Source organism: Aethalodelphis obliquidens, unplaced genomic scaffold, assembly GCF_003676395.1.
Source record: "Aethalodelphis obliquidens isolate GAN/ISIS:26980383/991018 unplaced genomic scaffold, ASM367639v1 scaffold14, whole genome shotgun sequence".
In the NCBI taxonomy this organism is placed as follows: Eukaryota; Metazoa; Chordata; class Mammalia; order Artiodactyla; family Delphinidae; genus Aethalodelphis; species Aethalodelphis obliquidens.
In genome coordinates this window covers 13,422,705-13,566,883 of record NW_020837958.1, presented here as the reverse complement: position 1 = coordinate 13,566,883, position 144,179 = coordinate 13,422,705, and the positions used below count along the sequence as shown (strand labels likewise).

The following is a 144,179-nucleotide window of genomic DNA, read 5'->3' as shown; positions in this document are numbered from 1 at the left end:
CAACACAGAGACTGGATGGAAAACAACAGAACTGTATGCAGATGCCTATGGAACATCCCCTGGGGGCTCCCAGAAAAACTTGGAAGGTGGGCAGCATTTGCTAGGGTCTGAGGTTCCATGTTTAAGTAAGTGTGGGCAAGTGCTAGCTACCTACGATTGAATTATTATTGTTACAGTGATTCCATCAGTACCTACAAATACTATTTTTCCTCTTCTAAGGTCCCTGTTCTCCTTTGTCTGGCTGGACCTTGGGGGTTCTACTCCCTCAGGTCATGCTGGCCTATTGGGTTTTCACCCTGATGTGAACCAGAGGGCACGACAAAAGTTCATCATTGATCTCGTCCTCTCTGGAACTATCTGTAATGCGTAATGCTCTGGTGCTTTTAAACAGGAAAAAAAGAGGTGTGGGGAATAGAAATGACATGGGAGGATTCAGAATCAGCTCTGGAGCGCACCTCCTGGCGTCCCATAGCTATGGACATGAGTGAGCTCCAGAGAGAGAAACGAGCCCTTTGTCCTCCACTTGGTCTGGGCCCAGTGACCTTGCTGAGCCTGAATTCCACAGTGTCACAGGATTTGAGTGAAGCTGCCCTTGGTTTCTAGTAGCTGAGCTTTCTTGAGAGGTCCCTCCAGTATTGAGCTGTTAACTCACCACTCCTTTATTTACATATTAGTTAGATGAAGTACACCCACTCAGATTGTGAAACACCATTCATTGTTTTTGGCGAGCTGCTCTTGTCAAGAAGTCTTATTCTGAGAGATTCAAAAGTGTTTCACAGCAATGTCAACTCTGTAGTTATGACCCTAAGTAAAAACCTTGACCCGAGAAATGAGAAAAACTCCCAACAGGTGAGGTAAGTAATTAAGCAAGGGACTGCATTTTATTGTGTAAATTATAGTACATTTACTGTAAAGCTAAACTTCCAATAACCCTTATAAAGTCCTCACAGGTAATGACTTAACCATGAATAGTGAGTTCCAGGGCTGCAGAACAGAACACGTTTGTCCTTTAAATGCTATTGGGAAAGAGAAACTAGATTAAAATTGAAAAGTGCAGTTTTCCCAGGTTCCAGTCGTTGAAGGTTTGGCTTGGGTTCAGGGGTGGAATCATGGTTTTCCCCCCAAACCTCCCTAGTACTGTATGCAAATCTTAGGTGTAGCAAGAGTTGGGCATGAAATCAATTGCAGTGTTGGAATGTTCGTAACATACACGCAACTTGGTAGAATAGTCTCTCTTCTCCTGGACCATTTTGTTCCTCATTTCCCTGGAAATGAAAGGCCTGTGACCCTTTGCTTTCAGACCCACAAGGTTGCCCAACTCCAGGGGGCACTGTGACCTTATGTGAATGTTGCCCCCTAGAGTTGTGCAAAACGCCAACCCCAATTCCTTTGTAATGGAGCCATTCATACTACCACCTGCAAACATGGTGTTCATTCCTGCTGGATATTCCATTCCACTCTTCTTTTCTCATGGCCTGGTTCAGGTTAAATGATGTCTTTAGGGCTTCCCTGGAGGCGCAGTGGTTGGGAGTCCGCCTGACGATGCAGGGGACGCGGGTTCGAGCCCTGGTCCGGGAAGATCCCACATGCCGCGGAGCGGCTGGGCCAGTGAGCCATGGCCGCTGAGCCTGCGTGTCCGGAGCCTGTGCTCCGCAACGGGAGAGGCCACAGCACTGAGAGGCCCGCGTACAGCAAAAAAAAAAAAAAAAAAAAAAAAAATGGTGTCTTTAGCCTCAGTCTGTTTTTTTTTTCCTGTGCGTCATTCAGAGATGGGACCTTTCCTCCATACCAAGAGATGCGATACACAACACCTAGCACAAGGGAGGTTGAGGGGTGAAAAGGAGAAAAGGTTCTGAGTTGCTCCAAAGAACCTGGAAAAGTTAGGAGAATTTGCTCTCGAAAAGGTGTAAGAATTGGCTCTGTGATAGAAACTAATATCTTAGATGCTGCATCTGTTACCGAGTGTTCACAGACTTTGACATGAAATGCGGGCATGGTGTTCCTGGCAGGTGACGAGAAAAGCACTGTGTCCTCCTCACCCACACCTCCCAACGGAAATAGGTTTTTTGTTATTTTTGCAACAGGACTTTACTTACAAAGGCAGTTGGTTCCCTTAGGAAGTATGCATCCAACTAATCCTCCACATAAATACTTGGCTTCAACAGAGAAAATAAGTTTGTCATATTCAGCATAAAGCTTGACTGCACTTGCCTCCAGGCCTTTGAACAAGCCAGGCTGTTTCCCCCTAGGCACCAGAGGCATAGTGCCTAGGCTGGGGCCCAAGAACATTTCAAGAGCTGATTAAAATACCTGAGACCGGGGGGAAAAAACAGAAAAGAAAGAAAGAAATGTTTTGCTTCCAAAATATGGCAACTGTGAAATCAGAATTTTAAAATGTTTAGTGACATTACTGCAAATTACAGCATATGTCAACTTTGGTAATTAAATTCAGTATTCATAAGCATCTCATTACAATTAAAACTTACTTGTGGATTAGATTTTATTACTTAAAATTTCTCATAGGTACCCAATGATGGCTGAGAATTCATAATCAAGTGTGAATCAAAGGAGTTACTCATAGAAAAGAATTTCAAAAGCCAAAGTAGAAATTATCTTTCAAATTTATTTTGCCCCCAAATTAGGGTAGACGTGAGTCTCTTTGAAGGTTTGATAAGATGTATGTGGAGCTGCCTAGGACTTAAGAGGATCCTCAAGCGGCCCCGTACGTGGGTCATTTCCCCTGCCTGGGATACTCTTCCACCGTCTCTACAATCCTTGTTCTTTCTCTGATTTAAATCTTTAAAGGAAATTCCCTCAAGAACTTTTCTTTGTTCGGCTCCACTGGTCTCCTTGACTATTTTTTCAACAATCACAGATAGAAGGACTTTGTACTTGCTTGTGTTACAGACAACTTATATTTCTTTATTTTTATTTTGAGGGCTTTCTTAAATTTATTTTATGTATTGATACTGTATTTCAACTAAAATGAGAGCCTTGGAACGGAAAGCATTTATTCATTCATTTACTCATTCAAAGAAGCCATGAGGGCTTCCCTGGTGGCGCAGTGGTTGAGAGTCCGCCTGCCGATGCAGGGGACATGGGTTTGTGCCCCGGTCCGGGAAGATCCCACATGTCACGGAGCGGCTGGGCTCGTGAGCCATGGCCGCTGAGCCTGCGCGTCCGGAGCCTGTGCTCCGCGACGGGAGAGGCCACAACAGTGAGAGGTCCACGTACCGCAAAAAAAAAAAAAAAAAAAAGAAGCCACCATGTGTTGGGTGCTTGGGAGACAAAATTGATGAAGCGCAGTATCTGGCCCCTTCCTTCTCCACGCTCACAGTCTAGGAAAGAAGATAGGAAAGGAGATAAATGATAGCACGGCTCCCTCCTGGTGTTTTTCTCTCTGTTGCTGAGCCTGGAACTGGGTTCAATATGTTTTTATTTATATAATAAACATTTTCTGTGTGTCAGGTACTGTTCTCAACACAGGTACTGTTAACCGTTTTTCAACTATTAACCTATTTAATTCTTAAAGCAATCCTATGAGGCATTATTATTATCCCCACTTTACAGATGAGGACATTAAAGCACAGAGAAGTGAAGTAATTTGCTCAAGGTGAGTTGCACAGCAAATAAGCAGCCGAGCCAGGATGTGAACCCAGACAGCCTGGCTCCAGAGCCCACACTACTGTCTAGGGTATGAACTGAACCACATGAGATCAGTACCAGAGGGGTTCGTAGAAAATGCTACATAACTAATCATGCACAGGAAGGATGAAACAGGCAGGGAATTCTTCACAAAGGAGATGATATTTGGATCGCTTTGTATGAAACAGGAATTTGCCCATCAGATAAATTTGGAGTACGGGATTGAGAAATGTTTTCCAAGTAGAAAGAAGAGCCTATTCATCATCTATATGTATAAAAAAAAAAAACCCAGACAGATCTGAAGACTTGTTTTGGGAAATGCAAATAGCTTATTTGGCTGGAACTTTATGTGCTTGGAGAGGGTTTACAGAGATGGAGTTTTAAAAAGAAGCAAGGGAAACACAGACGTGGTTATTCTGAGGAGCTTGGCTTTTGTTCAGTTCTGCCTTTGGTCAGTTAAATGTTGATGGCCTCTCCCCGCTTCCACCCATTCAAAACCATGAAAGAAAAGCTTGGTAAATTCGATATGCAGAAGAAATGTTTTTAATATGCTTGGAAAAAAATGACACAAAGTCAAAAGTCAAACAACAAACTAGGATAAAATATTTGCACTGCACAGAACGATTTTTCTAACATACTAAGTGTGTTTACAAATCAGCAAGAGAACTACGTGTGGTGATTGGATGTTAACTAGATTTATTGTGGTGATTATTCCACAATATATACAAATATCGAGTCATTATCTTGTACACCTGAAACTGATATAATGTTATGTGTCAGTTATACCCCGATGGAAAAAAAAATAAGGAAAAAAAAAAAAAAAACGACCAACACATCGAGACAAAGACCCGAACAGACGGTTTAAAGAAAAGGTATCTAAACATTTGTAAAGGTGCTCTGCCTACTTACAATAAGAAAAAATCAAATGAAATCAAGAGTAAGATATAATTGTCATTGTTGGTTTGGCAAAAATCAAAAAGTTTGGCAAACACTGGCCCTGCCAGGGTTTGGGGAAGCAGCCCTTCTCATACGCTGCTGGTAGGAGGGTAAACTGGCACAGCTTCCATGAGGATAATTAGGCAATATGTATCCAAATTACACAAGTGCGTTGTTTTTTTTTTAAGTGCGTTTTTTTTTTGTTTGTTTTTGTTTTTGCGGTAGGCGGGCCTCTCACTGTCGTGGCCTCTCCGGTTGCGGAGCACAGGCTCCGGACGCGCAGGCTCAGCGGCCATGGCTCACGGGCCCAGCCGCTCCGCGGCATGTGGGATCTTCTTGGACCGGGGCACGAACCTGCGTCCCCCACATCGGCAGGCGGACTTTCAACCACTGCGCCACCAGGGAAGCCCCTAAGTGCGTATTTTTTAACCTAACAAGTCCACTCTGAGAAATTTATTCTGCAGGTATATTCACACATGGATATGATGTTGTACATACAAGGACACATATATTACAACATTTTTTGTAATGGCAAAAGGTTGGGAGAAAAAACCTAAGTGTCCTTCACTAAGGAACTGGTTAAGTCCATTATGACGCATCCATACCATAGAATTCTTTGATGTCTTTAAAAAGAGCAAGTCTGTCCTGTATGTATTGATGTGGCAGAATCTTTAACATATAGTGAAAAAAGCGAGGTACAGAGCAGTGGGTTAGATTTATTACCATTTGTATGTACATGTGTGTTGAAGGAAATATATGTGCACGTAGGCTTGAATGTGCATTAAACACTTCTAGAGGAATCAAAAGAAATTTATAACACCAGTTGCCTCTAGGGAAGGAAAATAGGTAGCTGGGGAGAGAGGAATTATGAAGATCTACTTTTTTTTGTACAATTGTGGTGTCTTTGGCATTTTTTTGCAGTGTGTTTCTTTTTTTTTTTTAATTTTTACTGGAGTATAGTTGCTTTACAATGTTGGGTTAGTTTCTACTGTACAGCAAAGTGAATCAGCTGTACGTATACATATATCATCTCTTTTTTGGATTTCCTTCTCATTTAGGTCACCACAGAGCAATGAGTAGAGTTGCCTGTGCTATACAGTAGATTCTCATTAGTTATCTATTTTATACATAGTATCAATAGTGTATATATGTCCGTCCCAATCTCCCAATTCCTCCCACCCCCCTTCCCCCTCGATATCCATATGTTTGTTCTCTATATCTGTGTTTCTTATTTTTAGGGGTTTTTTTTTTGCATATCTTATCTGATTTTTAATAGTGAAGTTTTAAAATTTTGGTTGACCGACTCCCACCCTTCACCATTACATTGTTTTGCATTTGGTAGGACGATCAATTGAGATATATGTTTCATAGTTTAATTTTCCATAAAACTCCAAGCTAAGTTATCTCCCTGCAGGAGGGAGGAGAGGGAAGAGCTTGGCCTCAGTGAGCTGGAGCTGCAGGCTGAAGACGGCTCGGGGAGTTGGCTGCTTCTGTCCACTTGGTGTGAGGCCAGATCCTCGGCCTCCCTTGCAGGTGGGGCAAGTGAGAAAGATCGTGTGTGGGGCGTTGGGGGGAGGGGAAGGTGTGCACCAGAGTTCGCTGGGAGTCTTTGGTTTAAACACTTTTCCAAACCCTGGCTTTCTGGTTACTTAAACCCAGAGACAAAGACTGTGAATCTCCTGTCTGGCTTCGGTTTTGGTTACAACCCTGGGTATGTGTTCACTGACACATTCCGGCATGGACATACTCTTCACTAACCTTAATTGGAGCAAAGCTCAATTTTGCTGAAAGGAATTAATTTATATATCTATTTTTTAGTGAAGTATCTGGTATCAGTCTGAGTGAAGTATCTGGTATCAATCTGCTTTGCTTTCATATGCTTACGTCACCTCACCAAAGGACTGATTTCCTCAGCAAATAAGAACGAGTGCAGAAGACCCAAGTGCCCAGAGACTGTGTTTAGACCTCTCAAGGTATAATTAATAAAGAGAATAAAGGATCAAAGGTGATTTTCAACTGACAAGGCCAGGCCCTTCTAATTGGTGAAAACTGCCCAACTGCTTTGCAATATTTTCTTTGCCAGGAGACAACTCCTCTCCTAAATGTTTAAGCGACTTCTTGTTGACCTGGTTTCGGAGGATTAAGTTCAGTGTAATTTCATCTTTCCCAGGTGTGAGACACTTGTGTGTGCAGTAATATGATTCTGTACTGTCAGGGAAAACAGTGTGTCTTTGTCAGCACTGTTTGACAGAGTCAAACCCCTGAATCACAACCTCACTCTCGACAGGCCTGAATTCTGTGTGGTTACCACTTGCCCCTCTGCTGAACGCTGCGAGGCTTCGGCGGATTGGCTTGCGGTCACACAGGTCAACGGGGCAGAGGTGGTGTGTGCCGGCAGCCGGGCTGGACTTCAGAAAGCATTTCCTGTCTGATGCCTTTGGATTCAGCGTCTAAGGGCTGAGCGATACTACCTCTATTTTCATCAAGGGTTAAAAAAAATGCTCAGTAATTAATTTGTGCTTGTGCTAGCTAGTAGTGAAGTCAAGTATTTTTCTGATTCTTTGGGTAATGCTCTCAATGATGATTTCCTGATGAATGTTTGCATTTTTGATATGTAATATGCACCCTGATATAAAAAGTATTAGCTACCGTTTATTAATAATAATAGCTAAATTTTATTGAGTTCTAAGAGTCACGTACTGTTCTATGTGCGTACATGGATTATTGCTTTGATGCCCACCGCTGTAATTATCATGTCTACTTTACAGATTGGAAAGTGAAATACAGGGAAAGTTAAGTAACCTGACCAAGAGCTCAGGGCTGGTAAGTGCTGGATGTGGAATTCGAACCCAAGAGTCTGCGCTTAGCATTTTAGCACATCACCGCAAAGCTATCTACCATCATTTATTATATGCCAGGCACATGACAACCCTGAGAGGTGTTGATTGTCATCCCCATTTTACAAGTGGGCAAATAGAGTCTCAGAAAGCTTAAATAAGTTACCCAGGTCACACAGGTAGTAAATGGTTAATGCTACCTAGCTGAGATCCAGATCTGAGCTCTTAACACACAAATCATGTGACCAAGAAAGGCAAATCTCTTCTTGTCTTGGTCCACGTGGAACCTAGCACTTGCTATGGACAGACAGAAATGGGCCGTATGGCTATTTGTCTGTACCTGTCCACACAGAGGGGGAATTGGAAATGGGAGACAATTGTATTCTGAGCTGGGGATTACAGAAATTTATTTTAGGTCTTGCTGTCTTACAGGAGCAAGGAGAATCTTAAGGGATGGAACCTTAAATATCATAAGTCAAACCCCACAGTTTCACAGATGAGGAACTAATGCTTCAGAGACAGAAAGCAACTTATACAAAGTCACAGAGGAAATGTTAGTGGCCTTGCTGGGCTTAAAGCCAAAGTCTCCTGACACCCAGCATAGGGGGTCTTTCTTTTACACTTCCACAGAGTTTTCCTGACTCTTGTCCTACAAAAATACTGTGTGGGCCTGGTTCCTCACTGTATGGTTTAAGGTCAGTGTGTTCCTCAACATTGCACATTACAGTTCCTTACCTGAAGTCTCTATATAGGCAGCCCAGTCCACATGAATTTGCTGCTTTTATGATTCAAAAAGGTTGAATTTAGTCAGCTTCTTAAGATTCTATTTGATGGGTTTTCATTGAGAAAATAGCAACTAGCCTCGTCTGCCTTGAACTTAGCACATCAAGAAATCATATTCTCTTATTGAATTACTTCTTTGTCCAAAGGTTGGTTTTGTTCATTCTGTACCTCTAGCACTTAGCACAGTGTGCAGCACATAGTAGTTGCTCAACAAATACATGTTGAACGAATGAATAAACAAAAATAAAACCATAATACTTTGTTTTATTCCTGTCCTCATCATCCAGCAACCTAATGTTAGAATGTTTTATTTAAATTTAAATCCAACAGTGGAAATCTATAGGAAGATCCCATCTTAATACTTTGAGAGGCTCACCTGTCCCATGCCAGCCAATGACCTATACCAGATATCAATGTATGCAGAAGGCAGCCCTGGAAAAGACACCCCTTGAAATTTCTTTGTATGGCCATGAAGCCTGTATGTAGATTTAACTTAAAATTTGGATCTCAAGCTTCAGAGGGCTTTAAAACCCATCAGCTAGACATCACCACAAACATTTGGTCATGATGCTTTCTCACCATTGGGGCGAATATTCCGGCAACTTCCCTCACCACCCTGACTGGCACATATGCACACACAGCAGGGAAAAGGCAGACCCTGTGGTAAATCCAGCTATGTAGACACGGGCTGGTAGAGCCACTCCAGCAAACAAGGGCAGGAGTTGGAAGTGAGAGGAGGAGAAATGGAAGGTCCAGTCTCCCCCAGTGGAGTTAGACCAACTGGGGCACAGTGGAAGATGCTCTGGAATAGATTTGGGACGGGAGCCCAGTACTGTCTAGACTTTCTTTGAGAAAATGATCTTACCCTAGAGTTAATCCAAAGCATGTCAGTGATTTAGAAGGCCAGATCCGCACAAATAACCTAGATGTTGCCATACCTGCATTCCAGAGTAGGACCTGACGTGAAACCTGGTGTCACTGCAGAGACTTTTAGTGATTGTTGATTTGCCTAAGCTAAGGCATAGAAAGAATGATCTTTCCCCAGCTGGAACGAGGACAGTGTGACCTTGCACCATAACTACTCTTAACCACCTTGTAATCTTCTACTTATGATCAGTATCTGCGGGCTGGGCGTACTAGATGTCTTTCCGCTGACATCTCATCAGGGCTTATGACCCGCTCTGCTTCTGGAACATGAGAAAGCCAGGCTCTGAGAAACAGAGACAGATTGCTTGCTTGGGAAGCCAACTCATCAAACAGGACTTGGTTTAAGTAATTGGTCTAAGTTTAGGTTGAATTTGACAACAGCACAGCCAGAATTCTCTGTCTCTGTCTTTTTACTACTGAACTTCTCCAATTAGTGGTCTATGCCTGCTTCTCAAGGCCTTCTCCTTGACCCTCTGACGTTAGCCTTCTAGTTTTCAGTCTTCCCCAGGTTTGGCCATCTCCTCATTTGGATCCAGGCTTGTTGGTTCTTTCTACACTTGCCCCTGCTGTTTCTCTTAATGGTTCCCTGCTACTATCCCTGCCTCCAAAGTCTAAGTAAGGGCAAGAGAAAAATATTTTGTAAGCTTCTAAATTGAGGTGAGTCTGATGCTCGTTTTATTCATATGCTGCCCTGGTTATGAGAGACAGAGTCCCATTCAGCTCCAAGTTCTGAGTTGTGAGGGCTACTTTGCTTAAATTCCCCAGCGCTGCAACTGAGCACATCCCCAAAGTTAAAAGGTTGAGGTATTTGGGCACTGAATGGGGGACCTAAATTATTATTACAAATGTCCCTTTTATTGCCCTTCTTCCTACATCTTACCAGACGGGTGCATCGTGGGAGATTCTCACTCTGAAGTACATAGACACTGGAAGGGAAGAACATATTGAATTTTGAAGCTTAAGGACTTTAGTCAAATTTCCTAGAATGCGCCAATTCTCCTTTTTGCCAAATTCAAAAGTGCCCCCAAAAAGCAAAATAAAAAATGAAACTACTATTTATTAAGCAGTATACTTGACACTTTGCATACGTGATCTCATTTATGCAGTCCTTAAAGGAGGCATTTCCATCCCCACCAAAGGCACATCACCAATATGGTGGAGGTAAGACTCAGAGTTATGTATCTCTGAGACTAGAGTTCATGTTTTTAATAATATTACCTACACTTTTTTTAGCAGCAGATATTTTATCTTTTCTCTCCCTTTGAAACTCTCACATCTTAAACTAAATGTTATGCTCTTCTGGTTTTCTACTTACTTCCTCTTTTTCTATTTCCTTTGCTGGTTTCTCTTCTCTCTTTTACACTCTAGAATGTGCCCAAAGTTTAGTGTTTCTCCACACCCTTGGAAAGATCATCTATACTCATGTCTTCAATGAACACTTCCATGATACCATCAGAGTCTAAATACCAGGATATCAAAGACAAGATCTGTCTTATTCACCGGAAAATCTCGAGGATCCTGCAGAGTGCTTGACACACGGTAGATGTTCAATAAATATTGTTGAATAAATGAATGGATGAATGGATGGAAGAATCACTGATCTGCTGAAAATTCTCCCATATTCTTTTTCCCAATGTCTAGACCCATATCTCTGGCTACCTACTGGATATTTTCACCATAGTTTCCTGCCATTGCTATGAAATGGCAGTAAGAGTTTGGTGGAGCCGTTGAGGGTTTAAACAATTTTCTGGGGCAGCCACAGCAATTGGACTCTCTCACCGTTTACTATTGGAGGCAGCCGTATTACTGTAGTGGGTTATACACTTTCTACAGGGGAGAATAGAAGCTTGGTTCCTGCCAATGGTGTGGGTTTGGGCTCCTTTGGGAAGGCCCCAGTGCAGCTGCTGGGTGGAGTCCTTGCTAAGTAGACGTGGATGGAGAAAGACTGCTGTATCTGAAGCCACTTGTAGCTCATTTAAGGGTGACAGTATCACCACACTCATTGGGTAAATGCACCTTTGTGTTCAGCGCCCAGGGAGACTTAATGCCAGGTCAAGTCTAGGCATGGAAGAACAATGAGCTTATGGCCACGAAGAGTCATGATCCTATCAGGGCCTTCAGATCTGACTCTTGTTCCTCTTCCTGCTACAAGTCCTCAAATGTTCCTGTAAACCTTGGCCAAGAGTGCCAAAGTTGGTGGCTGTCCTTAGTTATTACGGGTGCAATCAACTGAAGATTTGTTTAGTGTGAAATAATTAATCAAATGACTTGTGGGAGGTGCTATCAGAGAAGCACATAGAAGCTGGATGACATCTACTGCCTGAGTTGTCCTGTCCACTTAATTGTCTCATACCTGTCCTACAGTACGTGCCCTGTGGTTGGCATTACCATGTGATTCAAAAATCTTTACACTTCATGCTGCTGTCATAGGTCTCTCCTTATGCTTCTACCTCAGATCAATTTGATCCCAGTTTTTCAGTCTTTCTGCTTCAGGCACCTGAGCAGCCAGCCAGGCCATTTGCCACTGCCAGTGAGTCTGTATATATTTTAACCTTGAGCCACTTCTTTTGTCCAAGCAAAGTGGGTGACCACATTCATCACCTGACACTCTCCCCAGGGGAAGAATCTTTGCCTCACCACTATTTTTCTAGGTTACCCCTGGGTGAGGATACAGTGCAGTCTATGGGTAATTTTGACTTGTACGCACATGCTAACTTAACCATACATAAGTCAAGCCCAGGCTTTTTCCTCCTCTGTCAGCTGGTTATGTAACTCACCACGTGACCATAGGTATGAGATAAGGGAGAAGTGCTTGTGCAACAACAAATGTATAAAAGCCTGAGCTCTCTGCTATTGCAACTGCCTCGTGACCTCTAGCCCAGCTCATGCTTGACTCCAGGGGTACCACTGCCACCTTATGAACTGTGGATGTGCCTAAGCGACGACTCGGTGGGTCTGACGAAACCCAGCTCATGATGATGATGGGTGTTCTGGATTCATGGTCACCTGATGTATCAGTCAGGGTTCTCTAGAGAAAGAGAACCAATAGAATGTGTGTGTGTGTGTGTGTGTGTGTGTGTGTGTGTATATATATATATATATATATATATATATACACACACACCCACACATACATAAACACACATATATGTATATACACATTATACATATACACACACACATATGGACATGGAGAGAGAGATTCATTTTAAGGAACTGGCTCACACAATTGTGGGGCTGTCATGTCCAAAATCTGCAATGCAGGCCAGCCAGCTGGAGACACCTGCTAAAGCCAATGTTGCAATCTTGAGGCCAAAGGTCTCTGGAGGCAGAATTTCTCTTTAAAGCACTTCAGTCTTTTCCCTTAAAGCCTTCAACTGATTGGATGAGGCCCACCCTTATGTGGAGGGTCATCTGCTTTACTCAAAGTCTACTGATTTAAATGTTCATCACATCTAAAAATTACCTTCAGAGCAACATTTAGACTGGTGTTTTCCCAGCCCTCTGAGCACCATACCCTAACCAAGTTGACACATAAAATTAACCATCATCCTTGGTGTCTCTATGAGACACACCCAGGAGCACACTGTGGTTTTTCAAAAGGCAAATAATCCTCCATTGCAGAAGCCCAGGACCCGCATAGTGATTCTCCCACTGGGACTTGCCATAAACTACACATGATATCTTTTTCCACCATGAATTCTCAAATATCATAGGGTCCTGTGGGTCCTATGGCCCAAGTAGCAGGGCTGCTTCCACCACAAGCTGGAGTTGCTGCAGAATTCTTTCCTACTCTGGGTGTCACTCAAAGCCTTCTAAGACAACCAGTGTATGTGCTGGAGTAGTATTCCCAAGTGTGGAATATGTTGCCTCCAGAACCCAAAGAGATCTATGAGGTATTGTGCTTCCTTCTTCCTAGTGGGAGGTATAAGATGCAAAAAATTGTCTTTCACTTTGGATGGAATATGCTAGCATGCCTCTGACCATTGGACCTTTAGCATTTTTCCTCACGTGGTAAGCTCCTGAATCTTCATAAGATTTATCTTGCACTGGAGCAGATGCTAGTTAGCTAGTTCTTGCTCACCTGGCTCATTTAGCATAATGTCATCAATGTAGTGGGTCAACACGATGTTCTGTGAGATATACAGAAAGTCCAGGGCTTCCCTGGTGGCGCAGTGGTTGAGAGTCTGCCTGCCGATGCAGGGGACGCGGGTTGGTGCCCCGGTCCGGGAAGATCCCACATGCCATGGAGCGGCTGGGCCCGTGAGCCATGGCCGCTGAGCCTGCGCGTCCGGAGCCTGTGCTCCGCAACAGGAGAGGCCACAACAGCGAGAGGCCCACACACCTCAAAAAAAAAAAAAAAGAAAGCAAGTCCAACCCTCTTTGGACTATATATTGAGTGAGCGCTAACACAGCCCTGGGTTTGTGATCCTCTTTTCTGATATGGAAATTGATGGCTCCATAACGTGTATCTGAGGCCACGTTCATCTTCTTTAGCAAAGATGCCATATCTGTCATGGCAGCTGCAGTTGGGTTTGTGATAGTCTATTGTCATCCTCCAGGACATATGACTGATTTCTGTAGGGGTCCCAATGGATGAATTAGGTGGAGTTGAAATGGGGATCTCTACCATATCCTTTAGATCCTTAAGGGTGGCATTAATTTCTGTCATCCCTCTGAGGATATGAATTTGTTTTTATTTAATACCTTGGCCGGGAGCAGGATGGGAGTACGTAGCAGTTTCAAAGGCTTCTACTTGGTCTCCTCTACACTGATAGATGGTTTTTACCCCACAGGCCAAGGATCCAGTGTGAGGGTTGTATCATCCCCCAACTATGTCTGTTCCAACTATGCATCTGGAATATACAATGGGCCCACAGTCAGCCAGAGCCTGTCAACAGTCTGTTTGTAGCCGGCTCTTCTGAACCCACTGTAATAGAGGCCATGATACTGTGGGTCTCTAGCTACCAATGTTACCTCAGACCCTGTGTCCAACAGTGGTTAAGTGCTTGAGTATTCCCCCTTCTCCTGCAAAATAAACCAACTCTCCCATAACCAGTCTCACATCCCAGCTTTCTTTGTCAAGCACCCTTGGAATTCATTCCCACAAAACTCCGCTGGCTCCTGCTAGTCTCTGTAGCTCTGTGTTGCAACTCCTTGGGCATCCATTTCCTGTCTAACCTGACCCAGCAAAAACCCTGGCTGGGTTATTCTGTGACTTAACCCTACTTATGCACCTCGCGGCCAGGAGGCGAGGTAGGGACAAATCCTGGGGGATACTGTCTTGAGGGGGGAGAGGCAAGGGAGGAGTGCCAGCTCCTAAAAGGGAGGAGAGTTCACTTCTTCAGGATCAGAACGTTCCGGGTATCTGGGAATTAAAGATTTTCAGGGACATCACTACTGATTTCTCCACTGGATGTGTCGAGGTCCCATTCTTCCCTAACAAGAGCCTTGACCTTGTTATGGCAGACTGGCCTTAACTGCGAGTTGAATATTCTTTGAATCTGAGATACTCTGATAATTAAAACCTGGACCTGTTCTTCAGCTTGCTTTGTTTTGCTACTGCAGGAGATGAGAGTCTCCTGGCTACCAAAGAAACCCTCTGGCTTTCACCGTTGGCTTTCAGTTGCCTATTAATCACTGTCAGCATTTTGTTATCTTTCACTGAAGCAATTATCACAGTAGCCACCCAGTCTCATTGTTATGGTGACTATTTCCTCCATAATTTTCAAATGTCTGATATACCGTGTGTGCTAGTATTTTCTCTTCCTTGGTACGCAATCCTCCTTTACCATTGGTGAAAGTTCACAATTGGACTGTCCCCTTGTGTCGGGGGCTATTTGCTCCAACTATCACTCGATGGGGTCAGCAATGCCAACGTGGTGGTAAGAGATTCAGCTCTAAAACTCTATCTTATACCTACTTTCTCAGATCACCCTTGCTACTAACTGTCACAGGCTGAGTACCACGGGAAGCAGACTCTGAGACTGAGTTTGATGTACAGGATATTTATTAGGTGGTGTCCTCAGGATCAACACATGTGGTTAGGGTGACAAATACATCCTGGTTTTCCTGGGACATTTTTTATTTTAACACTGAAAATCCAGCATCCTGAGAACTCCCTCAGTCCTTGGAAAACCGGGACTGTTGGTAACCCTACCTGTGGTAGAGAGGGGGCAGAAGCAGGGTTGAATGAAGGGACAAGCCAAGCTGTAATCCAGGCCTGATGGCCTCAGCTAACCCCATAGACAAAGAATTCTGGAATTAAATTTTCGCTTCAGACATGTCCAGCATCAGGCTAAAATGGCCAGGCATTTATACTCCTGTTGCCTCAGACATTGAATGTGGGCTGCCCTGGGAAGGGCATGGCCGTGGGTGGGCAGTCTCTGAATGGGGCTGACAGCTAAAGCTATCTGCTGACAGCACTTCTAGGAGTCCGGGCCACAAACCCTTCCATGAAAAGGGATCTGTGTGTTGCATCCCTGTGTCTAATACAGATGTATGTAGATATATTCTTATATTTGCATAGAATATCTGTGGAGGAATGCACAGGAAATTGGTATCAGTTGTTACCTCCAAAGAGAGGATATAGGTGACCAGGAGAGCAGAGTGGAAAGAGGAAATGCTCTAAGGAGACAGTCCTTTGTACAGTTTGAATTTTTCCATCATGTTAAATGAATACGTACATTGCAAACATGAACTTGAGTTGAAATATCAGTAAATAAATAAAAATTGAAATAAATTAAGAAATAATTCAGAACCTAAGGAAATAAAATGTTTTGTTTCTAAAACACTTTCATTTGGCAGGTATTGATGGAATACCTATCACATGCCAGGATCCTGGAGACCCAAAAGTGAAATATAGACAAAACCCCTGTTCTTATGGATCTAAAAATATACCACATCCCTAGTTAACCAAATGGGTATAAATATTTAATTCTACCAAGTTTATATTCTTATTTTTCAATCCAAACCAACATATCCATTTGGGTTGTATGAATAGTAATATTAATAAACTGGTTTGTTATGGAATTGCCACCTGATTTTACACAAAATCCAAAGAGTATATCCACAACACAGTGTTTTACAACATTCGTTTTGTTTTAGCTTTAACATTAACCTTTGATGTTAATGCCTGTGTTTCTATTTCTTCCTTTCCCTCCCTGTTCCCCCACATCATCTTATTATGTAAATTTTATATGGTCCTGAATCTTTTTCAGAATGAGTGTGGGTATATATAAATGAAATATAAATGCTCTAACACCGTATTTATGGTCCATGCTGTGCTGAATATAATAAGGCATGTGGGATCAACAAGGTTGAAGCAGAACACTAAAAATTTATGGTACCCTGTAACCAGAACACCAGTAAAAGCAATACTACTACTAATAAAAATGCTAGCAGTTAGCTTTCTTCCAGTATTTGCACCAAGCCTCACTGTTAATCATTTACTTCCTTACAATTCCATGGGGTTTAAGACGTAGGCCTTAGAGAGCATTTGCTTCTGAAAGACCCTGTTTTCAACAAATTTAGAAATCTGATCCAGTCTGAAGCCTTCACACTTATTTGTAAGTTTGGTGAGTCAGAATCACTGTAATTGCTAAATGGTAATTCTTATGAAGCTACCTGGGGGAAAAGTATTATCCCTCACATAACACAGCAAGGTTTTAATAGGAATTCTTGGCTGGGAAGGGACACCACTGGAAGTAAGAATTCAATTTTGCTTTCTGGATAAAAAGAAGTAAAGGAGAAAATTACGATAGGTTCTGAAATTTAGGAAAATGGAGGAAAGAAGTTGTTTCCAGAGACTTTCTATAAAAAGCACATGTGATTGCTGATGTGACATTGATGAATATAGATTGAAATGAGTTTATTCACTCCATTTTGTGATGAGATCACTCACTAGTTAGAGATGCCATGCAATTAAATTAAATACAAACTTGCTAAAAACAAGGGAATTGAAAGGGCAGAATTCTACCTGACATCCCGTAACATGAATGGCTTTGAAAGTGTCATTGGAAAGCGTCACTTAGGTGCAAATCCTTAGAGGTTGGAATTTAAAAGAGAATGAACACATTTCTAGGTTACATGAGACAGAGGTTATCAGGATCCTCATACCCATGAAGAACTATTAGAAGAAAATAGAAAGGGAAGAAATATACAGGTTCATCAACTTGTATAAGTTCATTCTTAAATAACAATAGTAAATAACTATTCAATTAAAAAAAGGTTAAAAAAAAGAAAACAGGTAAGTCAATCTGAAAATGTCCCTATGTACATTATCTTGAACAATTAAAAAATTTAGGAATCAAATGCATATATCTACATTTGCTGAGAGATATTTGTTCATCCAGTTTGGGCAAATGTCACAGAATTTAGAGTCAAAGGCCTAGGACAAATTCCCACCTCTACCACTCACAGGGCTTGGACAAGTTAACTGTTTGGAACTTATGTTTTCATTTGTAACAGGGTTCCCCTGTAACAGGGTTCCCCTGTTCTTGAAGAACAGGGTTCTTCAAGAAACAAACATTTTTGATCGCCTTACTATGTGTGGGCTCAAGGATATGGAAATCCACAAGACATGACGTTGGTTTGCCAGAAGCTTGTATTCTTTGGCAGATGGTGATACTGAAATCACAGGATTGTTGAGATGACTAGAAGAGTGAAAGTGTTTGCTAAACTATAAGATTTTATGCAATTTTTATTAATGAATAAAGTGATTCATAGTTTGCTAATGGGAAGACATAAAAATTAGGCATTTAATAAAGAAATGTTAGATAAACTTTATTGCCTCACAAGATTTTATAATCCTGTTCTTCCCAACCCCTTCCTTTGCAATGTAATATAATACTGATTTGTTTATTTATAACTCTCCCTTTCAATTCTGTTCCAAACAGGGATAAGACTTTCCCAGTCCTACTCCATTAACCACCATGACCAACTATGTCCATAATATAAAAGCTAACATGACATTCATTCTTACCAGGCTCAATTCTTTCTCTGTGGAATTGGGAGGATGAGGTGAGGCAGACATTTCATCTTACTCCTAATTCCCATCTGCTTTAATATTGCTGGGATGCGCAGAGTCATTCATTCAATATCTCTTCAAATCTGCTTACTATCCTAGGTTTGCAGCAATATCATTTGAGGGGTAAAGATTTCCCATTTGGGCAGGAACATTCAGTGCCCTGGGGATGTGTATTCCATTCTCTTGTCCATGGTATATTCTTGTGGCATCTTTTAGATCATTTATATCAAACTTATAAGCTCACTGATGGTCATCAGTGCTTCGACTGGGAACCTTACATTTGACACCAAAACAACTGCCTGCTTCAGGAGAGTATTTGCTACCCTAATATGTTGTTACTTCCTTGGGATATGGTATTTTGGTTTTCACCCAGTTTTTTATAAAATAATATAAGCCTAAATGAGCATAAGATTTTTGTATTTAGAGCATGGGAAAGAAAAGCTTATTAATTGGAAAGCATGCATAAGGGAAGAGGACGGATCTTAGCTAGCCAGTGAGTTCCAATTACAGTGGTATTGAATCATGTTAAAGTTGACTTAAAGGGGTCATACACCAGGGCAATCCCCCCTTTTCCTTACTTATAATAAAAATGATGGATGCAGTGAAATCAAGAATGAACATTTGTGAAACCAGTGGAAACATTTGTGGGTAGTTTTAAGACACAGTGTTCAAGTAGTAGATAAATGTTTGGTGATGGTGTGATCAATATCCTTAAGAAAGGAAACAAGTAGGATTGAGGGCCATCGATAAACAAGTACTATTGAAAGAATGAAAGAAACTAGGTTAAATTCACAAATTACACGTATAAGACTATATGGGTGATTTAAAGGATTTTTAAAGGTAATTTTGACTATTGGAGATTTTCACTTTACTCATTAACCTTCAAACCTAAGATAAAGCTCCGCTGTATACCAATACAAACAAAAAACAAACCAATTTCTTGGTTTCGTTTTCAAAGATGTGGCTCTAATTGCAATAAAAAACAATATCAAGCATGAAAATAAAAGGTACTTAGTAAAATTATAAGTAAAATAATAGAAGGAAGAGAATATTTTATATTTTAAAGGGTAAAAGTTAATCATACAGTTGAATAATAAATGGAAACCCAATGCATGATTAATAAATGGTCCCTGGGCTTCCCTGGTGGCGCAGTGGTTGAGAGTCCGCCTGCCGATGCAGGGGACACGGGTTCGTGCCCCGGTCCGGGAAGATCCCACATGCCGCGGAGCGGCTGGGCCCGTGAGCCATGGCCGCTGAGCCTGCGCGTCTGGAGCCTGTGCTCCGCAATGGGAGAGGCCACAACAGTGAGAGGCCCGCGTACCGAAAAAAAAATAAAATTAAATTAAAAAAAAAATGGTCCCCAAAGAAATTTTGGGAACTATTAGGTCAGTAAAGCCAGAGAAGCTTCTTTTCCTAAGTCCCTAATGCCTATCTCAGAAGCTACATATGCTTAAGGAGGAAAACTCTCTTTACACCCATAAGAGCAATTAGTATCGTATTGAGTTGACGTGGGAAAGTGCAGAGGGCTTGCTGGGTGGTCTTGGTAAATTTTTTACTTGGGTAGATTAACCTCTGAATTTAATTTACCTCATCTATTAAATGGGGGTAATAATACCTTGAAGGGCTATTATGAGAATTGGGTGTAATGTATTTAAAGGTCCTTACCATAGTGCTTGGGCTCCTAAAAAGTAGAGACTGCTATGATTATTACATTAACACCTGGCCTGGGCTTCCCTGGTGGCGCAGTGGTTGGGAGTCCGCCTGCCGATGCAGGGTACATGGGTTCGTGCCCCGGTCCGGGAAGATCCCACATGCCGCGGAGTGGCTGGGCCCGTGAGCCATGGCCGCTGAGCCTGCGCGTCCGGAGCTTGTGCTCCGCAACGGGAGAGGCCACAACAGTGAGAGGCCCGCGTACCGCAAAAAAACAAAAAAACAAAAAACACCTGGCCTGGGCTGGGCACCATTATGATGACTTGAAGAAATTCATTCACAACCTTTACTTCTAAATCAGAAAGTTTCAAGAACAATCATAGAGGAGATTGATACAATATTCATTAATGCAATATTTAATCGTCTTGCTTATTCTCTGGTTTCTAAAATTCCAATAATAAAAAATTATAGAATTTTAAACAAGAAGAAAATAAATGGAGGAAAACTATATTTTTTTCTTTAGTCAGGTTTATTTAATTTTCAGAAAATATACTTTCAAACAATAAAATTACACGATTAGTGACAACTATGACAAAGAGATGAGCACAGCTTATAACTTATAACCACAAAAGAAGAATACTTAGTTCAGTGATTATCATCCGAAACGTGATGACTCAGTGATGATAGATTATAGGGCAATGAAACAAAAGCCAAATTCTGTTTGTCTTGTAGTCCTGTTTTAAAGAACTTTGGTGGGAGAATTCTTATTGCTTCTTGGAAAGTGATATCGATGTTATAAGTCCCATATCTGACTACCTTGACTGGAATTGCTGATGAGATATGGCAGTTTTCTTCATCAAAAGGGAAGTATTTGAGCCAGCTGAAATATAAGATGAAACTCTCCTTAAGGTTATGACTTTACCGTTCTGATTGTTTGGGACATCCTTTGGGGAACTATAGTATTTTGAGTTGCTTCTCACAAAAGAGAGCTGGGTTGGACCAGAAGGCTCTAAAATCATTTGAGAAACGAATAATATACTCTTGACTGAAATGTTAATTCCTTATTCAATCTGGGAGTGAATGGAATGTCCTGCACTTAATGAAATAAAAGTGTTTGATTTAGATCTCTTACCAGTTTAATCTTTCATTCATAACCCACCTTTCCCCTCCTTATTTAAAGAAGTGGGGATAATTGAGAGAAAAACAGTCATAAGGGCATGCAAAGAATGTCTATTGCTCCCTTCCACAAATATTCACTGAACACGCATGTGCCAGACGCTGAGAATAAGCCCTCCCTGAGCGGTACGTGTATCACCTTTGGACCTCAGCTTCTAACAATCACATTATAGGGATCATATTCTTCTTTAACAACAACAACTAACTAGGAGATACAGACTTCCACCAGCTACCTGTCCCCCCCACCTCTAAATCAGGTTTTGCTCATCTTTTCGGTGTGTATAGTAGTAAAAAAAAAAAAAAAAATACAGTCAGAGACAGGCTGTACTACAGCACAGCTTAAATGACTTACCTGCATTACAATTACCGCGAGGGTAGCTAAGTGAGGGGTGTTTAGGAAAGGAACTTTATAGCTTGAATGCACTTCTAGTATATGATAGGCACTGCGGTAAGCAGTTTACATCCTTTCTCTTAAATTCTACATATTATTCCTATCTGAGCTTAATTTCCTCATCTAAAAAAATGGGATAATACTTCGAAACCCTCTCAGGAGGATTAAATGGGACTTATAGAAAGGAAGGTAATTAATATTTATTGAATAACTACTATGGGTCAAGCCCTGCGGTTTGTTCCTTCACATACTTTATCTCTTTCATTAGCTCCATCTTAAGAAAATGAGGTTAAGCAGAAGTGACCAAAGCTATTTTTCCCCAGTAGAGGAACCTTGACCAAGAACCCAGAAAACACATATTTACGAAGTGCTTACAATGTGTCAGGCATTTTTCTTGGTTGTAGTGAACAAGACAGAGGTCTGTCTCAAAGAGGTTTGGCATACTCATTCAGAAAATGTTTGGGGCTGAGAGGGGGCAGATAATGGCTCATATAGAAGAAAAATCAGTGGCACTGTTTTGGGCCAAGGTACGTTTCAGATGCCTATTAGACATCCAACGGGTGAGGCTAGGAGGTGGAGAGATACGTCTGGAATGTAAGGGAGACATCTGGGCTAGAGATAAAACACTGTGAGTCATTAGCACATAGATAATGTTTAAAGCTATGGTGCTGAATGAGATTTCCTGGGAAAAATGTGTAGGTGGAGAATACCGTTAAGGGCAGAGAGTCCCGAGGCCCTCCAACAATTAGTCATCTGAGAGACGAAAAGTATTCAAGAACCACAGAAGTGACCAATGAGGTAAGTAGAAAATCGCATGAGTTCAGGGTCATGGAAGCCTAGAGAAAAGTTTCAAGGAGGGAGTCATCACCAGTGAAGCTACCTAAAGGTGCATAAAATACAGAGAACTGGCCACTCATTTTGGCAAAAAGCTACCGTAAAGGCGCATAAAATACAGAGAACTTGCCATTCATTTCGCCTTTCACTGAACAGGTATTTATTGAGTACCAACTCCGTACTAGATACTGCTCAAGGGACTAGATAACTGCTCAAGGGACTAGAGTAGAGATACACCTGTGAACAAAACAGAGGAAAATCCCTGTCCTCATGGGTTTCACATTCTAGTGAGGGGGGAAAAAGATAAACAATTAAATTATAGTATGCTAGTTCATTCTGAGCCCTTTACAGGAAGCGCAAGCAGAGGCGAGCGCTCTGGGTACGGAGAGTGGGGCTGCAATGTCAAATAAGCACAGTCAGGCTCTGGACTGGGAGCTGGCACCTGTCTGTCGTTACATCAAGGAAGGAAGCTTCCCTTTGCTTCTGAACGGCACTCGGTCTCCTTCAATTGACTTGAAGGACACCGGGGTTGGGGGGAGCGGGCGGCGTGTGTGGAGTGGGGAAGGACCCTTACTGGGGCCCTACTTGAAAGATTCAAACTTAGCAAATGGAATCTTGCCTAGAGTGCTGGGAGGGCAAGCCCTCCTCATTGTGTCGCTGGCAGTCAGAGGAGGATCTAATTCACACGAGGAAGACCTTTAGAAGATAACCGTGGAGCCACACATGGGAAGAGCATCCCAGGGAGAGGGCCCAGCAAGGGCAAAGACTCCGAAGTTACGGAGCATTTAAAAAAATAAAAAATAAAAAAATAAAATAAAATAATCAGGGAAGACAGCACAGAAGTGATCTGTGAAGTCCTGAACGAGCAGAGGGAATGAGCGAGGCAGGTGTCTGGAGGAAGAGGTTTAAAGAGGGAAGAACACGTGTGAAAGTGCCTGGGAAGCTGTAAAGACTCAGGAGGATGCCAGAGTGGCTGCGGCAGAGTAGGTGAGGAGGAGGGTGACTGAATGAGGCTAGAGGGGATCGGAGCCTTCATTTTGAGACAGGAAGCCCGGGTTTTGAGCAGAGGAGTGCCATGCAGGCTACGGTGTTGAGCAGACACTGTTGGGACCAGGGATGAGAGTGGGGAGCAAAGGCTGAAGCAGGGAAATTAGTTTAGAGGCAATTGCTATAATTTAGGTGAGAAATGGTGGGCCTTGGGCCAGGTGGTAAGTGAATGCAATGAGAAGTTTAGAGCAGGGGTCCCCAACCCAGGTTCCAGTCCGCAGCCTGTTAGCAACTGGGCCACGCAGCAGGCGGTAAGCGGTGGACAAGCGATGGAAGCGTCATCTGCCGCGCCCCATCGCTCACATTACAGCGGCCTGAACCATCTCCCACACCCCGACCTCCTGCCGCCCCCGTCCGTGGAAAAATTGTCTTCCACAAAACCGGTCCTGGTGCCAAAACTGTTGGGGACCACTGGCTTAGAGACTAGTCTCAATGTTAAAGCTGATGGGATTTGCTGATTAGCTGGATGTAGCCTGTGAAAGAAACCGCCAAGCAGGATGCTAAGATTATCTGCCTGGGCGGCTGGAAGGATGGAGTTAAGGTGGGGAAGACGCCAGGAAACTGGGAATTGTTTTTGGACTTGGGAGATCTACTGCTTAAGGGGAGAGGCTGGCCTCAGTGGGAGTCATGGCCAGTTCTTCACGAGAGTATCTGCGGGCAGAAGAGGAAGCAAGTTCTTTCTTGGTGGTTTCTATTTTTTTCAGTGACATAGCAGTCAAGGTCATCAGCCAAGAGGGAGTATGCAGGGAGGTGTCTGAAGTTTGAAGAGAGACACAGTTGTCGAGGGGAGGAGGGGAATGAAGAAACCGGGGTAACAAAGTAAAATTCACCAGCAGCATTAAAGGCCCACTTGACCTTGACGTGGTTGCGTTTCCCTTCATCCATATTAAGGTGCACAGGTATGGGTTTGGAGTCGCAAGAGAGCTGGAATCATCTGTGACTGGCGGTTTGCTGAGTACAATGGAACAAGGAGGAGGGGAAAGACATTTAGAGTCCAAGGAATTCACTCACCTGACTGCCAGGGGTAAGAGAGGAAGTGAAAACAACCACCACTGACAGCTTCAGGGGAAACTGTATCCCCAGGGGAGAGACAGGATTCACTCAGAGCAAAGAAAGCAAAGGAAGCATTCAAAAGGATAAGGATACAGGGGATTTCTTATTCTTGGTAAAGCAGTTTCAGTGGCTGTGATGCCTCTGGATCGGAGTGGGTCAAGGAGCAAGGGAGAAGTTGACAGAAAAGCAGATCACTATTTCAAAAAGCGTTGCTCTAAAGGCGCTGGAGTTAGCTGAAGGGTGGTTGAAGGCAAGGTTTCTGTGTGTATTTTAACGTGAAAAGTATTACAGCATGTTTTTATACCAGTGGAAGAGGGTAAAAAATTAACAATGCAAGAAAGAAATGGGATAAATGTGGGGATCTTTGCAGAAAGCAAAGCCCTTGAGAAGGTCAGCAGACATTGGATCCAAGGCATAAGTGGAAGAACGAACTTAGAATTCGGCAGAAGGAAAGAGGCAAAGAAAGCTGAAGGCAGGAAGGTTGATGGAAACGTGAAATGGGAAGATTTGTTAGTTCTTGGGAATGAATCTACTTATCTCTGAAAGTATGAGGAGGTTACCATCTGAGAAGCGATGGGGGGGAGGAAGATTGGGTATTTGATGTCAGATAAATAGCTGTGAGGAGAAATGGTCACCAGGTAGGGAAAACGAACTAACTAGGGAAGTGTAGTAGGTTTGTTTGACAGCATGGAGTGCCCACCTGAGAGGTGTGGTCATAAATCTGAAGTGAGATCAGTCAACATAGTTGTGTACTTTTTCCCATCAGGCCTGGCTGCTTTGGTACAGGTGCCAAGTAACTGGCTCACAAGGACTGTGGGTTTTGTCAGGTGAGTATGATGCGGGGGGGTAAGATACAAGGGGGTTAGGATGTTTCCAATAAAGTGGTGAAAATGCTGGGCCATCATCTATGCTTCATAAGGAAGGAAGCAAGGATATGAAAGGAGTCATGGACAATGACAAATGGTAAGATCAAGGGACTGGAAGTCTGGATGAGGTTAAAGACTTGCTGGAGTGAAAGAACTGGGGTAAATGAACTCAAATGGTTCAAGACGATAAACCGAGAGGGGGGTGTATGAGGTTATAATTTAGAAGATGGTGTATTAGTTTCTCTCCCAATTAAATAAAAGCATTAACCAAATAAAACCTTAAGATCAAGATGGTGTTGCTTTTGGCTACATTAAAAAAAAACACTTTCTGATTACATCTCTGGGTTGGTCACAGTTTATTTGGCTAGGAGAGTTTGAGTTAATATCACTTGATTTGAATTTTACAACAGATCCCAATATAAGATGAGTGCCCTGGGTTACAATATAGGCAAGCACTACAGCATATAGGGGAAATCTATAAAATTGTTTTGACATCAACATTGAGGCATATATATGTCCTTGACTTTTCATATAAATTTATGATATCAATATTAAAATAAGAAAATGCTCATTCTGTAATTAAGTAGACATTTTCCAATGAATTCTATTATCCTAACAACTTTAAAGAGTAATAGGAATTCTCTGGGAGTATATATAAAAAAAATTAAAGGAAAATATTTTGCTGTTAAAGGGTTTAGAAATAAACACAAAAAACATTCACTATAAAATTTTTATTCCATTGTATTGCCATTTAAAATACAAGAATAGGGCTTCCCTGGTGGCGCAGTGGTTGGGAGTCCGCCTGCCGATGCAGGGGACACGGGTTCATGCCCCGGTCCGGGAAGATCCCACATGCCGCAGAGCGGCTGGGCCTGTGAGCCATGGCCGCTGAGCCTGCGCGTCCGGAGCCTGTGCTCCACAACGGGAGAGGCCACAACAGTAAGAGGCCCATGTACCGCAAAAAAAAAAAAAAGAAACAAAAAAAAAAAACAAGAATATAAGCAAATATCATCCAGTTGTCAGAAGATCTGCAGCATTTAGTGACAAATCAATAGCTTCATGGAAATTTTCAATTCATTAAAAAAAATACCTGAGTCATTTAAGTAATAATTAAGATGAGCTTTGTCTCTACGTATAATAAACTTCCACTTGGCTTATACAATTCCATTTTCTCCAACGGGAAGCTGTGTAGGATCCAGTCCTACCTTCTTCATTGATACGGCAACATCAAATAAATAGTCATAACACTCACACCTGTTAAAAAATAAAAGCAAAAAGAACTAAAAGTGTTCAGTGAAAAGAGAGTTCTCCAATCCTAACAATCACATTTTTCCTCTGCATCAAGTTAACCCTGTTCCTAGCAGATTTTTTTTTCTTTCCTCAATTCTAGGCAAGTTTCTCTTAGTCTGTCTCCAACATTATTAAAACACGGAATCATACTGAATCATGCCACCATACTATACACTTCTCAGGAAATAAAAGGGAGTTTAAAATATACTACTTATGTGAATTTAAATTTTTTATTATGTGCCATTTTTTGAAATAAATACAGCAGATCTTAATGCAACTTGGGTTAGCTTTATTCTAGCCCTCAACTCAGAGAACAAGATCTGTATCTCCTTCTTTGTATCAAAGAGCATAGTGCCTTGCCAAATAACAGCTCATCTGAAAAATATTTCTTAACAAAAGAATATATAATACAAATAAAATATCTAGAAATAATTAATGATAAACTATTTAAATTTAAACCAATTTGACCAGTAACACACAAAAAAATCATACTCCGTTTTCAATCATAAAACACATTTCATTCTCTTTTAGAGTGTGGTGACTTGCCCCGGACGTTCTTTGGTTTCGGTTTACACTTACATGCTTTTAGCCTTCTCCCACGTCTCTCCCCAGACATAGACTCCATGCCGTCTGACTAGTACTGCACAGGAGTCTGGGTAATCATTCATTGCTCGGGCCATTCGCTCTTCGAGGTCTTTCTCCTCAGGTGTATTCTCAATAATGGGTACTACTAACATATCATCATATCTATTAAGACAAAACAAGCCATTTGCTTTCCTTTTTAAAACAAATAAAGGCATTCATATATAAAATTTATATTTCTCTCAAATAACAAGTTAGACGTTCTCTTTATATCTGAAAAGCCACTCCAAATTAGGAACAAGATGTTGCATGTTATTCTGTGTATCTTGTATAAACAACTGTATCAAGAGACACCTTGGGAATTTGGCAGGCATTGTTCCAATCCTAAGTATAAGTGGCAGAAATTTGTACAGGATACCAAAACCTAACAAAGAAATTATCAAGATCATACAAGTATTTCCCTGAAGGATAGAGAATCACAGTAGTTTTAACAGGAGATGAGAAATGATAAATTTCAGAATTAGAAGCATAGGAAGGATTAACAATTGAACTACTTATTAAGGCAGGAATTTCCCAACGATACAAAATCATTCTGTTCTATCTCTGCAGGACCCAAAAGTGTCTTGGATAGACAAATAAATAAATGCAGGTGTGGTTTATGGCCCTGGGATAGCAAAAACCTTTTGGAGCTAACTATTAAAGGTATGACAATATTTTCAGAACGTTCTCAAATCTGTGACATTAGAACTTCTTTACCTTATTTTTAGTAAGTACATGTGATGAAATCAGAATATGCATTTTTCATTTTTGTTTCTGCAGTAATATTTAAGCAAATAGCTTGTTACTGGTAAAACTATGTCTATTTGTGAGGTCATTTACAACCAATCAAAACTCAGACATGTTTTCCTTTTAACATGAATTTCTCTTGCCTTGTTAATGTTACATCTGCTTTTCAACTACCTCTGTGATGGCTAAACTTAACCAAAATAAGTTCTATCCATATATTATCAGAAGTTACTACTTTAGGGAAGGTACAGACTGAGTAGCTGTCATGTGATAAAGAACCTGGCCAACCATTATCAGGAACAGTACGAGGTTGCCCATTACTTCACTTAAGTAAAATACAGGTAATTATAAAATATCCTTAAATGTGTAAGGAATAAATTGCTAGTCCCAAATCTTTCCTAGTATTGGCCAGGAGAACCACAAACTTATATTTTCCTCTACCATATACCGAACAGTCAGAAATATCTCCAGGTGCAAAATAATTCACAGCAAAATAAGACCTGAGGAACAGAGCCAGGGTAGTCCTTTGACCATCAAACAGTATTCTTTTCATTCTACCATAGGCATGTTGCATCCAAAAGGTACAACAGTTATAGTTAACATGGTAACCTCCCCCGATAAGAATTAGGCATTTGAAAGTTATTATAAGTTTTTTTAAGATGGACTTAAAAATTTAAAAAGTAGAATAGAAAATGTAAAAACTCCATTCTTTCTTACTCATCCACCTTTTATTGCCCCTTCTTTTGACTGGACACTTAGGATTCTCCCCAAATACTGATGAAGTATCACTGCCCCTGAGCTGTGATAATGACCCTGTTACTGATTTCCCAGCCAGGTTCAAACAGAATTGCAAAAGCATGTCAAAAAACTTTGTACTCTTTAAATTCTGAGACATTCAAAATAATATATAAAGTGTATACATTGTGATGCATAACAAATGACATCTTTTCATTCATGGCATTTGTTTTTCCACAAAATTCCAAAGGCTCTCTATTGTGCTCCACTCCTCTCCACCGTCTCACACGTTCTTCTGACTTTTTTTTTTTTTTTTTTTGCGGTACTTAGGCCTCTCACTGTTGTGGCCTCTCCTGTTGCGGAGCACAGGCTCCGGACGCGCAGGCTCAGCAGCCATGGCTCAGGGGCCCAGCCGCTCCGCGGCATGCGGGATCTTCCCGAACCGGGACACAAACCTGTGTCCCCTGCATCGGCAGGCGGACTCTCAACCACTGCGCCACCAGGGAAGCCCCTTCTGACCTATTTTTATTTCTTCACCAAAGCAATCAAATGCCGATGAAACTGATAGCACACATAATGCCTCTCCTTCAAGACCCAGATATGGAAAAGGCAATATGCGGCTATGCTTTTTTTAGTATGTACACTTTCATAATTTAAATATTTAACTTTTGTAAATAGGTGTTTCCCAGTGCTGAGGAATGCTTTAGGCACACAATAAATATTAACTAAAATCAAGTCCAATTAACTTCTCAGCACACTAGTTTAAACACATACAGTCTATTATGTGCAGTAACAGTAAGATATTGCTGTAAGAACACTTCAGAAAAACTGGCACCCTTTTCCTCTAAACAAGGCAAAGTGGATTCAGCCCCTTTAGGAATTTGGGAAGGGTGAAGGCTCAGGAACAAGAATGCCTGTACATTCAAACAAAATGCCGAGCCTGTCCCTGAGCCCTGGGAACGTGTTTCTTCATGTCACTACTCTAGATTGACGAATAATTGCTACATTTCTGTGGGCTGGTGGGTTTAGCTGATTTTATCCAGAAGGCCTCTATTCTATACTATCTATGCCAGTTTCCACACTGAAAAATTATAAATGTATAGAGATCTACTTAATTAAAATAATTATAAAACTTTTTTAAAAATGAAAATATTCCAGAAATACTACATGAGATCAAAATGAAGCATAAGATTTAGTCAGAGCTGAAACTTCCTGAAGACAAAGTGAAGGTGAGGAGAGCTTGCTCTTGGGGTTCTTCAATAAAGGAACACACTCTTTCCAGCTCTGTAGATATCTCAGCCAGGATTTTTGCATTTTACTCTGACAAACATTTAATTATTCATGTTGGCAATAATTTACCAAGGCTGGGTTGGGGATGGGGAAAAGGAGGGGAGGCATCTGATTTGTGTCACTGAGAATAGATCTGGAAGTATAATATTAAGGGGGGTACTATCTAACACAGATCTACAACATCTCATTAAATACATAAAAAGATCAGTATCCTGTTTATTACAAGAAGGAGAAATACTGTTCAAATTTTTTTTTTTTTTTTTTTTTTTTTTTTTGCGGTACACGGGCCTCTCACTGTTGTGGCCTCTCCCGTTGTGCAGCACAGGCTCCGGACGTGCAGGCTCAGCAGCCATGGCTCACGGGCCCAGCCGCTCTGCGGCATGTGGGATCTTTCCGGACTGGGGCACGAACCCGTGTCCCCTGCATCAGCAGGTGGACTCTCAACCACTGTGCCACCAGGGAAGCCCTGTTCAAATAATTTAAGCAAAAAATAGGGGAAAATACCTGTAATACCCTCCGGAGATACATTTCTTTATTCCTTTGATCATCTCTTGATGTGTAATTTTAAACTCCCTTCCTGGGAAAAGAAGGGTGGCCATGACAGCAGCTTTAGAGTGGGTATGAATCACAGCACCTGCTCCTGGAGGGGGAAGAATACAGTTATATGCTCAGTGAAAACTAAATTGCACCTTTTAAAGAAAAAAATATATACACATAAACACACACACTTATTTGTATATGGCTCTGGACTCGTTTTTCTTGGCATGGAATAATAAGTTGGCAGCGGGTAGGAGGGGAGAAAGGAAGAGAGGAAAGAGAACTACTGATAGAGAAGTCAGAAAGCACAAGGAAAAAAAATTAAGCTTTATCCAGCATCAGGACAACGCACGATACTTTACACATGCTCAAGAAATATCCTTTACATGGTCTGAAATACAACTATAATGACTGTGGAGATCATAATCATAATACTACCACCACTCAATTAGGGATTCCTATGTGCCAGGCACTGGGCAAATCCCCTTTACAGATGTTATCTCTTCGTATCATCACAACAACCATCTCCCCCATTTAATGGTCAAGGACATGAGGCTCAGAGATGTTAAATAATTTGTCCATGGTTATTTAACTACGTTGTCCAACTAGACAGTAGTTGAAGAACTTGGATTTGAACCCAGTTTAGTCTGTCCCTTAATCATCAAGATATGCTTCATAGTGTAGGCCATATCTTAGTAACATAAGGGGATGGTAGGAATTTTAAGATATAGATGCAAGGGATTTACCTAAAAAAGAATTTGTATGCTATAAAACTCAGTAATGGCTACTTTTGCAATGGGAAGTTTATTTAGCTTTTTGCTAGGAAAGATTCTTCATGCTGTTAGAATCTGTTGCTGAAGTTTCATCCTTTCAGTAGTAGCTGATAATGTCTGGGAACAGCACATGGCATGATTACTAACTCTATATTGATTTTATTCAGGGGCTATACTAAAGCATGGTCCTAATGACTTCATTGCTAAGGCTGAGCCAGTACTTCAGTTATACTTTCCTATTTTTACATTGTCCTCTAGGTTCAACCTTTCCAGGTTGGTTTTCTACCACAATTTCTGGGAATTAAAGTAAGAGTCCTATTTTTATCATAAAGTAAATTTTTCAATCACTCCTACTGAAGTGAAGAAAAGGTCATGATTTTCCCTCATTTGTATTTTGATTAACTTCTACTACAAGTTCCCAGAGATATAACTCTGAACTAAGAGTAGGAATTGGATTGTAAATATAATATTTAGTTGGCTAACTTGACAATCTAGTGGAATCATATTGATCTAGGTTGGAATTCTGGCCCCAATACTCACTGGCTGTTTATTTTGGGAAAATCTTCCTAGAGCCTCTGTCCTCTCATATATAAAATGAGGTAATAATGGACCTCCCACAGAGGCTGATGTGAGGACTGAATGAGTTAACATATTTAAAGTCCTTGCACATAGCAGGTATTCAAGAACTGTGAACTACAACAACAATTGCCATTATTTACAGGAGCCTACTCTGCAAATATTCTTTACGTTGAATACATTTTCTGCCTACCTCTCATTGTGTAAGCATTCATGAAAAGAGGAGTACACTGGCTTTTTTTAAGATTCTTATATGGTGGAGGTCCACTTATGTCCTTTTCATTGATGTCACAAACAAACATGTCTTCAGGCTATTTAGAGGGGGAAAAAGAAAAAAAGAAGGCTTATACAATATCAATTAGAAATGTCCCCTTTCTTGTGTGTGTGTGTGTGTGTGTATATATATATATATACATACACACATATACACAATTCCATTTATATATAGTATATATAAACAGTGCTAATATATATACATATTTAACTCATATTTTAAATATTTATATAATTATAGTTTCTCTCTCAAAATTTTTTAGCCATTTTGAAAAATAAAAAAATGTTTTCTACTAATAAAAATCATCTCAAGAAAGTTAAAAAAATCGACCTTTAGAATTTGAAGAAAAAAGTGATATGGAAAATTTAATATGCATGTAATGATGTTGATGTCATTTCATCAACTTAGTTTCTCAGCTTTGCCATGTAATTTCACAACTATATTTCAGAGATACTATATATAATCATTTTAGAATGGGTGTTATAATTTTTTTCACATTTCATAATATAAGAGGAAAAATACAGAGTAAAATTTTCTTATCCCTTGAGAAACTTAACTGCTACTGAGAAATGTTAATCTCGATGACGTACTTTATTTTTAAAGTTCTAAGGAATTATGTAGATCCACAGGTTTTTCCTAGTAATACATGCGTATCTCTGACTTGTAACTTTCGTTTACCAGGGTTTATTACAAACTACAATATAAATGTTTTATTAATGAAGCACTATGCCTTAGACAGAATTAAGTATTATGTGCTTGTTTTAACTCTATTCTGGGTTTATTCTAGCATTAATACAGAATGGGTCTTCTCAAAATGTTGATACAAAGTTTTATAACTTTAAATTGAAAGAGCTTTGCCATTATTAAATATGAATCAGTTTGGTCCATTTGAGACCACCAATCTGATTACCCTATTAGCCTGATAAAGATGGTGTTATAATGCTGCAAAGTTAGAATCATTTTTTATTATGACTTAAGATTGCACTATTCGCTTTTGCCCTCTAGAGGCTGAATGAGAATTCAAAACACCTGATTGCAAGCAGGATACTTAACACCTTAAAAAATTTTAATAGTTACTTAACAAATGTTTGTTGATTAGTATTTAAATCATCACAATATAACCTCCCTTCAAAACTAAGATTTCTTTTAATATTAATTCCATTTCACAAAACAATAATCAAGTAGAGAAGAACAGACATTTGGGTTTAAGAAGTATCCCTTTACCATACCTGAATGCGTTCCTTTTGCACTCCTGAAGGAGCAATGTAGATTTCATTGCTGGTAACACAAAATACAGAAATTGGTATTTATTTAACTCTAACGTTCTGCTTTTGCAAAAAGAAAAGTATACCCTTGCAGTCCAATCATTAATGATCTTTATAAATCAAGTCATACAAATAGCTGCTTTATTTAATTAATGGTGTAGGCTGTATAGAAAGAATACCAAATTAATTTTATAATGCTGGTGACACAGTAAAATGTTGATAGTTGCTTTTGTTACATTTTCATATATATTTCTTTATTTCCTTTTATGGTGCAAAATCAATGGTAACCAGGCTTTTATCTGGTTAGGGGAAATACAAATCTGAAAACATAAGTCTTTAGCATCTTTAAGCATGAATAAGCAGAGTTTATCTTACTATACATGGAACACAGTTATTCTAAAGTCCAATCAGGGGAAATATGCTCACTTGGAGTAGATCTCTGCTTGCAAGAAATCAGGGTTAATTTTATTGTTTGAAATGCTCTTATTATAAAACATGACGCTCAGAGACCTCTGCTGGATGGTTTGTTAAATTACAGCATTAACACTGGGCTACTTTTTGGGTGGAACAGTATATGCTTCCTAATTGAAAAACACTTCTATCTTGTGAAAATATTTGGTAACAAAGCCAGAACAATTGCAGAAAGTTAGAAATATAAAAGGCATGGCTACATCTGGAGATCTCTGTGTTACACAGCACATTGTGCTAAGGGAGATGCTATAACAATACCACTTACCACAAAGTGCTTTCAAACTTGCTCTGGAAATTAATCTAAAATCTTCTCTAAATTCTCTCCACCCTCAACAAAGGTCCTTTGGCTCATGTATCAGTTTCAGTTGCTGCCAGAGGGCGTTAAAAAACTGCCACATAATGCAAATGAAGGAAATACCAGCACCTGCGCGCTCCAGCGTCTGCCACTGAGGCATGGACATAGGGACACTGTATAAATATTAACTGTTTCCCAGTGAAAATGAGGATGACTGCCTATATTGAATTGAGCTATCGAAGTTGGGGTTACTAATAAACCTATAGACTAGGAACTTAAAAAAATTTAAGAAAGCACCTTTAAGGATCTACTGGTAAATTAAGGTCTAGAAAATAAATGCCTGATAATGGGAGTGAAATCCAAAGCAGAGTAAGCTTTGTTCAAGCATTCATTTTCACAAAGTACCTATTGCTTTAGAACTTTGTTGCATAAGAAAACCATAAAGTGGCACTCCTCTGGAACCAGTGGGAATGCATAGGGATCATTACTGTTAAAACGGCCCCTTATAAATACCAGGGATCCAAATCTTTTGTCCTCATGTAACATGAAAGAGACTCTAGAATCATGTGTGGTACCTAGTCCAGTCACCTCCGCTGGTAAGTGGACTTGTAGGTCTTCTTGTGTGCGGAGATATTTATGCAGTCCTGGGAACAGACTCAAATAAAGTTCGAAACAGTCTGCTGGTAAATAAACTCCACCTACGAAGTGGGAAAATCCAGGGTTTTTATTCAGTTTGTTCAAATAATTTGGGATGCTAAATGTCTTTTCTTTTTTTTTTTGGCCATGCCACATGGCTTGTGGGATCTTAGCTCCCCGACCAGGGATTGAACCTGTGCCCTCAGCAGTGAAATCGTGGAGTCCTAACCATTGGACCGCTAGGAAATTCCCTGGTATGCTAAACCTATTTTTATTACTGCCTTTATAAAATGGAAATCAGTTTAGACTTTGATCAACTTTGAGTAATTGAAAGATTAGCTAAATAGGTTTTAGAAAAAAGTATACCTACAAAGAAGGAGATACATGGATAAAAATATTAATACAAAGATGACAGAGCCTTTATTTTAGGAGGGAAACATGCCAAAGACTAAAAGTGAAGTATTTACTTGGTACTGTAAGCCACAAACAAAAGCATTTTGAGTTTCAAGGTATTAAGCTTTAGAATTTATTTTCTCCATACTCCCTGCTCTTTCACAATGTGGTAAGCAGGTGAACAAAACACAAGAGTTTATAATACATGTTCAATTTTTATTTACTTAAAAAAAATCCTTTAAACCTTCCTATGATTCAATTATCTTGTCTACAATATAGGTTTATTAATTTTAATTCTAATAGCATACAACAGGATTAGTGTCTCTGACACATAAAAAAATAATGCTGTGAAAGACAGGAAACCAGCCTAAGTACAATGGCTGCTTAGTATCCTGGAATTGCCTTGATTACTGTTATTTTCTTGGTCCTCCATTTCTTCCTTCTGATTTAACTGTTATATGTGTCTTAAGCTATCTTTTTTTTTTTTTTTTTTTTTGCGGTACGTGGGCCTCTCACTGCTGTGGCCCCTCCCGCTCCGGAGCACAGGCCCCGGACGCGCAGGTTCAGCGGCCATGGCGCACGGGCCCAGCCACTCCGCGGCACGGACCCGTGTCCCCCGCATCGGCAGGCGGACTCCCAACCACTGCACCACCAGGGAAGCCCAAGCTATCTTTTATTATATACATTTTTGGCACCATACACCAATAGCACAAGCTGAACTGATAGTAGCCAAACCTTGGAATCAGTAAATAATTTCATATTCCCCAAAGGGCTTATTGCTAGAATTATTCTGGAAACACAATCTATTGGGTTTGTGCTTCATTCCAAATTTATTCGCTCTAAGCATCAGATAAAGAAAACCAAACTTTCACTAACATGAGAATAATACTGCTGATAAAATTATTGATATGGGTCTATGAAGTCATTTAAATATTAGGGAGAAAATTCAACATGTTACTACAAATTACCCATTCTACTCTGTAAAGCAAAAATTTAGTAAGATTCCAAATACAGTGCCATAAAACCGTGGCTGTTTTCACCTGTGACCTCCAGGAGGCTCCTCACCAATTAAGAAGCTGAGGAAAAAGCATTTTACAAACACAATGCAACTTCCCTATAAATTGACTGTAGTGCCATAAAGCCAATTAATTTTAAGAGCTGCCAGTGAGTGTTTTAGGGTGACCACACATAATTTTAGTGCATGGTTCTACAAAGAATTTTAGTTTTACAAAGAACATAGGCTTTATTTCTTTATGATCAAAAATATTCCCTCTTGAGATCTGCAATGGTCCCTTACCTGCATTCTATTTTTAACTTAGCTGTTTTTTTTGAGCCAGTTGGAAAAGTTATTTTAACTCAGTTTGGTAGAAAGCTCTCTTTTGTACATATACAAACTATTTCTGCAAATGCAAAAAAAAAAGCAGTTAACTAAAGGCAATGTTTAGAATATAATTTATTATAAGTAATACAGGTGAGAAACCAAATTACTAGGACTCAACTCCTAAATGAATAAATGAAACAACAAGTGTTGTTATTATAGGACTTTGCTGTGAACAGATCAACTTGAAAGTTTTGGCAAAATAACTTGAAAACCTGCAAAATGCTGATTGACACATTAGCACTGGGTTGATGGTAAGAGAGGACGCACATGACGGATGTCCCATGTATTGATACCATGTGGAACAGAACGTTTCCAGACTGAGAGCCTCCCTACACATGAACTGTGACATTTGTTGACTAAGGGCTCTCCTGTCATTTCCCACAGTTTAATTAATATTTCATGAATTCCTTGGTAATTTGAAGCAGATGAAATTTCAATGGCATCATCTTGTGGTATGCCATAAAATCCCCTTTGTTCAAAATGTTCTGATTACATTTTACATTCCGTTCTTTTCTGAACAATTCAACATTACATAAATATTGTAGTAATCCAATTTTGTTAAAGAAAGTGAATTAGGATAAAGAAATAAATCAAGTTACTCAGTTTTAACATTCAGCCTCCATACAATATTATTCCTAAAATATTTCAGGAGCAAATACATTAATCCTGTTCCAGAGACACTTAAGAGAGTGAGATTCCACAACCTCTATTTTCATTGTTAGTAGGTTACTTATTTCTTCATCCTCTTAAAGGAAAGACAGTGAGTAAGTCTAAAGAACAATTAACTACTATTCATTCCTTCTGTTTCAAGGCCAGTACCTCTTCTTTTGTCCTGTGAACAACATGGACCTGCAGGTGCTATGTCCATTAATAATGATACATGCATTTAGAAAGGCATATTGCCTTTTTTTGGACTCAAAAAAATGTAATTTTTAGAATTTTAGGTGGTTAGTAATCTATATTTAAGTGACTTTAAAATATGTATCTGAACCTTTGAAACAAATCCTGTCTATCCCGAGGGGACCCTTGGTAGTTCCAGACATATGAACATACCCAGCAACATGTTATTTAACTTTGGTACTCCATGGACTGGGGACCAAATTATTCTGATTAGAAATTATGATTCTTAAATCCTTAGATATTTATTATATCTGCAACATCTGCACACTTATTCCATTCAGTTATGCAAATACCTATTTCTCTATTTAGAAACTAAATACCTTCAGTATTATAAAACTGATCATTGGTTGTTCTTTGTACCTAATACATGTTAGGCTCTCTGTGGTCTACTTATATGGAGAATTCTCAGAAATGAAATCAGCCAGAAACTTACCCGTGCTTCAAGCTGATTCCTCCTCCAGTCCCAGTGACCCAGCCCAAATGGTAAAACTGTTTGCAGAGCTCTGGGATCAGGTATTTTGGATGTTCCTTGTCCTTAAAAAGAAGATAATGATTTCTAAAATAGACACTATTTTATCAAATGACTATTCTAGATGATATCTCTATTAAGAAACCAATTTAAGGAAGTTTAAGAAAATCTACCATAGAGAGGTATGGGGAGGGAGAAAATTATTACAAAATATATTTTGTTTTTAATGTTTGGAATGTGGATCTACTATATTATTTTGCAACCAGGAATTATTCAGGGCCATACAGTCTAATATTATGGAACAGGTTGCAAGAACAAGGTGGAGAAATGCCCAGATGATATTACAAAGTATCTACTGAAATGGCTGAAATAAAATAGGATCTAGTGCTGAAAGGGACATGCTTCAGTCTGTCCAGAAAATTTCTTTACACATAACATCTTATTCAATTAAGGCATGATATACATGATATACTATGATAGTTATTTGTTTATTATCTGTGTTGGTTCAATTTTATTTTTATTCTAAAAATGTCCTTTGTTTCATAGCAATTGTATTGTTTTCTCTTATTACAAAAGCAATATATACGTATTATGGAATTATAAAGTCAAGAAAATAATATAAAAAGCACCCAGAAACAATCATAATTAATACTTTCTAGGCCCAATCCTATGAAGATATATGTTGGGATAAACACTGAGCCTTATTTATTTATTTATACTGAGGTATAATTGACATAGAACTTTATATTAGTTTCAGGTGTACGATATAATGATTCCATATTTGTATAAATGGTGAAATGATCAGTACGATAAATCTAGTTGAAATAAGAGCCTTACTTTTAAATGTCTAATGATTACTTCTTTAGAAAACAAAACAAGGCGTTTCCCCCTCTGTTTTAAAGCTAAAATTAATGAAAACAAAAACTATAATAAAGAAATACAATGAATTCCATTTTGGCAGTATAATATACAACCTTACCTTGAAAACAAGTAAAACTGCTGAATAAGTCATTCAAAAAATATTTCAAAATATACTGCTGAGCTGGCAAGAAAATAAGGTTTCACAGCCATAAAAGAAACAAGAGTGAGTCTACCTGGGAGGGAAGTGAGATCCAAAGCCCTAATTTCCCTGAAGGTATTTGCAAATCTCTGGTGACCTCTTCAATTTTGATAGCTATTCATGTCACTAGAAACACAAGATAAAGCCTTGGGTATGCTCAGAATAGGGCATCTAATAGAAAATCCCTACATACACATGGGACCCCAAGGGGCTATACCCTCCAGGTGAAAGTGAACAAGAAGTAGTCACACTGTGCACAGAAGCACAGCTAGCAAACCTGCATATATAAATCTTGGCACTGGGTAAAGGGGAAAAAAACATCTTTGAGTCCAAAGAGGGATTATTATTGAACAGACTAAATTTTCAGCTATTTAATTGGATTTCTGAAATTATGATATTTTCCCAAATTCACTGTTAATATTTTACATACACATTTTATTTTAGATAAATACTACGAATGACCATTTGATGGAGTAGACTTAAATATATAAAATTAAAAACATGGGAATGTTGACATTTTTTAAAAGTTCTGATTGAACACAGGCTTAGGAGTTAATGGACACAAAGGCAAATCTATATTACACCATTTATTGCTTACATGACCTTGGGCCTCAGTTTACTCATCCATTAAATAAGAACATTATGAGGATTAAAATGAGATATAATGGATACAAAGCATGAAGCACAATGTGTGACACGGTCAACATTCGTTTCATTCCCATTTTAACGAGTTAAAAATTCCTGAATTAAAATTAAAAATAGAGTTATATTGGTCTTTCTTACATCTTTCCTTATGAAATCTAGCCAAAATTACCCATGCCCTGTATAATTTGCTATGTCCTTTTTTAGGGATATAAGTGATATTTTAATTACATATTAAATTACAGCTAATGAGAAGACTCCTGCAGTTTTCCAATCCTTAACCATCAACTTGCAGGGCACGTTGCAAACATTATAGAAAACAGTCTGTTATTAAGGGCCTCCCCTTTCCCTTTTGTCTTTCCAGTACTGAGGTATTAGAACAATTAGCCTGCTTCATGCTACAGGAATAACAATGGTAAGGCAGCTGTTGTTAATAAAGTTTCATTCAATCGCTCAAACCCCCAAAATTACAATTTCAAGAAAAATAATCACTTAGCAGCAGGAACCAACAGAGATATTTAGTAAAAATGCAGTCATTTAAGTTATCCAGAATAATAAGAAAAGTAAAAATTAAAATATGTATCTTAATAAGAATTCACAAGAAAGAAAAGGTTTAGTTAGTATTTAGCTCTTCCCTGAATGTCAATATTACTTGCCTGTTATTGTTAGGTCTGTTAGAATAAGAATTTTGAAAGACATATCTAAAGATGGATTACAATCAACTTCTTACAGTAGAGGTTCCATACAGTGAGGAAGAAACATTTAACAGTATTTTGTATATACTTTCAAAACACTAAAGCCTAAACAGTTTTTGAATCAATACTTCATTTCGCCAATTTTTCAATCTAGTTATTTTAAGGAAATCAGCCTCGAATGTCACTGAGATACCTACTCACAGCCAACAATGGCTCTAATCCCTTCCCCCACCTTTTCTTTCAATTTAAGCATAATAGAGGCATTATTCCTCAGGTAGAGGTTTTCCCAAGGGACTCTTACAAACATAAAATGAACACGTGTCAAATGTATTTAGCCCATCAATTAAATGAGGGAACCAAAAAGATGATACAATGGTGTCCAAAGAGAATTCAAAACACACACACATAAAAATAATCAGGAATCCTGGATTTACAAATAAATGATACAGAAAAACTGGACAATATCCGCTGAAGCAATAAGTTGAATCTCTATAAGACAACTTGTCTTTCTATGAAAAATAATCATCTGCATTACTGTCAGCATTCTACAATTCATAGACCTGTAAAATAGCGTAAAGATAGCCCCAAGACACCTAGTAGTCTTTTTTGATCATTTCAGTCTTGCAGAATTTTTCTTCGCACTGGCCTAAGAATGGACTGTATACAGGCACAGTCAAAGTGTCAGCATTTTCTCTGTCTCTGGTCTTTGTTTCCTTCTGCACTTCTGATTCATTCTCGTTGCATACTGGTTTTCTCTGCAACTTCACCTCCACTCAAAGCCCTATTTCTCCCTCCTACCTTCACTACACTTAAAAACTCTTCTTACGGGGCCTTCCTGGTGGCGCAGTGGTTGAGAGTAGGCCTGCCGATACAGGGGACACGGGTTCGTGTCCCGGTCCGGGAAGTTCCCACATGCCTTGGAATGGCTAGGCCTGTGAGCCATGGCCGCTGAGCCTGCGCGTCCGGAGCCTGTGCTCCGCAACGGGAGAGGCCACAACAGGGAGAGGCCCGCGTACCACAAAAAACACAAAAAACAAAAACTCTTCTTACCAGTTAAGCACTGACTAGAAATCAGAAGACAAGGAGGCTGGCTTTAGCTTTGACCCCCACTACAGCGAGTCTGTGACCCTTTCTGGCTATCAGTGTCCTTATTTTAATAATCTGGATCAGTGATTCTTAGACTTCTGAATTTCAAGACCGGTAGTTTTTGTTGCTGCTTTTAAAATTTTAGGGACTGACATAAGGTTACCAGTTAATGACATTGGTTATATTTAACCATCCATTATCACATTTTTCAAAAAGGAAAGTGCATTTTTAACATAAAAAAAGTAGGAAGGATAATGTTGGAATGAAACGTAGTCCTTTAAATGAATGCAATTAATTTTGTGAAATTCACTTTACCATCGTCCTTATTTTTCTTATTTTGCAAGAATTGAGTAAAAGCTCTCACGGACACATATTTGGGGAGGATTAAAGTTATCTTTTCCTGTTTGGTCTCCTTGCCTACAGTTTCTCCTTTTTCTTCTTCTCCGGCTTACCCTTCACTCTATTATTAGTACTAAAATAATAACACTACTTTGATCACTGAACTCCCTTCCTCAAATCATTTAATGTTCAAATATCACCCCCTGGGTCTCTTATTTAAGTCCATCTGCTTTCTTGCTCCAATTTAACTTTTCACATATTTTCTTTCACTTTTTTACACACATCTCTCAGTTCTAGTCAACCTAGTTGTGGTAATCAACCTCCAGGATGGCTCTCCCTGCTTCCTGGTATTCACATCCTCATGTAGAGTTCCATCCCACATTGTACCAGGCTGGTCTGTGTGAAGACAGACTAAGATGTGACAGTATGTCACTTTTGATGGCAGGTTACTAAAGCCTACAGCTTCTGTCTTGGTTGCTCTCTCTTGATCACCTGCTCTGGGGGAATCCAGCTGCCATGTTGTAAGGGTACTCAGCCTATGCAGAAGGCCATAGAGTGAAGAACTGAGGCCTCCAGCCAATAAAATGTGAGGAACAGAGGCCTGCCAATAACTTTGTGAGCTTGGAAGCAGATCCCAGCTGCAGTCAAGCTTTGAGATACCTGAAGCTCCAGCTGACAGCTTGACTGCCAACTCATGAGAAACCCTGAGCCAGAACCCTGAGCTAAACTCTCCTGGATTCCTAATCATCAGAGACTGTGTGAGACAATGATTGTGCATTAAGCCTAAGTTTTGGGATACTAGCTGTGCAGCAATAGATGACTAAGGCACATTTTCTTGCCAGCCAAGAATACATCTTTTCCTCTTTGCACTGTTATTGCTCATGCTGGATCTCCAATTATCCCACCTCTAGCTGTCAAACTCTTGCTTGTCAGCCTTTACACCAGGCTTCCTACCCACTTCCCCTATGATTCCTTCTCTCATCTTCTCCGCAGGAAGTGATACTTCCTCAAACTCTGTGCCATGGCATTTGCACTGTGTACCTTTTTTTGGTATCTATTATATAGCCTCTCATTCATTCATTCAACAAACCTTTACTGAAGGCCCTGAATAAATAAATACGAGTAAGAGAAAATCCTTACCCTTGAGGGTTCAAACTCTAGTAAAGAAGTTAACAGCTGTGAAACGACAAAGCAATATATAAAACAAGATGGTCCACGGCATTATGGGAACAGAAGCTACTGGTGGGAGGGGGCAGGAGTTGGGAAAAGCTTCATAGAGGAAGGGATGCTGAGCTAAGTTTTAATGAAGGATGGCCAAGTATGCAGGTAGGTGAAGAGGAGAAAGGGCATTTCAGTCAGAGGGAACTCTGAGTAGTTGGAACCGGAATTAGGTTCTATGGGATGGAGGGGGGAGGGAAAAAGACTGTAAGGACCTTTCATCTAAGGACCAACCATCTATGCTATAGATGGCTGATAACTGCTGAGTAGTTTTAAGTAGAAGATGATAGGATCATACTTTGTTTTTGAAACGTATCTACAGTGGCAATAAAGAGAAGAGGCTGAAGCATGACAACCAAGGAAGCAAAAGACCAGACCAGAAGAAGGATGTGGAAATAATTCAAAATGAAATGGTAAGGTGGTGATGGTGGAGATGGATTTGGAAGATAATTAAGAAGTTAAAAAGAAAGGGTGGGCTTTGGGTGAGAAGACTGAAAAAAAGGAAGGCTTAGAGGAATTCTAAGTTTCAGTTGGCTGAGTAGCTAAGTGGGTAGTGATGCCAGTCATAAGTATTCCTTGAGTGTCTATGTACCAAGCACTTCCTGGGAATTCAGCCATGAACAAGACAAAGTCTCTGCGCTAAAGGAGTTTATACTCTAGGGGGTAGTTTAAAAAAAAACGATGTCGACTGAAAAAAAATGCACAATGTGACAGTTATGTTTAATTGGAGGCAAAATAACCCGGGAGGGAGCCTCTCAGCTCATAGGAACTGCTCCAAAGCGGTGGGGTGGGGGGAGGTCAGTAGAGATGTGATTTTAGTGAAGGGGGGTTACATGGAATCAAGCACAGTGAGAGGCCCGCGTACCGCAAAAAAAAAAAATCTGAAGTCCTGTTCTTCCTCGAACATCTCATTCCTAACTCCTCTCTGAACTCCTTTCAGGGTGTGTTGAAGGTCAACCACTCCAGTAGATAGTGACCTAAACCTTGCAGAGGCAGACAGTGTACGACAATTTTAGTTGGCAGTGAAAAGAGGAAAAAATAAATAAGCTGTAATAAGTGGGAAAAAGGAAACAAGGGACTTTGCTAATCTGTGTTAAGCCACTTATTTGCACAAGATAGTGGTTGACAAGTATTTCCCAATAAAATATGTCATGTTACTATTTTTTAATTCGGGCGTTCAGCCCCGAAAGAGAATAACAGGAGGAATAAGGACTTTCCCTGTATCTTAAGCAAGGCTTCTCACATTTTAATTGTTTAGTCGTCTAGCTCTCCTCCAAACCCCAGGCCATGGTCTTAATCACCACCCTGAGCACTTGGGTGTTCCATAAAATTCTTAGTGCGCAGAAGTGAATGAAAAGTTATGAGCAGCCTGAGGGTGGATTTTCCTTTGACTTCTGCTTAAGGAAAAATCCTTTTCACGATCATCCCATAATCGATCTAAACCGAGACAGGCAAAGAGCAACTGTGCAGATGAAAAGTGCCGGCTACAGTCCACAGATCTGGCTCGGAGTACGTTTCCGAGTATCTACTGGGCGGCAAACGTCGGGCTGGTCGCCAGGGCGCAGAAAAGAAGCTCGAGACCACAGTCTTAGCTTCATTTCCACTCCAGAGCTTCACGTTTCCCAGCTTGGTCTGTCTTCATGTTAAGTTGTTTTGAAACACACACGAAAGACGCCCGACGCTCTCCTCCGTTATTTTTCCCTTTTCAACGTTTGGTGCCCAACCCCCGCCATCCAAGAATCCCATCGCTGGAAGGAGGCCCGCCTCGGGGCCCGGGGCCTCAGGTCTGCACGAGGAACGGAAGCGGCGGCTCGCGTGGGTCGCGTCCGAACCGGCCTGAAGCCCCACCCGACCTGCACCCCGCTTCCGCCGTCGCGCAGCGCCAGCGCCTCGCCTCCTGGGAATACAGGGCCCCGCCCCTACCTGCGCGCGACACTGCAGTGAGCAACAGTCTCCCTCCGGAGCGTGACAGCTAGACATGGCCCGGACGAGAGGTACCCGCGCCCTCCAACCTTTTCACAGCTTTGCTTCTGGTGCTCCGCCTGGGTTGACGCGGCAAGGGCCGAACTGCAATCAGGCGGTCCTGAGGGCACCCTGGGGGCGGGGCGGACAAGGCGAAAGGCGGGTCTGGGAGGGCCTCGCTGCCTGGAGACCCAACCGCGGAGCCGCCTGACTGGGAGGCGGGGCCAAGCTGTTGGAGGCGGGGCTAGAAGAGCTTGATTCCAAGGCTCAGAGGGGCGGCTGGCGTCCAGGGGGCGTGTCCAACAGGGTGGGAGGCGGGGCCTGAGAGGGCCTTGATGACTGGGCGATCAGGCTGTGCAGAGGGCAGCCCGGGAGAAGGCCGGGAAGATGGCGGCCTCCTGGAGGCTAGGCTGTGATCAGCGGTTGCTGCGTGGGCTGGTTAAGGGGGCTGCTGTGTGGTCTGCCGGTCGTGGAGCTAGTTGGAGATGGTTTCACAGCACGCAGTGGCTGCGAGGTGAGTGGCTGGGGCTCGCACAGCTTCTGTGTATCTGAGCAGTGGGCCTGGGGCTGGAGCTTTTCGATTGAAGGCCTTCATCTGGGTGTGAGTTGCCAGGGGCTCACTGTTCCCTTGGCTTTTTCTCGGGGAGGAGTCTGCTGACTTGGCCTACTGCATGCCGCAAAGGGCTTTTGGGGAAACTAGGAGAACTTGATTCCGTCCCTGGCCGCCTGGGTGATATGGCTTCTCCGTGACCTTGCCTTGGAATTTGGGTTGTGAGGCGTCTCTCGGGCCTTTTCCCAGTCACATTTCAGGTTTCTTTAGAGTTGTTAGGTTGACCAAGTTTGTTGAGATTTAAACGTCACCGTTAGCCGTTTTTATTCATTCTCCTGACCTGTGTCTATTGGGAAACCTTCGAGGACAGTTGGGTTGCTCCACGCGACGACTGTGGTAAAGGACCCAATTTGTAAATGTCCAGCCATTAGACATAGGTCGGGAAGAATGTTTAACCAAAACACGAGCCTGAAAGAGTGAAAATTTAGGAGTGGAATCTTACCAAGAAGATGTCGACTTAAAGACATACAACATAAGAGTTGTGAGTTAAGTTTTATTCAGCGGCTTACTGCCGATTATAGCACGGGAGACAGCCAGTCAGCTCCGAGGAACTGCTCTGCAGAGGTAGGGGGGAAGCCAGATTGTATATGAACTTTTTTGTCTAGGAAATACTTACAGTCAAGTATATATCTTGGTAAAAGATTACTGCTAATCACAAAGAACAGATATCTCATGTTAATGGTTTTAGTATATTTTTACGAATAGGAAGATGTAAGAATCCAGGGTCATTGAAATTCTTCCTGAGATATGCTTCGAACTATCTAAGGGCCTGTTTATCCAAAGCAGAGTGCTTCATCCTGAATTACTCTCAGGTCGCACTGTGGCTGGGCAACTTGAGTGGGTTATGACTTAACCCTTGTAGAACTGGATAGTCATTGAAATTCTTCTTTGTTCACAAAATTTATTATAGAAAATTGTCATTAAAGAGTAGTATTGACACAATTAACATAATTCTTACAGTGTTTAATACTATGTAATATAGTGTGCCCGGCACTATTTTTCTTCACATGGGTGGCGGGCAGGTATTGAGTGTATTACTACCTGCGCATCATTCAGTCACTCCACAGGATGAATTGTAATATAAAAAATTAGGTGCAGTAGGCATTGCCTACATATTCTGAGCTACTTGAAGCTCAGAAAAAAATGTTACACGAAGTTAATGTTAAGATGATTTCACTGAGATTTTAAGATCCAGTGATGAGACTTTTTTTTTTAATAAGTGATGTATTCTGGTAATATCTACATTGTGAAATGGTATTTCAGCAACCGTCATGATAGCATTATTTTAAATAAGGTACTAAAATTCCAGACTGTGTATAAAGGATGGTAAGACCATTTAAGAGTTAAAGTATATGTCACTGACCTCGCTGTAAGTTTCTAAGATGATATACTCTTAAATACACCTTATTGTTGTCTTGAGCATCATTTGCCTTTGCGAAAAAATGTGTAAATCCCCAAACTCTTATGTATGTGTTCATTCTTTTCCTACATTCTTGAGTGGTGATTTCTTTTTGCCCTTGTTCCAAGATTGCAGAATAAACTAGGATTCATGTAGAATTTAAATTTTATAGTTTAATACCAAGAAGACCAATATTGCAAGCTGAAACCTCTTCTGAAGTGTTTGGTTTATTTCATCCAGAGAAAATAGTTCTGCAGCCATTCTGACATACCTTACAGTTCCAGCAGGGTCTTTATAAATGTATCATTCAGTGCTAAGTGTATGAAGGAATCAACAGATTCTGTAAATAAAATGGAGTGTATGGTGACTCTTTTTATTTTTTGTACTTGGTAAGCAATACATTTACTATAGCTGGTGATCTACTGGATACTTTTCTTCAATCAAGGCCTTTCTTGTGTTAATGAAACATTTCTAGGGAAGAATTAAGGTTGGTAAATTTAAATTCAGGCGAGTTTCTTTGGGAATCTACTAGCACTGATTTTTAGAGAGGCGTAAACCTATTTGAAAACTGATAAAAGCTATACCACTTCTTCAGAAAAATGCATACATGCAAAATTTTGTATGTGATTCTAGGGAACTTGTAGATCTCCCTGTAATTTATCTATAAATGCCACCTAGTCTCCAGGCTATTACCATGAACATTTTGGTCATTTCCTGCAGAAAATAATTGTGCTACTTTGCAAGGGTATTTGCCATATCTGAGAACAAGAAAGGTGCATTTTAATATAGGGGTTCGAACTGTAAACAAATGACTCTTGGATACATTTACACAAGTGACTACAACAAAGGCAGTTATCTGGAAATTTTGATTCATATCTGGATTTGGGTTACGTTTGTGCGTTTAGGCTCATCCGATCATTCACCTTTACCTAAACATCTGTACTTCTCTTTCCTTTCTTTGCTCATATTGTTCCTTCAAATCGAGTGACCTTCCTTGTGGTTTGAAATTTTTCTTGTTACTTCAATGCCACCCTCTTAAATCTTTTTACAGGCTCCTGGCAAGGGAATCGATGACATTCTAGAAATGGGTAATTTGAGGAGAGTTTTATAAGTGACTATTTTTGTGAATTTAGGCTGTAGAGATGGTGCTGTACTAATGGGCTGTTTTTTTGTATTTTTTTTTTTGCGGTAGGCGGGCCTCTCACTGTTGCGGCCTCTCCGGTTGCGGAGCACAGGCTCCGGACGCGCAGGCTCAGCGGCCGTGGCTCACGGGCCCAGCCCCTCCGCAGCATGTGGGATCCTCCCGGACCGGGGCACAAACCCGTGTCCCCTGCATCGGCAGGCGGACTCCCAACCACTGCGCCACCAGGGAAGCCCTAATGGGCTGTTTTGAGTAAGGTGCTGTGACCACCCCTTGGCTTGAAGAGGCATGGGAAGCGAGCACTTCCTGGAACTGGGGAGGAGGGAGCCTGTGGGAGGACCTCTGATGGAGCTGTGCCCTTCAGTTAAAGGATCCAGCCAGGCCAGGCAACCCTTCAAGGAGGGGGCTGGGGAAAAAAATGTCCTGACCTCACTATTCTCTCTCCTTTCGGTCTCCTGCTTATTCTGCTCATTGGCAGAACCCAACTGGAGGCCAAAGCAAGGAGGCCTGTTGATGTAGCCCATATAGTAGTATGGGGGAGGGTTGATGAATAGATCTGGAAGGGCAGATGGGAGATGCCTCCCCAACCCACCTGACTTACCCATCAGTCATTACACTTTATATTGATGCCTCAGCTTTAGCACTGATACGATCAAGTCCTGGCTCGTGTGTGTCTGTATGGTAGGTCTCATGCTAACAGAGGGGAAGAGAGCAATTGTAGTTTCTACACTTGGAAGAATCAAATGTAGTTTCCTTGGGTTGTTTCCCTAGGCCAGTGCTTTGCACAAGAGTAAGCACAGGCTCTTTATAACTGACCTGATTTTTAATGGGATTTTTCTTTCTACATTTGAATAGCTGAAAAGGAATCAAGTCTATGTAGGCTTCTGGGGCACTTTTTTTTTTTTTTTCCGGTACGCGGGCCTCTCACTGTTGTGGCCTCTCCCGTTGCGGAGCACAGGCTCCAGACGCGCAGACTCAAGCGGCCATGGCTCACGGGCCCAGCCGCTCCGCGGCATGTAGGATCTTCCCGGACCGGGGCACGAACCCGTGTCCCCTGCATCGGCAGGCGGACTCTCAACCACTGCGCCACCAGGGAAGCCCCTGGGGCACTTTTTATAGAAAGAAAAATGTTCCTTTTGGAACTATGGCATCTAATTTGGATTTTGGGGTTTTTTTACTTGTACTCCTAACTCGAGTCATCCTTGACTCCTGACTTTCTTATGCCACATCCAAACTATCAGAAATTGTTCTTGACTCTACCTTTTAAATGTAATCTGACCACTCCTCACCACTTCTGCTACCAACTAGACTGGTGCAAGCTACCACCACCTCTAATCTAGATTATTGCAGGAGTGTCCCAATAGATGTCTCTACCACCACCCTTGGCCCAGTACCGGCCATTCTCCATGCAGCTTTCAGAGTGCTGCTTTTAAATTATAAATCAGATCATGTTACTCCTCTGCTGAAAACCCATGTTACTCCTCTGCTGAAAACCCCTCATTAAACTCAGAATGAAATCTGAAGTCCTTAACTGTGGTTTACAAAGCACAATATGATATGAATTCTCCACCTCTCTGAGTTCAGCTCTGACCATGCCTCACCTCACACTCACTCCACTCCAGCACACAGGCTCCCTTGGTGAGTTCTGAACACACCAAGCATGCTCCCTGCACATTCTTTTTTTTTTTTAACTTAAAAAATTATTTTTAATTTATTTTTCTTATGTGGGTAAACATACAATTTATTTTTTCTATGTTCTTTTTTAATATTTTTAATTTATTTATTTTTGGCTGCATTGGGTCATCGTTGCTGCACGTGGGCTTTCTCTAGTTGCGGCAAGCAGGAGCTACTCTTCATTGCGGTGTGCAGGCTTCTCATTGCGGTGGCTTCTCTTGTTGTGGAGCATGGGCTCTAGGTGCGTGGGCTTCAGTAGTTGTAGCACCTGGGCTCAGTAATTGTGGCTTGTGGGCTCTAGAGTTCGGGCTCAGTAGTTGTGGCGCATGGACTTAGCAGCTCTGCGGCATGTGGGATCATCCCGGACCAGGGCTCGAACCTGAGTCCCCTGCATTGGCAGGCGGATTCTCAACTACTGCACCACCAGGGAAGCCCTCTGCTCATTCTTGTGCTTGCTGTTTCCTCCGTTTCGAAGGCTCTCCATCAGAGATTTGCATGGCTTCCTCCATTCAGCTCTACTCACTTTGTCAGAGGATGCCTTCTCTGATCAAACAATAAAATAGTTCCTCTACTGCGACTGGGTCCCCTTACTTTCCTTTCTTTTCTTAGAAGGATCTGGTCCTTAACATGCCTTTTCAGTCTCTCAGGACAAGTGTTCTAAGTCAGTAAAGGAGAACAGGTGACATGTTCATGGGTATCTTCACTTTGTATTTAAAATCCCATTATTTTAGCTTTTCTGCAGGGTTTATAGTTGTGACCGTCTCAAAGCATGTGCAGTTTTTCTTCTTTTCTTTTTTGTAAATTATAGCCTTGTGAACATAGCCATATCTGTGGAACTGTAAACAAGTTCAATTTTTTTATTGTGGTTATTTATTTTACTCACTCGAAATTTTTTTCATGGCTTTCCATTGCTATTTAAATAATGTCAAACCCATTAACTAGGTATTAGAGTGTACTAGAAGGTACTATGGCTACCTACCATAAGTCAGTAGTCCCAACATACTTTTTTTAACTTACATGGCCTACCTTTCATTTTCATTACATTCTACTCTTCAGCCAAACTAAACTGTAATTCCCACCTCTTTATTAGCATATGATGTTTCCCTCACCTGGAATATCTCTGCTGGTCCCTCACCTTGTTTTATTTGCTCAGCAGATTTTTTAAATTAAAAGTTATTTTTTATTGTAAAATGTATATAAAATCTACCATTTTAACTATTTTTAAGTGTTTAGTTCTAGGGCATTAAGAGTGCTCACATTGTGTGCAGCTATTACCAGTGTCTCCAGAACTTTTTCTTAATCCTAAACTGAAACTCTGTACCCATTAAACAACAACTCCCCATTCTCCCCTCTCCCTAGCCCCTGGTAACCACTCTTCTTTCCCTGTGAATTTGCCTCTTCTAGGTACCTCATAAAAGCAGAATCATAAAATATTTGTCTTTTTGTGTCTGGCTTATTTCTCTTAGTATAATGTCTTCAAGTTTCATCCATGTTGTTGCAGATATCTGAATCTCATCCCTTTTTAAGGCCAAATCACATTTTATTGGATGTATATACCACAATATTTTGTCTATGCATTCATCTATCCATGGACACTTGGTCTGTTTTCACCTTTTGGCCATTGTGAATAATGCTGCTGTGAACATGGTTGTGCAAACACCTGTTCGAGTTCCCGCTTTCAGTTATTTGGGGTGCATACCCAGAAGTGAGGTTGCCTGATCAAATAAATGGTCATTCAATGTTTAATTTTTTGAGGAACCATTGGGTTGTTTTTCCACAGAAGCTGCATTGTTTTACTTTTCCACCAACAGTGCACAAGGGCTCTAATTTCTCCACATCTTGCCAACACCTTGTTTTCTGTTTTTTTTTTTTTGATAATAGCCATTCTAATGAGTATAAAGTGGTACTAGCACACAAATCAAGATTTCCTTTTTTGAACAGCTAGAATCTCGACTCTCAGCTCTTTGGCATTCTCACAGCACGTTTATATGCTACCCTCTAGTACTTGTGTATTTGTCTTGACTTCCCATTTAAACTATAATCCTTTGAGGTCAAGATTCTGGTCTTATGTGGGTCTAAGGCTAGGATAGCAGGAGCTCAGAAAGCATTTGTTGAATGCCTAATTTTACCCTTTAGCTTTGGTAGTCAATATGACAGTACCACAGAAAGTAAAACATTTGCCAGTGACATTAATGAGAGTTTGGTTTTCAAATGTGCAATACAGTTAAAAGAGAGTTCAAGAGTTAGTGTACTTTAGCAATGAGGACAAGGCTGGATAAGGTAAAGAGTAGAAAGGAAACCTTCATGTTTAGATTGGGAAGGTGAAAGGAACCTGTGAATCCATGGCTCATTACTGAGGAAGGATTTGTAAAGTAGGCTGCCTTCAGAGTCTACTCTTAACCATTTCTGTGCTGCCTATTAATAATAAACAGCTAACAGTTTTGAGACTTACTTTTTGCCAGACTCCATTGTAATGACTTGGCATGTGTGACCTTATTTAGACCTTACCAAACTCTTTATTTTACAGAAGAGGCAATCAATCAGAGTACAGAATGACTAGGTAACTTGTAGGTGCTGGATTGATAATTTGAACCTAGGCAGTTTGGCTCCAGTGCCTGTTCTCTAAATCACAGTGGTGTGCTGCTGCTTAAGTTAAAAAAAAAAAAAAAAGTCATTTTATTAAATAATAAAATATTTTAACACAGTCGTGCATGCATATAGTTTAAATAGTCAAATGGTACTAAAAGTCTTATAACAATTGATTTTGAAATTACCTTTACGTCTTATGGCTTTATTTCATCCAGCCTGCAGATGGCAGAATTGTTTTATTTAAGCAGAAATTTTAAAGGTCAATTTTATTTAATGAGTTCTTGCATTAGAAAAGAGAGGTGATTAAATGAGCAGCATCTCTTCCTATTAAAAAAGAAGCAAATTAATATAAGGAACAGAGAGCTGCACTAAAAAAGTACAGGGTAATTTATTTCTTCAATTTATCTGTCTTCATTTCATGATTTTTGTGTTTGGATTATAGTCGTATAAATGGACTAGAGCATGACGTCCAAGCAGTACCATAAGTAAATTGTGGAATTTCCTTAATTACTTCAGTCAGAGTAATGGGGCTTAGATCTGTTTCATTATTAGCCACAAAGCTATTTGTTCTGCATTTGTGTTTTAAGAGTTTGCTTATATTAATCTTTTTTTTTTAAATCTGGAAACCTTTTAGAATTGATGTATAGATCATCAGTTTAAAGCTTTTACAGGTTTTGCTGAGGTACGAGTGTTTTGAGATAAAAGAAATCCTCTAGAGAACAAGAAATTAGATTAGTGTAGTTTGCTGTAAGATTCAGTAATTGATCATTTGCTCATGTGCCTGAGAAGGAAGGTAAAGCAGCAATATACTGAGTGAAAAATTTCAACTTATTGTGTCATTATATTGAGGCAATAAAAAAAGAGATTAAGACAGTTGTGACGGATTTGTGAGACTCTGCTGTTAAAATCAGTATATTTAAATATAAACTGGAACAACGTACATTACGGTAGTTACCTTAAAAGTTTTTAAATATGTTTTTTAACTGCTATAGAAGGGCAGACTTTATAAGCCGTTAGGTATACTTTGTTAGCTTGATGAAAAGAAATAGAATTCTAAAATGACTACAAAAGGGTTAAAGTCTAACAAAATTTGGGGTATTTTTTGAGTACTAATTGAAATAACCTGTATGACCAGTGGAGTAAAAAACTGCATTTCCTTTATTCTTACTATAGTTTGTCCAGTTATGAGTAGGAACTGTAATTGGTGCCCATTTCAAGGCCTCCTCAGTTTGACAGGAAAAAGGTAGAATGTACTGCTTATTGGAATGAGAAGGGAAGCTCCGTATAATTCCTAATGAAATTAAACAACATTATGTGTAGGTTAAAATTCCAAGGAGTCTAGAAAAGCCCACACTATCTTCAGTAGAATTGATGGCAGCCATAAAGGCCAGATATTAGTTATAGGCAGCCCTGTCATTCAAAACTGATATTATGATTATATAATTACTTTCCCACTGGAAAAAATATATTTGGAAAAGATGTATATAATGTTCAGGTTGAAAGAGGATATACTAGAATGAAATATGCATTATTATTAGTAAATTAATGCTTCCTTTTAAAAATCATTTTCTAGCGTGAGCATCTGAGGATAGGTTAGTTAGGTTTAGCAGAAAATACATTGCACATTGTGCTCTGCATATAAGTCAGTATAAGCAATCCAGAGATAGTACTGAATAATGGAAACGTCCAAAATGTCTTTCTTTGGTTTTTGTCACCTTCATTTCGGAGTAAGGATAATGATCTATTACAGAATTTTTATATTTTATTGTCATTCAGAGAAGCAGTTTCAACTCATCTATGAAGGGTGGCTGTATGAGGAGTGATTCTGTTCTTTTTATTTTTAAAATATGAAAAATTTTAAGATTCTTGATGTGGTAATTCATAAAACGCAAAAAGTTTCATAATGAAGTACTTAATGTCAGGAAAAATGTGAAGGTCTCGTAGGTGAGAGAATCATAAAATAAACATTAATTGTATCATGGCAACTAGAATCAAGGTATAAAAATATTGAAGAGAGACTTTGTTTTGAGAGAACTGAGTTGATATTTGTCATAAATTGGAATCTGGACATAGAATCATAGAAGTTCATTTATTTTGCTTCTTTGTAGTGGAACTCTATTTGATGTATAAATTTACTGTGTGTATGATTTTGAAATATTGCATCTCGTAACGCCAGGCTTGAACTTTTTGATAGAGAGGGATTGTTAGGCTGCTTGATTGGACACGTGAAGAATGCTCACATGGATTTGATATGTCTGGTTCTGTTTGAATTTCTGGATGAATAGGCTATAAATAACCAATGATTAATTAGGTGATAATCCATATTGGTAAGGATAATCAGTTAACGATGAGCAGCAGTACAGTGTAGGAGAGGACAGCCTTGAGAGCTAGGCAGAATTCAAATCCCTGAATCAGTGGATTGTAGTTTTCTCATTGATGAAATGGGTGTGTTGACTTAGAATTTGGTTCAGGCTCTATCATTGTTGGGGTATTGAGAGTGATGATTCTACATTTCTACCCTTGTAGATTGGTACCAATTGAGAAGGCAAAAACCAGACAGATGGAGATCAGAGTAACAGTTTTAATGTTGATGGTTTTGTTGTATTGGAAAATGTGACTTAAATCTGTGGCCTTCTACAGTTGGACTCCTCAGCACAACCCCTGTTTAGACTTTGGGCTTTTGTTTGAGAGAGACAGTTTGTGTATACAAAGCAAACACACATCCTGAATTGCTTCCCAGCACCCACTGGGCCCTGATGGCAGGAATAGAGAGAGGTGGGCTTACTATCTGCCTTTGAAAGGCAGGTCCATTTAGGCCTAGTGCATAGAAGAACTGAAAGGAAAATACAGGTTCCCTATAGGCAGACAGGTCTTAAAATGAGGAAAAGGCTGAGGCAGTTGTATTTGCCTGGATCCTTTTCCCAGTCCTTTAGAGGGGAGTGAATGAACAGTGACGGGAGGATAAAAGCTTCCTTCCAAATGCTTCAGAAATGGTACTTCTTTACCATGAAGCCATAGGAACTCTCCATTTGAAATTACAGTAACATTAGTTTAGTTCCCCAAAGGAAATATTTAACTACATTTAACATTAGCATTCAATTCCCTTATTATTATTTTTTTTAAGAAGATGTTGGGGGTAGGGGTTTATTAATTAATTTATTTTTTTATTTTTGCTGTATTGGGTCTTCGTTTCTGTGTGAGGGCTTTCTCTAGTTGTGGCAAGCAGGGGCCACTCTTCATCGTGGTGCGTGGGCCTCTCACTATCGCGGCCTCTCTTGTTGCGGAGCACAGGCTCCAGACGCGCAGGCTCAGTAGTTGTGGCTCACGGGCCTAGTTGCTCCACGGCATGTGGAATCCTCCCAGACCAGGGCTTGAACCCGTGTCCCCTGCATTAGCAGGCAGACTCTCAACCACTGCGCCACCAGGGAAGCCCCCCTTATTTTTTTTTAGCACATCTTTATTGGAGTATAATTGCTTTACAGTTGTGTTAGTTTCTGCTATATAACAAAGTGAATCAGCTGTATGTATACATATATCCCCATATCTCCTCCCTCTTGAGCCTCCCTCCCACTCTCCCTATCCCACCCTTCTAGGTGGTCACAAAGCACCGAGCTGATCTCCCTGTGTTATGGGGCTGTTTCCTACAAGCTATCTATTTTATATATATGTCAATGCTGCTGTCTCACTTCCTCCCAGCTTACCCTGCCCCCCACCCCCATGTCCTCAAGTCCATTCTCTACGTCTGCGTCTTTATTCCTGTCCTGCCCCTAGGTTCATCAGAACCTTTTTTTTTTTAGATTCCATATACATGTTAGCATACGGTTTTTGTTTTTCTCTTTCTGACTTACTTCACTCTGTATGACAGTCTCTAGGTCCATCCACCTCACTACAAATAACTCAATTTTGTTTCTTTTTATGGCTGAGTAGTATCCCATTGTATATATGTGCCACATCTTCTTTATCCATTCATCTGTCGATGGACACTTAGGTTGCTTCCATGTCCTGGCTATTTGTAAATAGTGCTGCATTGAACATTGTGGTACATGTCTCTTTTTGAACTATGGTTTTCTCAGGATATATGCCCAGTAGTGGGATTGCTGGGTCATATGGCAGTTCTATTTTTAGTTTTTTAAGAAACCTCCATACTGTTCTCCATAGTGGCTGCATCAATTTACATTCCCACCAACAGTGCAAGAGGGTTCCCTTTTCTCCATACCCCCTCCAATATTTATTGTTTGTAGATATTTTGATGATGGCCATTCTGACCAGTGTGAGGTGATACCTCACCGGGTTTTGATTTGCATTTCTCTAATGATTAGTGATGTTCAGCATCCTTTCATGTGTTTGTTGGCAATCTGTATATCTTCTTTGGAGAAATGTCTATTTAAGTCTTCTGCCCATTTTTTGATTGGGTTGTTTGTTTTTTTGATATCAATTCCCTTATTTTTAACCCTAAAACATCAATGGGGGGAAAAAGCCCTATTCTACCCTTTTCCACATTTGAATTATGTCAGATGTGGTGTATTTTGCTTTTTTGGGTCAGAGAGTTGAATAATCTGAGGAGAGAATAGGTTTTGTGGAAGATTTCAGGCAATGTAATTTGTTACTATGGCTACTGCTAAATAAGAACTGGAGCACTCTGAACTATTTTATTAGTATAAACTTTATGTAAATTGTAATCTAACAGCTGTGCGCTCTTTAAGTATGGTCCTGGACAGTGGAATTATCGGGAAGCACATCTGGCCAAATATATAGCATGTCTCCTTTTTTGATATCTAAGGAAAAAGTGGCTATGCTTTATTGAGAGGTCACCCTGGTTTGAGTCTATCTTTTTGGATCCCTAGCTGAACTGTGGTATGAAACACAATCTGAGATTAATTTAACTACTTAAGTTCACTTACCGTATCATTCTTAACAAAGCAAACCTCTGCTTTTCACACTTAGCAAGAACCTTTGATTTCTGAATAGTGTAATATTAGATTAAAGTAAAAACACAACCAGTTTCTAAAGTTTAATCTTGATTATTCTGTTGTAAGTCTAATAATTCTTCTGTTGTAGGTTATCAGAACTCTAGTTTTTTTGGTTTTTTTTTTTTTTTTTAACATCTTTATTGGAGTATAATTGCTTTACAATGGTATGTTAGTTTCAGCTTCACAACAAAATGAATCAGTTATATATATACATATATTCCCATATCTCTTCCCGCTTGCGTCTCCCTCCCTCACACCCTCCCTATCCCACCTCTCCAGGCGGTCACAAAGCACCGAGCTGATCTCCCTGTGCTATGCGGCTGCTTCCCACTAGCTATCTACCTTACGTTTGGTAGTGTATATATGTCCATGCCTCTTTATCGCTTTGTCACCATTTACACTTCCCCCTCCCCATAGCCTCAAGTCCATTCTCTAGTAAGTCTGTGTCTTTATTCCTGTTTCACCCCTAGGTTTTTCATGACATTTTTTTTTTTAATTCCATATATATGTGTTAGCATACGGTATTTGTCTCTCTCTTTCTGACTTACTTCACTCTGTATGACAGACTCTAGGTCTATCCACCTCATTACAAATAGCTCAATTTCGTCTCTTTTTATGGCTGAGTAATATTCCATTGTATATATGTGCCACATCTTCTTTATCCATTCATCCGATGATGGACACTTAGGTTGTTTCCATCTCTGGGCTATTGTAAATAGAGCTGCAATGAACATTTTGGTACATGACTCTTTTTGAATTATGGTTTTCTCAGGGTATATGCCCAGTAGTGGGATTGCTGGGTCATATGGTAGTTCTATTTGTAGCTTTTTAAGGAACCTCCATACTGTTCTCCACAGTGGCTGTATCAATTTACATTCCCACCAACAGTGTAAGAGGGTTCCCTTTTCTCCACACCCTCTCCAGCATTTATTGTTTCTAGATTTTTTGATGATAGCCATTCTGACTGGTGTGAGATGATATCTCATTGTAGTTTTGATTTGCATTTCTCTCATGATTAGTGATGTTGAGCATTCTCTTATGTGTTTGTTGGCAGTCTGTATATCTTCTTTGGAGAAATGTCTATTTAGGTCTTCTGCCCATTTTTGGATTGGGTTGTTTGTTTTTTTGTTATTAAGCTGCATGAGCTGCTTATAAATTTTGGAGATCAATCCTTTGTCAGTTGCTTCATTTGCAAATATTTTCTCCCATTCTGAGGGTTGTCTTTTGGTCTTCTTTATGGTTTCCTTTGCTGCGCAAAAGCTTTTAAGTTTCATTAGGTCCCATTTGTTTACTCTTGTTTTTATTTCCATTACTCTAGGAGGTGGGTCAGAAAGAATCTTGCTGTGATTTATGTCATAGAGTGTTCTGCCTATGTTTTCCTCTAAGAGTTTGATAGTTTCTGGCCTTACATTTAGGTCTTTAATCCATTTTGAGCTTATTTTTGTGTATGGTGTTAGGGAGTGATCTAACTTCATACTTTTACATGTAGCTGTCCAGTTTTCCCAGCACCACTTATTGAATAGGCTGTCCTTTCTCCACGGTACATTTCTGCCTCCTTTGTCAAAGATAAGGTGACCATATGTGCGTGGGTTTATCTCTGGGCTTTCTATCCTGTTCCATTGATCTATCTTTCTGTTTTTGTGCCAGTACCATACCGTTTTGATAACTGTAGCTTTGTAGTATAGTCTGAAGTCTGGGAGCCTGGTTCCTCCAGTTCCTTCTTTCGTTCTCAAGATTGCTTTGGCTATTCGGGGTCTTTTGTGTTTCCATACAAATTGCAAAATTTTTTGTTCTAGTTCTGTGAAAAATGCCAGTGGTAGTTTGATAGGGATTGCATTGAATCTATAGATTGCTTTCGGTAGTAGAGTCATTTTCACAATGTTGATTCTTCCAATCCAAGAACATGGTATATCTCTCCATCTATTTGTATCATTTTTAATTTCTTTCATCAGTGTCTTATAATTTTCTGCATACAGATCTTTTGTCTCCTTAGGTAGGTTTATTCCTAGATATTTTATTCTTTTTGTTGCAATGGTAAATGGGAGTGTTTTCTTGATTTCACTTTCAGATTTTTCATCATTAGTATATAGGAATGCCAGAGATTTCTGTGCATTAATTTTGTATCCTGCCACTTTACCAAATTCATTGATTAGCTCTAATAGTTTTCTGGTAGCATCTTTAGGGTTCTCTATGTATAGGATCATGTCATCTGCAAACAGTGACAGCTTTACTTCTTCTTTTCCGATTTGGATTCCTTTTATTTCCTTTTCTTCTCTGATTGCTGTGGCTAAAACTTCCAAAACTATGTTGAATAAGAGTGGTGAGAGTGGGCAACCTTGTCTTGTTCCTGATCTTAGTGGAAATGCTTTCAGTTTTTCGCCATTGAGGATGATGTTTGCTGTGGGCTTGTCATATATGGCCTTTATTATGTTGAGGAAAGTTCCCTCTATGCCTACTTTCTGCAGGGTTTTTATCATAAATGGGTGTTGAATTTTGTCAAAAGCTTTCTCTGCATCTATTGAGATGATCATATGGTTTTTCTCCTTCAGTTTGTTAATATGGTGTATCACATTGATAGATTTGCGTATATTGAAGAATCCTTGCATTCCTGGAATAAACCCCACTTGATCATGGTGCATGATCCTTTTAATGTGCTGTTGGATTCTATTTGCTAGTATTTTGTTAAGGATTTTTGCATCTATGTTCATCAGTGATATTGGCCTGTAGTTTTCTTTCTTTGTGACATCCTTGTCTGGTTTTGGTATCAAGGTGATGGTGGCCTCGTAGAAGGAGTTTGGGAGTGTTCCTCCCTCTGCTATATTTTGGAAGAGTTTGAGAAGGATAGGTGTTAGCTCTTCTCTAAATGTTTGATAGAATTCGCCTGTGAAGCCATCTGGTCCTGGGCTTTTCTTTGTTGGAAGATTTTTAATCACAGTTTCAATTTCAGTGCTTGTGATTGGTCTGTTCATATTTTCTATTTCTTCCTGATTCAGTCTTGGCAGGTTGTGCATTTCTAAGAATTTGTCCATTTCTTCCAGATTGTCCATTTTATTGGCATAGAGTTGCTTGTAGTAATCTCTCATGATCTCTTTTATTTCTGCAGTGTCAGTTGTTACCTCTCCTTTTTCATTTCTAATTCTATTGATTTGAGTCTTCTCCCTTTTTTTCTTGATGAGTCTGGCTAGTGGTTTATCTATTTTGTTTATCTTCTCAAAGAACCAGCTTTTAGTTTTATTGATCTTTGCTATTGTTTCCTTCATTTCTTTTTCATTTATTTCTGATCTGATTTTTATGATTTCTTTCCTTCTGCTAGCTTTCGGGTTTATTTGTTCTTCTTTCTCTAATTGCTTGAGGTGCAAGGTTAGGTTGTTTATTCGAGATGTTTCCTGCTTCTTAAGGTGTTTTGGGTTTTTTTGTCTTTTCCTTTGGTCATTCTACTTGTAAATTTTTTTTTCAGCAACAAAAGGGGAAGGAGAAGAAGATGAAACATAAATCAGCTTTTCTTTTTTTTAATCTTGTAAGCACCTGGCTTGAAAATATGCATAGAGGGCTTGGGGAACTATGAAAAAGGAGTTGAAAATATTCCAGAAAAGATTACTGAACACTTAGTTTGACCAGTTGGGTGTCTTTCAGACTGTGGAATATTTTTTTTCTCAAATTGAATTAGATATTAATTTACTTGAACTTGTTGTTGCTGCCTCATGAGGTGCATTATTTTTTGTGTTTAATCTTTCCTTTTTTCAATTTCAGCTGATCCTATTACGATACTAATGCCATCACTGTCTCCTACAATGGAAGAAGGGAACATTGTGAAATGGCTGAAAAAGGAAGGTGAGCAATGCATTTCTAATACCTGTGTTATTTGATCATTCTGGTGTTTTCCTAATCAGGTGGTTTACACAATACATGATATACATGAAATGATTGGTTCCTTTGCTTATTAATCTTAATTGTTTAAATAAAAATTTCTCATGGTAATGTAGCAAAGGTTTTCTGGGTTCAGCCTGTATCTCTTCACAAGCAGAGAATGGTAAACTATTTTAATGCTTTTTTCCAAGTTTTAGTTCTTATTCTTAGCTTTTAGTTTCAACATCATAAATTTGTCAATCCCCTAAAGTTAATTTGTGACTTTATAATGATTCTTTGTGTCTGCTTCCTGTAGCTAGGCAAGCTGATTATAAATTTCATTGGAAAGAATAGATAAGTAAGAATAATAAGAAAAACTCTCATTAAAGAAGAGCAGCAGAGGAGAGCTGTAGACCTACTAGATATTGAAACATGTTATTAAGCCTTTATAATAAAAACTGTGGTATTGGTGCTTAAAAAGACAGACTAACAGAACTGAATGGAAAATGAGGAAATAGACATGAATATTTAGTGTTTAAATAATGAAGGAAGACGATATTAGATTTAGTCTTTGTACTATCCCAATGATAAATTACAAGTGAATCAGTCACTTAATATACAAAAATGAAACCAGACAAGTACTAGGAAAAAGGCTGGTGAATTCCTCTGAACCTGGAAGTGGATAAACACCCTAACTACAACTCAAAATCCAGATGCAATAAGGGAAATATAGATAAATTTTATGGTAAAAATAATAACTTTATTATAGCTGAAAACATAATAAATAAAGTAAAAAAGATGACAAATTGGAGAAGGGTATTTGCAGTTTTTAATCACAAAGGGTTAGTATTTCTAAAAAATAGAGAATAAGAAAACTATCAACTCAGCAAGAAAATGGGCAAGATATAAGAACAGATGGTTTGCAGAAAAAGAACTGCAAATTGCCTCTAACATATGAAAAGCTATTTAATATTTGTACTAATAAATATGCAGAGTAATACTACACTGATACATCATTTCTTACCAATCATATTGACAGAAATTAAAAAGTTTGACAAGTTATTCTGTTGATGAGACTGTGGAGGGAATGGGGGGAAGCAGGCACTCTCAAACATTGCTGTAGGAAATGCAAAATGGTATAAGACCTAGGGGAGAGAACTTGTCAATACCTAGAAAACTTACATTTATATTTACCCTTTCGCCAGGCAGTTCTATTTCTAAGGATCCTATCTAAAGGCAAAAATAAGAAAAGATGCACATATGATGCTATTTATCGCAGCAGTGTTTGTAATAGCAAAAGTTAGAAACGATCCGTCTGTTGGTCAGTACACAATTTGATGAATAACATATACTATATCCACAACTATAGAAAGGAATGAAGAGTGTCTCTTTATACTATTGTAGAGTGACTTTCAGGGGAAGAAAGCAGGGTGGTGACTAATAGATATAGTGTGTATCATTCATTGAAGAAAGGGATGGGAATACTAATATTTGGAAATTTTTTTTAAAAAAGGATAAAACAAAAACTTAACAAAAAAATGGTTATTTGGAGTGTGATGGAGGCAACAGTGTGGTGGGTGGAGAGAGGAGCAGAAGCTAGACTTCTCTGAATACATCTTGTTTTGTCTCCTTAACTTGGAACCATATACATATTTTGCATAATTTTAACACAGAATTTAATTTTAAAAGATCCCTAAAAATGGAAACCAATTGAAACAGAAGAACCTAATTATATATTGAGTTGCTGATATAACAACCATGCAGGGAGGGGCTATTTCAGATGTCAACAAACTTGACTATCTATCGCTACTAGATTGTAATTAAAGGACAATGACATCTCTAAAAATATCTTAAACTGTTTAGAGTAATAGTATTATAGTGGTTATGTTGGTATTGTTATTCTAAGGTTTTTTAAAATTATGGGCTAAAGCAAATGAGTGGTTAAGATGATATTATTGGGAATCCAGCCTTTGAGTGTGGTTTAAAGGAAAAACAGATGAAAGATAGCTAAGGTTAAGGAAAGATCCTGTGATGGTAAATTTTGTAGCTCTTTTTCATGGCAGGGCCTGGAAAAATGACAAACCCACTAGCAATGAGCACCCCTAACAATGAGACTTTAGTATCTAATGTCATTTCCTACTAAAGTAAACCAAAGCTCCTTGGAAAATAGCTACTTCCAGGTCTGGGGCAGGAAATGTACAAGATGAGCTTGGAACATCTTGTCAATTTAGAAAGGAAAACAGTTATCAAAAACTCCTGAGGGCGTCTTAAAGGACTCAGGAGCCAAAAATGGGACAATTTGAGGATCAGTAAGAATAATATCTACAGTGTATTGAAACACATTAAATATATTTAAATTTGAAGCTCACAGTAGTACTAAAGAAAAATACTAATAGTTGGTCTGCTTTGGGGGATGCTAGTAAATTAACTTATTTTGAAAACTGGTAATAAGTGGAAAGACTCAAGTATTTTTCCCTGCCTTTCCTATATGAACTGTAGCTTAGAGTAACCAAGTAGTTGGTGATGATAAGTTTCTAATTATTGGCATATCCCAACTCTTAAAAGATGGAGGAATGATAGAATGTCACTGTATCACAATTTTGCAGTCTCTAATGAATTAAGGGATATAGCCAGTGACCATCAATGGTTGCTAATATCACAGAAAGAGAGAAAACCAGATAGTACCACCAGCTATAAGGTTGTCTTGCCAGAAAATGAGCTGAATTGATCAAGCCTGTAGTTCTTGCTACCAATTTCCAGGAAATATAGGGGAAAGAGGCATGTATCTAATGACACCGTGAGGAATATATCAGCATAACCCAGACTGTGGGGATTTCTACAGGCCAATTTCGTCAACAAATAAATGTCAAGGGATGGGAAGATGGGGAAAGGAAGGAGGTAGGGGAACCTATAGCTTCAAGGAGATTTAAGAGACCGGTTCCAATGTAGGGAACTTATTTTGTTGATGATTCAAGCAAATAAAACATTTGGGGAATTTGAAAATTATATGTTTAATTAGATTAAGAAATTAATCATTTTAGAGGTTTAATGATACTATGCTAATAATTTTTAAAATCTTATTTATAAGAGATATGAGTTGAAATATTTATGTATGAAATGATAGTACATCTGGCCTTAACTTCACAATACCTCTGGTGGGAGGATAAGATTATAAGTATTCATGAGTCAGTTGACAGTGTAATAGTTGTAAAAGTTGGTTCATTAACTTTCCTTATAACTTTTTTATATGTTTGAACCTTTTGTACTAATATATATTTTCTAAAGTTGTCCAGTCAGTAGTCTTTGGGATATAACTTGGAGTGAGAAACTATTCTTTCCTCAGCTTTTTATAAGCTCCAAGTGAATTTGAATCTTGCTGTTACTAAGAAAATACTTGCTACAATACTACCTACAAAGCTGTATTAATCTATTGTTTATAGCAACCATTTTGCCAGATTTTTTTTAATTTATTTTTTTACTGAGGTAACATTGGTTTATAACATTGTCTGTTTCACGTGTACAACGTTACATTTCTACTTCTGTATATGCTACAGCATGCTCACCACCAAAAACTTAGTTTCCGTCTGTCACTACACAGTTGATCTTATTTGCCCATTTTGTCCTCCCCTCCTTCCCCTGGCCCTTCTGCTCTGGTAACCACTACTGTGTTCTCTGTAGCTACGTGTTTGTTCCTGTTTGGTTTGCTTTGTTCATTTCTTTTGTTTTGTTTTGTTTTTTATATTCTACATATCGTGAAATTCTACAGTATTTGTCTTTCTTTGACTTATTTCATCTAGCATAATACCCTCAAGGTCCATCCATGCTGTTGCAAATAGCGAGATTTTCATCTTTTTTATGACTGAGTAGTATTCCATTATATACATGCATATATCTCACATCTTTTTTTTTTTTTTTTTTTTTTTTTTTGGCAGTGCGCGGGCCTCTCACTGTTATGGCCTCTCCCTTTGCGGAGCACAGGCTCCGGACGCGCAGGCTCAGCAGCCATGGCTCACGGGCCTAGCCGTTCCGTGGCATGTGGGATCTTCCCGGACCAGGGCACGAAACCATGTCCCCTGCATCGGCAGGCAGACTCTCAACCACTGCGCCACCAGGGAAGCCCTATATCTCACATCTTTATCCATTTATCCATTGATGGGCACGTAGGTTGTTTCCATACCTTGGCTATTGTAAATAATTATTTTGCCAGATTTTAATACTTAGTATGGTGCTTAAAAAATAAGACTAAGCATATGAAGGCCAAAGAGATAAGGATGCTACAGCGCTCATGGTGCAGAAGGAGGACAGAGGAAAAATTACTGTGAAGGAAGCTGGAGAAGGAGACTTTTTATTTTTCTGACAGCTGCTTTCTTTTCCTTTTTCCTTCCTCTGGTCATTGCCATATGTGTCTGTAGAGTAACCAGGTACTGACTGTGGGATGGATTCTTTTAGCCATCTCCCTATGCTTTACTCATTCTGCAACATGTTAAACTTTTGGGGAGATGAATCTCCAGTCCCTTATTAGGGCTCATTGGACAGATACACAGAGAAATTGACCAGATGAGTTCCCCATAGCCATTATTATGCTTCAGCGTGAGAAATGGTCTGGGAGGATTTGACTGATTCCAGAGACTAGCCCTGGCAAGGACTTCTGGGGTCTCTATATGTGATTCAGTGGGCATGGGAGGTCATCCAGGCAAATGTTGGTATTGAGTGGTCCAGGCTAGCGCTCATAAAATTGTATAGATTAAAAGTTTTTGCACAGTAAAGGAAACCATAAACAAGATGAAAAGACAACCCTCAGAATGGGAGAAAATATTTGCAAACGAAGCAACTGACAAAGGATTAATCTCCAAAATACACAAGCAGCTCATACGGCTCAATATCAAAAAAACAAACAACCCAATCCCCAAATGGGCAGAAGACCTAAATAGACATCTCTCCAAAGAAGATACAGATTGCCAACAAACACATGAAAGGATGTTCAGCATCACTAATCATTAGAGAAATGCAAATCAAAACTACAGTGAGGTATCATCTCACACCAGTCAGAATGGCCATCATCAAGAAAATCTACAAACAATAAATGCTGGAGAGGTTGTGGAGAAAAGGGAACCCTCTTGCACTGTTGGTGGGAATGTAAATTGATACAGCCACTATGGAGAACAGTATGGAGGTTCCTTAAAAAACTTAAAACAGAACTACCATATGACCCAGTAACCCCACTGCTGGGCATATACCCTGAGAAAACTATAGTTCAAAAAGAGACATGTACCACAATGTTCATTGTAGCACTATTTACAATAGCTAGGACGTAGAAGCAACTTAAGTGTCCATTGGCAGATGAATGGATAAAGAAGTTGTGGCACATATATACAATGGAATATTACTCAGCCATAAAAAGAAACAAAATTGAGTTATTTGTAGTGAGGTGGATGACCTAGAGACTGTCATACAGAGTTGAAGTAAGTCAAAAAGAGAAAAACAAAAACCATATGCTAACACATATGTATGGAATCTAAAAAACAAAAAAAAAGTGGTTCTGATGAACCTAGGGGGAGGACAGGAATAAAGACGCAGACATAGAGAATGGAACTGAGGACACGGGGAGAGGGAAGGGTAAGCTGGGACGAAGTGAGAGATTAGCATTGACATATATACACTACCAAATGTAAAACAGATAGCTAGTGGGAAGCAACCGCATAGCACAGGGAGATCAGCTCGGTGCTTTGCGACCACCTAGAGGGGTGGGATAGGGAGAGTGGGAAGGAGACGCAAGAGGCAGGGGGTATGGGGATATATGTATGCATATAGCTGATTCACTTTGTTATATAGCAGAAACTAACACAACGTTGTAAAGCAATTATACTCCAATAAAGATGTTAAAAAAAATTGTATAGAGAGAACTTAGGCAGTGAGTAAGAGTTCAGAGTCTAACAGAGTTATGCTGTGATTCTAGGAGATGAGCCGTTCATGGCAGTGAGGACAAATGTTGGGCGTTGGGAAAAAGGCTGCAAGTATTTAGTAGCTTGGGAGTTTGAGAGAAGGTCTCAGTTCTTGCAGGTGGGGTGGGCAGGGCTGGGGTGCTAGGAAACTCAACAAGAGAAATTACAGAATGGGCCTCACAGCAGGAGTTTGGGACTGTGGAATGGGCCACTATAGAGGATAGGAGGTATGGCACAATGAGGCTATCCAGATGACAATGACTGGTCCTTGATGTGCTATGTACCACCTCTGATTGGAAGCACAACTTAATTCTGTTCCTTAGTGGTGAACATGTCTGAGTTTTGATGTTTCCTTTTGTGGTTATGACTGGCATATTAATAATCAATAGAACAGACCCAGCAGCACTGTAAATGGCTGATCAGTAAATATATTGGCAGAGGGGAGAGTAAGGCAAGAGCAGGAGATGTGACAGGCATCAAGAAGGCTTTACAGATGAGGTACTATTTGAGTTGGTCCTTATATAATACATGGGCTTTTTTTTAAAAAAAAAAAAAAGGACATTATAAGTAATGTAAACAATTTGTCAAAATCTTGGAAGTGAGATGTCATGACATATATTTTGGCAACCGTAGGTAGTTCTGGCTGCATTAAGGGCATGGTAGATGTGAAATAAGATAGGTTATAGGAAGGATCTTGAATATCAAGCTGCAGTTTATCAGTCTGTGAGTGTCCTTATCCTAAAGCCAAGAGGTAAGGACACTCATGGTTATTTTGTAGGAAGTGGTCTTTACGTGCTTTCTTGAGCCCTGACAGTAGCCTTGCACTAAATGGAACAGGCCCTAGGAGTGCTCTGGTATCAAGAGCTAACTGTGGGCAATTTAAGTAGTTCCCTTTACAGGCTCACATTGGAAAGGCCAGTCCTGAGGACTTCTAGTCAGTATGACCATCTAAACAGATGCGGTCAGGGTTCTGCTCACTTCGGGGTAGAAAATTATAAGACAGATTTTTTAAACGTAAGTTGAGCTTAAACACAGGAAAGAGGAAATCAGCAATGTCCAAATCCAGCAATGTCCAGAACGGTGAGCAGGAGTTGACTACATGCCCCGCTGGGCCTGAGCTGGAAGGGTGGAATAACTGAGATTGGGAAACAGTGGTGTTTTTTTGTGGGCAGGTGGGGAAATTGAGAATTAGGTTCAGGAGGAAACTTGCAAAAGCCTCTTAGCCTCATCCACCAGAGGGCAGACAGCAGAAGAAAGAAGAACTCAAATTCTGCAGCCTCTGGAACAAAAACCACATTCACAGAAAGAGAGACAAGGTGAAAAGGCAGAGGGCTATGTCCCAGATGAAGGAACAAGATAAAACCCCAGAAAAACAACTAAATGAAGTGGAGATAGGCAACCTTCCAGAAAAAGAATTCAGAATAATGATAGTGAAGATGATCCAGGACCTCAGAAAAAGAATGGAGGCAAAGATCGAGAAGATGCAAGAAATGTTTAACAAAGACCTAGAAGAAATAAAGAACAAACAAACAGAGATGAACAGTACAATAACTGAAATGAAAAATACACTAGAAGGAATCAATAGCAGAATCACTGAGGCAGAAGAACGGATAAATGACCTGGAAGACAGAATGGTGGAATTCGCTGCTGTGGAACAGAATAAAGAAAAAAGAATGGAAAGTAATGAAGACAGCCTACGAGACTTCTGGGACAACATTAAATGCAACAACATTCTCATTATAGGGGTCCCAGAAGGAGAAGAGAGAGAGATAGGACCCGAGAAAATATTTCAAGAGATTATAGTCAAAAACTTCCCTAACATGGGAAAGGAAATAGCCACCCAAGTCCAGGAAGCACAGAGAGTCCCATACAGGATAAACCCAAGGAGAAACACACCGAGACACATAGTAATCAAATTGGCAAAAATTAAAGACAAAGAAAAATTATTGAAAGCAGCAAGGGAAAAACAACAAATACAAGGGAACTCGCATATGGTTAACAGCTGATTTCTCAGCAGAAACTCTACAAGCCAGAAGGGAGTGGCATGATATACTTAAAGTGATGAAAGGGAAGAACCTAGAACCAAGATTACTCTACCCGGCAAGGATCTCATTCATATTCAATGGAGAAATCAAAAGCTTTACAGACAAGCAAAAGCTAAGAGAATTCAGCACCACCAAACCAGCTCTACAACAAATGCTAAAGGAATTTCTCTAAGTGGGAAACATAAGAGAAGAAAAGGACCTACAAAATAAACCCAAAACAATTAAGAAAATTGTCATAGGAACATACATATCGATAATTACCTTAAACATGAATGGATTAAATGCTCCAACCAAAAGACAGAGGTTCGCTGAATGGATACAAAAACAAGACCCATATTTATGCTGTCTACAAGAGACCCACTTCAGACCTAGGGACACCTTCAGACTGGAAGTGAGGGGATGGAAAAAGATATTCCATGCAAATGGAAATCAAAAGAAAGCTGGAGTAGCAATACTTATATCAGATAAAATAAACTTTAAAATAAAGAATGTTATAAGAGACAAGGAAGGACACTACATAATGATCAAGGGATCAATCCAAGAAGAAGATATAACAATTATAAATATATATGCACCCAACATAGGAGCACCTCAATACATAAGGCAACTGCTAAGATCTATAAAAGAGGAAATCGACAGTAACACAATAATAGTGGGGGACTTTAACACCTCACTTACATCATTGGACAGATCATCCAAACAGAAAATTAATAAGAAACACAAGCTTTAAATGACACAATAGACCAGATAGATTTAATTGATATTTATAGGACATTCCATCCAAGAACAGCAAATTACACTTTCTTCTCAAGTGCGCACGGAACATTCTCCAGGATAGATCACATCCTGGGTCACAAATCAAACCTCAGTAAATTTAAGAAAATTGAAATCGTATCAAACATCTTTTCTGACCGCAATGATATGAGATTAGAAATCAGTTACGGGGTAAAAAATGTAAAAAACACAAACACGTGGAGGCTAAACAATATGTTACTAAATAACTAAGAGATCACTGAAGAAATCAAAGAGGAAATCAAATACCTAGAGACAAATGATAATGAAAACATGATGACACAAAACCTGTGGGATGCAGCAAAAGAAGTTCTAAGAGGGAAGTTTATAGCTGTATAAGCCTACCTCAAGAAACAAGAAAAATCTCAAATAAACAATCTAACCTTACACCTAAAGGAACTAGAGAAAGAAGAACAAACAAAACCCAAAATTAGCAGAAGGAAAGAAATCATAAAGATCAGAGCAGAAATAAATGAAATAGAAACAAAGAAAACAGTAGCAAAGATCAATCAAACTAAAAACAGGTTCTTTGAGAAGATAAACAAAATTGATAAACTATTAGCCAGACTCATCAAGAAAAAGAGGGAGAGGACTCAAATCATTAAAACTAGAAATGAAAAAGGAGAAGTTACAACAGACACCACAGAAATACAAAGCATCTTAAGAGACTACTACAAGCAACTCTGTGCCAATAAAATGGAGAACCTGGAAGAAATGGACAAATTCTTACAAAGGTATAACCTTCCAAGACTGAACCAGGAAGAAATAGAAAATATGAACAGACCAATCACAAGTAATGAAATTGAAACTGTGATTCAAAATCTTCCAACAAACAAAAGTCCAGGACCAGATGGCTTCACAGATGAATTCTATCAAACATTTAGAGAAGACCTAACACCCATCCTTCTCAAACTCTTCCAAAAAATTGCAGAGGAAGGAACACACCCAAACTCATTCTATGAGGCCACCATCACCTGATACCAAAACCAAAGATACTACAAAAAAGAAAATTACACGCCAGTATCGCTGATGAATGTAGATGCAAGAATCCTCAACAAACTACTAGCAAACAGAATCCAACAACACATTAAAAGGACCATACACCATGATCAATTGGGATTTATCCCAGGGATGCAAACATTCTTCAATATATGCAAATCAATCAATGTGATACACCATATTAACAAATTGAAGAATGAAAACCATATGATCATCTCAATAGATGCAGAAAAACGTTTTGACAAAATTTAACACCCATTTATGGGAAAAAAAAAGACTCTCCAGAAAGTGGGCATAGAGGGAACCTACCTCAACATACTAAAGGCCATATACAAAAAACCCACAGCAACCATCATTCTCAATGGTGAACAGCTGAAAGCATTTCCTCTAAGATCAGGAACGAGGCAAGGACGTCCACTCCTGTCACTGTTATTCAACATAGTTTTGGAAGTCCTAGCCATGCAATCAGAGAAGGAAAATAAATAAAAGGAATACAAATTGGAAAAGAAGAAGTAAAACTGTCACTGTTTGCAGATGACATGATACTATATATAGAGAATCCTAAAGATGCCATCAGAAAACTACTAGAGCTAATCAATGAATTTGGTAAAGTTGCAGGACACAAAATTAATGCACAGAACTCTCTTGCATTCCTATACACTAATAATGAAAAATCTGAAAGGGAAATTAAGGAAACATTCCCATTTACCATTGCAACAAAAAGAATAAAATACCTAGGAATAAACCTACCTGAAGAGACAAAAGACCTGTATTCAGAAAACTATAAGACACTGTTGAAAGAAATTAAAGATGATATCAACAGATAGATATACCATGTTCTTGGATTGGAAGAATCAATATTGTGAAAATGACTATACTACCCAAAGCAATCTACAGATTCAGTGCAATCCCTATCAAATTACCAATGGCATTTTTTACAGAACTAGAACAAAAAATCTTAAAATTTGTATGGAGACACAAAAGACCCCAAGTAGCCAAAGCGGTCTTGAGGGAAAAAAACAGAGCTGGAGGAATCAGACTCCCTGACTTCAGACTACACTACAAAGCTACAGTAATCAAGACAATATGGTAGTGGCACAAAAACAGAAATATAAATCAGTGGAACAGGATAGAAAGCCCAGGGATAAACCCACGCACCTATGGTCATTCAATCTATGACAAAGGACGCAAGGATATACAATGGAGAAGAAATAGTAAGTGTTGCTGGGAAAACTGGACAGCTGCATGTAAAAGAATGAAATGAGAACACTCCCTAACACCATACACAAAAATAAACTCAAAATTGATTAGAGACCTAAACGTAAGACCGGACACTATAAAGCTCTTAGAGGAAAACGTAGGAAGAACACTCTTTGACATAAATCACAGCAAGATCTTTTGATCCACCTCCTAGAGTAATGGAAATAAAAACAAAAATAAACAAATGGGACCTAATGAAACTTAAAAGCTTTTGCAAAGCAAAGGAAACTACAAACAAGACGAAAAGACACCCCTCAGAATGGCAAAAAATATTTGCAAATGAATCAACGGACAAAGGGTTAATCTCCAAAATATATAAACAGCTCATGTGGCTTAATATTCAGAAAACAAACAACCCAATCAAAAAAGGGGCAGAAGACCTAAATAGACATTTTTCCAAAGAGGACATACAGATGGTCAAGAAGCACATTAAATGCTGCTCAACATCACTAATTATTAGAGAAATGCAAATCAAAAGTACAATGAATGAGGGGGCTTCCCTGGTGGCGCAGTGGTTGAGAGTCCGCCTGCCGTTGCAGGGGACACGGGTTCGTGCCCCGGTCCGGGAGGATCCCGCATGCCGCGGAGCGGCTTGGCCCGTGGGCCATGGCCGCTGGGCCTGTGCGTCCAGAGCCTGTGCTCCACGGCAGGAGAGGCCACAACAGTGAGAGGTCCGCTTACCGCAAAAAAAAAAAAAAAAAAATCCTACAATGAGGTATCACCTCACACCAGTTAGAATGGCCATCATCAGAAAATCTGCAAACAACAAATGCTGGAGAGGGTGTGGAGAAAAGGGAACCCTCTTGCACTGTTGGTGAGAATGTAAATTCATACAGCCACTATGGAGAACAGTATGGAGGTTCCTTAAAGAACTAAAAATCGAATTACCATATGACCCAGCAATCCCACTACTGGGCACATACCCAGAGAAAACCATAATTCAAAAAGACACATGCACCCCAATGTTCAGTGCAGCACTATTTACAATAGCCAGGTCATGGAAGCAACCTAAATGCCCATCGACAGATGAATGGATAAAGAAGATGTGGTACATATGTACAATGGAATATTACTCATCCATAAAAAGGAACGAAATTGGGTCATTTGTAGAGATGTGGATGAATCTAGAGACTCTCATACAGAGTGAAGTGAGTCAGAAAGAGAAAAACAAATATTGCATATTAATGCATATATGTGGAACCTAGGAAAATGGTACAGATGAACCGATTTGCAGAGTAGAAATTGAGAGACAGATGTAGAGAACAAACTTATGGACACCAAGAGGGGAAAGCGGGGTGGGGTGGGGGTGGTGGTGGGATGAATTGGGCGATTAGGATTGACATGTATACACTGATGTGTATAAAATGGATGACTAATAAGAACCTGCTGTATATATACCAAAAAAAAAGCTGGAGAAAAAAAAGAATTAGGTTCGGTTTGGATGTGGTAAAGTTTGAGTTCCTTATTAGATATTCAAGGGAATGTGTTCAATAGACAGTTGATTATAGGAGTTAAAGTTTAGGAGTGAAGTCTGACTTGATAGACATTTTAGAGTCACCACCCTATAAATGGAATTTAATGCCATAAAATGGCTAACAGACAAATATATTTATTTGTCTTGGAATAAAAATGCTTACCTTGTTGAAAATGTTCTCTCATCGGCATTTCTTCATGAGGCTTTGGTGTTCAGATTTGTGGTATTTGCATTTTCTGGAAACCCATACGTAGAGGTAAAGTGGTCCTGGGCTGATAATCTTCCTTGGTTACTTGGCAGAAGCCATTATTCTGGAAGAACATAGTCTCTAATCCAACTCACACAAGATTCCCAGATAAAGTCCCACTTAACCACAGATTCACAGTTCCAAATTTAATAATTGACATGGAAGCTGCCCTTTAGGGGCAAACGTTATTAGGCATAACAAGTAACAGGATTAGACCTCCAGGAACTTCAGCTAATTGGAATTACTAGATACGTAAAAACGTATGTTTGAAACGACAAAACGTGTAAGAGAAGGAATTGAAAATATGAAAAAAGACAAACACTATCCAAAAAGTCCAGACAGGTTTGAAAAGAACAAATAGAACTTCTAGGAATGAAAAATGTTGTCTCTAAAATTAGAAAATGAAAAACTCAAGGTTGGATTAAGGTGTGATTAGACGTGTCTTACCAAAGGATTCGTGAAGTTCAACCTGTTAGCCTGCATGCAGTAGCAGTAGAGAATATAAAAGAGAAGCTAAGACACGAAGAATAAAATGAGAATCCTCTGCTAACCCAATAGGAAGAATTCCAGAAGGAGAAAAAAGAGAGAATGAGGAAGAGGTAATATTCAACCAAAAAATGGCAGAGTTTTCTAGAATTTGAGAAAGACACATGTCATATAAATGAAAGAGACAGTGCTTCATTAGGAAGCATTTTGAGCAATCGGCTCTGTATGGCTGCTGCCATCTTCTAAAATAATTATCAGTATCTAAGGAAGTTTCACCTTTATAAATAATGCAGTCAGTTGGAATCTATTTTTAAGTTTTTTTCCTGATGAATTACAGAGCTTTGGCTATTTCCATATCCAGTATGACAGAGTGTTGGTGTCATTAAAGAATGATTCAGACACAGACCAGCCTTTTAGGATTATTATAAAATGATTAAATTTCTTCACACTTTGAGACCTTGATAGGCAAGTAGATAGGAGGATTCTTTGGACCACATTTATCTCTCAGACTTCTAGCTCGCTGGCAGTCTGATAAGTTATTCACACCCATTAGAATATGGTGAGTATAATGCAGAGCCAGGAGACAAATGGTTTCATCATTCTATTCTTTTTCTTTTGATTACTTGTGCTATTTTCATGCAGGACAAGCCAGGGTGTACTTTAAGCCCCTGGAGCCTGTTTCCTTGAAGGTTGCTTTTAAAATTCTGTGTTCTGCCAACTCAGGAGAAATGTTGTTTACCAGTACACATAAGTAATTGAGAGCAATCTAAATCATTGGTTCTCTGTAATTCACTGGCTTCATTTTTAGTTCATCACCTTTGTGATTTTTTTGAGCATAATTTAGTTCCTTTTTTAAGATTTTTTAAAAAATATTTATTTATTTATTTGGCTGCGCCGGGTCTTAGTGCACCACACGGCATCTTTGTAGTGGCATGTGGGATCTTTAGTCGCGGCATGTGGGAATCTTTTAGTTGCAGCATGCAGGCTCTTAGTTGCAGGATGTAGTTCCCTAACCAGGGATCGAACCCGGGCCCCCTGCATTGGGAGTCTTAACTACTGGACCACCAGGGAAGTCCATCGTAATTTAGTTCTTTAACATTTATCTATTGTTACACATGGGTATGACTATATATGTCTAAGTATGTTTGGTGCTTGGTACATAACTTGGTTCAGTCGTTATGTATTAAAAACATTTATATTCTACAAGAAAACTTTTTTTTTTTTTATTTTTTTTTTTTTTGCGGTACGCGGGCCTCTCACTGTGTGGCCTCTCCCGTTGCGGAGCACAGGCTCCGGACGCGCAGGCTCAGTGGCCACGGCTCATGGGCCCAGCCGCTCCGCGGCATGTGGGATCTTCCCAGACTGGAGCACAAACCCGTGTCCCCTGCATCGGCAGGCGGACTCTCAACCACTGCGCCACCAGGGAAGCCCCCTAAGAAAGCTTTTTATATACCTTTTTTTCTTATTAGCTATGTTTTTAAAAATTTTTATCTTGAGATCTTTATTGTATGGTCACTGTTATTTAAAACTGAGTTTAGACCTTCAAACATTAAGGGGATTGAATTTTTTTCATGAAAATGAATAGTGTTGTATATAATTTTGAATCTAGTTTATTTTTAAGCTAATGCTAATGATCTGATAACCTTTAGTGGATGGCAGTTCGGTCTTACAAATCTTTAAGATTTCTTGAAAATCTGAGACTCTGTAATTCACAACTGTTACTAATGTGTGTGTGTGTGTGTGTGTGTGTGTGTGTGTGTGTGTGTGTGTGTCTGTTTTAAGCCAAGGCAATAAGGGTGCAGTGAAAAGAACTCTAGTCTAGGTTTGTCCTTTGGGGTTCCCACTCTGTCATGAAATATCTGGGAGTGAGTTGAATTAGATGATTTCTAAGATATATCCTTGACTTTAGAATTCTGTGATAACTCAGTTTCCTTTTCTTTTTTGAAGTCATAGTGTTGTATCACAACCTCCTCAGGAGCTTCCTGGGTGTAATCTGAAATCGGCCTCATACATGGAGGATAGGGAGCGATGGAAGAAAGAGGCTCCAGGTTGGTAGGTGGCAGGTTTAATTAAGCAAAGGGACTTTCATGGGAGGAGGCCTTAACTGGGCTTGATCACGTATACTGTCCAGGTGGTCTCAGCACCACAGTACTATCTCAAGGCTATGTCCTTGGGCAGCTTCCAGCACTGGGAAGGCAAGCGGAGCACACATTTCACAGATGGGGAGGGGGTGAGGGACCTCCAGTTACTCTTGCCCAGCTAAGTGGTCACGTCCTCTTGATAACCTGTCTCATCACATGGAAACATGCAATAATATAGCATGTAAATTATTCCCATCTTCGTTGATCTAATGAATGTTAGAAAAGTAGTTTTGTAATGAATATTAGAATACTTAATTTCAGTCTGAGAGGATTAAGTAAAGAATATGCATTATTAACTTAGTAGAGAAAACAGTTCAAAAATGCCAGGTAACATGTACAGTTTCAAAACCTGAAAGGTGAATTGAGCCACATTCCACATTTTTATTACAAGCTTGTTATTGGGTGGGGGAAGTGTGTGTCAGATTATTTTTAGTTTAATTAAAGTGTATATAGATTGTTTTTTCATCAGTTGTAAGGTCATATCTGTTAAAATAACAAAAAGGAAGAAAATATTCTTGTTCCACCCTTTTGTGAGAGAATATTTGAGGGTATGAAAAACATTGTTTTCTTTCTTGAGATATTTAAGAGCTTATCCTGAAACACTGGAACAAAACTAGACTGAGATAGTTACATGAGGTACTTGGCCACACATTGTCTGGAACAGGCGTAGAACTTGCTTCATCAGCCATGTTACTGCTGCTGCCCTTGGTGTTTGTTATCCTTCAGAGACTGTCATTTTATGTGGGCTTTCCTTTTTTCATGGGACTGGGAATCTTGAATATTTAAAACAATTTTTGTGTAAATCTTAGATTGTATAATTAATACAGTGTGTAAAATTCAGAAGTAAAACTGTCTTAAAGGTGTTGTTCACTATTTGAATTGTTATCACCAGGTGCTACTAGAGAGTTACATGGGTCTCTGGCTTCTATTGTAGATGAGGCTTTGGTTTCTGTTATTTCTGGGGATTTGTATACATGTTTGGATGCTAAAATGGAAAACTTCTGAAGTGTGCATTTCACAAATAACTTCAGTGTTTTTTCAGTACACTACTATTTTAACAGCTTTTGAGGTATAATTTACACACTATTAACAGTCACCTATTTTAAGTGCTCAATTCAGTGATTTTTTAGTGAATATATAGAGTTCTTCAGCCGTCACCAAAATACAACTGTAGAACGTTTATATCACCCGCAAAACTCCCTAATGCTTGATTGCAGTCACTTCTTTCTCTTATCCCTATCTTGATCTGCGTTCTATCTCTAAAACTTTGCCTTTTCTGGGCATTTAATGTAAATAGAATCATGTATTATGAAGTCTTTTGTGACTGGCTTCTTTGATTTAGCATGATTTTGCAGTTCATCCATGTTGTAGCATGTATCAACATATCAACAGTTCATTCCTTTAGTTGCTGAATAGCATTCCATCATTATGCTTTTTTACGTTTATTGTGAATATTTCTATTATGTCAGAATTATAGAATTGGTGAGATTACAGTATTATTCAATAGAGCTTCCTGTAGTGATGGAAATGTTCCATGTCTGCACTGTCCAGTGTAGTAACCACGAGCCACATGTGTGTTGGGCACTTGAAATGGGTAATGCAGTGAAATTTAAGAGCCAGAAGGATGTAAGGGAGGTTAACTTTGCCTAGCAGTTTCCTTCTCAAACAACTACTCCTGCCTTGAGTCCTCAGAGCAGGATGCCCTAGGAGCCGGGTTGCCTGGGGTCTTGGGCCATGCAAGTAATATCTTTTCGTGTGTAATGAAGAGTTGGCAAACACTGACTAGGGCCCCCTTCTCTATCCTCCCACGCTGCCGTAGGCACTGACTGTATGAGATTGGCATTGCCTGCTTGTTTGTACTCTTCCTCAGTCAGACTCTGTCTTATTTTATCATTATTTTTACCATAGGGTCTTGCACAGTGTCATGCACATAGGGGCAGCCAGTAAATATTTGTTGATATACGATTGAATTATCTTTGTCTCTAATCATAGGTGTCATTATGGTTTACCTTAGCACTGAGAAGAGGTTTCTTTCTTTAATGTTCATATAGATGTGACTTGGCCTCCCACCATTACCACCACACACACCTTTTAAATAAAGACTTTTATTCTTAACTTTCGGCAGAACAAGATTATTTTGTGAAAGTCATAGGATGTGTTTAGTTGATAAACATCACTATTAACTGTGTTTGATCAAGACTACACTTCATACCCAGAATTTACAAGAGAAAGGGAAGCCTCTGTATACTCCAGTCCTCAGCTCTGGCAGCTGCCCACCTGGACAAAGGCACAGGATGATGATGATGCTGGCTTCGGTGCTGGGGAGCGGCCCCCGGGCGGGCCTCTCTGCTCTGGCCCCTCCTGGGGCCCGCACTCTCGCTCCGGGCCCGCTCCACCTCGGCTGCTGACACGCACCACGAGGAGATGGCACAGGGACACGCAGGAACACGGCAAGGCTGCCATCTCCTTCTACAACCAGTCAGCCCTCAACGTGGCAGCTGAGGAGCCGTCTGTCACCTCACACCAGCCATGATGCTCTGTGCTAGCTTCTAAGTCTTCTCCTCTAGACTCTGAACTTGTGAACAGAACCCTATCTTATTGTTTTGTTTATACCCAGTGCCTACCTATAAATGCCTTATATACTAATGTATGCTGAATGGTCTGTCTGAAATGATGGCATATGGAGTAGGGAGCTAGAATGAGTCTTGGTTCTTAATGGTTATTAATAACATACATAAGTTTTTAATCTAAAGATGTTGTGAAGTGTTATTTGAAGAGGTTTGTGAAGAGTTAACATTTGCAGTTCCATGATTTTTTTTATAATAGCTGCACATTCAAAACTTTCCTTAGAGTCAGAGAGATTAAGTAACTTAGTCAGGATTACCAGTAAGTGTCAGAGCTTGGAATAAACCTGTGTCTGAGTTGGAAGAGCTCCTTATAACTACTGTGCCTTGCAGGTTTTCCAAGATACAGCACTAAATTGTTGACCAGGGCTGAAACTGAGTATATTTGGAATCTTCATGGCTCGTTATTTGTCTCAAAATTTTTCTTTGGCATTCACATTATGTTTGATTATTGACAGATAGAACCCTAGTTTTGTGATATTAGGGGTAATGTGCCTTATATAATAATACAATGTTTTAAACCTTGCTGTGGTTCCTGGGGAAGGTTCACCACACAATAGATGCTTTTCTCTATGTTTCTTTACATTTTATCTCTCTCTCAGGATTCTCATATAGCTAATATATATATATGTTTTGTGAATAGGTGTACCTTTAATTAAAACAAAATAAAAAGGAAACAGGATACCTAAGTTTTTAAATGTCAGAAACATGCTACAAATCAAATGTTAGAAGTGAAAGAAACATAAAGGACAGTTTGATGTATACCTTATGAGGAAATGAAGACGTGATATTATTGCAATTTTTTTCTGAAGTGTTTTAATCTCAAACTCATTATGTATGAGGCAATAGCTGGAGTCCTAGGGAATGAGGTAGAATGTAAAACACTTAAACTGTGTCCTGTTCCTATTATGAAGAAGCTCATAGTTTGGTAAATAGAAGAAAACCAATTTTTAAAAAAGTAATAGAAGTTAACATAACATTTCATAGTACAATTTGTGATTCATTTCAAATTAATTACAATTACTATAGGAATTCAGGAATAGGAACAAAATCATCTAGGTTGATCTATGGCTGAGGTAGAATTTGTGAATCGTTCTCAAAGGGTGTTTGGAATTTGAAATAGGCAAGCACAAGTGATAAAACATTATTTTATTATTTTCCTATGGGCAGAATTTCTTTTCTAGGTGTCCAAAAGAAGTATTTAATTGCTAGGTTGCCTGGTTCAATTGTTTTTTCCATGGTTACAGCAGAAACATATTAGGGTGTGATTCCTTTCCTTTTGAAATATAATCTGTCTTAACTGCCCTAGGACATCTGTCATATAAAGAAGTGATGTGAGATTGTATAATCTGGCACCGTAGCTTTCTCTGTATGACAGACAAGTTTCCTTTTTGGGTGGGATTCCTGCTTACCTCACCAGCCTAATCTCTCATCACTTCTCTCAGGTAGTATTAGCCAGATCCTCCGAAGTTTCCTGTTTTCTTTCGCCTTGAGAGCTTTGGGTGTGTTGTGCCTTCTGCCTGGATCACTTGCCCCTTTACTTGATTGTCTCCTCCTCATCTTTTCAGGCTCAGACTAGATGTCTTTTTTTTTTTTTTTTTTAAGGAAGGCTGCTCTCACCTTTCAAAAACTGAATTAGATACCCCTGCTGAGTGTTCCCATACCATCCTGACTTCACCTAATTCCACTGTTATTTCCAATTAATTTATCACAAGATAGTGAGGATGCTTCTTGAGGTCAGAAATCTTAACCACTTTTTTCCTCCCACTGCTGTATCCTCAGTGCTCTAATACATTTTCAATAAATATTGGTTGAGTAGGAAAATCTCTTTGGGGTTAGACTGAGCACCTTTCAGGTGTTTGATAAATATCTAACAGATAAGTTTATTTCATTAAAATAGTTTGTATTGGTGGTTCTGAATTATTTTAACTGAGATATAGTATAACCATCTGTGTGAAAATCTTGATATACAGTGAAGGAGTTTCAGTACAGTGAACTTTTAGAGCGTATTTGTTATGTCAGCGCTTTAGATTTTCCTTCATGTTCTTTTATTGAGTGTGCCTATTCATATTGCTGTACCAGCTGTTTTTGGTGTGTATGTGAGGGGGTGTATTTGTATGCTTCACATTTTTCTATATCTTACTTTTTATTCTGTTTTTGTTTATGTCTGTCTCTTATAAGCAACATTTAACTAGATTTTTTTTTTTATTCATTTTGATATCTCTTTTAGTCGGTGGTTTTAATCCATTTATGTTAATTGTAATTACTGATGTGTTTGGACTTCTACCATTTTTGTGTTTTCTGTTTTTATCCTTTGCTTTTTTTCTTTTCATGCATCTGCCTTCAACTGGATAATAGTTTTTGTTATTTTCTATATTTCCTGCTTTTATGAATGCTGTAGGTTATGTTTCCATTTTTATATTTTTTGGTATACACCATTAAGTTTTTAGGATACATATTTAATTATATTTTGCCAGTGCAGTCTAGAGTTATCCAGTATTTTCTCCTCCTATCTGTATCAAAGTTCTTAGCATGTTTTATCACCTAAAAATATCCTTATCCGTCTTATTGTTTTTTTTAATGTTTGAGTTGTAAACTTTTTTAACCCCTCAGAAATTACCTTTTAAATGATTAAATGTTAACACTTTATCGGTTTCTATGGTAACTTGTTTTGTGTAGCCCATGGGTCCCCTCTGTGTCTACCTTTCTTTTTGATAAACTGCATTTTGTAAGAGCTCATCAGTAAGTGGTAAATTTTCTTAGCTTTTATGTCTGAACTTTTCCTTCGTTCTTGAATGATGGTTTGGCTGCATATAAAATTCTAGACAGTTATTTTTCCTCAGCTTTTTGAAGATATTACTCCGTTGTCTTCTGACCTCTATTGCAGCTGCTGAGAAGTGTGCTCTCAGTCTGTCATTCCATTGAGGTAATCTATTTTTTTCCCTCTGATAGCTTTTAAAATTGTGTTTCAATTGTTGAAAGTATGTAATTTCTATACAGTGTATGATGTGGAGTCATGTTTATACAGTCTAATACTCTTTTTTTCTGTTGAGTTCTTTTTATCAAGGTATTACCTGCACAATGTAAGCTCAATTAATTTTTACAAGCACGTATATCCAGGTTACTAATACCTAGTCAAGATACAGAATATTTCCAGCAAGTTCCAAGACTCCCTGTGCCCCCTCCTAGTCAATGCACTATAGATAACCACACTCTAAACTCTTTCAGTGCTCTTTCATTTTGAGGATATATATCTCTTTTTAACTCTGGGAAATTCTCAGCAATTACCTCTTCAAGTATTGCTTGTCCACTATTCTCTCCCATCTCTTCCCTTGGAACTCCATTGGACAAACACTGCAGCCTCAATTTATGTCCCTTAACTGCTCTTTTCTACTTGTCCTTTTGTCTGCCCATATTAAGTTCCGGTTAGTTCATTGAAGCTATCTTTAATTTACTAAATCATTCTTTCACTATGTCGACTGTAGAATATATCCCATTGATTGTTTCTTGTTATTTCATTAATTGTATCTTTCACTTCCAAGATTTCTAATTAGTTTTTTTCCTTTCAACCTGATGGTGCTTTATGTCTGTACATTATTTTTCTTTTTTATCTCTTGTTCTTGTGATGGATCTTATACCTTCATTTCTATTTCTGAACATCCTTAAGATACTTATTTTAAAATCTTTGGTGGGTTGCACTAAATAGATTGCATCTGAAATGAATTTCTGTTCCAATTACTGATTTTTGTGGTTTTCTTTCTTAGCATTAAATTTCTTCATGTTTTGGAACTTTGTTTTGCAATTTACTTTTGAGTGGAATGTTTCTGTTTTAGTTTCGATGTCTTCCTACCTGTCCCCTGAGTCTCCCTTTCCACGCCCCTCAATCCAGGGATTTTGCTATTGATATTTGGGATATTGGCAGATAAAGTAATGGAACCAGAGGGTGGCTTGACTCTGTTCTGGTATTGAGGTAGTGTTTTTGTCCCCTACCTTCTTAGACCCTCATTTCTGATATAAAGCCATAGTTCTAGTCAAAGGTTTTGGTTGCAGCCAGCCCTAGCTTTAAGCAGAGAATCGATTTGAGTCCCCTGCTTCATCAGGCCACTTTTAGTTCCCTTTGCTCCAAAGGAAACTACTGTACTTCACCCTTCCTCCCCACAACCTGCTTTTAGCTCCAGAAACCAGCAAGTCAGGTCCTGCTCAGCATTTTTGAATATCTATACTGTTTCTGTTGCACAGAAGTGTTTCTTATTTGACCTTAGCTATGTCTTTGATTTTCTCTCTTTATGCTTAATATGTTTTTATTCATTTGTGCTCTGTGGTGCAGACAGGGTTTCTGAACTCGCGTACAGTGTTAACCCGGAGGTGTTATTAATTGTAAAACTGTCTTCTTAAGGAATAATAATCAAAATATATTAAAAAGGAAGAAATATGGGGTCTGGAATTGATTTGTTTGGAGGAAGATACGCATCCCTTTCTATTCTCTATAAAATGCGATTTCATTTTTAATGTTTGCTTAATAATCTCTATAATCACTTTTTTATTATAACAGATATAATTTAGGTTCATTATTGAGCTTTTGGGAAATGCAACAAAGCATACACATATACACCACAGAAACACACACACAATATGAGAATTACTTGTAATTCCACAACCCAGAAATAGCTATTGAGTGTTTTGGTACCTATTATCGTGTTTTACACACTTTACACACACCATCTCACATAACTAATATTCATATTTTAAAAAACAAAACAAACCCAGTCTTGTTTTGTAGGTGAAGCTGTGAGTACTGGAGATGCCTTATGTGAAATAGAGACTGACAAAGCTGTGGTTACCTTAGATGCAAGTGATGACGGCATCTTGGCCAAAATAGTGGTAAGTTTTTATTTTGACTGTCTTCAACAGGATGAAGATTTCTTAAATGTAAAGTTCCTTGAAATTGAGTTACTGTTTATTTTTACCTCTTTGTTTATAGTGTTATAGTATACATAATACATTTTAAATTCAGATGTTTAAAATATTTTAGTGTTAAGGTCTAATAGTAGCCAGTAATGATCAAACAACATAGAACTATTTCAACCATGATAAAGATAACTCAGTGTTTTGGGTTCCCTAGTGGAAAATGAGAAGCATTCTGGCCTGAAGGATGAGAGAAGTCTATTTGAGGTGGAATTTGAAGACAAAGAAAGCAATAGGTTAAAGCTTAGAGCTAGTAATTTCCAAGTTTATAGTTGGTAAAATTTTTAAAAAGAAATGTTTTACCCTAATCTCATGAAAGCAAGAAACCCTGTCTTCATCTATCCCCAGGACTCCGAAACCTAGAAAGTGTATAAAGTGACTGTCTGCTCAGCTCCTTTCTCTAGATGAGACTATTTGAAGTTGTCCTATGCATAGTCTTGCTTGTGGGTTTCATAGCCACACTCAGTGTCCTGGTCTACTTCTTACTCTTTCTTACAGTTTTATTCATCCTTTACATTTTTATAATTATTTTAAAATATAATTATTTAAAAAGATATGTGTATGGAATATTTCATATACTTGAATGTAGTTGACAATCTTATCTTTTGATAGCATATTTTCTGCTTCATGAGCAAAAGGAAATATACTTGTGGGGCTAGCAAAACCAAAGTCATTTCCTTTTAGATCTAAATTTTAATACATTGCAGTAATTTTCAAGGCTCTTCTGAACAAACTTTGCTTTATAACTAATTAAAAATATGAAGCTGTAACTTGGATACTTTGGTGGCATTATTACAAGCTGAAGTTAGTGCAACCCTTCAACCAAAATGTGTAGCAATACAAGAGAGGTTACTTTATTAATGGAAGGAAATACGGAATATCATATAGCCAATGAAAAATTGTTTCTAGGAAAAAAATGTGATTTCTTTATAAGTTAACAAAAATTGAAAAAAATTTTGGAAAAATGCTTTTACAATTGTGTGTGGACAGTGATTACAATCTTGTAGAACTTTAAAAACATAAATACAGAAAAGATTAGAAAGAAGTGTTATAAAAATTTGAGTATGTGTCTTTGGGTAGTGGAACTAAGTGATTCCCTGCTCTGCTTTTTTCTGTTTGTCTCTATATTCTAAATTTTCTATAATAGGCATGTTATTTTTATAATGGAATATTAGAATTTATGTGAAAAGTAAAGTAAAATGAAATGCTTAAAGCCTGTTTAAGGTTACATGGTATATTCACTGATGGAGCATGTTTGTTTCTTAACATGTAGGACATTTAATAGACAGCATGGTATAGCAGCTAAGATTGTAAGCTCTGGAGTCACACTGCTGCCTGATTCATATAGCTAATAAGTTCTGCGGGTTACTAGTTATGTCATGATTAGCAAATTCTTTTACCTTCATAATAAAGTGGAGATAACTATAATACCTAGGTCATGGGGTAGTAGTAGAGATTGAGTGAGATAATGCATATACACTCATCACAAGACCTATCACCCACCAGGTGTCAATAAATATCACTGTTCCCATTATTATTACAGTTATTCATTCAGTCTTGGTGACCATAAGCCCCCATTTCAGTCTGTATATTTGTCTAATAATTTGTGTTGGTTGTGACTAGACACTAAGCATCCATTTGTGCCTCTGTAGTTTGATTTGTACAGATAAACTGCACGTCTATTAGTAGTCCATTGTTGATGTGGTTTTAATTCTGGGCTACCAGCTTACCTCTGCTTTGACCATGCATATAATGCCTTCCTTCATACATTCTATTCAAAGACCGTACCTTGGGATGTCATACTTGATATTTTATCTTTTACATTCTAATTTGTCAAACTTCCTTGTCATCTTCAATATTAATAGCCATGTTAAAACACATTGTTGAACATACTTCCTAGGAGGAAATGTGAATGGAAGGGTAAAATTTCTATACCTTTATAACTAGGAAAAAATAAATGTTCATACCAAAAGTAGTTTCTTTCACTAATTTATGCAGCATTTTGAAATGGAAGAAGGTTGTTTGAATTACCATATGTAATAAACGCAACTACATTTTATTGTGTGTGCTTTTGGCAAGCTGTGTTTTTGACCCTAGTTCTGGATTGTTTGGCTGTGAAAGTCTTCCAGAATTGACAGCATTTTCCACTCAGGTATTTAGTAATGCATTTCAGATTACTAATGATGTCATAGGTCAGTAGTGACTGTTCATCTGGCCCCAGAGCTCTGAAGCGGTGTGGGGGGTGTGATTGACGGCAGCTTTAGCGGCACAAATAGCTATTTCCTTGCCAAAGACTGTATGTAGTTTAGGGCTTTGTGCTTTATTATTATTCCACATGCATTTTGGATAATAGGAATAGGAGTATATTCATGTCACAATGTGTGCAATTTTATGGGAAAAAAATGGAGAAAAAAATTACGGTGGTTTTACTGATAGTGTTTGGTTTTTGTCTTTTTTTTTAGCCTTTCACCCCACTCCATTCTCAACCACCCCACTAGCAAGTTACAACTTTGTCTTTCAATGTGGAATAATCCTCATATTTTAGCACACATAATAAATGATTTTTAAAGGGATACATATAAGAGATTTTTACTTTCAGCATCAAGGAGTTGGATAATTTTAGCTTGTTAAAAGGCAGGTGATGATATAAAACTCTAGTTTTTAGTTTGCCCACATTTTGAAAGATTAGGAATTATAACCTATTTTGCTATTCATAGGGATTTACTTCCATAGTCTGTGAGAGGTTTTTATACTCTCCCTCTCCTCCCAATCTTATTCTTTTCTTTGTACTCATAATTTTTACCTCTGAATTCCATTTTAAATGTAAAATAATATTATTACATTTCAATTAGAGCCAGAAAAAAAGCTTAGAAGCTCTTAATAATATTAATAAATAATAATTGGTATCAGTGTAATTTTATGATTTATTTCCAATTAAGTTAATTGGAGAGTTGTTAAATTCTCATTTAATCACTAGTAAGTTGTCATGCAAAAACCTTACATTATTACACATATATCAGTTCATAAGTTTAGTCTTAAATTTATTCAGCAAATTGGATAGCAGGTGTTTTACATGGTAATATAATAGAATATTAGGATGACATTTTTGGAGAGTTTATTAGAGATTGTGTAGTTTGGCTTCAAATGTATTTAGGGTTACTATATAATTTGTCATACAAGTCAGGATACTTTTGAGGGTGAGGAGGGCGTAGGATGTTAGGATTATTTAAACTTATATAATTAAAAAAATATTTAAACTTACATAATTTTAGAAAATTTTAGTTTATTGACTGGCAATGCATTCATTGATAGAGTTTTATTTTATTGGTAGGCCGTTACTCTTCAAAACAATTTTCAAAAACAGAATTCTTTCTAAAACCTACCATCCATGGATATTAAAACAGATTTTTAAAAAACTCTCTATTGATCATCTGAATATTACAAAAACAACAGATCATCATTATTTTTGGTATTGTTCATCAAATTCAATCAATTTCTTGATTGTTTCCCACTCCAGTGCTGTGACACTGATGTTTTCAAAAGAATGGATTTTTTCAATAAGGTTTTATTTTTTTGTTAGATTCCCTCCTCCCCTCCATTATTTTTTATTAAATTGCCTGCAGTCTCCTTCAGCATTGCATTTTGTAGTTTGAAAGTTAATGGTTGAAATTTGAAATTGTAAGACCTTCAGTTGATTCTTCTCTGTAGACTATAATATTTTTAACTGAGAAAATACCCTCTCAAAGCTCAGAGCAAATTCTACTAATTGGGAGATACTCTCAGTTCTAATTTTTTTAATACTGAAATGGGTAAATGACATTGAAGTAGTAAATGAGTCTATGTTCCCCATGAATTAAAAGCTAAATCATGTATAATCTACTCTTCCTTTCTAAGCTTCTTTGTAAAAATAGTAGCAGTGTCTTGAGGTGCTGTATGATCATTTTGATTGAGCTAATATAATTTACAGATTGGGTACTGATCATATTGAATGTTGTCTCTAGTGTCACACTGCATTGACTCCTTGCTAACTAGCCCTGTGACCTTGAGCAAGTTATTTAACCTTTCTCTGCCTCAGTTTCCTTATATGTAAATGGGAATAATAATAGCACTTCATAAGGTTTTTAAGAGAATTAAATGAGTTAATACTGTGCTAGAACAGTGCCTGGCACTTGAGTACCAGGCAAACTGGTATTCAAGGACTTAGTGGATGTCTCTCCTCCCCTCTGCATTTTAGCTTGTTATTGATTTGTTTTCTGCTTCATTGTTTCTATGTGTCTTCCTTTTAAACCAAAGTTCATAGTGTATATAAGTTAAATATATATATTAAAGAATAAAAACAAGTTAAAACTGTATAATGGTTCAAACTATGATGGAAAATCTGTACTGTTTGCAAGCCAACTAAGCCAGTCATGTGACTCAGCTTATCTCCACTAACCATTGTGCATGTTCCTTCAGTACTCACTTAGCAGCTCTCAAACTGTTCTGTTTTAAAGAAGAAAAATATTTAAATAATTTCTTAACTTACTGATTATTTTTTAATGCCAGAATCAAAGCAGACAGTATTTACCAGCACCTTTAATGGCATGAACCCTCTCAAACAATTTCTCTGTTGCGAAATACTGCTGTAGATATTTTGTGTCTTTAGCATCTCATATCCTTGGGTACACTGGAGCTTATTAAGGGGGCTGTATTTAGCACATTTGCAGATAATACATTTCAGCTTTGGGGGATGTCTCTGGTAGAGAGGACTCATACCAGGGGTCTGCGCCTAGGGATAGAATTCAGACTCTATAGGTATATGTATATTGAGAAATAGTTTGTCACAGAAATAGTTTGTATCAATGTCTCACATGTCGCTGTTTACCCAGCCTCATGCTGGGCCTTTCGATATGAATTTCCAGTCCTTCCCAATGGGGACAGTCCTCTGTAGTTCAGTCTTGATCCAAGTTGAGTATATTTTTGTTTTAAAAATAACTTGGAGGAAAACAACACCGCAATCATAATAATAGCATCTTTCCAATTTATGTAGTACTCACTAGATGTCTGGTACTATTCTGAGTGTCTTGTATATAACTCATTTATTTCTTATGATAATTCTGTGAAGTAGTTAGTAGTATTATTTCCATTTTACAGATGAAGAAACAGGCATGGTGAGATAAAGAAACCTCACCAAGGTCACATAACTAGTAAGTAGCAGAGCCAGCATTGAAGCCCAGGGAGCCTATAGAAAACTGCGAGGGAAGGCTAGTAGTTTAAATGACAGACTCCAGATCGAATATTTGAGCATTAACGGGCTGTTTTAGCAGAACTAAGTGTAAAAATCTTGCATTTAATATTAAATCAGTGACACAAGAGTAAGGGAGAATTTTGATCAAGTAAGTCAAATGCCTGGGAAAAGACCTGGGCCTCTGAGGTGTCGCAAAGCTCCAGATGCTGTAGTGGAGCAGAGCGCATCCACAGTGCTAACTTAGAGGGAGCAGTAACAAAGGCTCATTTGGTTTCTCAGCACAGTTTTGAAAAGAGCATATTCTTCTGTTACTGAGTCTACACAAATTTTAAATATTTGCTGACCACAACATAAGCAAATATCTACAGGAAACTAGCACGCCTCTAAAAGATCTCTTATTGCACTAAGGGAATAGAAAAAGAGAAGTGATTTTAAATTGTATAGTGATTTTAATGACTTTAAATGGAACTATAATAGGCATTATTTTCTTATAACTTCTATTAATATGTTCAAGTTGTGTGGTAGTATATCATTGTTCATGGTATTTGGATTTCATGTTTCATCGTGTCATTTTTTAATGGAAAAATATGAGTAGTTAAAAATAAAATCTACTTGATATTTAGATATGGTAAAAATGGAAATGATACTAAATGCTCATTATTGCCCACTTGTGAAGGTGTCAATAAGTAGGGTATATACGGAATCATTTATATGATTTATTGTAGTAAATGAAACAAGGTGAGGTGTCAGTTTCAGATTCTACATAGTATCTGATTCAGGTTTTAGAAACCTATTGATATTTTTAAAATAAAACTTTCCTTTTTTTAAAGAATGCTTTTTATTTGAGTGAGGTTCTTTGAACTTGGATATTGATCCTATTTCTGGTTCAGTTTTGATAGGAATTAACATCAAGTGTACTTCATATCACTTAATGCTTTCTTCTATCAATTTTTTAAGAAAATTGATCATTTTACTTTGTGATTTTGAGTTAGCAGTTCATAAGCAGGTAAATAGACATTTTCAGAAGAAGAAAAAGTGTTAACCCATTAGTAATCTTAACTCATCTTTTTGACATAGTAAAGAAAAATGAGCAGTCCACAGAAGTGAAACTTTTTAGTATGTGATGAACAACTAAACAAATTGTTCTTGGGTTGTTTAGCATTTTTCTTTCCTCAGCCACAATTCATTAAACATCCTTATTTAGTTTTACGTACCCATTTCTTTTATATATTTACTGTTCTTCTCCATCAGTAGTTAGTAAACTTAGAAAGCTTCCTAACTCTCAGAATTTATGCCTTATTATTTTAATAGTGCACATATTAATAACCATGAAAATTACTGTTACTTAGAAAATGTCAAACCCATTCTAAGAGTTATGCTTTTACTTATAATTACTATACTAGTGACTGTCCTGCAGTCTGTCATTCTATTATTCATTAGATTACATCTCTAATGAACCTTATTTAAAGTAATTGAAAGGGAACAATAGAAAACTTTGAAGGAATGACATTTTCTTCCAGTACTGAACTTATATTATCATCTGAAGGTTCTCTAGGGACTTCTTTTAATAAGTAAATAAGAATCAACTCTTTCTTTATAAATTAATGCTGCTGAAATGCTTCAAATATATTTGAGTTTAAAAAAATCATCTTCGATCTTATTTATGTTTTTAGTTGGCAATATCTATGAAAAAGTGGTCAGCTGAGACACCACCATGTTTCTTATGTACTTACAGAAAATTCATGAGGTTTTTATTTTATTTCTTAGGTCTTTCAAATATACATACAGGGAAGAAATTAAATATAGAGAAATGTGGAAAGTATATTTAACATTATTAACCACAGTAGTTAACCAATTCTGTCTATACAATGGGATGTCCTTTTTTCCAGAGACTAAGTTTACTGAAAAGATCTTACTTTAAATTAATTTTCATAAATATGACTTATTTGAAGGAATTAATCCCTTATGAAATCTTGGAATTCTCTAAGCCATTGTGGAAACTGTCTGGGAAAGACCAATAGTTAAGATATGTTACTACAACTCCTGTTTTGGATTTGTACTGAATGACATCAAGAGGAAGATGGTAATGGTAGCTCTTATATATTTGAAGCCTGTGGGAAAGAGAAGAGATTCTAGATTTTTGTTTTTTTTTTTTTTTCAGGAGGTAGAATCAGTAACTGGAAGGAGGAGAGTAGTGAAAAAAGGGGTAAGTGCGGGAAGGTAGGCAAGGCACATGAAAGGCGGAGGCAGGCTAGCTCAGGTGTAGATTTTAGCTCACGTTAAGAGAGATTTCTAACTGGTACAGAATTATCCAAGGAATAAACTACTTCATGAAGTCATGAGTCTTTCCATCTCTGCAATTATTTTCTTTTTAAAATATAGGTTGCAGAAGGATCTAAAAATATACGGCTAGGTTCACTAATTGGTTTGCTAGTTGAAGAAGGAGAAGATTGGAAACATGTTGAAATTCCCAAAGATATAGGTCCTTCGTCACCAGCTTCAAAACCATCAGTGCCTTGCCCTTCACCAGAACCACAGATTTCTACCCCTGTCAAAAAGGAACACACACCAGGAAAACTACAGTGAGTATGTTTATTTGAATGATGTTATTTAAAAAAAAAAAATGTTACAGCAACTTTTTGAGTATTTTAATCATTATCCTTTTTAAAACTCCTTTGTACATTAAGTAGGAAGTTGCTGCTCTTCCCTTTTTTTCTCTTAGGAAACTGAGGTCTAGGAATGATTATTTTACCATCATTGTTTATTCCACAGACAAATAGTATTGAATACCTACTATATTCCAGGTACTGTGAAGGCCCTGTACACCTTGTGGAGAAAAAGACAAACAGCCTGTGTCCCCACTGAGCTTGAGTTGGCTTTAGGATTCCAGAATGGAATTCAGTGTACCAAACTTCATATTGTGTTCTCATTCGTGGAATCCTAATTACTGTAATGTGAATTACAGTTTCAAATGTATAGCTGATATAAAATGAAATTAGCATTTTAACATGCCTTCCTTTTCTAACTACCCTGCATTTGAGTTTCTGACATGTATTAGAGCTCGATTTTGTCCAGTTGTTCTGTAACAACACAGATACTTAGTAAACATCATTTCACTTTAGCTTTCCATAACTTTAATCGATGGACTCTGAAAATTATGTTTTATTTATTTACTTTAATATTCTCTATAATTATATGAAATTCCTTTTTTATTGTAAAAAAAGTTCTTTTTAGAAAAATGGTCCTATTAAGAATGCTTTTGAGCATAAATAAAAATGCAGACGCTTTTATTTTTATATTTTTTTCCAGTCATTTACCATTGTCAGTTCTTGTTAGAAGAAGTTGCCAGTGTGTTTGAAGTACTGAGTTTTAACTTTCCATTATCATACACAGTATTTCTGACTCCATTGCCTTGACTCTTTACTTTCCATGAAAATCACAAGGTAGGCTCATGGATGCTTGGTACTTAATGCTCTTTTCCCTTTTGCAAAGGTAGTATACCCTGTGATTTTGTTAATATCCAGTGTTAGAAATTTTCATGGGTCTGAAACCCCATGGTGTAGTTTAAAAACAGCTGACCTGTGAACCTGCACAGTGTTGGCCCATGTAGTGATTTAAAAAAAATTTTTCAGTTGGTTTGTTACTAGCTAATCTTACATTAAAACCTAAAATTTCAGGGCTTCCCTGGTGGCGCAGTGGTTGAGAGTCCTCCTGCCGATGCAGGGGACACGGGTTCGTGCCCTGGTCTGGGAAGATCCCACATGCCGCGGAGCGGCTGGGCCCGTGAGCCATGGCCGCTGAGCCTGCGCATCCGGAGCCTGTGCTCCGCAATGGGAGAGGCCACAACAGTGAGAGGCCCGCGTACCGCCAAAAAAAAAAAAAAATCTAAAATTTCAGTTTCTCTTGAAAAATCTGAAGATTTGGTACCATTGAGCCCATATCAACTAGAGCTGTTTCCCAGAAATGCAGAAAATGCCACATTTGTTCCTCTCCTTTTCGGAGTTATAAACTTCTGGATCTAGCCCGTTTTACTCATTTTTAAAAATATGACTGTGTAGTTATTTGTGTTTGCTATTAGGCTTAAAGGTCTTATTTGAAGAGTAGACACTTATTCATGTGACCTATTGGTGTGTGTCTCAGTTTCCTTGTCTGTAGAATCAACATAATTGTGTTTGCCTCTCTTCTTTATATATGAAGTAAAAATGCTTGCATGTAAATACTAAGGACTTGAAAAAATATGTTAAGATGTAATTCAACAACAACAACAAAACAACCCAATTTAAGTGGGCAGAGGACTCAAGTGTGCATTTCTTCCAAAGAAGATGTACATATGGTCAGTAAACACATAAAAAGATGTTAGGGAACTGCAAATCAAAACCACATTGAGATATCACTTTGCACTAATTAAAGTGGCTGTTATCTAAAAACAAGAAAAAAAAAACCCAAAACAGAAAATAACAAGTGTTGCTGAGGATATAGAGAAATTAGTATTTCTGTGCACTGTTGGTGGGAATGTAAAATGGTGCAGTCACTCTGGAAAACAGAATTGCTGTTCCTCAAAATATTAAAAATAGAATTACCATATTATCCAGCACTTCCTTTTCTGGATATACTCAAAGGAATTAAAAGCAGGGTCTTGAAGAGATATTTATATACCCATGCTCATAGCAGCAGCATTCACAATTGCCAAAAGATGGAAATATCCCGTATGTCTAAAATGTGCTATATATATACAATGGAATGTTAGTCTTAAAAAGGAAGGAAATGCTGACACATACTGTAACGTGGACGAACCTTGAAGATATGCTAGGTAAAATAAACCAATCACAAAAGGACAAATGATGAATGATTTCACTTATATGAGTTACCTAGAGTAGTCAAATTAGTAAGGATAGAGAGTAGAATGATGGTTGCCAGGGGCTGGGAGGGATGGGGAGTTACTGTTTAATTGGTACAGAGCTTCATTTTGGGAGAATGATAAAGTTCTGGAGATGGGTGGTGGTGATGGTTGTACAACATTGTAATTGTACTTAATCCCACTCAATTATAACACCTAAAAATGCTTAAAATGGTAAATTTTACATACATTTTACTATAATAAAAAAAACATGAAGGAACAACATAGTTTCTTATTGATGTATGTGGTGAGGAGCCATGTGAAAAGTGATTAGTCAAAATAGAAGCTTTCTCCCTATGAATATTTATTCTTATTAAAAGTGTTTTGAAATAATAACTAGTTAAATTTGTATGAAAATGTTTTCATAGTAAAATAAACCAGGTTAGTACAGATTAATTTATTTGACTGTCACTATGGGAGTCATTTTAGCTTTATTATGTTTTAATTTTTCTAATTCTCAGCAAAACTGTGGACATTTAGATATATTTGAATCAAATATAAGTGTTCATTGGTTCCATTAATTTTCATGTTTTCTTTAGGTTCCGTTTAAGTCCAGCTGCCCGCAATATTCTGGAAAAACACGCACTGGATGCTAACCAGGGCACAGCCACTGGCCCTCGGGGGATATTCACTAAAGAGTACGTGTGTGCTTTTTGTAATAACCAGTTCCATTATTTATCATGATCATCTTTTTCTGAAAGTATTTAAAGAAGGGCTTATTTAGCATTAAGATTTAAAAGGAAATACACTGTTCTTTTGTACTTTTAATTGCTTTTGTCAGCATAAAATGTATTTTATGCAAGGGTTGTTTTTTGAATAATTGCAGCGTTACTGAAAAATAGTTCTAATTTGATAACTAAGCCAGAACCTTAGAAATGATGATAAATGGAGAAAATTAGAGTGCAAAATGGTGAATCTTTATATTGTTTTTAAGTTTGTATGAAATAATCATGCAATCACATTTAAATTTCTGAAGCATAGTTTAAGAAAAAAATTCATTCTTAACCCATTTGGATTTTGCTCACGTGTACAATCAAAGCAATTTCCATAGGCAGTTGGGTCTCATTTTAGATTTTCTTTTCTATTCCGTTTCTCAGTCTGTCCGTGAATTAGTACCTCACTTTTTTAGGACCACACTACTAATTAGAAATATTTTATAGTAAGCTTTAAAATCTGATAGAGCTATCCTTTCTCTTCTTTTTCAGTAAACCAGTTTTCTTGGTTTATTTTTATTTTACTATTCTTCCAAATGAATTTTAAACAATTTGTCTAGCCCTACTGGTGGGGTTGGGCAGGAAGACTATGTTCTTTTTATTGGGATTGTAGCACATTTTAAATTAACTTTGGGAGAAGTGAAATCTTTATGATGTTGAGTCTTCCTGTTCAAGAACACTATGTGTTTCTATTTGTTTAACTTTTGTGTCTTTCAAGAATATGTTAAAACAGATGACCCCTGCTCTATTGAAAATTAGTCTGGTGAGGAAGACAGGTTAATCAAATAGGCATATGAGCTAATGTGAAATTGCTATAGTGGTGTCTGCCACATTTCTACTAGAGTAATATTAAATTTTCAAATTGAGTTAATGTTTTAAAGCAATATGCTTATTCCCTGTTTATCTACTATTGATAAAAGTGATCAGTAGTATTTGGCAGAAATTTTTACAAGGTGAGGTAGAGCAAAGTTATGAAATTATTAAGTGGCAAACCAGGTGACTTTTCTTTCTTTTCATTGGATTATTTTACTCTTCATTAAAGCATTGGTTTATTGTTGGATATTTCTTTTAATGAAAGCAATACCCTTTAATTCTTAGATATTCTCATTTATCTGTACTTCAGCCTTACTGATTTGTTAATCAGACAGGTGTGTGTGGTTTTCTTAAACATATAGTGTGAAGTTTGTGCCAACATACTCACATGAGTTGGAAATCAGCTGTTCTGACCCCTGGCTGAAATGCAGCATCCTGGACTGTGGATTTTTAATTAAAAGACTTAAAAGTTTCACTTAGCCATAAAAAATTAAAATAAAGAATCCTGATAGGTAGTTAAGCCTAGTTTTTTCCCCACATTAATCCTTATTTAGTATATACTACTTGTATCTTAATTTTGTTAATCTTCTACCAGTCCATACCTTAATGAAAAAGTCTCTGTCTGTAAAAATGGGAGAAAACAACTTTCTTTATAACATGGTAGACTTACCCATATATATCTGAGGGATAAGATAAAGAGTCTATATTTAATTCATTAATTGTTGAAGATTTGATGAAATGTAAAATAATCATAGATGTAACTTAGAAAGATCAATTTTGCAAATTTGTGAAAGATAAATTGGAGCAGAAAAAGACTTGAGGTAAGGAGATAAATTAATAGGCTCATAAAGTAGTCTAGCTAAGAGAGAATGAATACTCAAATGTGGGTAGGAACCTAAAAGAGAGATCACTGATGGATACAGCATTATAAGGAGAAAATCCAGAAGCCTGTAAAGGATAGAATGTAGAGCACAGACCAGGATAGCAATGAGTCAAGGGAGGAACTTGGGATTCTGTTCCAGGTGATGACATTTTGGCCCCATAAATAGAAATAAGGGATTTGCAGAAGCATTTGTCTTGGTGGAATAACTAATGTGTTTGGTTTGAAGCTTATTGTCAGTGCTGACAAACCAGATTCCAGATATTAGAATCAGTGAGGTGAAGATGCATCTTGGGAGATAGTTTGGTACTAGAGAGGAAGGTTTGATAAAGTGATAGTTACAGTTGAGATCATCAGTAGGTAAACATTTTAGAAGGCAAAAATTTCTGTATTGGAGGATATCTAGGAGATGGATATAAGTCAAGGAGGAAGGGCTCTGAGAAAAGGCTCTTGAAGTTGGTGATTAGTGACCGTTTAGAGGGCAAATCAGTGGTGTGACGGCAGTGGGGTAAAGAAGTAGAGTTTTCTTTTTCTTTCCCTTCTCTTTCCGTATGTGCTTAATACATATACGATGAACAAGTATCTTTTTTAAACCCAAGTTGAAAGTTATCATAGTAGTCTGACATCTCCTAAGGAGGACAGAATGGTGTTATCTTGTTGGATACCCTAAGGAAGCACTATTACAGAGTTATGATTTTGATATCTTTGCTATCTTTGTCTGCCTATTACCCAGTCCTTTCCCTGCCCTTTAACTCCCTATAAAGACCCTTCGGTCTTTAAAATATGACATATTACAAAAGATTTCATGAGGAAAATGGATCTTTAAAGCATGCATTATTGAGAATATTTACTTTGTATACTACTAAAGATACCTTGTTTTAAGTTAAACACTGAGGTGAGCTTTGGAAAAAAAATTTGTCCTCGTGTCATCTACAGAAATGTCATCTTCTGGTAAGACTGACAAATTGCAGCCTTCAGCGTAAGCTGTGCCCCAAATACCTTAGCACACATTCTTGAAATAATGAGAGACATCCTTCCTTCTTACCTTGTCAACTAAAAGTGCAAGTAGAAGAGAAAAGTCAGTTGCAAGAGCTGAGGAGGTGTCTCTGACCCATTGTATTTATGAAGAAAACCATAAGTGTCATGGTTGCTATTTTAATGTTTCATGAAAGCAAGCATATTGCTCAGAGTATATGTTGTGCAAAAGCATGTAGACTTTGCTTTGCCTGTACATATAACTGTTTTAGGAAAACAAGTGCCAGGGACACTGTTGGAGGTTCTTGGCCTATAGCCTAACTTCTTTGGCATATCTACGTCTTAAGTCATACTTGTAGCTAATGTTTGTGTTCGTATCACAGCATCACAAATATAGTAGGCATGACAGTCATGTCTAGTATGTTTTCAGTGATACTTCTTTTTAAAACTAATTCGTAGCACACCCAAATGACTTAAGGGATCTGGTAGAGAAGGTTCTGCCTTAAGTGAATGCCCAAAGCAGAAGTGAATGGTGTATCAGTTTTTCTCTAATTTTTATAGCTTTTAATATCTACCTGATTCTTCAAGCTTAGACTGATTAATTACTTAATGGACAGAAATCATTAAAAATCTTTCTCTGCATTACAGAAACTAAATTATTGGCTGTTATTAAACAATAATTAACATTCATACTTTATGAGGTATATAAGTGTAAAATCAGCAATAAAAGTTTACTGTGAGCCCATGGCCAGAATTGCTTTTCTGCTTGTTTATAATTCATGACTCCTACTTACTTTCAGGGATGAACCTAAACTGCCTTTTCTTGATAAAAATAGTAAGTAATAGTAATGCTGATAGTGAAATAAGAATATGTCTATTTAGTGTGACCAACCTTTTTTAAAGTAGAATGTATTCAGGCATTATTTTAGATTTTTTTAGTCTCCTCAAGTGTTCATTGTTTTCTGTTGTTGTTGTTTGTTGGTTTGTTTGTTTTTAACCGATTACTGCGGGTACACTAGTGATCCCTGTATAAAGAAATCAGTGTGTTTTGTATATGCCATTCTGATGCTAAACTTTAAAACCCAGATTAATAATAGATTTTGTTAGAGAGATGTATTTAATTACCTTATATGATGAAAGGGGACTAGTAATGTTAGACTGTAACAGCTCTTAAACGTGAAATATCCTTTGTTAAAGGTATTTTTCTAAAACAAAAGGCCTTATCTTATATCAGTGCTCACACTTTTATCTATGTGGCCAAGGTTTTGACTCATGACATAAATCCCCAGGAATTGTAGGGCAGTCATTTACTTCACATGTAAATATTATAACAATTAACTGGAAAAATGGTGCTTTGGGTTAGAAATATCATAAGTAAATTTAAAATTAACTTCCAAATAGGAGTAAGCTTGCTGTTAAAAAGCCTTAAGAGCACATAAGCTCATTCCCCAGGACACTCAGTCTTTCTGCCGTTACCATCAGGTTTGTGGCTCACCCTTGGAGAACCAGGCTTGCCTCTAGTTATGTTCCTGTTACTTTTTGTGTGGTAGGTGAAGGGCCTTTGTCTGGAGGTCCTACTTTTAGCTACTTCAGACTGGGTAGATAACTATTCTTCATTCAATCACAGAATTGCTGTTAATCTGAGATATGCTCATTTAATTCTTTCTATTCTAGCCTTTTCTTCTGAGAAAAAATTGTTCCGACTCTGCCTAGTTTAATTGGCATACTCTACACAGGTATTAGAAAGGTAGTAGGAAATACACAGGCTTTGGAGTTGGCCATACCCAGGTTTGGTCCCAGCCCTGGCAGCTCCTAGCTGCCTACCTCTTCAGCTTCACCTTTAAACCCTCTCCACTTTGTTCACTGCCCTCCTTCTACGCTGGGCTTCCTTCTGTTCTTAGAAGCCCTAATTTCCCTGCCTTTACACTTGCTGTTCTCTGCCTAGAAACATGCTTTTCCCAGCTGTTCTTGAGACTTGCTCCTTCATGTCCGTCCACAGAAATATTATTTCTTCAGTCCTTCCCTGACCGCCCTGTTTTAAAGTAACACCTCCTCTCACTCATGACTCTCAATCTCATTACTCTGCTTTATTTTCTTCACTATCTGTTCATTTGTTTACTTGCTTAATGTATGACTCTCCTATAGAATAACACTCCTTGTTAGGAAGTGTTTTAACATTATATTTTCAACACCTAGAGTAGAGTAGGTGCTTGAGAACTACTGACTTAGAAATGGAATTTAACCTCTTTGAACCTACTTACTCATTTATAAAGTGGGAATAATAATACCTCCCTCACATGGCTGGTGTAAGATTACATTAACATAACCACAGTACATACACAAGAGGCTCACTTTTCCACTTCTATTCCCTCTTTCAGTACTTAAAGATCAAGGATGATACAACCTTTAAGATTTCTTTGTCAGTCTGACCTCTTATCTTAAATGTCAGCTCTTTAATTTTGAAACAAGTAACTTACTTGCACTTAATGTTAAGTTCATGTATCCCTTTCTGGACCTGATACAAAAATCATAGACTCTCCTTCCTTAAAAATGTACCAGTACACATTGGGAGATCCCTCCCATGATGCCTCCCCAAGCTAGAGCATTCCTGCCTGTGTCAATTTTCTATTGCTGCATGACAAATTGCAACAAACTTAGTAGCTTAAAACAACACCCACTTATTATCTAACAGTGCTGTGGGTCAGAAGTCCTGGTCCAGCATGACTGGGTTTCCAGCTCATGGTCTCACAAGGCTGAAATCAAGGTGTCAGCCAGGGCTAGGGTCTCATCTGAAGGTTGGAGCCCTCTTCCAGGTTCACATGGTTGTTGGCAGAATTCAGTTCCTTGGGGTAGTAGGAGTCTGAGCCCTGTTTTCTTGCTTGCTGTCATCCAAGGATTGCTGTCACCTCCTGGAGGCCTCCTTCAGGTCTTTGCCACGAGGTCACCTCCATAGACAGTTCATAAATGCCTGTTTGCTTCTCCAATGCAAGCAGGAGAATCGCCATTCAAATTTCTTCTTTTAGGAATTCCCTGTTCCTTTTAAAGAACTTATCTGATATGTCTGACCCTTTCAGAATAGTTTGCCTTTTGATTAACTCAGTGTCAGCTGCTTTGGGACCTTAATTATGTCTACAAAATCCATCACCTTTGTCATGTAATGTAACCTAATCATGGCAGTGACATCCATCATATTCACAGGCCCACCCACACTCAAGAGAGATTATATGGGGTATGTACACCAGGAACAGGAATATTGGGGCCATCTCAGAGTTCTGCCTAGTATGTGATAATATCAAATCATTAACTGTGTTTAAGAAATTTTAAAAATATAATTTGCCTTTAGATTTGTGTTACCCTGAAGTTGTTTTTAGACTATGTAAAACCTTTTTCATTTAAAAAAATTTTTAGATTTAAAACATTTTTAAGTACTTTAGAATTGTCAGATTAAAATTTTTGAAAAAACTGTTTTGTTTAAGGAAGTACATGACTTTATACCACTGTAACTTCGAATGGATTGAGAGTTTGAATAGTAGTCTAATTATATCCTTGTAATAAACAAAGACACCTTTGTTTTGCAGAGTAATACAAAGGCAAGTCTGTTACTTGTTTAGTTATTTTTCATTCTAAATGCTGCTGTGGCTTAGGTTTATTACATTAGATTGTGCTGATAGCATTTGAGGTATGATTTCCTGGCCATAAACAAGCTAATTTGTACCAGGATAAACAATGCTTTAGTAAATATTCTAATGAAAGTCATAGGTACAGTAAGCTTGACACTTTCTGAATGCTATATGAAAATTATTTCACAAATACCATGAATGAGGGTATAGCTTAATTTATGGATTGCTCATCTACCAAAAGACACTGCCCCCAGAAAAAAAGACTGATTTTCCTTTAAAAAATAACTGTCTACACCCAATACTTTGATAAAATCTGTTTGTTGTTTTATTTTAAGAATGTGCAAATATTGTAGCCATTGGACAAATATGAATCAGTAGAACAGGTAAGAGACAAGATTTTCTTGTCTAGCTCAAATCGTTTTGCATTGTAGCCTTGACATCAGTGTATTTCTTTATTTTCCCTTCACATCTGGCCTCCATTTTCTGAACGTTCTTATATTCCTGGTTGCTAATCATGGTTATCTAACTCCCTTCTTATCTCCAGGGATGCTCTCAAACTGGTCCAGTTGAAACAGATGGGCAAGATCACTGAATCCAGACCCACCCCGGCCCCGCCAACCATTCCCACAGCGTCTTTACCCCCACAGGCCACAGCCAGGCCATCTTATCCCCGGCCAATGATCCCTCCAGTATCAACTCCTGGACAGCCTAATGTAGCGGTAATGTCATCTGAGTAGATTTTTATTTTTCAGATTTAAGCGAGAGAGAAAATAAGAACCATTGCTCTATGTTTCATGAGTTCTTTTACCAGTCCATTATAGTAGTAGCTCAAAGTGATGAAGACAAAAATTCTCTAAATGTTTTGTTTTGCACATTTCCATAAACCAGATTTGTTTGTACAGTGCTAATAACTTCCAAATAGAATTATGGTTCAATTTAAATTTGCCACAAGTTCCACAATGTCAGTGCCATGTATATGCTCTATAATCGTGATACTTTTCATATCTTTTTTTTCTTGGGTGTGATACTAATAATTGGTAGCTGATACCAGCTCCCTTTTGTGCATATGTTTTATTTTTTGACTAAGGAAGTTGATAGTCTTACTGTGAATAACTATAGAGATTGTATAGCTAATCATTCTTTACTTCTTGGATACATGTAATAGCCCTTTTTTGTTTTCAAATTACTCCATTTTGCCTCTCTGTCTCCCTTTCTTAGTACCTTTTATGTCATTTGCTTCCCATCAGAAGAAATGCAAGATAATCAGGTTTGTTATAAAGCTGAATGGGCACTGAAAAAAATAAATAAATAAACCTACACTGCTTTTTCTGATGGAGAAATATATTCCAATATAGTATTTTAAAAGAATTAAAAACAGTACAAGTTTCATGAGAAACAGATTTTTTAAATGTACATTAATGATTCGTGACTACATACACAAAAGTTTATGAGTAATCAAATCTTATTTCTTTAAAAAGTAAGTTATTCAAATTTGAAAGATAAACCTTTAAAATTCTTACAGTATGTAGACAGCATTTATTTTATTTGATCAAGTATTTTGCTAACATAAGATGTTTAATTCCCACAGAAAGCATTTATAAAAAAAGAAGTCAGCTGTACTTTTGGCTGATTTGTATTATCCTAAGTGATTGTAATCCAGTCCCAGAATGGAGTGAAGGACAAAGAAGGAATTAGACATAATTTAAGGTCCATCATATTTTTGTTAGAGGTTCAAGGAACAGAATGGAAAAGCTACAGTAAAGTTACAGGAAGATTTTATTATCCCATTCATACTTTATGAGTTTCTTGGAAATAAGATGCTCACGTGATTTTTTATTTTTAATTACAAACCAAAATAGAAATAATTTGGCAGATTATCTAGTATTTTGAATTCCTTTTTCTCATGTATGCCATTTTTACAAGTAAAAATTGCCTGTAGTTGTTGATTTATTGATTGCTTTGAGTTTTATTAAGAAGTGATGTTTGTAACAGAAGCTACTTACAGGCTTGTAGGTGATATCTCAATAAGCACACCCATGAGGGGTTAATTCATGATTTGGTACATTTCTTTTTAATCATCTTAAACATGGTAACATAGATGTTCCATTCACAACTGAAACATGAATTTTTCTGCTTTTTTCTACAGTCATATACTATAAAGTTAAAATTCCTCAGATTTCTTATATTTCTTCTTATACTAAGAATTTTTCATAACAGTTTTACTGTATTAATTTTTATTTTCATAAGTTAGGTCATTGAGACTGGATTTCAGTTACAGTTTGTTTGCTTGTTTTTTCCAATTCTATTTATGGTTTAACGGACATGTTATTCTTTTCAGGGCACGTTCACTGAAATCCCTACTAGCAATATTAGAAGAGTTATTGCCAAGAGGTTAACTGAATCTAAACGTACTGTACCTCATGCATATGCTACTACTGACTGTGACCTTGGAGCTGTTTTAAAAGTTAGGCAAAATCTGGTCAGAGGTTAGTAAAGTTGAGTTTATTTAATGTAATACACATGCTAAACTAACTATTATGAGATCTTCTTTTTATGAAATGTACATTGTGTAGCTTTTTCCATCAATTTCATCATCTGGGCATATTTTAGCCCTAGAAGAGAATTGGTTCTCTTTTCCTATAATAAATTGGTTATATAGTATTGAATACGTCATACTTTTTGGTACGATATCTGAAGAAGCAGTTCTTAACATTTTAGAAAGTATAAAATCCAAAACTGATTTAAGAATGTTTTAGATTGTAAATATATCTTAGATATCACTCTTTATACATTTTAACTTTTAGTTCCTCTTCAAAATGTACTTTCATGTTATTAAATTTGTAATGTTCCTTCTCCAAATCTATTAAAACTAAGGTTGCTGAGAGACATATAAATTTTTAGAATGATCTGATGTTTTATTTTTTTCTTTCCAATCTGTATGGCTTTATTTCATTTTCTTGCCTTATTGCACAGTCGAGGACCTCTGTTACAGTGATCAGTATGTGATAAAAGCAAACATTCTTGCCTTGTTCTTGATCTTGGGGGAAGGCATTCAGTCTTTAACATTAGCTGTTGATTTTTTGGAAGATTCTCTTCTTCATGTTGAAGAAATTTGTATTCCTAATTTGCCAAGAATTTTAAGCATGAATGGATGTTAAGTTTTTTCAAATACTTTTTCTGTATCTTTTGAAGTAATCTTTTCTTTCCTTGTTAATATGATGAATTACATTGGTTGATTTCATGTTGAATCACCTTTGTTTACATGAGTGATTCCTCATTAGTGAGTGAGATTAAAATTCATTTAATCATTAAAACTTTTCTCATATATTGCTTGATCCCATTTTCTAAAATTTAGCTAAGAATCTTTACACCTGTGCACATGAGAAATACTAGTCTGTCGTTTTTCTTTTATTGAGTTTTTTTTTACTGGGTTTGTTATCACAGAATAAGTTGGGAAATGTTTCTTACTCCTTTATTTTCTGGAAGAGTTTGAGTAGAATTGGTTTTACTTGTTTTTTAATTGTTCGGTAGAATTTACCAATGAAGCTTTTTAGGAATGCCATTTTCTTTATGGGGATTTTTAACTACAAATTCAACTTTTAAAATAGATTAAGAGTTATTATTTTTTCCTGAATGACCTTTGGTAGTTTGTGTTTTTCAAGGAATTTGTTTATGTCTTCTAAGTTATCAAATTTATTGGCATTAAGTTGATCGTATTACCTTATTATACTTTTAACATCTGTGTATACAGTTGGCCATTCATATTCACAGCTTCTGCATCTGTGAATTAAACCAACCATATTTTTTTTTAATTCCTGAAAGCTCCAAAAAGCAGAACTTGAATTTGCCATGCACTGGTAACTATTTACATAGCATTTACATCATATTAACTATTACTAGTATTCTAGAGATTTAAAGTTTACGGGAGGATGCATGTAGGTTATATGCAAATACTACACCATTTCATGCAAGGGACTTGAACATTCTCGGATTTTGGTATCCAAGGCATGTCCTGAAACCAGTTCCCCTCGGATACGGAGGGATGACTGTAAAGGAGATGAGATTACCATTTTTTATATTAGTAATTTGTCTTCTAACTTTCTTGGTCAGTCTGGCTAGAGGTTTATCAATTTTATTGATCTCTTTAAAGAATCAGTTATTTGATTTTACTAACTTTTTCTATTTCTATAATTTTGTTTTTATTGATTTTTACTCTCATCTTTATTATTTCATTTTTTCTATTTGCTTTGGGTTTAATTTGCCCTTTTTTTCCCTAGTTTCTTAAGGTGAAAATCGATGTCAATATAATATAATAAACTTTATTTCTAACGTAAGCATATGATACTTTTAATTTTAAGTTCCCTTTAAGCAGTGCTTCAGCTGTATCCCATAAATTTTGGCATGTTTTATTTTCCTTCCTACTCAGTTCAAGATGTTTTCGAATTTCCCTTGTGATTTCTTTTTTGATTAATCAGTTATTTAGAAGTATAAGTTTAATTTCCAAATATTTAGGGACTTTTCAGTTTTCTTTCTTTTATGATTTCTAGTTTAACTCCACTGTGTTTAGAGGAGACACTTTGTATGATTTAAATCTTTTTAAGTTTGTTGAGATTTATTTTATAGTCATAATGTTACCTGGTCCAAGCTCATACTGCTCATTGCACAACAGGCCAATAAATTGAGAGACGAGATGTTAGGGCAAGTAATAGCACTTTATTCAGAAAGTCAGCAGACCAAGAAGATGGCAGACTGTGTCCCAAAGAACCATCTTACCCGAGTTAGAATTCAGGCTTCTTTTATACTAAAAGGGTAGGGGATGTGACTGGTTGTTGCAGTCTTTTTGGTGCTGGAATCCTTTGTTCTACAGTGCCAGGGTGGGTCTGGTCACAATGTTCCTGTAAACCTCCAACAAGGCAATTGCTTTCTGCTCTGCAACTTTTTATCTCTATGTGAATGGAAAAGTGTTACACCTTTAAAGTTCAAGCCTCTGCCTGCAGAGCATTGAGAAAGGGCTATTATGTATATTTCAGGCTATAGGCAATATTCTTTTACAAAGATGCAGAGCCAGCACAACTAAGCACAGGCAATGGAGCACAAAGGTTAGTGTCCTTGAAAAGAATGTGTGTCCTACTTTTGAGGAGTGTTTTATGAATGTTGGTTAGGTGAAGTTGGTTGATACTATTGTTCTTACCTTCTGTAAACTTACTGATTTCCTGTCTCTTTGTTTTATTAATTCTTGAAAGACAAGCGTTAAAATCCTTAATTATAATTGTAAATTTCTCTGTTTCCCCTCTTAGTTTTTATCAGTTTTTGCTTCATGTATTTTGAAGGTCTGTTATTAGGCATATACACATTTAGGATTTTTATGTTTTCTTGGTGAATAGACCCAGCATGTTATGTCCTGTCTGTTCCTGGTATAATATTCCTTATCCTCAAACCTCCTTTGCCTGATATTTGTATAGGCATTCCAGATTTCTCTGGTTAGTGTTTTTATATTATGTCTTTTTAGATCTTTTTACTCTGAATGTATGTGTATCTTTATGCCTCACAGATATCATGAGTTCAGTTCCAGACCACCACAATAAAGCAAATATTTCAATAAAGCAAGTCACACTTTTTGGGGGGGGGGGGTTTCCCGTGCATATAAAAGTAATGTTACACTATACTATAGTCTGTTAAGTGTGCTGTAGCATTATGTCTAACAATACTTTATTGCTAAAAATGCTAACCACCATCTGAGCCTTCAGCTGGTGGAGGGTCTTGCCTTGATGTTGAGTGCTGTGGACTGATCAGGGTGGGAGTTGCTGAAGGGTGGGGTGCTTGTGGGCATTTTTAAAAGAATAAGACAGCAGTGAAGTTTGCTACATTGATTGACTGACTCTCCTCTCACAAACGACTCTATGTAGCAGCGATGCTGTTTGATAGCATTTTGTCCACAGTGGAGCTTCTTTCAAAAGCGGAGTCAATCTTCTCAAACCCTGCTGCTGCTTATCAACTAAGTTTATGTAATATTCTGAATCCTTTGTTGTCATTTCTACAGTCTTCACAGCATCTTCACCAGTAGATTCCATCTCAAGAAACCACTTTCCTTCCTTATCAGTAAGAAGCAACTCCTCATCTGTTCAAGTTTTATCATGAGATTACAGCAATTCAATCATATCTTCAGGTTCTACTTCTAATTCTAGTTTTCTTGCTGTTTCTTCCACATCTGCAGTTATTTCCTCCACTGAAGTCTTGAACCCCTCAAAGTCATTCATGAGGATTGGAATCAACTTCCAAACTCCTGCTAATGTTGATATTTTGACCTCTTTCCATGAATTACAAATGTTCTTAATGGCAGCTAGAATAGTGAATCCTTTCCAAAGTTTTTCAACCTACTTTGCCCAAGTCCATCAGAGGAATCACTATATATGGCAGCTATAGCCTTATGAAATGTATTTCTTACAAGGACTTGAAAGTCGAAATTATGTTTGATCCACGGGCTGCATAATGGATTGTTAGCAGGCATGAAAACAACATTAATCTTGTTGTACATCTCTGTCAGAGCTCTTGGGTGATGTGGTGCATTGTCAGCGAGCAATCATATTTTAAGATGAATCTTTTTTTCTGAGCAGTAGGTCTCCACAGGGAGCTTAAAATATTCAGTAAACTGTTTTGTAAACAGTATGTAAACTGTATGCTGTTATACAGGCTTTTTTGTTCCATTTATATATAGAGCACAGACAGAGTAGATTTAGCATAATTCTTAAGGGCCCTAGGATTTTCGGAATGGTAAATGAGCCCTGGCTTCAACTTAAAGTCACCAGCTGCCTAACCGGAGAGTCAGCCTATCCTTTGAAGTTTTGAGGCCAGCACTGACTTTCTCTAGCTATGAAGTCCTAGATGACATCTTTCAATAGAAGGCTGTTTCATCTACATTGAAAATCTGTGGTTTAATGTAGCCATCTTCCTTAATGTTCTTAGCTAGATCCTCTGGATAACTTGCTACAGCTTCTACATCAGCACTTACTGCTTCACCCTGCACTTTTATGTTATAGAGATGGCTCTTTCCTTAAACCTCATGAACCAACCTCTGCTGGCTTCAAACTTTCCTCTGCAGCTTCCTCACCTCTCTCAGCCTTCACAGAATTGAAGAGTTAGGGCCTCGCTCTGGATCGGGCTTTGGCTTAAGGGAATGTTGTGGCTGGTTTGATCTTCTATCCAGACTACTCAGACTTTCTTCCTATCAGCAGTAGGGCTGTTTTGCTTTGTTATCATTCATGTGTTCTCTGGAGCAGCACTTTTAATTTCCTTCAAGAACTTTTCCTTTGCATTCATTTGCAACTTGGCTAATTGTTCAGCACTAGAGGCCTAGCTTTCGGCCTACCTTGTCTTTCAACATGCCTTCCTCACGAAGCTTGATCACTTTTTGCTCTTGATTTAAAGTGAGAGATGTGTGACTCTTCCTTTCACTTGAACACTTAGAGGCCATTGTATGGTTATTAATTGGCCTAATTTCAACATTGTTGAATCTCAGGGAATAAAGAGACCTGAGGAAAGGGAGAGAGACAGGGGAACAGCCAGTCAGTGGAGCAGTCAGAACACACGCAAATATTTATCAATTAAGTTCACCTTCTATGTGTGTGGTTCGTGGCACCCCAAAACAATTACAATAGTAACATCAAAGATCACTGATCTCAGATCACCATAACAAATATAGTAATAATGAAAAAGTTTGAAATATTGAGAGGATCACCAAAATATGACACAGAGACATGAAGCAAGCAAATGCTGTTGGGAAAATGGCACCAGTAGACTTCCTTGAAGCAGCGTTGCCACAAACCTTCAATTTGTTAAAAAAAACAAAAACAAAAAAACCCCATCACAATATCTGCAAAGGGCAGTAAAACAAAGCACGATAAAATGAGGTATGCCTGTATTTAGATGGTTCCTTGCAGACAGCATATAATTGGTTCTCACTTTTTTAATCCAATCCTGTGGTTTCTTTTTATTAAGATTTAAACTATTCACATTTAATGATTTGTTCTTTGTTTTTCCTTTGTAAAATTTTGTACCATTTATTGTCCTTTGTTTTTGTCCCATCATTCTTCCTGTTTTTCCTGTTTCTTATCTCATTTTGGATTATTTATGATTCCATTTTATTTCTTTTTACTCTCTCTCCTCTCTCATTATTTATTTATTCATGTTTGTTTATTTTTGTGGTTCCTTTAGGGTTTACAGTATAATTCTTTATCACATCTACCTTCATATTTTTATTGCACCACCTCATGTATAATGTAAGCACCTTACAGTATGCCTGTATTCCCTCCCTCATCCTTTATGCTGTTATTCTTATGCTTTACTTCTACATATGATGTCAGCAGAATATATGTATAATTTTTTTTTACTTTAGCAAATCAACTATATTTTAAAGTTTTAAAAATGAGGGGAAAAATGTCTTTTTATACTTGTATGTATTTTTACCAGTTTCATCATTCTTCATTTCTTTGTACAGAACCAGAGTGCTAGCTATCTGCTATCATACTTCTGCCTGAAGAACTTTCTTAATGTTTCTTGTGGTACAGGTTGGCTGGCAAAAAATTCTTTCAGTTTTTGTCTGGAAAAGTCTATTTCTCCTTCATTTTTTTCCATCCCTTGAATTATGAATTCTGGTGAAATATACATAACATAAAATTTACCATCTTAACCATTTTTACATATACAGTTCTGTGGTATTAAGTACATTCATATTGTTGTGCAGCCATTGCCACCGTGCATATTCACAAAACTCTTCATTGTGTAAAACTGAAGCACTATACCTGTTAAACAGCAACTCCCTGTTCCCCTTTCCCCTCAGCCTCGAGCAGCCACTATTGTACTCTCTGTGTGAATTTGACCACTCTGCATCTCATTTGAGTGGACTCATACAGTACTTGTCCTTTTGTGACAGGCTTATTTCACGTAGCATATTGTTCTCAAGGTTCATTCACAATGAGCATATGTTAGAATTTTCATCCATTTTAAGACTGAATGATATTCCATTTTATGTATATTCCACATTCTATGTATTCATTTATCTGTCAATGGACAGTTGGTTGCTTCCATCTTTTGATTTTTATGAATATGCTTCTGTGAACATGGATGTACAAATATCTCTTTGCATCTCTACTTTCAGATCTTGTGGTTGTATCCCCAGAAGTGTTACTGCTGAATCATGTGGTAATTCTAACTCTAACTTTTTGAGGAACTCACATACTGTTTTCTGTTGTGGCTGCATCATTTTACATTCTTATCATCAATGCAAATCAGGGTCCCAGTTGCTCTGTATCCTCACTAACACTTGTTATTTCTGTGATTTTGATAGTAGTCATTCTAATGGGTGTGTCTCCTTCCTTGTTGAAAGATACTTTTGCTGGGTATAAAATTTTGAGTAAATAAGTTTTTTCCCCCCAGTATTTTTACTTAAAGATACCATTCCATTATCTTCTGACTTGCAGAATATCTGCTGCCATTCTTAATCTGTGTTTCCCTGTATATAATGTTTTCTTTCTCTCTGGTTGCCTTCAAGATTTTCTCCAATAGCAGCTTGACTATTATATGCCTAACATTTTTTGTTTTTTGTTTTTTCCCTATTGCATTTATCCTGTCTGGGTTTCTCTCAGCTTCTTGGATTTGTGGTTTGTTGTCTTTCATTAATTTTGGAAAACTCCCAGATACAGTTATTTTTAACTATATCTTCTGCTTCATGTGTTTTCTCCTTGGAACTCTAATTATAAATGTTAGACATAATTGTAACGCTTAGATGTAACCTCAGCTCCCTAATAAGCTCAAGAAAGTTATGATTTTGTAGTTTATATTGCTTTTCCTCCCACCCTATTTGGATGGGCACAACTTTCTCTTGTGGCTTTCTGCATCCTAAGTGAAAGCAGAACTGAAAAATCAGTATAGGTACAGGCTTTCAAACCTGACAGATTTTAATAGTCCAAGGAACTAAGTGGAAAGCTGTTTTAGACAGAGTGATCAATGTTCAAAAAGTTAACCCTGAAAGCTCTCCTTACAGGTTTCAAATCATACTTGCTAGTTATGATATAGAGGTTATTGTGGGAATAATTTTCCTGATTCCTTCCTCTCATGAGGCAGGAAACAGTACTATTTCATTGGAGGTATGGATTAGTGTAGTATCTTTGCATGGACCAGGTTTGGTATGTCCTTTCAATTAGGGATTTTTTGATGAGTCTTCAAAGGGCCCACATTAAAGGTTATAGTATATAACATTCTATAAGTATGTTCCACACTTTGTTTTGTAACAGTATGCAAAGGAGAATATTTGATATTCCCTCACAATTTATTTCCTACTCTCTTCTTAATAAATGTTACCAATGGTCTTTCTGTATGTTTGAAAATGTCCACAAAAAAAAAAGCAAAAAAAACTTTTCTGTAAGTTTTAAATTTTATTTTAAAATAAAGGAACTTGAAAAAAATATCCTTTGCACATATTAGATTTGAGATGCCTATCAGACACGTAAGTAGAAAATGTCATGTGAGAAAGAGGGTGTATGAGTCTGAAGCTCCAGATACACCAGGATTCAAGATAGAATTTGGAGGAATCATTATCATATAAATGGTATCAAACTGAAAGTTCTCACCTGGCGAGATGTCAACATGGAGAGAAAGGGACTGAAAGTAAGTAAGCAGAGAGTGGAATAAAACCAGGAGAGTCTGTGACACAGAAATCAGAAAGAGAACATGTTTCAAGATGAAGAAAGTGGTCAAATGTAGGAGTATGATGAGGGCAGGGAATTTTAAGTGAGGCCTATGGACTTGGGCAGTAGATTTGGAAACCATCAGCTGGTAAATGGTTTGGGAAGTCTTCACTGTGGACACCTATGGATAGTAGGTAAAGTGAGAAGGAGGCAGAGGGAGGCATGAGAGGTAAGCAGAGTGTGTTCATAAAATATTCTGTCTGCATATTTGAATTTATGCAGACCAAATTTTCTGTATGTGGGTATCATTAAGTCTCTAAGCACTGGAAATCCGTTTGTTTTTCTGCTCCCAGAGGAGTTTTAAACAAACAAAAATGCTTGTGTTTCAGGAAATCTGAATTGTAAGAGCTGTGTATTAGAAGAGCAGCTGACAGTTACCATGACAGTTTGACAGTATTTAGGTTTATGGTAATACATCTAATCCCTTTCTGAAATCTTAGCATGCCTTTGGAATGAGATATCATTCATGTAAAATTCCATCATAGTAGAGTAACAGGATTTGTATATCCTACCACATACCATCAACTGACTAGATACCATCTTAAAGTCTTTTTATAGAAGCCGTTGCAATAAAGAATCAAATGTAGTTTACATTTTCAACACTTTCATACGCACTGGGAAAAGCAGAGGTATAAACCAAATGCTTCATTAAGATCAGCTCTTTGGGAAGGGAGGGGACCCCAGCTTTATCTTAAAACATTATACTGGAAAGAAATTGATTTAAATGGATTCACCATAAAACTAGACAGAGAACCTCATTTTATTCATTGCATTAAGACCCACGCCAGCATTGCTTCATCTTTGGCATTTGCTATATCCTGTTTTGTTAAGTTAAAAAGCAGCTCTTATTTAATGCAGTGATCTTAAATTTTTTGATTGTACACTTTGTTAGTAAAAAGAAATTTCTGAACATCCCTGCTCTGAACGCTATTTAAAATTTGTTTCTTTAAAGTGACTACAGCTACCACTGTTCTAATATAATCCATGTATTATAAAGAATACACAGAATACGGACGTTTGAAAAGGATGTGGGAAAAAAATGAATCATCTTGTAAACTTCCTGACTATATATGCCATGGACAGACCATTTGTCTTTTTCAAGACATGGGACTTGGATCTTTTCTCTCTGATTATGGTTGTCATGTGTCTTTTAAGTTCTTGTGTATGCTATCTGAGCAGTTTAAAAGAACTGTAAATCAGGATCAGGAGAAAACTTTTATATTCATGGTTAATATTAATCCAGGACCTCATATAATGCAAGTTTTTCTACTCAGAGGAACCATGACTAAGCGAACAAAACCTGTAATATTTTTTATCATTGTTTGTCAGTGCAGTCCATAATTTAAAAGTTTGAAATCATAATGGTTAATTTAAAAGTTTTATTATGAACATTAATTTTAATACACTTGTTTTTCTTTCAGATGACATCAAAGTATCAGTAAACGATTTTATCATCAAGGCAGCAGCTGTTACCCTTAAAGTAAGTAGCAAACCCCAAATAATTTTGGCTTCCAAAGTAGTCTCACATCTTGGGATTTTAGATAATAAATAGAACTCTTATTTTTAAGTGACAAAAATTTTACAATTTTAATGTTAAAAATATTCTGTTATTTAATCTCACTCAGTTTTGCAGATGGAGAAACTGAGAATCACAAAGGCTTACAACTAATTACAGCAGAATAAAGACCATTTATTCCACAAATACTAATTGATCCCCTAGCATGTGCTAAATACTAGAGATATAATAGTGAGCAAAAGCCTACATATTTTCTGCTCTCATGGGGCTTATATTCTAGTTGGGAGAGGCAAACAAATATATATGTCAGATAGTGAAAGTGCTGAGGAGGAAAAGAAAGCAGGTTAAGGGAACAGAAGAACTAGAGGTGTTATTTTCAAAAGTTAGCCAAGGAAGGCTTCTCTGGCAGGATGATAATTGAGACAAGTCCTGTGGAAAGAGAGGGAGAAAACCATGTAGAGATGTGGTAGAAGATGCTCCAGGCAGAGGGAACAGCAAACACAGAGGCTGTGAGGAGTGGATCGTGTCACCCAGAGACATGGTGCTGGGGATGAAGTGTGCCTGGAGTGGAATTAGTGAGACTAGGAGGGTAAGAGATGAGATTAAACATAAAAGAAGAGGGAGAGGGGCTAAGGGGGTCCCGAAGTACACGAGGCCTTGGTGACCATGGGAAGGAGGAGGAATTTTATGACAAATGAGAAGGAAGTCTTTGGAGGGTTTTGAGCGAAGGATTAACATGATCTGACTTAAAACTTTAAAAAGAAAAAGGAGAGCCTGCTGCGGCGGTTGTGTGGAACACAGCTTGCGGAGAGGCAAGGGTGGAAGTGGTTACGTTTCAAAGGCAGAACCACCAGGGTTTGCTGGTGGATTGGATGTGGAATGTGAGAGAAAGAAGGACAAGGGTTTTGGTCCAAGCAGTGGAAGGAATGGAATTTCCCATGTGCTAAGACTGGGAGAGGAGCAGGTTTGAGGCAGGGAATCTAGACTTCAGTTTTGGACAAATTAAGTTCAGGAAACCTCATAGTGTCCCAGTGGGGTGGCAGGAAGGCAGGTGAACGTCAGAGCCTGCAGTTCAGCGAGGTGTCCGACTGGAGATGTAAATCCAAAGCCCAGGCTTCCTGAATTCCTGCTCAGCACCATTTGCTGTCATGCCTTCTTTCTATAACTACGCTATTTTCTGCATCACTGCTTACTAAATGCTGTATTTAAAGTATTTTTATAAGGAGTTTATTTTTAGTTCTTGGAGAGTACAACTATAGAGAATTTTAAAGGCATGCCTTTTCAGTCGTTTGGTATCTCAGTGTTCGTATGTTTTTTCTCTTTGGACCAAATAATATTTTGATTTATATTAACAATCTTCTAATTATGAATCATTCTTGCCTTCTTCAAGTGAGTCTCTAGTGGTCCATTAACTATTTGTTAAGATTTCATTTTATAATTTTGTATCAGAAACCATAAGTAATTGTAATTTAAATTGTGTGCTTGCTTTTTCAGACTTTTCTTTTTTCTAAATCATTTGCTTCATAAAATGAATTTGGTTGTGTTTTTCCCTTTCCTTTCTCTGTGCTTGTTTCAGTATTACAAAGATTTGTATTTCTTGAAGTTTTATAGAATTCACCAGTAAAACTATCGGAGCCTAGTGCTATTTTAAGGAAGGGGCCTTGGCAGCTTTCCCATTTTTTTCCCCTGTAATTATCAAGCTGTTTGGTTTTCAGCTTTTTCTTGAATCAATTTTAGAAATTTACATATTCCCAGGAAATCATTCATCTCACCTGGATTTCCAAACTTATTAGCCTAGAGTTATTTGAATTTGTTTCTTATAATTATTTTAATGTCCTCAATGCCTGGGTTTATTCTGAACTGTCTCACTTTTATTATTGCATATTTGCTTTATCACTCCTTTTACATTGTTTCATTATGTGTTCCCTCCTTCTTTTCCCTAGGTTTATTTTGGTTAGAAATATCTTGTTAGAAAACTTGAATGTGTAATTCATTATAATTATTTTTTATTAATAAGAAAGTTTAAGATGAATTTTCCTTTGAATACAACCTAGGCTTTATCCTAGAGGTTTTTGTTACATAACTTTCTAATTAAATTTATTTGCCAGACGTTCTTCATTTGTGAGGGTTTGTTTGTTTTGTTTTGTTTTCTTCTTTTACTTCATTGTCCATGAAGAATTTAAAATCTTCTGGGAGATTGGGACTTTATTATTTTGACACAGTGGCATTGTTGAATGAAAGAGTTGAGCCTTGAAAGAAGAAGTGAAAATTGCAGTTGAACAATGGTGCAATAGAAATGAGTGTAGCATAAGAATGAGAAGGCTGAGTAAAGTGGAAATTCATCTTAGGGGAGTGGTCAGGAGTAAAATTAGATTGGATGGAATCAAATTGTGGATTGCCATGCTTAAATGACATGCTGGGAGGCTTGGGTCTCACTCTGCAGAAAGCAATGAATTTTTGAGAAGAGAAATTAGTTTTTGATATCTGTTTTTCAGCATCATTTTCTCCAGTGATGTCTGGCAACATTATCAATACATACTGTTTCCAGGCATTTAGTCATCTCCCGGTTTTTTTCATCCTCAGTGTAGTTGTATGTATATTAAATATATACATGCTCATATATAGTATATAGCATATGTTTATGAAGCCTAGGAAATCTCTCTTAAATAGGGAAGTCATTTATTAAGGGCCTGCTAATATTTCCCAGGGCTGCACTAGAAAGTCAGGCTTCCTCATGCCATAGAAGTAATGTGGTTGGATGTCACTACCCCTCTGCCCTCCCCTCTTCTCCTCAAGATCATGTCGGTCATCATATGAGGCAGGAAGGTTAACAAACGTTAAATACTTCCTAGCAATTAGGTTTAACAAAGGAAGCCCTTTTCTTAACCATGATATAAAGAGATCAAAACATGTGTACATCATCAGAATTTCCTCAGGCTTGCTTCAAAAAGGATGGTATGTTTAATTATTCTTCCCAAACATAAAAGATATTTAATATAGAGGTCCAAACCACTTTTTTCAAATCGAAGTTTTATTTATTTCCTTCAGTCTAGCTGTATTCCCTTTCAAAACTACATAATAATGTTAGTTATTTTTCCATAACAACCTTGGTCTAAAGCCACTTCTTTAGCAACATTTTTCTCTACTTTTGCTTTCTAGCAAATGCCGAGTGTTAATGTAAGCTGGGATGGAGAGAGCCCAAAGCAACTGCCCTTTATTGACATTTCAGTGGCTGTGGCAACAGATAAAGGGTTAATTACACCAGTCATCAAAGATGCTGCTGCTAAGGGTCTGCCAGAGATTGCTGACTCTGTGAAGGTAGGTTAGCATAATCTGCCACGCTGTGAGATACGTGTGTGTGCATGCACATAATGTATATTTTTGGTATTTCCAAGTGCTTATCAATTATGTATATAGACTTTTAAGCTTTTATACAGGTACAACCCATTTTAAGAACATTTAACATTTAAAAATTCAGAAATAACACGTGTACAAGTTAAGGCCAGCTGTGTTCAAGTTGGCTGCTTTGTTTCCCAAAGTCTATAATGCAACTCTAGAGATGGTATTATAGATAAATTTTAAAATTAAAGCTGAAACTATATTTCTATCAAAGTGGTAATGGACAGACCTCACTTTTCACAGCATTTTATTCTTAAAAGTTTATTCATTTCCTCTCTACAGTCGAGACCACTAGAAGTACTTGGTATTCCAGAAGCGAAAACGCTTTCCTTTTCCTGGGGTCCTATATGGAAGAGTCAGCTCTCACCAAAAACATCACATTGAATAGGCGGAACGCAGGCAGTAGGCCAGCTTCAACAGTTTTAAGAGGCAGAGGCAAAGTTTAGCTCCTTAGTACCCAGTAAATTTGTTGAATAAATTAGTAAGGCATGTGATATATTTTAGAAGTATTTGCTAGTCAGCTTGTATTATGTCTTGTCAGCTGGATGGTTCAGGAAACATGAGCTTTGATTTTTACATTCACACTCCCGGGAAATACCAGTGAGAATTAGTTACTTTCAAAACCAGTGATCCTCATCAGAATCTATTCTTATTCCACACTCTTAGGAATTCGTTGACAGGAATATCCTGCTGATGTTTTGGGTCTATAGAGATTTTCTTAAAGTGTATTTATTACGTGTGCTTATCATCTGTTTTTTTTTTTTTTTTAATGAATATGTTTTTTATTTGTTGTAGCCTGGTAACTCATCAGGATTTGTTATGATCATCTGCCTTTAGAGAAATGCCTTTTAAAGTTCATGTGATACGTGCTTGTTCAGATCATGTGAAGTTATTACATTGCTTAAGGCAGGAGAAATGCATTTGTAGATTGTCCTCTCTACTTCTAATATTCCAAGGACTATACAAGTCTAAATTCATCTCTTATTTTTTTCATTCTGGATCTAAATAGTTTTGTAAGTAACTATATCCAAATAATATAAATCTGTAATTGATTCATTTGGCGGTAAGTCACAGTGATGTGTTGAGATCGTTTTTTTGATTTTTAAAGAATGTTTTATTTTTCAAAAATTAAATCATCTATGGTTCAAAATTAAGTAGTTTTCAGTGGGGATTGTAATTGTACCTTTTGTTAGCTATACAATATAGAATATTAAGTAAACCCCAGATTTATATCATCTACCCAATGACAGTAGCTTATCTCTATTGTCCCCCTCATAAAGTAATTCTTCATTAATTTTTCGTATGTAAAGACTCAGTCTCTGTCCCCTTGCTTTTGAAGCATTGAAAAATAAAAATTAAGATGTGTGGTTAATTCCAAGTAGAGGGAAATTCAACTACTTTTCCTCATATAGCTCTCAGAGTGTTATCTGTCTTTCCCTCTGTAAGGTTTTAGACATCAGTTTTGTCAAGGGTGTAGTGAAATTACTACATTTTTACATTTCTTGTAGCAGGGTAGACTAGCTCACAGGAAATGTTTTAGCTATAGGATCAAGAACCAAAAAAAAAGTTCATTTTCTAGGGCTTTGTAATTCCATTTCTGAGAACTTATATGAAGGAATTCAAAAGAAACAAATGAACCAAATTACAGCACTAGGAAAATGACTAAATTGTGGCAGGTGCAGTATTTAGAATGTTAAACAGACATTTAAAAATCAGTTGCAAAGACTAACAATACAGAAGATGCATATAATACTGAAAAGTAACTATAAAATTCTCTGTTTTTTTAACAACTGTTTGAAGTTATATGTATGTTATGGGTGAAAAAGAAGCAAACACTGAAATGAAAATCGATGCATTGGTTGTGAGATTGTTGCCATTGAATAATTTATTTAAAAGCTACTAGAGTAACAAGAAAGGCTCTTCTAATACTTTGTCTTACAAGAAAAAATTTTATAGGCAAAATGGAAAATTTCACTGTATATATAAAAACCACTGAAACATTCTGCACAGTGTACAAGGTAATTCCAATATTTGAAGAATTTTTAAAGGGAAATGATTTTTCTAGAGTTCTGATTCACATGTGTATAGCTTCTTGGATTATCTGTGCTCTAACTTACTCATTTTTTTAAGCGTGTTAGAGAAAATTTTATATATATAATTAAAAAAAATATATATATATATATATACACACACACACGTATGTATATATAGTCTCTTATAAAGTCAGGTCAAGGCATATCAAAGATGAGAGTGTACCCTATAAACATATTTTTAAGTGACAAAATCAGCCATATAATGTAGTGTTGGTTGTCATGCTCTGTTTGTATTTTTCTCAGGCTCTATCAAAGAAAGCTAGAGATGGAAAATTGTTACCTGAAGAATACCAAGGAGGATCTTTTAGGTAAAATTTAAACTTAATTATTTGTAGCATCAGACATAAGACTTATGAAGTCCTTGTTAACCTGTTTTCATTTATTTTCTGAAGCATTTCTTTAAAAATTTAAGCTAAATATCATACTTTATTTAGACAAGAGAATATGTGAAAATGTTCTTCAGACAGTTAGTCTTTGATATGAATCAAAGCTAGTAGGAAGCCATTAGGGTTAGCTAGTTAACCCATTTAGATGTTCATAGAATGACATTCAGGGTCTGACATACAATAGATTTATAAACGTCAACTATTTTTTTTCTACTTGTGATTTATTTTAAGGTCCTTTGGGGTAAAATATTAACACATAGACTCCTGAGTTATTAGCAGCTCTATTTTTGTTTATAACTTACAGTACAGTACACGGAGTGTAGCTGCAATGTTTTATAAAGTGAAGAAAGCTGTGTAACCAACCAAAGCAGGATAATAAACATTATCTGCATCCCATAAGCCTCCCTTTACCCTTCCTGATTCTCACCCCCTTGAGGGTAACCATGATTCTGAAAATTATCACCGAAGTTCTTGTTTTGCCAACTTTGATCTTTACATAAATACATATTTTTCAGTGTCTGACTTCTTTCGCTCAACATTAATGTCTGTGAGGTGAACCACGCATGTAGTTGTGTGAAGCAGTCATTTATTTATTATTGCGTTATAGTATTCTGTAGTATGCTGTATAAATATGCTAGTGTCCATTTCACTGTTGGGCATTTGTGTTGTTTACAGTTTGGTGCTCGTGAACATTTTTGTTAGTGCCTTATGGTGACTATATGTACATATTTTTGTTGTATAGACCTGAAAGTAGAATTGCTGGGTTTATAGCTTTGGTAGATCCTGCCAGATAGTTTTCCAAAATGGTTCTACCATTTTTTTCTTCCATCAACAGTGTATGAAGAATTCCCGTTGCTTCATATTCTTGTTAACTCTTAATATTATTAGGTTTTAAATTTTAATGAATCTTGGTGTGTGTAGTGGTACTCTTTGTGGTCAGAGAAATGCAAATTAATGATGTTGAATACTGTTTTCATTTATCTGTCAGCCATTTGGGTATCTGGTAACTCATCGGATAAAATACCTGTTGAAGTCTTGTGTCTATTTTTAAAAATGTTTTATAGTAGTTCCTTTTTCCTGATACACAGACTTTTATAGGATATATATTATTTGAAATACCTTTCCCACTTTGTACCTTGCCTTTGAAACTTTCTTGATGGTGTTTTTTAATGAACAGAAGTTCTGAATTTTAATAAAATCCTATTTATCAGTATTTTTCTTTATAGTTAGTACTCCTTGTTTTCTGCTAGGAATTATTGTCTATCCCAGAGTCATGAAGTTATTCTTCTGTGTTATCTTCAGAAGCTTTGTAACTTCTCACATGTAGGTTGCAATTCATCTGAAATTAGATTTTTGTCTTTGATATGGAAGTAAAGGTCACGATGCTCTTTTTTTCCCCTTTGTGGATAATTAATGGACTAAGCCTCAATTATTGAAAAGATTACTACTTCTCTGTAGCATTGAGAAGGTAACCAAGTGTGTTTGGTCCTTTTCTGTATTCTCTCTCCTTTTCAATTGCCCTGTTTGTCCTTCCCTTGCTTAATACCAGCAAACTATAACTTGATATATGATAATGAAAGTCTTCCAAATTTGTTCACCATCAAGATTGTCTTTCCTGGCTTTGTACTTCCAAATAAATTTTAGAATCAACTTGTCATTTTTCATACACACACACACACACACACTAATCTTGCTCAGATTTTTATTGGGATTGCATTGAATTGTTTGATCAATTTAAGTTTAAGGAGAATTGACATCCTTATAGCGTTGAGTCTTCCAGTGAATGAGCGTGGTATAAACCATTGTTTACTTGTTCTTTGATTTCTTTCAGTTGTGTTTTATAATTTTTTGTTTAGAGGTCTTATATATGTTTCATTAGATTTAGTCCTAGATATTTTGTATACTATTGTAAATGGTATTATTTTCTAATGAAAGCAACTTGTATATAGATATAAATTTTTATATTGACTTATTATCTAGTGACTACGCTAAATTCATTTATTAATCTTACTAGTTTATCTATAGAGGCTTAGATTTTCTTTGTACACAATCAGTTCATCTGTGAATAATAAAGTTTAATTTCTTTTTTCTAGTCTTCATACCTTCTATTTCTTTTCCTTGCCATATTCCTCTGCCTAGGACTTCGAGTTCAATGCTGAATAAATGTTTATATTAGATACAATATTTGTGTGTTGATACTTATTTTTTTGATCCTACTGTAAATGGTATTCTTTGTCTTTGGTCTTTGAGTAACTTGGAATAAGGTTCTGTGGCACAGTTTTTTAATAAAGTAAAAATATATGACTCAGGGAAAGGGTTCTTTGATTAAGGACATGCCATCTTCAGAGCTTTTTGTTTTCCCCTAGTATTTCCAATTTGGGGATGTTTGGCATCGATGAATTTACTGCAGTGATCAACCCTCCTCAGGCCTGCATTTTGGCTGTTGGGAGATTCCGACCTGTGCTGAAGCTCACTCAGGATGAAGAGGGTAATGCCAAACTGCAGCAACACCAGCTCATAACGGTCACAATGTCCAGTGACAGCCGAGTGGTAGATGATGAACTGGCTACCAGGTTTCTGGAAAGTTTTAAAGCAAACCTGGAGAATCCTATCCGACTTGCCTAATCCTCAAAGATGAGAAGTTGGTCTTTGGCTTAGTTAATTGTATCATTGTTACTGAGAAACATACACTATAGGAAAACAATTAGGTATTTAAGTGTAAAGTGAATGAAATGTTTATTTAGGGTGAAAGAGTTTGACCTGAGTTGTCTTCATTTTCATTTTGGGTTCAGAGTTATATAAATAAATAACAAACTGTAACTAATGGAAGGAAGAGAACATTTGGTTAGTCAGATGCATTTTTAATTTAACCACTGGTGCTGTACAAAAGGGATGTTCAGCTAGATGTAAATTAAATTAGATATTTGGCTCATTGGAGCATTTTAGAATATTTGAGGATGTATTATAAGTTGTAAAAGCAAAAAATTTTAGAACTCTACCTTAATTGTGTTGAAATTAGAAGTGGTCTTCAAAGAGATACCCATTAATGTAGCAGTGGGACGTCACTTTTATAAGCACTGCTCTAGATATACTTGAACAATTTAGTATGTACAGAAGTTTATTCTGGATACTAGCAGATAAATAAGAATCACTCTGTATTAGGGGTTGTGGCAACATTATTGAATTTTTTATGTATATAAAGCCATATGTTTTAGAGTGGTTTCTATCAGTCTTATTTTACACTTCTGTGACACTGTGAACTAAAGAAGAAGAATTAAAAAGACTCAAAGGTGAAGAAAGAGACCAAAATATTTTGTTTGCTTTGATAATAAACTACAGTGAAAACATCTAAACCTTCAGAAATAAACTGCTCACCTTCATACTGAGTTGGGATATATTAAAGTAAGTTATGCTATTTCCTACCTAACATTTTAAGTTAGTGTTGATTTAAACACATGTTGTTACTTAGTGCATTTTAATCAAGTTTATACTGTGCAATCAAATATGAGAAAATATAAAAATTTCTATTGTATTTTAAATGTCATGACACAGAAGTTTAGTACCTGGATGTATATTAGTAATTTCCCTGGAATAGCTTAAAAGGGATTCTACAGGAGGAGAGAAAGAATTTAAAATCACAGTTAACCCTTGTGAGGGTGAGGGGAGCTGATCCCAAGCAGTTGAAAATCTGCGTTTAAGTTTACAGTTGGTTCTCATATCCATGGTTCTGCATCTGGGGATTCAATCAACCGGGGATCAGGTAGTACTATACTAGGTATTTACTGAAAAAACTCCACGTGTAAGTGGACATGCACAGTTCAAACTCGCTGTTCAAGGGTCAACTGTAATATGACATTAGGAAAAAATGGATGTGAAATGTAAAACTTCAGAAAGAATAGAAGGCCTGTGAAGCAGGTGAGAACTATCCTTTTTATTCCATTGATAATATGAAAATTTGACTAATTGTTGTAAAGGTTAGAAGAGCTTATTTCTCTCTTTTAACAACTCTGCTATGACTGACAAGCTAACTGTAACTGGAATTGGATGGTGATTTAATTAACTAGTCACAGAGCCATGTTACTCTCTGCTGATGAAAATCACCAGAAGAAAGACTATGTGGTACAAGTTGTATGCTATGACATGATGAACTACTTACGCTCTAACAAAAGAGCTTTCTAAAATAATTAGAGCCCCAGTATATCAATTGCTAAGAAGTTGCTTAATCCAGTTAGTTTTGACAAGCTATTCTTTAAAAATAGTCTTCAAAACTTTTGTCATATTACTGAAAATTGTAACCAAATGCTGTTTTCAAAATAACTTTCATGAGTTACATTATTTTCAATCAGTTTTAACTGAAATTATTAATTTTTTTTTCTAATTTTTAAATCTGAGGAATAGAACGTGAAACAGCTGTAAATCACCCTTGGCTTGGAGTTCTGTTTTTCCAATGGACTGACACGCTTAAACTGTAGTGCATCTGTTTCCCTGTAGGTGAAATGGGTGGCGATACCCGCCCCTGCCTGCCTTACAGAGCTGACATGGACTGCACAGGAGAAATGCTCTGTAAATTCAAGACATTTTAATTCTTCATGGACATCACAGCCAGGCTTTTCATATAATCAGTGGCTTCTCATGGTTTGACTTTTCATGGTTTGACTTCTCAGCTGTTGGAACAAATGCCCGTTCATTCTGACCAAAAAATATTTTCTATACTATTTCTATACTGCTTAGGTTTATGTAAGAAAATCATCATTTCTAAAAATAGTTCTGTTGCAGCGTGAGGTCAGAGAATAACACTGATTTGAGAAAGGGGTATGGTGTCTTGACTGGGATCCTTAAACAGAGGATGAACTGTGTGCTGTATGAGCAGGCTGTCTTCCACGTTATAAATTTATACTTACTTGTAGTACTGATAGGGATCACACTGAGAGCATATGAAAATGAAATTTTATACCTTTTTTTTTTTTTTTTCTTATTTAAACAAGGAAAATGACCAAAATGTTGGGAAGACTTCTAAGGAAAAGGCAACACACATTCTAGTTAACGCTTGGGCATGAAAATATCAATGAATATTAAAATTTATAAGTCAAAACGGCCCTGCTTCTCCCTGATTGCGACTTCGAGTTAACATCTTCAGGCACAGTTCACTGTCTATTTTGTGGCAGATTAAAATCTTCAGTATACTGCTGGCCAGACTCCTTTGTTTGAAACATTACTAAGAAATTGATACATACTGGTATAAGTGTTTTATGTACATGTCAAATGGAACTTCTATTTTCAGATTTTTTTTTTTCCTTCCTGCATTTTAGACTTAATTTCACACTAAATTGTACAGGCCAGATATTTGGGCATTATGCTAAAAGTAAAACTAGTTTCCTAACCTTTTATTGAAAGATAGGTGGTGCTGTGAGTTAATATATTGTAGTTAGAGTGTGGGAGAAAAATAAAACTGACAATTCTCAGTTTTCAAGGAAAATTTGTCCTTATTACTCATTGCATCACGGTGGACTTTTTCTCAGGTGAAGTGAGGAAATGAAAGAACCAAGCGTATTGCTGGTAAGAATTAACCATTATTTTAAATGGTGACGTTATTAATGGGAAACTTTTGTTGACTTTTGAAAAAGGAAATAACAGGGCAGAATTACTTTCAAGTTAATCTGGCCACAATATGCAAGGTAGGTCAAAATGGAGAGGACAGCCATCAGCAGGACCAGCTGGAAGCTTTTGCTATAATGAAAGTGTCCATTGGTTAGATTCTGTACCAGGTCAGGGGCTTTAAAGACGGGAGAAACTTAAGAATATTCGACATGTTCATTTGCTGTGTATATTATGAATATGTGGGGTTGGTGTGTGCTATCGGATAATGCAGCAACAGTGATGCAGTTTCCCAGTCCAAAACACCACCCTCCATGGCCCCCATCACCAGTGTACAAAAGGTTAAGATTCTGATAAGTTATGTACAGCAAGTGGTATATTTCAGGAAACATTTAAGCTTTTTGTAAATGGGAAACACAACAGTTTTCTAATAAAATCATTTGAAATAGTTTTGTGGATTTTTAAAATTTATTTTCTAATGTCTGTTGATTTCAAGAGATGGGGCCGGGGAGGACTGAAGGAAGGTGTGGTTTGTCTAGACTTGTAATATTGAAGACACCATTGAATTGAAATTGTAGGGTACAAAGATGTATTTTGAAAAACCATTTGCCTCTGTTAGTGGCAGTCTTTTATTTCTTTGACCATACAAAGTTTACTTTCACATTTACTTATATTTTTTGCAACAAATCCAAGCAACCTTATTCTTCCTAGCAAAGTGGCTACTTTTTAAACCTCTAATTTAACCTCTTCTATATATGATATATACAGTTAAGAGAAACTTGGGCTTTTATTAAAAGTTGAGAAATTATAGCAAAATCATTAATTAGTCATGATTTTCCTTTATTCACACCTAAAGTAATTTATTTTTTCTGAAATTTCTTAGTCTATGAAATTACTACTATAACTAAAAAAATAGGTCTTTTAAAGATAAGGCTACTGTGGTCAGATTAAATTATATTAGTCATAGCACTTTATAAAGCATAAAGTATTATATGAATATGTTAAATTTTTAATCACATAAATTGCACTTGTTCTACACTTATGGCATTTATCAGGCAGCTATAATTTATTATTTACTTAATAAATTACTATCCTTATCGAATGGAGCTACTGGTCTTTAGTACATACTTCATTTCCCAAGTTTGCATGCTTAAGTCAAGAGTATTTTAAGCCTAGTTTCAACTTTATCTGTAAACTACTGTGCTTTTGGTAAAAACTTTATCTCTGTGCCTCAATATTCTCTTACCTATAAAATGAGGAAACAGGAGGGAAAATCATACTAATGGTTGCTTACCTTGTTTAATCTTCTCAGTTTTATACGGTAGGTATATCTTACTTTATAACCATCATCACAAGACAGGATAAGGAAAGAAACTCAGGGATTATGTTATTTGGCCAAAGGCACACAGCTCAGAAGCGCCACAACTGGGATTTGAACCTAGGTCTTTGTAAGTGCCAAACTTCAAGCTCACCACACTGCAGTGTATAACTTTCTAGGTTGTGTTATTGCTGCAGGTATAGTTCTGTACTAACAGATAGCATATTCTACTTGCAATAATTGGAAGGTCCTGTTCTTCAATAATAAAATGTGTCTACTACATGGCCACTTTTTTTTTTTTTTTTTTTTTTTTTTTGCGGTACGCGGGCCTCTCACTGCTGTGGCCTCTCCCGTTGCGGAGCACAGGCTCCGGAGGCGCAGGCCCAGCGGCTCCGTGGCACGTGGGATCCTCCCGGACCAGGGCACGAACCCGCATCGCCTGCACTGGCAGGCGGACTCTCAACCACTGCGCCACCAGGGAAGCCCTCCCTACATGGCCACTCTTAATTCATATTTCTCTGTAGTGTAGTAGTTCGCTTTGTGCCTTTCTGGTGATTGATGCAGAAAGTGCTGAGGAATTTTTGTTTTCATTATGGACAACTATTAACCTGCAATGCTGAAGTTAAGGGTTGTAACTTCTATCTCCAAATAGAAGGCTTAGGAAAATAGAAGCTTAAAAAAAAATTAGGGGCTTCGTTTCTCTAAGGATAAAAAACATGATATAGGACATTTTACTTTAATAAATATCTTTGGTCCAAGTTCAGAGCCAAAGGTAATTAATTACCTCAGTTTTTATTTTGGAAGCTCCAGGCTTCTATATTGACAACTGTATCTCAGGGTGAAGCCTTCTATATTGACCACCTTATCAGTCAGCATCCAGTATTTGCAGCCCACTGGGTGTTGGAGAAGTTCATTGCATTGCCCAGGACAGATCTGTCTGCAGTCGCCAGGGAACTATGAAGCCACCCTCCAGGGTGTGGGTCAGCCTCAGCTGAGAGGGTCACCGTGCCACTGCGGGTGGGAGGCCTGGAGCACCTGCTGTTTGTGTGGGGAGAGCCATGTGGGAAGGTAGTCATCAGGCTGAGCTGGGGCTGCCATTCTGGGCACAAGGCAGGGACAAAGCATCACTGGGTGTTCTACGCCCACTGAGCAGTCCGGCAGCAGCTAGAATTTGGCAGTGTCTCCCAGGCGCCTTCTCAGAAACTTACTGTGCTTGCTGTAAAGGAGAACTGCTTAGAAGAATCATCGATTAGTGCAGAAGTTCAGAGCAGGCATTGAAGGGTACAGTTGAATCTGAGAAATTAATTAGTGGCTGGCACAACAACCCAACCAGATAGGCTGGGAAATAAAATGCGATCTTGTAATTTGGAATAACTCCAAATGATAAGACATCTTAGTAAGGGATAGCAGTCTATGTTAGATCTACTTTGTGGGTAGGAGTTATTTCAAATAAATTCCCCTGTTAGGTGAAACATTGATTAAAATGTGAAACAAAAGAAGATGTTGAGATATTATTCATTCAACAATGGTGAGCATCTACTGTGTGTCGGCACTGAGGATTCATAGTAATGGCCCTTACCCTCAAGCAGCTTAAACTACAGATAAATGAAATGCAATTCAGAGTTGCAGTAATCAGAGTCTGTGCATAGGACCTGGGCTGAGAGGCCAGTGTCACAGAGGAGGTAACATTTGAACCAGGTTTTTACATTACTGGTTATGACCAGCTCCTTACGGTTTCTGGTTTCTCTAATTTTAGTAACCAAATATTTAGCACTTGTTATACAAGCTCAGCAGTTCATTTTCCATGACCTTGACTCAGTACCTGTACCTATTACTATAATAACTTTAATCCCAGCAAAGCTTAGAAACTTAGTTGGGAGGAAAGCTACCTAGTGGCAAGTTGCATGGGCAGAGAGAACTTTACACACTACTGCTCGCAAAGAAAATATTCTTTGCCAGCTCATCATGCCTAAAGAAAGAGGCTGAGTTTGGAAGAAACGGTCACGCTTTGTATGATGGAAATGTGTTTCATGCCTCCACTCCTCCTACCTCTTCTCCAGGCCCGACTTTTTTGAAGGTGTCTTGTGTGTGCAAACACATTTTATTAATAGAATAAGTCATCTGCCAGGACAGCCACTTCTTTAGGTAAATCTTCACGCCCATTGTTTTGCTTCTCAAGGGACCATCAGTGGAATTTATTTTCAGAGAATCAGGATCCTATCTTTTGAGTTCTCCAGCTGAGCAAAAACATAGGAGCAGGTAAAAATCAAGTTTTACTTTTACCATTCGGTATTTCTAATGCTAAATATCAAGCTAGTTTGTTCTTTAAATGTATTAGTTGAGAACGAATGCTTGTGAAGTGGAAGCCAACTTTACTCAGCAGTGAGCACATGCAGCTCTTGCCGTGCTACACAGCCACCACCGTTAACTAGGTTTCATTACTTAGTAAATAATTTGTGGGCATTCCATTTTGACGCCAAATCATCTGTTAATTATTGATGAATTAATAAGAATGTATCTTATCTCAACCTGTTAATTAAATACTAATTAGAATATCATGATGAGTTTCCAGGTATTCTCTTTATACCTATGCTTTGATGCAACTTTAGAAGAATGGAAATAGATGCTAAGATATATAGATGTAAGTGTTCCTGAGAGCAAACTCTGTCCTTTTAAAATTTCAATTTCAGTCATTTTTCAGAGAATGCTTAAAGTCATTATTCCTTGCAGGTGAGAGTATATGAGCCTATGAATTGGGCAAAATTGGAAACTTAATATTCAGTGGTGTCACGGGGCTTTTGTATGTTTTGTTTCCTGAATGAGTCATCACAACTTTGGAAAATATTGGGAGGAATAGCTTCCTAAAAAGCCTTAAAAATGGAAAAACTGGTAAAATAAATTAATGTTTTAAAAGGATCATTTGAGAAATTCTCTACAGTACTCTTATTTTCTAGGTAGATATTTCAATATAATTTTCTGGTTACCTAGTTAACTTCATTCCCACTAAGTAGATACAGACCTTTTCTTCAAACTATACGTATGCTGACAATGAAAATATAATAATACAATAGTAATAGCTAACTTAGTGTGTTTCAGGCACTGTTCTCCATGTTTTATACATGTATTATTAACTCAGAAGTTTTCATCATAACCTTGTAAGTTAGGTATTAGTATTATCAGCATTTCACAAAAGACACGTTAAGTAACTTGTCTAAGATTACACAGCTAACAAGCGGCGATGACAGGATTCAGACAAGCAGGTTGGTCCCAGAGCCTCACAAGAGATTCTTCTTTTAAAAACATCAATTTAAAAGGAAATCCTGGAGGTTAGCACATTAAAAAGACTTACGAGTTGGGGAAATGCCTCTCTATTGTAGTGAAAACACCTTGCTGAACTTCTCGGTAGCACCTGCTACAGGACTATAGAAATAAGAATATTACAGAAATAAGTCTGTAGCTAAAGCCTCAGAAATCTTAATGTCCTCTAGATTTTAATATTAATGAATGATATATTCCTTTAACCTTCCGATTCACAAAGAGGTGGTAACTGGTGTGGATTAATAATTAAGGGTCCAACAGGAAAACGCCTCAGTGTTCTCACTTAGAGGGCAAGTTATTGGGTGATGACCAAAAAGTTCTTTAGTTTTGCTATGAGATAACGAGCTATGGAAAAAGAAATGTCTGATAAATTTTAATTTAATAAATGTCTCTGTGGTTGAAAGTACATGTTTCTATACAGATACCAGAGCTTGGTAAGTAGAAATATCTCCTCGATTTTCCCCAGATGGTTTTGCAAGTGTCTTGAATATGTTTTTCTTTGAAGTGTATTGCTCCTCCACCCTCATCCTTACTACCACCAATGCAGTTATTAGTTTGTAAAATATAACACAAGGCTCATACCTTGTAGGATGCCAGGCTGATTGGGTTTCTCCCACTCTTCATCTGTCTCAGCTTCTAAATGTGTCAGTTTAACCTTCACCAAACACATTCCTTTTTTAAGGACCTGAGGAATCTTGTTGGAGCAGTTCTGTGCCTAGGTTTCAAGAACATACCGATTAAGTAGAAGTATTAGCATTTGTCAGGACTAGCCCATAACCTTGTGTTTTCTCTAAGATGTTCTGAGGCCAGTTTCCCTTTTATGGTGGGTAAATATGTGAACATTTTTATGACGGTAGCATTGACTCACCTTCTATTAAGAGGTTAGAGAAGTCTTTTTGTGCATTTATATTTGCAATACCATAAGACATTCAAAAGGAATTTACCGGAAGACTCCTTATCTGCATCAGTTGTGTTTTTTCATAATTGAAAAATTACACTTTAATTGGAGGATGACTCTTTAGTAGAAGTTTCTACCACATGGTACTCAGATAAAAATAACAGATATTCGGTGGACTTCTGCTTCTTTTGTTTTTAAAGAAAAGAAGTTGGAGGGGGGATAAGACTGTGACAAATGTAAAAGTACTCATAATATTGAGTAGATTCACGGACTAGGACACACCAGTAACATGGACAGTCAGAGATCTGATTTGATTAGGGACAAATTTTGTTAAAAGAAACCTTTAAAGTTTCATTGCAATTTTTTTTTTTCCAGCACTGAAGGAAACTCCTCAGTAGTTAGTGTTGGCTATTGGCAGTGGCCTAAAGTTTCAAACAACAAGATTACCACGCAACAGAATTTTTAAAATTTCTATACATCTTGGTTTGGTAATTGCATTTTATTTCACCTTTAGAAAGATATGTTTAAATCATAAGCAATGACAACGTTCGTGTACACTTTGATTGGTGAAAGGTGGAGATGCTCACTGACCCTCATGTACCCCAAACATGTTCCAAATTTGACAAAAGATCAAACTCCTTGTTCACTACTTTGACGCCTCTACCCACCTCTCTGCTCCCAAGGAGCCATTGATGTGGATTCAAGGGGGAGGACATTTATTAGGCTATGGTGCCAAGACTGCCTGCCACCTGTTAGGATTCTCTTATCCTTTCCACATGGCATGTGTGGTCAGATCAGCCTAAAGCCGTCCCTACTTGGAAGGCAGCCTCCTTAGGAAAGGCTGGATTAGGCGGATTCACTTATCTGCTTTGCATCTTCAGGAAAATCTCTTTTCCTTTTGATTTGTGTTCTTGTACAATTCTTTGTGTTTTTCTTGACAGGGGAATGGTAAACTGAAGAGCTGAGATAAGGGCGTGGACCTATAGGATAGAAGGCGTAGAAGCTGTTCAACCTGTTTCTGTTCTTGGGTTAGGCAGTGGTGTGCTGGTAAATGTTTTAACAACCAGCTCTCTGGAAAACAAATGTATATACATATATAATCAAATGTAAGTCTATTAGAAATTCTACTGATATACAAAAAATATACAATTTGCAAATTTAATGGAATATACAATACTATTAAACAGTATATTATAAATACAGTAAGAATTCAATAAAATATACAGTTCACACACAATAGAATGTACAATACTCTATTGTAAATTTTTTATAGCTCACCAATTCTCCAAGAATGCTTTCATTGATTTTATGGAAGCCTTGTATCTGTAGCCAAGCTATATTGCAGTTGATGAATAAGTGTGGTTCCTGACATGAATGCTGGTTGATGTTTTTCTTTACATGAAAGAGTAAGATGATAGTTAAAACAACAAAGATGTCATATTTTGGAATTTCGCTTGTTAATGAAGAGAGTAGCATCCTTTCTAAAACCAGACAGTTTTCAAATATTTAAAGAACATTTCCTCAAATTTTGTGCTATTCACAATGTACCAGCTACAGGCATGACATACTTTAAAGTTTAATCTGCATTATTTATATTTTTCCATCACTTTATAGGCAACAATAAATCAAGCCCCAATTTTTTAGCGTTTGCCGATTTCCGTGATATAAATGTTCTGATCTCAAGCTACCAATGTGTTGTCACTGAACATGGAGTTGGGAAGAGATGCATGGCCATGCACCATTACATAGCATTTCCCACCAGTGCCTATACAACAGATGTAAAAACCTCAAGAACATAGATAATAGTAAAATGTAGTTAAGTGATTAGGACATGATGAGCTTTGCATATTAGCTTTGTTTTTGATATAATTTATTTAATAGTAAGCTTATATAATTAACTTTTGATAAGGGTTTGCAAAATTCAAGTCAGCTTTTGTGAGCTGGTACAAGCCAGTTTCAGCACACTACTGGCCTTACACCTTCCGACTCAGATTAGTGGTCCCCTAATGCCAGTGGTGATGGGGGCAGGAGAAGACATGCCAATATGCCATGCTTTTTAAAATACAGAATCCTGGCCCCCACCCCTGGAAATAAGTCTGAGATGAGACTTGAAACTGCAGTTCAGAACAAAACCAAACCTCCCCGGGTGACACTGATGTGCGACTACATTTAAGAACTGTCCCTCTGTAAAGAGTGCTTATAGTTCAAGCCAGCTCGCCAGGGGAGTCTTGAGTCAGGAATCCCGTTAACAGTATGTCTTTCTTTGCCTGGCCTTGCTCTCTGCTCATGTATTGTTTCCCTTTGGAACCTCAGCGGGGAGAAAGGAGAATGGGGTCTGAGGAGAGCGAGTTCTCTTTTTTGAGATTCTGGGGCTCAGCCACTTTTTCTTCCCCTGTTAACATGGGGTATCTTGGCTAGCACCACTTCGGATCCTACAGAAGTAGAATCTAGCCCGCTTTCTCAGTTCTTGACCAGAAATTAGACTCTTAAAAGATACTCAAAAAGCAGAACTAGATATGAAAGGCTGTGGGCTCATTAGTTGGAACCATGAGATCTTTGGCTGGCTGCTGACTCATGGGGAAGTTCTGTCTCAGTAGCCCCCATTTTCATGTCTTTGTTTAGTAAAGCTTAACAGCAAAGCGTGATTGGCTCTTGTGTTGGCGTAGAGCCTGCTCAAACAAATGTAAAACAATGGTGGCCTCCATCACTTTTTTGAAATTAATTCATGAAAACCTGAAATTAGAACACATGAAGTAGGGAATGATGTCATTGTTTCAAAAGGGCTTTTGCTTTATGAAAAGGAGAAAGTCACCTAGAAAATACCCTTCAGATAATTTTACACGGTGCTTACAAAATCCTCACTAATGTATATATTTGTGGAAATACTATAGCATTAAGCATACTGAACCTATATGTTCATTGTACAGTATCCAGAACCTGTTTTCTTATAGCTGGGAAATAGAAAATATGGTCCAATTGGGGCGGGGTGGGGGTAAGGGGGAGAATAGGGGAATTACATACTAGCATAAGTGTATCTTTGGAGACACTCACACCACCAAAACCTTCTTCTTTGCTAGGCTGAGAGTTATTTGCAGGCAATGAGACTGAGCCAGCAATTTTGAAACTGCTTTTGTCCCTGTAACACATCCTGGCCAATGAAATTACTAATGAAAATTAAGGAACCTTAGCTTGAGTGAAAGTTTTAAACTTTTCTTTTAAGTTCTTGAAAAATCCATCATAAAACATATATATGAGGGAAAAGATTATGGGTTGTGGAGCAGGGAGGCCAGTGCATGAAGTCAGATAAACCTAAAATTGCATGTACTCATAAAATTCTGTTATTTATTAATTCACTTTACCCAAAACTTCTCATGGACAATTTAAAAAGCCAGTGTCCAGGGGTGGGGGGCGTGATCTGTCCGGGACCATTAGGAGTCAAATTGTTTTCCTCATCAGTTCCCAAGTCCTCTGGTGAGCCTTAAGTACATTAGGGCACATGAGCTATGCTACAGATAGAAGCGAAAATAGGAGATGATGAGGGCATTACATTTTTTTTAAGTAATGACATTTCTATCTAAAAGCTTCCTTAGACCTGTGAATGCATAATTTCAAAGGGAGAATGTCTAACCTGATAATGACAGGCAGGCTGCTCTTGGGCATGGAGAACAGAGATTGGAAACAAAAGCAAGCAAACTATGTGATTGGTTTTACTGATTTGCTAGTGCCTCACATTTGTGCTGAGACCATTTACTCTATTTCCTTCTACCTTAGCTACTCCAACTTGGAAATGTGTAATGTTCTGTGCAGCAATGTGGTCGTGGGACAAAGGGAACCAACAGATCTGATCCCTTTCACCACGTTTCCTACCTCTTCCCCTACCCCTCTGTATTTCACGTGTCACACGTGGGGCTTGCTGACTTGTGTCTCTGCCTCTGTGCATCCCCTATCTTCCCATCTACGACTGCTCTCTGCCACCTGGATCCCTCATTTCATGACCTTATGCAAAGAGATCTTGTTCCAGGAAGGCTTCCAGGATAATCACTATCCTGTAATCCTCTGCAGACCAGACTACAGAACAAGCACAGCTCTCCCTGAGAGCCTGAGGAAGGTCATTGCTATAAGTCTCTTGGAGAGGTAGACTGATGCCATGAACTGGTGGTAAGTCCTGACTGGTCTCCACATGCTCTGTATGCTGTCCCTGGGGCCAAGAAGCAATGCCAGATGAAGCAAATGGGGCACAGAATCTTATCATGAACTTAGCAGGGATATTGTCCTTTCATGATACCATTCTGTATTACAATCCTGCTGTCCCTTTCCTTCCGTGGCTCCTTTTTAAGATAAAGTTAAAATTTCTTAGCCTAAGGGACAAAGCCCTTCATGATCTGGCCATGACTCTCCAGCTTCTCCCTTAATTATGTCCCTCTGCTGCATCCACATAGATCCATCTGTTTTTTGCATTCCCCCGAAATGACCACTACTTGCCTTTTTTTTTTTTTTTTGCGGTACGCGGGCCTCTCACTGCTGTGGCCTCTCCCGTTGCGGAGCACAGGCTCCGGACGCGCAGGCCCAGCGGCCATGGCTCACGGGCCCAGCCGCTTCGCAGCATGTGGGATCCTCCCGGACCGGGGCACGAACCTGTGTCCCCTGCACCGGCAGGCGGACTCCCAACCACTGCGCCACCAGGAAAGCCCCACTACTTGCCTTTTAAAGTAAAGTTCAGGCAAGCATCACTTCTTGGCTCTTGGATGTATTCTTCTGGGATCTTGCAGGTGGAGTCAAACAGTCCTCTGCACACCTATAAATGCCTTGTGGATCTTTCCTTAGAGTCCTTCTTGCTTTGTCTAATCATGACCTTTCTTATTCACCATATTGTGAGCTTCCTAAAAGCAGACCATGTTTTTTTTATCTCCAGCACCCAGGCAGAAGTGCCAGGCACGTGGTAATTCCTCAACTAGTGGCTGAATGAATAAGTGTCCTGTTGCGCACCTGGAAATTAAAATTAATGAATATGAAGAGAGGAAAGAAAGATAAGAGATTATCTCTGAGCCCAACTCCTAAAAGACATCAGAATTTTAACACCGTTCAGTGACCCGTGGGAGTGACCCCCCCGCCTGTGATTAATGAGTGCTGGCAATCTAACAACATGTGACTCAGGTATTCCTAGGAGTAGAAAGCCCTGAGAAAGGGCAAACACACTAGTCAGGAAGAGCTTGAAATAAAAATTATCATTAAACACTGAGGGAGAGCTGCCTTTGATAAGAGGTAATCCCCTAAGAATGCATCAGGATCCAGAACAAATAAATCTAGATTAAGAATAGATTGTATCAAAAGGAACCTGTTTCAGTTAGCTGGAAAGGGAAGAGTGATTCATAGCTCTCCTGGGTTGACAAAGTACAGGAGGTAAATCAATGACATGGTAGCAAAGAACCTACAGCTTCTTATTACAGTGTACTTTTAGCTCAGGAGAAGAAAGGTATTTCATTCAGTTTGACAGCATGTATGCCACATGGCCATTTGGTTGATAAGGTCACAGAAAGTATCAATATATAGGACTTTTCCCAAGTTGGTGATAGTACCTATCAATGAGCACTAGCAGCCTGAAGCTGCATAAAACAGCATAGTTGTGTTGGTTTCCCCCAAAAGGTAGTGTTTAACTTGTGGATGTGCTGGGTTGCATAAGGACAGCTGCAACCAGTTATATTGTGTTGTTCCCAGCCCAGCCCCACCCTGCTCCAAAAGGATTAATTATGGAAAAACCCCAAGGGCACACAAATAAACAACACTCCATTTAAGAAACTGTTCTATAGCAATTAACCATTGAAAAGAGGCCCAATTCAGGATCTTGGGCCCTCACGCTGTGAGCTTAGAATCAAGATAGGATAAATTCTCATCACTACCTTTCTGCAGTGAATTGGCAAGAACTTTCCTGGTAGAGAGTCTTACTGGTAGAGAGTCTTACGGTTCTTACCGGACCTACTTTAAAAATGATCAAGCATGTTGTCTTTTCCTCGGCAAAGATCTTGCTGGACTGGTGTTGGGCTCGGTGAAAGGCGCTTGCCTTTGAGGAGGCTAAAGCTAGGAGTCCAGAATAGGGCAGTTAGGACCTCAGTGGCTTTGTTTGGAAGACCCCTGGAGACAGCTCTTTTTCTAAACTAGTCTGGAAAGTAGCTCTCTTTGCCTGGCCTCTTGTGTTCCCTCATCTAATATCATTATAATACCTTCCTCATAGGGTTCTAAAGAGGATTAAATGAGTTAATATATGTAAAGTACTTGAATGTTAGGTACTATTATTTTTAAGCCCTTCTGGCAGGCACAGATTCTCAGATCTTCAGCCTTGCCATTGCAAAACAGAATTTATAGCTGAAAGAGATAGGGCTGATTGTCTAGACAGCTTCTCTTTTTTAATAAAGGAGAAAACTTAAATCCAAAGAAAAGACGGGCCTTTCCTAAAGTCAAATGGCTGTTAGGGATAGAGGGAGGACTGGCATTTGGGCTCTCTGACATCCGAGGCATCTTTTTAGTGGTCCATGGCTCTTGGGCAGTGACCATAGAGTAAACTGGCTATTTCTCAGACTAACTAGTCTTGTTTGCTTAGGCTTTCTGAATGGGCATAAAGGGGAGGACTTTATAGTTTAAGAATATAATGCCAGAGTCAATGTGCAAACTCAGGAGACACAAAGATTTCAGAGGGCAAAATTATAGCCAGTGGCCAGGACTCCCATACTTAGAGGGCCTTGGAACTCTGCTTTGGTAGGAACTGATGGCTGCATAGGGATGAAGGTGGGCTGCATAGGAGGAGCGGGAAGTGGATTTGCCAGCCGGGGCTTAAAATTAAAAGACCTGTGGTCCATATACATATTCAGTTTGGCATCCAGGCAGTAAACTCAGTGTCTTTATTTTATAGTCCTGTCTCACATATTACCTACACAAAATCCTCACCATCCCTCTCCCAAGATCGTGACTATCCTTATCAATCAGACAAAGTGGGCATTATGGCCCTCTTTACTGCCTCGTCTTCCCCCTTCCCCCGTTTGTGGCTTCTTGACCACCCTTAGTGTCCACTTCAGTGTGACTGAACCTCAATAGAAAGAGCAGGATGAGGCACAGTGTGAACTGCCATGATAGGAAGAAAAGAATTAAAAATCCCCCTTTAAATAAAACTAGTCCACAGGCCCAAGTTGCAAGTGGTTACAAGGGTTACGCTATTTTTGTGTGTGGGGAGCTGTCAACCTTGCTGGTCAAGTGGTCTCCCAGAGCCAGGGACAAGGGGTTACCCCCAAGGACAGGAGGAGAGTTCCTCTCCAAGACTGCAGAGCACAGCATTCCTTTATTTTTGTTGCATCAAGATAGTCTCTTCATCCACCTGCAGGGTGAGGATAACTTACTGTTTATCTCTCGGGTTTCCAGGAGCTGGCAGTTACCAGATTTTGTCCGTTAATTTACTTAATTAATTCTTTATGCCTCTCTGAGCCCTGGCAGCTTGGGAAGTAAGTGTAGTGTTTTCTTCTGGAACTGAGCCTGCTGACCTTTTGAAATAGCCTAGGGCAGCTCTGGTGTTGGCTCCCAGGAAGAGGCATGTAGGGTTCCCTCTTTCCCTCTGAGGTTGGGACAACCTCCAGTAGACCTTCTCCCTCTTTCCTTCAAACTAGGATGTTGCAGTTGAAGGTGAAGCTGGTATGAAAATGATTAGCCTGAGAAAGCCCAGCAGGATGTGAGTAAATTAAAGAATTGGGTTTTTTTCCTTTGGGTTTTTAGGCAGGGGGAACCTATCTACTATCAAAACTAAATAAAAAGTACCAACATGAATGAATGTAGGGGCAAGTCCAAAGCCAAGATACCATTTTTGCTCTAAGTAAATCCACAAAGGGAATTTCCTCCCTTTAAAAAAAAAAAAAAGAGCAAACTATTAGAAACTACTGCTTTTACCATTCTCTCTATGCCTAATTTTCCACTTTCTTCTGGGGTAGGGTGAGGGGGTAGGATGGGGGGGGCTCTTGGAAGCTAATCAAGGAGAATACTGTCATTGGGCTAGATGGTTGGGGAAACTAATGACCATATATTTGGAGCCTTTATTGAAGGGGAAAGCAAATTGCTGCAGTTGACATGGGCCAAGGTGCTTGAATACAAGGCCAAGGTGACAAAATAAAGATGAGGCTGCAGTGAGGGAGTATACCACTATGTTACTAATGAGTCTGGCGGTCCCGATTTCTTAGAGGGAGGGGGCATCTAGATTTGGAGTTGCCTGCCTCAAGCATTAGAAAACATTTTACCTGCTGACTCTGTCCAGAGAGATAGAACTGGCTAAATATCTCAGTAGCCCAAATTCTAGGTCCCTGTTTGTTGAAAGAAGTCAGCCAGCATTCTGACCCTACTCAGGTTCCTAATTACTTTGAATTAGGTGGCCTGGAAAGCCCCGGAGATTTCACGTCTGATATCTGGAAGTCAGTTGAAAGAGAAACTTAGCAACAGGATCCCGAAAGAAAATATAAAAGTCAGCACCTTCTAGCAGTGGGTTCTTGGTCTCTGGAGTTTGTGTCTACACGTGGCCAGCGCCATGAGGAGTCATGCCTTTTAGTTTGGGGAAGGGCACATGGCATCGTCTCACACTGGACAGTATAACTTTTACTTAAAGATTTGCCTGCCTGAGAGAGATGTTGCTTCCTTTATTGTTGTTGCTTTGAAACACAGTTGTCTTTTATTTTGGTCTTGCCATGGAAACTGTAATAAATAAAGAGAAGGGTGATTTCTTAATGGTCTTCATCTTCAGATGCACTTGGCTGCCTGATTACATCAGAGCATGTAGCTTATGGGAATGAAGAAAGGGGAGCGGGAAGGTGAGTATTGGCAGGACTAGGTAATACATTCATGTCTGGAAAACAGTGTACTCTTAGGCCAGTTTCTGACATTTGGTGTGGTTTTGTTTGCAAAAGGATGTGGTGCATTTATTGTACAATTTAAAAAAAATTTTTTTAATTGAGTTAAATCCAATTTTTTTTTTTTGTATTTTGGCTAGCCTTCACGTAACTTTCTTTAGGGGGGTGGTTTTCAATTACTTCAGCGTGGTGTCGCACAGACTCATTCCAGTGGAATCCAGTTAGATGGTCCAAATGCTTTTGTTCCAGAGGTAGACATGTGTTTTGATTTACATTGTGCTTGGATGGACCATGTGTATGCTTCATTCCTATGGAAGACATAATTTGCAACAGAAGACTCAGAATAGCAGCATCCTGCTTGCAGAGCTATTGGAGGGGAAAAAAAGAACTTTCCGATTAATTCCAAAATCTAATACTGCTCTTCAGATAGGTACCATTTCAAGTAGTTAACCCAGTGTGATTCTCAATTCTGGGTCTACAGCAACCTCACTTGAGTGCAACATTAATCCTGCCCACCCTTATTCTACCCAACCCCATCACTCCCAGTTCCAGAGAGTCCAGTCTGTCTGGGCTGGGGGCCTTGGGATAGATAGGTAGGTAGGTAGGTAGGTAGATAGATAAATACATAGAGAGATAGATAGGCTGATTGATTTTTTTTTTTTTTTTTTGCGGTACGCAGGCCTCTCCTGTTGCGGACCACAGGCTCTGGACGCACAGGCCCAGCGGCCATGGCTCACGGGCCCAGCTGCTCCGCGGCATGTGGGATCCTTCCGGACCGGGGCATGAACCCGTGTCCCCTGCATCGGCAGGTGGACTCTCAACCACTGCGCCACCAGGGAAGCCTGATTGATTTTATTAAACACAGGTGAGTTTGAGCCTCAGCCATGGTTGAGAAACTGAGTTTAAAAATGTGGGGGGTTTTTTAAAGGCAATTTGCTTTAATGACAAATAATAGATAAACCTAAGGATACAAAAAGAAGGAGATGCTTACAGAAATAAAGACAGCCAAATAATGTCTGTGGTCACAAGGCATCTTGCTTTTATAACCAACTGCTCCCTTATCTCGTGGGGTAATTTGACTTTACATAAAGGTAAGTGCTATAAAACTATAAAATTCCATTATGTTTTTGAAATCAAAAGCATGGGAAAGAGTCACCTCGAGCCATTAAAAAAAAAGACTGCCATTTCACTGGGCTAAATCTGGCCTCACATACCAAGGTGACATGTATTAGTCTCCACATAAGGAGTGGTTAATTATCTGGAGAGTGGTTGGCTGGTTCCTGGTAAATACAGTTTCAGTTGGATATGGACCCAAGCTTTATAAGGATTGTTCGGTACATACAACAGATAACCTGATAACAGCTACTTACCGTGTGCTGGGTACCCTCCTAAGGCTTTATGTACATCACCTCCCAACATCTCTACAAAGTCGGCATTGTTATTCCCACTTTACAAATGAGAGACTAGGTACAGACACTTGTCCACATCCTCTTGGCTAGTTGGCAGGGATTGGAACTTGGATCTGTATGGCCCCAAAGCCGTGCTGCAACCACCAGACCACTTTGTCTCACCCCTGCCCTGTGGAGTGGACCACAGTGGAACAATAAAGACCATGGAGCTGACAGCTATGCAACCACTTCAGAGAGAGATGTCAGAGATTTACACCCAAAGATGTGTTCTTAAGACATGTTATAGCAAAAAACCAAATATTCTTGTAAATGTGGCAGTGATGACTGAAGGGTTTTATTAAAAAATATTAAGTATGTACAGTGGAGTGTTAACCTCTGCTAAACCCAGGTGGCTTTATTTACCTCTCTATTTTTCTGTATGTTTGAAATATTTCATGGCTAATCATTCTTGGGCAAAAGGAAATGGAAGAAAACTGATAAGCTCTTCTGCATTGAGTTATTCAGGTAGTTTTGCATAAACTGGAGGGCAGATAATTGCTGATATGAGCTCAAAAGAGCTAAGGAAGAGAAAGGAATGTTTGCTAATTAGCTACCAAGAAAAGAGAAATGTTAGAAATAATTAAATCACCTGGTTCTGTGTACTCCTCCAAAGTATTCTCCCTGTATGTCTCTTCTGACCTAATAACTAAGAGCAATCGGCCAACAATACACTCCGGGAGCAAAGAGATCTTGTTAAGCTTTGAGTATCATGTCAGTGATGCATGTATTTTTTTCACAAATTATATTAGCGCTCATGAACTGGAATTGCTCCACTTTAAACACTCAAAATTATGAGACTAGCTGTCCCTAGTGGTTGCCTGGTGTTTGGAGTGAACCTCAAAGGCGATCCTTGGCTAGGAAAGATTCTTCCAGATTCCAGCAGCTTTTGTTAAAAGCAAGGCATATCTTATTTATGCTCCCTTCCAAGTTCAATGTAACACGGATGGTTGTGCTTTGATTGTTTTCTTTTGGTTCATGGAAGTTATAAATGAAGTTTAATTTTCTAATCTTGCCCTTCAGAGCAGCTGACACATCTCAGCCAATGTTTGTGGTACGTGCAAAATATAAAGAAGGAGTAGTGGCTTCTCAGTGTATTTGGCTGTGGGACATTAATGTGCATGTCTTGTTAGTGGGAGCTGTTGATTTTAAGAAAGCTACTTAGATAAATAAGCTATGACAGAGGGAGTTCGTCCAAGTTTTAATGAGACATCTCAACTCTCCCTCTGCTAAATTAATACATCTACTTTGATATTTTAATCTCTAGGAAAAGTGACAACAGAAAGAGCAGTTGGAGAAACACTTCTTGTACACATTCAAGATATTTTTACAAAATCAAAGCTTTACTATAATTCCACTTTGTCTAAAAAAAAAGTGTATAAATGCAATTAAGGCTAGAAGAATATACAAACCAGAATGTTCATAGTGACTCATTTTCTCTTGAAGGTGATATTTTAGATGATTTTTATTTGATTTAACTTTTCTGTGTTTTCAAATTTCTCTGTAACAAGCCTATATAACTAGTTTAAAAGGAGAAAAAATACAAGAAATGTTTAAGTGTCAAGAGAAAAAGAAATATAAATATGCCCCTACATGTGACAGCTAGACCGTTTCTAGTGCTGGAATGTCTCAGGCTTCATTGCTCCCTTTGCAAATGAAGAACACAGTGCACCTGTGACAATAGCTACTGCGATGGCCAGGAGTGACTTCTGGCTGTCCTGCAGCTTCTGCAATGGAAAGAGTCTAAACAAATCTTCCTCCCCAAGGAAGCCTTTGAGGAGTGGAAGCTTCAGGAGGAACAGGCAGAGAGATGTATATATATGTATACATATATATATATATATGTATATACATATATATATATGTGTGTGTGTGTGTGTGTGTGTGTGTGTTACACACACAGAGGTAACGAAAACTTGATTTACCATAAGATATTCATTTACAAAATGAAAAGATATCACAGGTTCTTATCTGCCCACACTGGTCCTGCCACTGTACTTGTAGTCACAGTAATATTACCTATAATTATACTGATGTCTACACATATTCAAAAACAGTATTAACAATGAGAATTGTTATCTGTGGGTACAGATATGGTTAAACAGAAAAGAGTGGCCCTTTCTACCCTCTTGACCACTGCACACATGTAGGCTGTTTTCCCCCCATTTTGTTATGAACATTTTCAAACAAACAGTACAGCTGAAATAATTTCCTAGTGAACACTCTGTATCCACCACCTAGGTTCTACCATTAACCTTTTTTGTTAGGCTTAGTTTATCCCATGTGTATCTATTCTTCTCTCCATCCATCAATCCATCTTATTTTGTAAATTACAAATGTCAATACATATCACCCTAAATATTACATCATGCATATTTTTAACTTGTTACTTTGAGGTAAAATTTATATACAATGAAATGCACAAATCTTATGTGGGCATTCACTGAGATTTGACAAATGCATACAGCTCTTTAATCCAAACCTACCAGGCTACAGTATATTACCATCACCCCAGGAAGTTTCCTCATGCCTCTTTCCAATCACCCCTGTCCTCACTCCCCAGGGCAACAAATGCTGTCATCTTTTTTCTACCATAGGTTAGTTTTGCCTTTTGTAGAATTTTATGCAAGTGGGATCATGCTTCCACTCAGCATAACTAACACTCTTACTAATGAGCTCAGATAAAAGAGTGTAGGGACAATTTACTTCCTTCTGGTCTCCAGTGTGTTGAGACACTCATTTGCTGCTGCTGCCACCCCGGCTGGCCACTTGATGTAGCAGCTAGTTGTGGGTCTTGCCACAGTCTGTGAAACTGATGATAGTGCCAGGCCACCATTCACTGGGATCAGAGGAAAATGGAAATCCTAAGTTAGGCATTTATGGAATGCGTGCAGGAAGCAGACACTGCCCAATCCTATTGGAGAGTACATAGGGAGGAGTCAAAACAGTCTGGCGCAGTGGTTTTTGTCATTAATCAGGGAGTGCAAATCTGCAACTCTCTTATTGTTTGATAATACTTTTATTTTGCAATAAATCTTCTGGGCAACAATGAGCCGTTTTTTTTTTAACATCTTTATTGGAGGATAATTGCTTTACAATGGAGTGTTAGTTTCTGCTGTATAACAAAGTGAATCAGCTATACATATACATATGTTCCCATATCTCCTCCCTCTTGCATCTCCCTCCCACCCTCCCTATCCCACCCCTCCAGGTAGTCACAAAGCACTGAACTCATTTCCCTGTGCTATGTGGCTGCTTCCCACTAGCTATCTATAACTAAACTAAAAGTACACATTTAGTGAACAATTAAATACTAAGCTTCTGTATCTCAAGACAAATGATGATGAAAGTGTAACGTGCACAAAATATGCTTGGCATTTACTATCAAATCCCTCACTACCAAGGGTAAGATCCCTTTTAGTTAGGGTGTCATAGCCAT

At 38.1% G+C, this 144,179-nt stretch overlaps 2 protein-coding genes and 1 long non-coding RNA gene across 4 annotated transcripts; 2 read left to right on the top strand and 1 right to left on the bottom strand.

Annotated features, from left to right (window-relative positions):
- The first annotated feature begins 13,469 nt into the window (after positions 1-13,469).
- LOC113624838 (uncharacterized) lies at positions 13,470-17,911 on the top strand. The gene is made up of 2 exons (XR_003434480.1): positions 13,470-17,598; positions 17,638-17,911. It is a non-coding gene; the product is annotated as an uncharacterized LOC113624838 (long non-coding RNA).
- An 8,400-nt stretch (positions 17,912-26,311) lies between these two features.
- Positions 26,312-44,939, bottom strand: APIP (APAF1 interacting protein). Its single transcript, XM_027115032.1, has 7 exons — positions 44,790-44,939; positions 37,791-37,891; positions 33,246-33,294; positions 31,936-32,053; positions 30,361-30,496; positions 27,043-27,210; positions 26,312-26,427 (listed from the first exon to the last, which is right to left on the bottom strand). The coding sequence occupies exons 1-7, from the start codon at positions 44,844-44,846 to the stop codon at positions 26,328-26,330; spliced, it is 729 nt and encodes a 242-aa protein (XP_026970833.1). The 5' UTR covers positions 44,847-44,939; the 3' UTR covers positions 26,312-26,327.
- A 261-nt stretch (positions 44,940-45,200) lies between these two features.
- PDHX (pyruvate dehydrogenase complex component X) lies at positions 45,201-125,334 on the top strand. Of its 2 annotated transcripts, XR_003434479.1 has the most exons (12): positions 45,201-45,342; positions 60,962-61,042; positions 83,848-83,948; positions 91,642-91,841; positions 94,696-94,794; positions 101,702-101,876; positions 103,496-103,643; positions 113,321-113,379; positions 116,575-116,733; positions 119,151-119,215; positions 121,660-122,695; positions 123,785-125,334. XR_003434479.1 is itself a non-coding variant. In XM_027115031.1 (11 exons), the coding sequence occupies exons 1-11, from the start codon at positions 45,216-45,218 to the stop codon at positions 121,916-121,918; spliced, it is 1,473 nt and encodes a 490-aa protein (XP_026970832.1). In that variant the 5' UTR covers positions 45,201-45,215; the 3' UTR covers positions 121,919-122,717. The 2 variants fall into 2 exon arrangements, 1 of the variants encoding a protein (XP_026970832.1); XM_027115031.1 differs by lacking the exon at positions 123,785-125,334 and having other exon boundaries at positions 121,660-122,717.
- Positions 125,335-144,179: the final 18,845 nt, after the last annotated feature.

Bases quoted from the DNA above. Each gene is read 5' to 3' on its own strand.
- APIP (XM_027115032.1), bottom strand. From the start codon at position 44,846: ATGTCTAGCTGTCACGCTCCGGAGGGAGACTGTTGCTCACTGCAGTGT. The intron at 33,295-37,790 runs GTAAGTTTCTGG...TTGTGTTACCAG, and splicing joins GGAATCAGCTTGAAGCACGG to CAATGAAATCTACATTGCTC. The intron at 32,054-33,245 runs GTATGGTAAAGG...CCCTCTAAATAG, and splicing joins TGCAAAAGGAACGCATTCAG to CCTGAAGACATGTTTGTTTG.
- PDHX (XM_027115031.1), top strand. From the start codon at position 45,216: ATGGCGGCCTCCTGGAGGCTAGGCTGTGATCAGCGGTTGCTGCGTGGG. The intron at 45,343-60,961 runs GTGAGTGGCTGG...TTTCAATTTCAG, and splicing joins CAGCACGCAGTGGCTGCGAG to CTGATCCTATTACGATACTA. The intron at 113,380-116,574 runs GTAAGTAGCAAA...TTTGCTTTCTAG, and splicing joins CAGCAGCTGTTACCCTTAAA to CAAATGCCGAGTGTTAATGT.